The sequence below is a fragment of the Leopardus geoffroyi genome, chromosome D3 (assembly GCF_018350155.1).
Source record: "Leopardus geoffroyi isolate Oge1 chromosome D3, O.geoffroyi_Oge1_pat1.0, whole genome shotgun sequence".
Classification (NCBI taxonomy): domain Eukaryota; kingdom Metazoa; phylum Chordata; class Mammalia; order Carnivora; family Felidae; genus Leopardus; species Leopardus geoffroyi.
The window spans coordinates 57,124,690-57,268,519 of NC_059339.1; the positions used below are offsets into that span (position 1 = coordinate 57,124,690).

The following is a 143,830-nucleotide window of genomic DNA, read 5'->3' on the forward strand; positions in this document are numbered from 1 at the left end:
AAAAGCATTACAATTTTTTTTAATGTTTGTTTATTTTTGAGAGAGACAGAGTGTGAGTGTGGGAAGATCAGAGATAGAGGGAGACACAGAATCCACAGCAGGTTCCAGGCTCTGAGCTGTCAGCACAGAACCAATATGGGGCTTGAACTCACGAATCGGGAGATCATGAACTGAGCTGAAGTTGGACGCCTAACCGACTGAGCCACCTAGTTGCCCCACCCTCCTTTAAAAAAAATTTTTTTTTTTTTTTATCAAAAAAGCATTTGACAAGATTCAACATTCATTCATAAAAATTCTTAGCAAACTAGAAGCAGAAAGAATTTCCTCAATTTAATAAAGGACATCTACAAAAAATTATAGCTAACACTTTATCTAATGGAGAAATACTGAGTGCCTCTCTAAGATCAGAACAAAGCAAAGATGTCCATTTGCACCATTCCTATTCAACATCATACAGGAAGCCCTAGTATAATGTAGTGTAATAAAGGAAAAGAAATAAAAAGCATACAATTGGAAAGAGAGGCATACAATAAGCTCTTCTCATAGATGACGTTACTACATAGACAATCAAAAACTATCTACAAAAATCTTAGAATAGGGGTCTGTGGGTGCCTTGGTCAGTGTAGCATGTGACTCTTGATCTCAGGGTTGTGAGTTTGAGCCCCATGTTGGGTGTAGCTGAGTGTGGAGATTACTGAAAAATAAAAAAATCTTTAAAAATCTCTCACAATAAACGAGTATAGCAAGGTTGCAGGATATAAGGTGAATACACAGAAATCAATTTTATTTCTGTATACTAGAAAAGAAATTGGAAATTGAAATAAAAACCAGAATGATTTATTAATGGCACCCAAAACATGAAATACTTAGGTATAAATCTAACAAAATGTGTGGAGGATTATGCATGCTAAACACTATACATCGATGAAAAAAAGATTTTAAAGACCTAAATAAATGGATAAACATGGTTGTTCATTGATTAGAAGACTCAATATTATTAAGCTGTCAATTCTTCCCAAACTTACCTATAGTTTTAACGTGATCCTAGTCAAAATCCAAGCACAATATTTTTGGACATTGAAAAAGTGATTCTAAAATCTTTATTGGAAAATGAAGACTAGAATATCCTAAACACTTTTTTTATCCTGAACATTTTTGAAAAAAGTAAACAAAATTTGGTATGTCATGATTTCAAGACTTGATTTCAAACTTGTGAAAATTTAGGGGCACCTGGTTGGCTCAGTCAGAAGAGCACATGACTGGTGATCTCAGGGTCATGGGTTTGAGCCCCACATGGGGTGTAGAGATTACTTAAATATATAAACTTAAAAACAATTCAGGGGATGTCTGGGTTGCTCAGTTGGTTGAACATCCAACTCTTGATTTCATCTCGGGTCATGATCCCAGGGTCATGGGATTAAGCCCCTGCATTGGGCTCCATGCTAAGCGTGGAGCCTACTTGAGATTCCCTCTCTCTCCTCCTCTGCTCTTCTCCCCTGCTCTCGTGTGCTGTTTAAAACATCTTTAAAAATTAAAAAAATTCAGTAATCAAGACAGAATAGAAACTTCAGTAACAGATTCAAATAGCCAGAAAGTTATAATAGGCAAAACAGCATGGTACTGCATAAAGACAGACAAACAGACCAGTGGAATGGAATTGAGATTTTGTATATATGGTCAAATTATTTTCAACAAAGGTAAAGACTATTCAACAGAGACAGGACAGTCTTTTCAACAAAAGGTGCTAGGGAAACTGGATATCCACACCCAAAAGAATGAAGTTGTGCCCTTACCTAATATGATATACAAAAATTAACTCAAATTGGATCAAAGAAGTAGGAGCTAAAACTATAAAACTCTCAGAAGAAAGCACAGAGGAAAAGCCTTGTGACATTGGATTTGGCACTGGTTTCTTAGATATGATATCAAAGGTACAGACAACAACAACAAAAATAAACAAATTGGACTTAATCAAAATTGAATACTTTTGTGCACTGTAGGACAATTTAACAGAGTAAAAATCCCATAGAGTGGGGGAAAATATTTGGAAATTACATATCTGATAAGGAGTTAATATCCAGAATATGTGAGGAACTCCTACAAGTCAACATGAGCACGAAACAAACAACCCAATTAAAACACAGGAGAAGAACTTGAACAGACAATTCTCCAAAGAAGATATAGCAATGGCCAACAAGCACATGAAAAGATGCTTACGGGGGCGCCTGGGTGGCGCAGTCGGTTAAGCGTCCAACTTCAGCCAGGTCACGATCTCGCGGTCCGTGAGTTCGAGCCCCGCGTCAGGCTCTGGGCTGATGGCTCAGAGCCTGGAGCCTGTTTCCGATTCTGTGTCTCCCTCTCTCTCTGCCCCTCCCCCGTTCATGCTCTGTCTCTCTCTGTCCCAAAAATAAATAAACGTTGAAAAAAAAATTAAAAAAAAAAAGAAAAGATGCTTACGGTTAGTCATTAGGGAAATGCAAATCAAATCCACAATGAGACACCGCTTCCCATCCAGTAGGATGGCTATTACCAGAAACTAACCTACAAACAAACCAGAAAACAAATGTTGGTGAGGATGTGGAGAAATTGGAACCCTTGTGCACCGATAGTGGGAATGTGAAAATTGTGCAGTCGCTGTGGAAAATGGTATGGTAGTTCCTCAGAAAATGAAAGCTAGAAGTCCCATACAATTCCACTTCTGGTTATATACTCCCAAAGAACTGAAAGGGAAACTGAAAGGGAAACAAGATATTTGTACCCCTGTTCCTAGCAACATATTTACAATAGCTAAAAGGTAGAAACAACTCAATTGTCCATCAATGGATAAATGGACTAACAAAATGTAGTATATACATATAATGAAGTAATATTCAGCCTTAAAAAGGAAGGAAATTCTGGCGCGTGCTACAACAGGGATGATACTTGAAGACACACTAAGTGAAATAAGCTAGACTCAAAAGGACAAATTGTAGGATTTCACTTATATGGTATATCTAAATAGTCAGATACATAGAGACCAAAAAAAAAAAAAAAAAAAAAAAAGTTGGACAGTGGTTACCAGGGGCTGGAGAGGAGAATGGAGAATTACTGTTTAAAAGTTACAGAGATGCAGTACAGGGTGATGAAAAAGCTCTGGAGATGGATGGTGGTAATGGCTGCACAACACACGAAGATAGGTGATGCTACTGAACTGTACCTTTAAAAATGGTTAAAATAGGGGCGCCTGGGTGGCGCAGTCGGTTAAGCGTCCGACTTCAGCCAGGTCACGATCTCGCGGTCTGTGAGTTCGAGCCCCGCGTCAGGCTCTGGGCTGATGGCTCAGAGCCTGGAGCCTGTTTCCGATTCTGTGTCTCCCTCTCTCTCTGCCCCTCCCCCGTTCATGCTCTGTCTCTCTCTGTCCCAAAAATAAATAAACGTTGAAAAAAAAAATGGTTAAAATAGTAAATATTATGTTTATCTTACCAGAATTTTTTAAAGGAAAAATTCTTTCTAGTTATCAATAACATAGTGTTTATGATGACAGCTATGAAATTGTGGTACTTTGCTACCTCCTTTCTCATGATACTTTGTATACTTTATATGGGAAGTTCAAGCTCTGATGTTTTTGGACTTGTAGTTTCTCTCTTTTTGGTCTACATTAGTTCCTCCTTCTCTACACAGTTCCCCTCCCCTCTTTTTTTTTGTTTTTACAAAAATATTTTGAGAGAGAGCATGTGTGTGTACACGAGTCGGGGAGTAGGAGAAGAGAGAGAGGAAAGAATCCCAAGCAGGCTCTGTGCTGACAGCCTGACGTGGGCCTTATGAACTGAACCTTAAAATCATGACCTAAGCCTAGATCCAGTCAGATGCTTAACCAACTGAGCCACCCAGGCACCCCTCTCCTGTTCTTTCTCAAGCCCTTGACTTCATAGGATGGGGACACCAAAAAGGAGACAAGTTTTTAAAAAGGCGAAAGATTTATACGATTTGAAGAGAAACCAGAGTATATAAAGGAGACAAGTTTTTAAAAGACTTCCTGAATTCCAAACATTTCTTGTACTCTTAATATGCTAAAATGTTTGGGGCGCCTGGGTGGTGCAGTCGGTTAGGCGTCTGACTTCAGCCAGGTCACGATCTCGCGGTCCGTGAGTTCGAGCCCCGCGTCGGGCTCTGGGCTGATGGCTCAGAGCCTGGAGCCTGTTTCCGGTTCCGTGTCTCCCTCTCTCTCTGCCCCTCCCCCGCTCATGCTCTGTCTCTCTCTGTCCCAAAAATAAATTAACGTTGAAAAAAAAAATTTTAAAAATATGCTAAAATGTTTTCCTTTAATCCTGAAATATTAAACTTTAAAAAAAAATTGTTTCAATGTTTATTTTTGAGAGAGAACACGAGTAGGGGAGGGGCAGAGAGAGAGAGAATACAGGAGAATACAGAATACAGAATCTGAAGTAGGTTCTAGGCTCTGGGCTGTCAACACAGAGCCTGATGTCGGGTTCAACTTCACGAACCGTGAGATCATGACCCGAGCTCAAGTTGGATGCTTAACTGACTGAGCCACCCAGGTGCCCCCTGAATTATTTAATTTCTGATCCAGTTACGATTGTGTTTTTCTCTCTTTAACATAGATTACAGCAACAGGGTTTCTGATGAACAATGCCTACATTCCTAGCATCACCTTACCTGATGATATTATAAACAGAGTTAGCTATTTAGGATTCTTGTACCTAATGACTCTAAACCCATATCTTCCTATAATAACACTGAATGTAAATGGACTAAATGCTCTAACCAAAAGACATAGGGTATCAGAATGGATAAAAAAAAACAAGACCCATCTATTTGCTGTCTACAAGAGACTCCTTTTAGACCTGAGGACACCTTCAGATTGAAAGTGAGGGGATGGAGAACTATCTATCATGCTACTGGAAGTCAAAAGAACAAGCTGGAGTAGCCATACTTATATCAGACAAACTAGACTTTAAAGTAAAGGCTTTAACAAGAGATGAAGAAGGCATTATATAATAACTACAGAGCCTATTCATCAGGAAGAGCTAACAATTATAAATGTCTATGTGCCGAATACGGGAGCTCCCAAATATATAAAACAATCACAAACATAAGCAACCTTATCGATAAGAATGTGGTAATTGCAGGGGACTTTAATATTCCACTTACAACAATGGACAGATCATCTAGACACAGGATCAATAAAGAAACATGGGCCATGAATGATACATTGGATCAGATGGACTTGACAGATATACTTAGAACTCTGCATCTCCAGTGCACATGGAACATTCTCCAAGATAGATCACATACTGGGTCACAAAACAGCCCTTCATAAGTACAAAAGAATTGACATCATACCATGCACACTTTCAGACCACAATGCTATGAAACTTGAAATCAACCACAGGAAAAAGTCTGCAAAACCTTCAAAAGCATGGAGGTTAAAGAACACCCTACTAAAGAATGAATGGGTCAACCAGGCAATTAGAGAAGAAATTGAAAAATATATGGAAACAAATGAAGATGAAAATACAACAATCTAAACGCTTTGGGATGCAGCGAAGGCAGTCCTGAGAGGAAAATACATTACAATCCAGGCCTATCTCAAGACACAAGAAAAATCCCAAATACAAAATCTAACAGCACACCTAAAGGAAATAGAAGCAGAACAGCAAAGACACCCAAACCCAGCAGAAGACGAGAAATAATAAAGATCAGAGCAGAAATAAACAATATAGAATCTAATAAAGCCGTAGAGCAGATCAATGAAACCAAGAGTTGGTTTTTTGAAAAAATAAACAAAATTGATAAACCTCTAGCCAGGCTTCTCAAAAAGAAAAGGGAGATGACCCAAATAGATAAAATCATGAATGAAAATGGAATTATTACAACCAATCCCTCAGAAATACAAGCAATTATCAGGGAGTACTATGAAAGATTATATGCCAACAAACTGGACAACCTGGAAGAAATGGACAAATTCCTAAACACCCACACACTTCCAAAACTCAAACAGGAAGAAATAGAAAACTTGAACAGACCCATAACCAGCAAAGAAATTGAATCACTTATCAAAAATCTCCCAACAAATAAGAGTCCAGGACCAGATGGCTTTCCTGGGGGAATTCTATGAGACATTTAAAGCAGAGTTAATACCTATCCTTCTCAAGCTGTTCCAAAAAATAGAAAGGGAAGGAAAACTTCCAGACTCATTCTATGAAGCCAGCATTACTTTGATTCCTAAACCAGACAGAGACCCAGTAAAAAAAGAGAACTACCGGCCAATATCCCTGATGAATATGGATGCAAAAATTCTCAATAAGATACTAGCAAATCGAATTCAACCAGCATATAAAAAGAATTATTCACCAAGATCAAGTGGGATTCATTCCTGGGCTGCAGGGCTGGTCCAACATTCACAAATCAATCAATGTGATACATCACATTAATAAAAGAAAAGGTAAGAACCATATGATCCTGTCAATCGATGCAGAAAAAGCATTTGACAAAATTGAGCATCCTTACATAATAAAAACCCTTGAGAAAGTCGGGATAGAAGGAATGTACTTAAACATCATAAAAGCCATCTATGAAAAGCCCACAGCTAATATCATTCTCAATAGGGAAAAACTGAGAGCTTTCCCCCTGAGATCAGGAACATGACAGGGATGTCCACTCTCACCGCTGTTGTTTAACATAGTGTTGGAAGTGCTAGCATCAGCAATCAGACAACAAAAGGAAATCAAAGGCATCAAAATTGGCAAAGATGAAGTCAAGCTTTCACTTTTTGCAGATGACATGATATTAGACATGGAAAACCCGACAGACTCCACCAAAAATCTGCTAGAACTGATACATGAATTCAGCAAAGTTGCAGGATACAAAATCAATGTACAGAAATCAGTTGCATTCTTATACACTAATAATGAGGCAACAGAAAGACAAATAAAGAAACTGATCCCATTCACAACTGCACCAAGAATCATAAAATACCTAGGAATAAACCTAACCAAAAATGTAAAAGATCTGTATGCTGAAAACTATAGAAAACTTATGAAGGAAATTGAAGAAGATATAAAGAAATGGAAAAACATTCCGTGCTCACGGATTGGAAGAATAAATATTGTTAAAATGTCAATACTACCCAAAACTATTTATACATTCAATGCAATCCCAATCAAAATTGCACCAGCATTCTTCTCAAAGCTAGAACAAGCAATCTTAAAATTTGTATGGAACCACAAAAAAACCTGAAGAGCCAAAGTAATTTTGAAGAAGAAGACCAAAGTGGGAGGCATCACAATCCTAGACTTTAGCCTCTACCACAAAGCTGTAATCATCAAGACAGCATGGTATTGGCACAAAAACAGACACATACACCAATGGAATAGAATAGAAACCCCAGAACTAGACCCACAAAAGTATGGACAACTAATCTTTGACAAAGCAGGAAAGAATATCCAATGGAAAAAAGACAGTCTCTTTAACAAATGGTGCTGGGAGAACTGGACAGCAACATGCAGAAGAATGAAACTAGACGACTTTCTTACACCATTCACAAAAATAAACTCAAAATGGATAAAGGACCTGAATGTGAGACAGGAAACCATCAAAACCCTAGAGGAGAAAGCAGGAAAAAACCTCCCTGATCTCAGCTGCAGCAATTTCTTACTTGACACATCCCCAAAGGCAAGGGAATTAAAAGCAAAAATGAACTATTGGGACCTCATTAAGATAAAAATCTTCTGCACTGCAAAGGAAACAACCAACAAAACTAAAAGGCAACCAACAGAATGGGAAAAGATATTTGCAAATGACATATTGGACAAAGGGCTAGTATCCAAAATCTATAAAGAACTCTCCAAACTCCACACCCGAAAAACAAATAATCCAGTAAAGAAATGGACAGAAAACATGAATAGACACTTCTCTAAAGAAGACATCTAGATGGCCAACAGGCACAGAAAAGATGCTCAATGTCTCTTCTTATCAGGGAAATACAAATCAAAACCACACTCAGATACCACCTCACACCAGTCAGAGTGGCCAAAATGAACAAATCAGACTATAGATGCTGGAGAAGATGTGGAGAAACGGCAACCCTCTTGCACTGTTGGTGGGAATGCAAATTGGTGCAGCTGCTCTGGAAAACAGTGTGGAGGTTCCTCAAAAAATTAAAAATAGATCTACCCTATGACCCAGCAATAACACTGCTAGAAATTTACCCAAGGGATACAGGAGTGCTGATGCATAGGGGCACGTGTACCCCAATGTTTATAGCAGCACTTTCAACAACAGCCAAATTATGGAAAGAGCCTAAATGTCCATCAACTGATGAATGGATAAATTGTGGTTTATATACACAATGGAGTACTACGTGGCAATGAGAAAGAATGAAATATGGCCTTTTGTAGCAACGTGGATGGAACTGGAGAGTGTTATGCTAAGTGAAATAAGTCATACAGAGAAAGATACCATATATTTTCACTCCTATGTGGGTCCTGAGGAACTTAACAGAAGACCATGGGGGAGGGGAAGGAAAAAAAGAAAAGGTTAGAGAGGGAGGGAGCCAAAACATAAGAGACTCTTAAAAACTGAGAACAGGGGCGCCTGGGTGGCGCAGCTGGTTAAGCGTCCGACTTCAGCCAGGTCACGATCTCGCGGTCCGGGAGTTCGAGCCCCGCGTCGGGCTCTGGGCTGATGGCTCAGAGCCTGGAGCCTGTTTCCGATTCTGTGTCTCCCTCTCTCTCTGCCCCTCCCCCGTTCATGCTCTGTCTCTCTCTGTCCCAAAAATAAAAACGTTGAAAAAAAAATTAAAAAAAAAAAAACAAAAAAACTGAGAACAAACTGAGGGTTGATGGGGTGTGGGAGGGAGAGGAGAGTGGGCGATGGGTATTGAGGAGGGCACCTGTTGGGATGAGCGCTGGGTGCTGTATGGAAGCCAATTTGACAATAAATTTCATATTTAAAAAAAAGGATTCTTGTACCTATATCCATTTTTTTCTTTTTCTACACAATCCTATAGTTTTGTGAGGGCCTGAGATTTTATCCAATTTAGAAGCTGCAAGCAAGCCTGAGATATTTCAGGGATAATGGCTGAAGACATGAGACTTCCGGGACACAAAGGATTTGACTGCTCACAGCATGGCAAGCATTTGCATTGGTACTTCTTGACCCCAAATCCTACAGTAGCAAAGTGAAAGGTCTCTAGTGGATGTTGTACATGGTGTAAATCTGTGCAGCAGCTGAACCTGGGGAATTCACCTCATATACAAGCCTGATCTTTGTCTCTGACCTCATCCTTCAATGTTGTTCACTGAGAAATGACCCAAGCAAAGAGTGGTCAGGGTCCTCCATTCTTGACTTAGCTAGCAAGAATGTAGGGAGTCTTAGGGTACCAGGTAGACTGCCTTTCCCAGTACGGTTTTATTTCAAGCTTACACTACCCTCAATTAACATGGTGAACATTCTTTTTTTCTAGTCCCAGAAGCTATTTAAATAAATAACCTAGGGATTTATGTGCTGCTTGAAGTTTTGGTAAAATTCACAGCAAACAATGCCTTGTCAGGGAGGAGGAAGGCGGGAGTTTTGACAGGATTATTTTAACAGTAATTGACTTTCTATTTTTTTCTTGAGTGGTCATTTTCCAGAAAATTAATCCATAAAGTTTTCAAGTATACATAATCTACTCTATACATTTTTCATTCAAGGTATTACTTGTGCCTTTTTCTATCAGTCTTTTAAGTTTTTCCTACCCTTCCCCCACTCCCTGCCTGATCAGCTTGTTTCGTATTCTACAGCTCCTACATTTTTTTTTTTTTTTAACATTTATTCATTATTGAGAGACAGAGGGAGACAGAGCATGAGCATGGGAGAGGCAGAGAGAGGGGAGACAGAATCGAAAGCAGGCTCTATGAGCTGTCAGCACACAGCCTGGTGTGGGGCTCAAACTCACAAACCGTGAGATCATTGCCTGAGCTCAAGTTGGACACTCAATCGACTGAGCCACCCAGGCACCCCCCTACATTTTCTTCTCATCTCCATTCTCCCCCATATGGAGCCATTGAAACTACTTAAATCTTCCACATATCTACTAAGGAGTTTAACCCAGAGTAGGAATTATTTCCAGTTCATTGTTTTGTGGGCTGGTCCTACACACCTTCCACCTTCAGAGTCTATGAAGTCTGTGTTCCCCAAACTCAAGGAACATTTCCAGCTCTTCCAGAACTTCCTCATCTTGCAGTGATTTAGTAGTAGCAGTAAGGTAGGTCTGTGGGCAGAAGTCTGAAGCACAGTAATCATTGAACTAGAGGAGACGCCTCATGTCATGCTTTGAGGTACCCTAAATCCAAGTCATTCTCTGGTTACCCATATCCATCCCTGTCACTTGGTTTGGGGAATAGAAATGATAGTCCAATTGACTCAGTAGGCCATCGGGTTTTGTCCAATTTTCTTCTGATTTTCTAGAACGTAGGGTATCAATGCTTCTCGAGCTTAAGGCCCTGGTTGTTATAAAAGAAAGACTAGGGGCAGCTTGGAACAGACTGTGGATCATTGTCTTGGTGGAAAAGATTTTCAAACGGAGTTAAGGCCACCTAATAATATAAATGAGTTGATAAGTATACTATAATCTGGATTGTACTTAAAATTAGACATCTCAAATTCATAGAGATGAAAGTAAAATGGTGGTTACCAGGGGCTGCGGAAGGAGGAAATGAGGAGTTGTTATTTAGTGGGTGTAGAGATCCAGTTCTGCAAGATGAAAAAGCTCTGGAGACCCAATGCACAGCAGGGTGAATATACTTTAATGAACTGTATACTTACAAATGGTTACGACGGTAAAAGAGAGAAAAGAAAATCAGGTATCTGATACCAAGCTGACATGGGGGATTTATTTTGTAGAAAAGCAACATCTAGAGAATGCCACAGACAGCCCTAGTTTGTCTAAAGTACTACATATAAACATGATAATTGCTCAAAGTGACAACACTGAAGCACTGAAAGATACCAAAGTACTTTCTGAATCCAAGAAGTCAAATTACACTCAGAATGGTTTTCAGGTCTTTACCTATCTCAAAGTTCTAATATGCTGACATCTGGCAAACCAGATAACCAGAACACTCAACAGCCAAGTTTTCTGACCATACATAAACTTACTCGTACTCATCCGGTATATCTCCATACAAATATTTTAAGATTCCAATTTCTTGGTTAAGCTATATATGCTTGAGCTCATTAAATATACTTAAGACTTCTCTATTATACAAAGTTAAATGTACAACTTAATTAGTAAAAAGTGCTCACTGTGGTTTATTTTACTCTGACAAAAATGTTTATGCATGTGTACTCTATACTAATACTGCTTTTTTTTAATTCAAAAATTTCCTTCTCTTTTATAACTAGTTTTGTGACTTTTTTGGGTAAGACATCTGTGTCTTCTTTATTCTTACAGATTCTTCTTCTTATTTCTTAGCTTAAATTCAGTACGAGCTTTATTGGTATCTTAGGCTTTGTGTGCGTCCTTGCTCCTCAACACCAGCAGTTCTTCAGAGGCCTGACATCCAGCACGGAGCTTGCTGTGTTAGATTAGTTCTACAAAAAGGATTCAAGACATTTTTCCTGAAATATACAGAATATGTCATGCCAAATCTCTTGTTTATACAATAAACTGGTAAAACTGGTAAATTGCACATACAGCTCATATTCCCAAAACAGAATAACTTAAATATTAAAACGTACCTTTATGTTACCACCAAAACTGACCTTATAAAGCACAACAAATGGAAATATTCAATTAAAAAAAACACACAAAATCTACTAACCGTAAAGTCTGCGTATCACAGCGTAAGAACTCTCATTTCCCTATGACCTATTCAAACTACAGACAGCTATATTTTTTAAGCTACTCTAGAATTTACACCCTAATTAGAAATTTATACGAAACACAATTTTATGTTCAAATATGGAAATAAGCAACATAATTCCAAAACCCAAAAGTATTCCAGCATTCTGTAAAAAGAAATATCCCCAGCGGCTACATCCATGGTCACTAGCATCATTGTGCAGCATCTCAGGTACCTTAAAGAAAAAAAAAAGGGCAACATTTAAGTTTTCAGAACCACAAATTTGTTTTTATTACAGAACAGTATACAGTATATAGTATACGGTAATATTAGTTGTATACGTAGCTGGATATACTGAGTCAACCCATTAAAACAGGATCTTAAAACAGGACATGTTGACTCTAGCTAATACTGCCACACAGCATTTCCCAGCAGTTTATCTTTTTTTATGCTTATTTGAGAGAGAGTGTGTGCATACGGAGCACGTGCACCGTCAGCGCAGAACCCAATGCAGGGCTTGATCCCATGAACCACGAGATCATGATCTGAGCCGAAATCAAGAGTCAGACACTTGATAATCAACTGAGCCACCCACGCACCCCTCCCAGCAGTTTAATTAATAATGATTATTCACAGTATGCTCAACAAGCCACAGTCTTTATTGGTCCAGTTTGCTCCACTATAAGATGAAGAGCTATACTGATTATGCTGCTTCAGTTACTGTGTATAGCTGAACTGAACATGACATATAGCTCACCTAAGTTCAGAGATCTGGAACTCTTACATTATATAGAAGTTCGGCAGATTAGCTGGGATTATTGTGTGGATTTTGGTGACAAAAAAAAAAAAGTAACTCCTTTGTCCATTAGTAAGAAACTTATGAACATTCTCAAGTATACACAGCATGCCAACAAAATGTGACATGTGCTGGGTTTCCTACAAATCTATACACAATTCAATACCTGATTACTGAGATTCTACCTTCAAGAAGACACATCAGAAAGGGGTAGATATTTCTGTGTATCCTCATACACATTAGGATAAATGTGCTTGTGATCAATAATCCAAAAAGATAAACTAAAGAGCCTGTATTTTCTATGTTACCTTACTAAAGTATAGACTCCCTTGTCACTACAGCATTTAATATAAAGCCTTTTTATTATTTATTTATTTATTTTATTTATTTTTTTTTTTAATTTATTTTTTTTTTTCAACGTTTATTTATTTTTGGGACAGAGAGAGACAGAGCATGAACGGGGGAGGGGCAGAGAGAGAGGGAGACACAGAATCGGAAACAGGCTCCAGGCTCTGAGCCATCAGCCCAGAGCCCGACGCAGGGCTCGAACTCACGGACCGCGAGATCGTGACCTGGCTGAAGTCGGACGCTTAACCGACTGCGCCACCCAGGCGCCCCTATTATTTATTCATTTAAAAAGTTAGCTCTATCCCCAATGTGGGGCTTGAACTCACAACCCTGAGATCAAGAGTCACATGCTCTACTGAGCCAGCCAGATGCCCCTTAATCTAAAGCCTTTATAAAAATAAGGTTTCACTGAGCATTTTCTCTATTTTATCATTAATCAACACTATAATTAAACTTCTTAAAAACTTACCATATCAACCAGAGCAACATACATGAATAAGCCAGCAGTAAGTGCAAATATCCACATAGAAACATTTTCAGCATAATGACCAATGAAGATTCCCGTTGCCATTCCAAGATATGCCAGCATGGCTGACAGAGCATTATAAAGAACAGCCTGCTTAACAGTCATGCCAGCCTTTAGTAAAACAGCAAAGTCACCTTTCATAGAAAACAAAAAGGGACAAAGTAATGAAAAATCACTTTTAAGACACAAACCCAACAGATTTCCCAATTTACAAAATTCTCTAATTTTTTTGAGGGGAAAAGAAAAAGCAGCAAACTTAAGAATTACCCAGGGGTTAACAGTGTTAGTGTAAATCACCTAACAGCTCTATAAATTAAGATTTTGGTTTTTAAGTTTGTGATTGTTTGTTTGCTTATTTATTTATTTTGAGAGAGAGAGAGAGAGGGCAGAGAGGGAAAGAGAATCCCAAGCAGGCTCCACACTATCAGCACAGAGCCTGATGTGGGGCTCAAATTCACAAACTGAGATCATGACTGAGCTGAAATCAAGAGTCAGATGCTTAACCAACTAGGCCACCCAGGACCCCTAAATTATTTTTTTCCAGTTTTTGTTATGGCTTTCACTTTGTCGATGAATGATAAATACCACAAACCTACTATTTGTGGTCTTGCACTGTCTTCAACAAGCTTGTAACTGTATCATCAAGAAGAGGAGAGTGGAGAACAGATGAAATGATTAGCATATGATAAAGGCAATTTATAATTAAGAGCTAAAGAGTCTAATGTTCCAGTTATAAAAGGAGAAAAAGAGACAAATTAAGATAGGAATAGCTGAGAGAGGCTTAATGAAGCATGAAGGATCTAGAATGTGGAACATAAACCAGATGTTGAGGATCATAAACATTGAGTAGGCAGATGGGAGGCCTTGTGAATGGCAGAACACATGCCAAGGAGCAAAAGTGAAAATGGCATCACAGGTGTGTGCAAATATGTGTCTGTAAAAAGAAAAACAAGGACATGAACTGGGATCCAGAACAACTCTGGGAAGGTTTTAAGTCCTGGTGACAGAAGAGAAAAATATTCAAAACGTAATTCATCAACTTCCCTTTTCTTCAGCTGTAACAAGTCTCTTTGCCAACTTATCTCTGTTAACAAAAGATGACTCTTATTCCTGTGGTCTTATTCATATTGTAGGTATGAAGATAATGATCACTGATGTCACCAGCATGCTGGTGTAAGAAGATAATGTGGTAGGGAAAGAGGACAAGGGAGGAGACCCAGGTTTCTCTCTGGCAACCCCACATGGACAATTGTGTAATTATACTTATAGGGTCAGAGTTCTGGCTGGAGACAAACTTGTACTAAGAAAAGAAAGCTAGACAGGTTAGCAGACTTCTAAGAAGGCATGAAAGTTACAAAGAAGTTTGCTGGAACTCTCAATAGCAAAAGCCAGCAATACTAGGATACTTCATCCCCCTGGAAAATGCCATTTATGTGGTTCTCTTACCTAATTCATGTGGCAACTCGTGACAAAACACAGCAACAGAAGTGCTTAAACCACTTGATAAACCTTCAGTAAAAGCAGCCCCTGGGTAAAAATCAGAGAAAGTTTGGCTACATTATATTGTGGGTGTTTTTAAAAACAACTTACCAGCTTACAAAACAAGGTAAAAGATGTGAACCATATTCTGGTCGTAAATAAACAGAACTTTCCCAGCTGTACTCCATATCTCCTTTATAAGTAATGTTAGATTACATTCCATTAGGTTTACATTTCCCAGTGGAGCATAAGCAGGTACGAGAGAGAAGGGAAAGTTCCCCTATGCCTCAGAGTGATTAGAGGATCTTCCCACAGACCTGGGAAGTAACTGCAACCACGTAAAACATTTATGTAAAAAATAAACTGATTTAAAAGGTTTAAAAGAAAACACAGCAGTCAGGAGTACAAATATGTTTCGCTGGCCTCAGAAGAATTCACTATGTAATTAGACTTGTTTACATTCATTCTTTCATTGTCTACCAAGGACAGTCTAGGACAAATGGCTCCCCCCATTTTAAAAGCTAACACCATATATAACTGACTGCTTATACAGGGTGACTGAGCACCTGTACGTCCTCCTTTGCTGCTCATGCTGTGCACAGTACATACAGGAGGGAGAGCACCAGGCTTCCAGGGGGCCAAGGCCTGGGCGCATCTGCCCGGCTGCACAACAGCACTACCTCCTGGGGCAGGTGGTTCGCTTTGCCAGGCCTCAGCTGCCTAACCAGTAATCATTTCCATTGCTCCTTCCAGCATCAAGTTACTAAAACTCATAAGTATTCTATTATCTCTCGATTGTGATACAACAATTTAATAGCAAAAACTAGTTTTTTGGATAGAGATTCGTAACTGAACTTATCAGATATGCCAAGATGATTTTGGTATAAAAGATGATGAAAATTCTCTTCCCTTAATACTATTTTATAGATAAGGGAACTTAAATGTAAACAAAAACAAAACCAAAACACATGCTCTGTACACATTAGATCTTGATCTTAAGACTGCAAATTAAAACAACTGTTGATAGTTACAAGTTAGGTAATGGGCTAGGCAGTTGTAGCACTTAACCTTACCTAATATTTATTGAGAACTTCGTTGTCGAAGTAGCTACAGAAGAAATAACATTTTGATAATCTTAGAAGTTAACAGCCTTATCAAAATCAACCTATTCTTTGTTAAAATTGGACTGGTAGTTTAATGTGACATTTTCAGAGTCAAACAACAAGCAACTATGTAGATGTATACCAATTGCCAGGCCATCGCTGAAATTGTGCAGGCCGTCGCCCATTATCACCATCCAGGCCAATGTGGCGATGCCGGCGTCTTTCAGCTCCTCCCGAGAGTAGCGCTGACTGTGGCTGTGGGGGTGGTGGTTTTGGTGGTGGTGGTGGTGGAGGATATGATGATAGTCATGATGATGGTGAATGAGATCATCTGATTGGCCGAGGGTATCATGGAAATGCGAATGGCATTTATTCTTGCACCCTCGGGGTACATATTCATTATAGACTTCTTGCGGATGAGCATGAGCTATCATGACCTCTTCTTCTTCCAAGATTGCTGGCTGTTGAGAATCAAAGTGGGAAGGCTCCTGTGAGTCTGCTCGTAAATAGCCTTCAGGTCCTAGGAATAAACACAAAGGACATTGGGAAAGAGTCAGAAAACTTTGTTAATGTGCCTGGACACATTTCAAACAGTCCCACTGACAAAGTCCAAAAAGATCTTAGAGCATGGCAAGTACTCAACAGAGTGATGCTTATGAAAAACATCATCAGGCTTCACAGCGACATGCAGAAGAATGAGCCTGGACCACTTTCTTACCCCATTCACAAAAATAAACTCAAAATGGATGAAGGACCTAAACGTAAGACAGGAAGCCATCAAAATCCTCGAGGAGGAAGCAGGCAGAAACCTCTTTGACCTTGGCTGCAGCAACTTCTTACTCAACACATCTCCAGAGGCAAGGGAAACAAAAGCAAAAAGGAACTATTGGGACCTTATCAAGATAAAAACTTCTGCACAGCCAGTGAAGGAAACAAACAACAAAACTAAAAGGCAACCTAAGGAATGGGAGAAAATATTTGCAAATAACATATCAGATGAAAGGTTAGTATCTAAAATCTATAAACAATGTATCAAACTCAACACCCAAAAAGCAAATAATCCAGTGAAGAAATTGGCAAAAGACATGAATAGACACTTTTCCAAAGAAGACATCCAGATGCCTAACTGACACATGAAAAGAGCCTCCACATCACTCATCATCAGGGAAATACAAATCAAAACCACACTGAGATACCACCTTACACCTGTCAGAATAGCTAACATTAACAACTCAGGCAACAACAGATGTTGGCGAGGATGCAGAGAAAGAGGATCTCTTTTGCACTGTAGGTGGGGATGCAAACTGGTGCAGCCACTCTGGAAAACAGTATGGAGGTTCCTCAAAAAATTAAAAATAGAACTACCCTACAACCCAGCAATTGCACTGCTAGGTATTTATCCAAACAATACGGGTGTGCTGTTTTCAAGGGGCACATGCACCCCAATGTTTATAGCAGCACTATCGATAATAGCCAAAGTATGGAAAGAGCCCAAACGTCCATTGACAGATGAATGCATAAAGAAAGTGTGGTGTGTGTATACACACACACACACACACACACACACACACACAATAGAATATCACTTGGCAAAAAAGAATGAAATCTTTCCATTTGCAACTAGAGGATATTATGTTAAGTGAAATGAGCCAGTCAGAAAAAGAAAAATATCATAGGACTTCACTCATATGTGGAATTTAAGATACAAAACAGATGAACATAAGGGAAGGGAAGCAAAAATAACATAAAAACAGGGAGGGGACAAACAGAAGAGACTCTTAAATATAGAGAACAAACTGAGGTTTGCTGGAGGGGTCGTGGGAGGGGAGATGGGCTAATGGGTAAGGGGCATTAAGGGAGATACTTGTTGGAATGAGCACTGGGTGTTCTATGTAGGGGATGAATCATGGGATTCTACTCCTGAAATCATAATTGCAATATATGCCAACTAACTTGGATGTAAATTAAGAAAGAAAGAAAGAAGAAAATACAAACATCAACAGGTTTTATTGAATTTTAAGAAATGGTCTCACAGATTAAGAATGGATTTTAAACTTTAGCCTTCAATAACAACCGCTCAGATTCTTCCTTGATTTCTTCTGCCTTCTTACGTTTGTTTGTTAACTAACTGGAATTTAAATAAAAACTTGAAAAAGAAAAAACAGTGTAATATCTGCCTCCTTACATTTTTGAAAGATGACTGTTTTCCTGATTATAAAAGCACCACAGGGGCGCCTGGGTGGCGCAGTCGGTTGGGCGTCTGACTTCAGCCAGGTCACGATCTCGCGGTCCGTGAGTTCGAGCCCCGTGTCAGGCTCTGGGCTGATGGCTCAGAGCCTGGAGCCTGTTTCCGATTCTGTGTCTCCCTCTCTCTCTGCCCCTCCCCCATTCATGCTCTGTCTCTCTCTGTCCCAAAAATAAATAAACGTTGAAAAAAAAAAAAAAATTAAAAAAAAAAAAAAAGCACCACATACTTTAGAAAAACATTTAAGAAAAATATTGAAATTTGGAAATAAAAAACATGCTTAATCCTATCATCCAACTTCTTCTGTTTTGAGGGCAAAGTTCAAGGAAAAACAAGTACTGTATTTGAAATACAATTATCACCAAGGACCATTTATTGTGCAAAGAGAAGTAAATTAAACTGCAACAATAAAGTTTTGTTTTTTTCTCTTTGTCTTGTCCACTGATGACACTTTTCTTGGGAACATTCTGACCCTGTGGTCCAATCCTAGGGCAGCTATCTCTGCTCAATGTTACATATTTCACTGGACTCCATTAAAAAGGCTGAAGAGAGAAGAGACACAACAAAAAGAGCAAGAACATTTCACTTACTCTTTAGAGAAAAAAACATGTGAAAAAACAAAGGGTGGACAGGAAACCTTACAAGTAGGTGGTAGCAAAAAAGTAGTTTTTTGTCCTTTGTCAGCTGGCAACTATGTAGTGAGCACCTACACTGGCCAGTACCCTGCTGGGCACTGGGGATGGAATGGAGCATGACAAGGTCTCTACCTTCAAGGAAGTTACGTTCTTGTGGGGTGACAGCCATATTTGATAAGGAAACACATGTATAAATAAGGTCATTTAAGGCACCAGAAAGCATGGAAAAAAACAGAAAAGGTTAATGTGAAGGACAGTGACCAGGAAACCTTTGTCTTTTGGTGATCAAGGAAGGCCTCTGACCCCCAAATGATGGGAGAAGGAATTTGTGTGAAGATCTGATTAAGAGGCTTTCAAGAAGAAACAACAGCGAATGCAAGGCTCCGAGATAAAACCTGGTGTGCTCACAGAATGAAAAGAAGGCCAGTGAAACTGGACACAATGAACAATGAAAGAGAGTTCATGGCAAGGAGTCTGGTTTAAAAATTTATTAACTCAATCTGTCTAACAAGAAATGCCAAGCTAATAGTCAAGTTACAGGAAAAATAGGAACTTTACAGTGGAGCATCATGTTAGGTGGCACATCATGTCACTGAAAAGGATACAATATCACGTTGTGGTATTCCTGCCCAAAATGATCAATTAATCATAAAAAAAAAAAAAAAAAAAGAGAGAAACCCCAAGTGGGGGACAACTAGACGCAACATTTGATTCTGGATTATACTCTGGACCAATTTTTTCTTTGGGTGGAGGGAGAATATAAAGGAGTCATTAAGACAACTGGAAAAACATGAGTGATATCTACAGAGACTAGATAATGGCATAGTATCAGCATTAATTTCCTGATTTCAGTAACTGAACTGTGGTTATAGAACACAGTATCCTTTTTCTTAAAAAAAAAAAAAAAAAAACATACTGAGCATCTGGGGATACACAGACATCTCATCTGTAACTTACTTTCAAATGGTTTAGCAAAAAATTGTGTATGTGTACTCACAGAGAAACAGAATGATAAACGTAGGTAAAATAACTGGGGAATATACGAAAGAGATACAGAAATTCTTTGTATTATTCTTGAAACTTCTCTGTATGTCTGAATTTACCTCTGGAAAAATAAATATAATATAAACAACTTACAATTAAGAAGAAAAGGTGTAAGATATTTCAAAAGTAAAAAAGAAAACATTTAAAAAGGGACATAGACCCTTTTCTTCCAGATAGTCTAAGCTACCTGTAAATCACGGAGCAATCGACTACCTCCAGCCCTCAGATGTGTTAAGACTTACGATCGTCTGCATCTACTTTCTCCTCATTTGTTGAAAGTTGAGATTCATACTTGGACAGCTGCTTCTTAACCTCCACATCATCATCATTTTCAGGTTTTTTCTGATTCTAAAATGGCAAGGGAAAGCCATACTTTAAAACAGTTGACTTGCTTAGGTGTACAACTGTAAACAAACAGTTAAGCAAAAGATTCAGAAAAAGACAACACAGTAAACGAACTTTACTGGAATAAAAGTCATCCAAAGGCAGGCAGGGCCTATAGTTAATTTATACAGCACCTAGTAGTGTGTTCTAGACATAATAACTGCTCAGAAAGGTGAAGTGTCAAAGCTCCAATAGGAAATGTTGCAAAATCACATAGTCATCTTTCTCAATGTCCCCCATGTCATCTACTTTTAAGTGTGCTCTGGGAGCCTGTTAGAAATGAACAATCTTGGGCCACACCCCAGACCTAATGAATCAGCATAGGGATTTTAACTAGATGCCCAGATGATTCATACACACATTAAAATTGAACTCTGCCCCAGGCTATCAATTTGGAATCAACTAGAGACATTTTCTCCAGCATTTAGTGAGCTGCTAACCAACTACTTGGTTCTCTCTCCATTCCTCTTTTGGACACTGAAACCACATATTTCCCATACTTTTTATAACCTGAAAGTATACTATAACACTGATTAAGTATTTCCTATTAAAACTAAAATACTTTTCCTGTAATAAAACACCATTAACAAGCTTTCTTTTTTTATTTAAAATTTTTTTTAAATCTTTACTTATTTTTGAGAGAGAGAGAGACAGCATGTGAGCAGGGGAGGAGCAGAGAGAGAGGGAGACACAGAACAAGTAGCAGGCTCCAGGCTCCGAGCTGTCAGCACAGAGCCCGACGCGGGGCTCGAACTAACGAACTGTGAGATCATGACCCGAGCCGAAGTCGGACACTCAACCAACTGAGCCACCCAGGCGCCCCCAGCTTTCTTTTTTTCAACAAATCTCTACTGGTTGGCCTTAAACTTATCATTAGGTTTTTTAACCACCTCAATACCATGCTTGAGATATTATCCTTACCTCTGAGCCCAAGCATAATGGTCACCATTTGAACATTGGTGCCTATGCATGATTTACTCATGTAGAAGGTAATATTCAAAATGACATTCAACATCTGTCAATATTCAGTATTCAAAACTGTCACACAAATAATAGATTTCTTATTTGCAGTACTTTTGAATATGACTTAATTACTACTGGACCTGAGATTTCATTCTGGTGACAACATATAAAATATCTGTACATTCTTATACATTTTTAAAGGCAAGCACACAGACACATCTTTTTAAAAAAAATTTTTTTAAATCTTTATTTTTGAGAGAGAGACAAGAGTGTGAGCAGGGGAGGAGCAGAGAGAGAGGGAGACACAGAATCTGAAGCAGGCTCCAGGCCCTGAGCTGTCAGCACAGAGCCTGACATGGGGCCTGAACCCATGAACCGTGAGATCATGACCTGAGTCAAAGTCGGACGCTCAACCAACTGAGCCACCCAAGTGCTCCCATTTTTTTTTTTTTTTAATGTCTTATTTAATTTTGAGATGGGGGTTGGCAACAGGGGGAGACACAGAATCCGAGACTCCAGGATCTGAGCTGTCAGCATCATAAGCTGAAGTTGGACGCTTAACTGACTGAGCCACCCAGGCCCCCACGTCTTTTTTTTTTTTAATGATTATCTATTTTGACACACAGAGAAAGAGAGAGAGAGAGAGACAGACAGACAGACAGACAGACAATCCAAGCAGGTTCTGCCCTGTCAGCACAGAGCTGGACACGGGGCTTGATCTCAAGAATGCTGAGATCATGACCTGAGCTGAAATCAAGAGTCAGATGCTTAGACTGAGCTACCCAGGAGTCTCCACAGACATATCTTTATACCTACCCCTAGCTTAATGCCTTAAACAGAGAAAGTACTTCAATATTTGTGACAAGAAATGAATTCAGGATATTTTATATCACTTCAGTTAATGCTTTCTTATTGGGCAATGACTCACCCTAGAACCTACAGTTTAACCAATTCTTTCATTCTGTAAGTATTGGGGACCCATAATGTTCCCTATGCTAAGTGCTGGCAATATAGCATAAAACAAGATATGCCTGGTCTCCGTTTTCATGGAGCTTATCACCCACGGGAAGGGAGATTGCACAGATACAATGATTAAACAACTCTTCAATTGCTATTTTCGATATGTTTTATAAAGGAAAGACATATAGTGCTATGAGAGTGTATAACAAGACACAACTAAGTTCCAGGACAGGCTTCCTTGAGAAAGTGATACTTATACCAAGACCTAAAGAAAGCAGGAGTTTGTGGGGGGTGGGGTGGCTGTGGAGGTGCAGAGGTGGATGTATTCCAGGCAGGGAAAAAAGCAGGTGGGAGGGCCCTACAACAGGAAGGGGCCAGCCCCACCCCACCCCACAAATGAAAGCAACGTAAGGTGGTTGGGGCTTAGTAGGTCAGAGACGGGGCTAGAGAGGAGGCTGGGTGGCAGAAAGAGACCTAGACAATGCAAATCAAGTTAAAAGTGTGGACTCTGTCCTGAAAGTATCAACAAGTCACTGGAAGGATTTTCAGTGGTGGTTACAACTTCACCAGATTTTCCATTTAAACAAATCACTTTGCCTGCTCTGTTCTGGACTGGGAGAAGAAAACAATAAAATAATGTAGACAGTCCAGTTAGGAAGTGACTGCTAACACCTAGGTAGGAGATAAGCATGGTTTAGACCAGCATGATAGCAAAGAAGAGGGAGAGAAACTGAAAGACTGTGGATGTACTTAATAAACCTAGCTTGGATATGAGGATAAGGGAGATGTTATAGATGACTTACAGGTTCCTAGAGTAAGCAATAACCTTCACTGGTAGAAAAAAGGTTTTGATGTTGAACTTATTATAAAGGCCCAACTATCTATAAAGTATGAGATGTAACCTAGTCTGCATATAGAGATTTCAGATTGACATACATAGTATGATATATGGAATCGTCCAGAGTACAGAATGGATGTCTTAAGGAAAATGCTAGGTAAAATGTCCTGTTATGAGGCTGAAGAAGCTCTCAACACTCACCATATAATGGAGAGTTTTTATTTAATGTTTGTTATACGTTCAACAAATATTTGTTAAGTATCTATTATGTGCCAGATGGCATTCTAGGCATTGGAGATGTGGCAGAGCTCCTGGGTCTTAACAGTTTATATTCCAGTAGAAACTATTTTAGAAAAGATATCATCAAGCTTCTTTGACTACAAGCCAAAGTAATGTGTACATAGTAAAAGACATAATACACCGTAATATCACTGATGCATTTAAAAACATTGGTCATGGGGCGCCTGGGTGGCTCAGTCAGTTAAATGTCCAACTCCTGATCTTGGCTCAGGTCATGATCTCATGGTTTATGGGTGTGAACCCCACATCGGGCTCTGCTCTGATGGTGCCAAGCCTGCTTGGGATTCTGTCTCTCCTTCTCTCTGATCCTCTCCCACTTGTGCTTTTTCTAAGATGAATAAACATAAAAATAATTTAAAAACATTGGTGATGACAGAAGACTGATTTCACAACTTACTGAATTATAACCTGGAGTTTAAAAATAATTGTTCTCTATTAAATAAGAGAGAACCTACTTCTTAAGAGTCTCATATTAAAGAGTACCAGATTAAAGAAAAGCTATCTTTAGGTAAATTTGAAAGCTAAATTGAAATTAGAATGTTAAAGAAATGATGGCATTTGAACCAGGGAGACAACAATACAAACAGACCTCGAAACCCCACCTCTTCCAAAAGAAAACTAAAAAGGATCATTTGTTTTTCTAAGGAAAGAATTCCAAAGAATGTAAACAAGTAGGATATATCCTCAAATTAGTCCCAGGGAAGTGCCTGGGACGATGGGAACGTGGAAGAGGACTCCTGGATTAAGAATGAACAAGCTATTCTTGCTATTCTTACTTCCTTTCTTTCCACTAAATTTAGGTCCAGCAAGGAGAAGGCTCAAAATTTGTAGCTTGAGATTTTAGTGGATGTCAAATCTATCGGGGCAAATAGTCACAGGATGAACGAGGCACTCTCCTGGTCATACACGCACTCGTTTCCCACAGGGAGCTCTGTGTTCAGCAAGAACAACTATGTTCGTTTTCAAACCTCTTCATGCCAGTTACACTTGTTATTGTAATTGCACAAATTACGTACAGCTCAAATTGTGAAATGATGGTGAGAATAGGTACATCTGTGAAACCTTAAGTTGAATGCTTTTGAAAGATTCAAAGGCTGGGGCGCCTGGGTGGCGCAGTCGGTTAAGCGTCCGACTTCAGCCAGGTCACGATCTCGCGGTCCGTGAGTTCGAGCCCCGCGTCGGGCTCTGGGCTGATGGCTCAGAGCCTGGAGCCTGTTTCCGATTCTGTGTCTCCCTCTCTCTCTGCCCCTCCCCCGTTCATGCTCTGTCTCTCTCTGTCCCAAAAATAAATAAACGTTGAAAAAAAAATTAAAAAAAAAAAAAAAAAAGAAAGATTCAAAGGCAAGGTGCTTAAAAAAAAAAAAAAAAAAAAAAAGACTATCAAGTTATGTAAAGCAACCACTGCATAAAACTTTAAAAATTTACAAAACCTAAACTCTACCTTCGAATAGCTTTGCTAACGTATAACCTCTTGCTCAACTTGAGAGAAACTGAAATTGGAGATTGTGGATGAAGTCGCATGGCTATAGGAAAACAATGGTCATATGGAACTCCAACTCAAAATCTTGGTCAACATCAAATGACCAGAATATGAATGTATGAATGTTTTATATTAATTAAGACATCTAAGATGTGTATGTGCCATTTTTACAAGTTTCCACAAAGACAGTCTTTTGACTGACTTGCCTGGTCACATCAGACGAGAGGTGGCAGATAACCACAGGCGACACATTGGGTGTTTTTACCAGAGATAAGGAGCCTACTGTTTGCCTTCATACTACTTTCTGGTGTCAATTTGCAAAGGACAAGACTGTGAAAGTCACAAACCCTCTTAAATGCAACAGAATATTCAGCTACTGGGTGAATAAAGTTAATCAAGCAGTTAACGCTAACTACCAATAAATACCAACAGTGTATCCATAATGCTTCTTTAAAAAAACACAAGCAAACCTTTACTGACAGGTATGATTGACACTGAAAACTGTGCATATTTAAAGTATATAAATCAATGAACTTGGGTATATATCCCCGTGAAACCATTGCCACTATAAAGGCCATAATTGTGATGCTTCTGACCTTTAAGGCTTTAAGGCTCTGCTTGTGTCTTGTTTGGTCGTTTATACAGATGTTCATCCTTTGCAGTTCTTACCCTCGCCTGAGTTTGAAAGGAACACTGAAAATAGAGAACTCCCGGGTTATCAATAATATGAATGCCTCTGGGAACAAAAATTATCTCAGGGTACTGAACTCCTCTCAAATGAAGATCACACCCCCTGGACAAGCTCAGCTAACAGTCTAGTTAGACTACTACTCAAATAAATGTCTGATGTATAGTAAGTACACAGTACTTTTTCTTACCTTTTTCTTCTTATCTTTAAATTGCTTGATCAATGTGAGCACATGTTCGACGAGAAACATGAAATACAAGCCACCCAGAGCTGTCAGACCCTTCCACGTGGAATCAAAATAGGTACTTTCTTCTATGTTTTCAGAAGACAGATGACTGAAAAGTGGCCCTCTCTTCGCTTCCATTGCTGGTTCTTCATGGCTGTGACTGTGCTGGTGACTTGCGTGAGACTACAGGGAAAACAATGTGTGTTTTATAAATTCATTAGTTTCACACGTGTCAGAAAAACTGGCCAAGATAATAAGGTCAAATACGAAAACATTCAGAATTAGTCAAGTAATGGGATACTTCAGAGCTCAGAGGGAAGTTCAACACATGAAAAAAAAATGACCCGCAGTCAGCTAGCAATTTAGATCTTAATGTACCATGTGCTAAGGCACTTAACAAGACTGCATTTGTTTAGTGTGAAGACAGATACCTTCCTTAGTAACTCTCACATAGGTAACGGGTATTTTCAATGTTTGACAAGTGACCGGGGCCACAAATAGCAGGGAACTGCCAGATTTAACAGACATACAGTGTTTACTGTCTACACTCCAAACTGAAAAAGCCCACACTAGTCCTATCACTGTGGTTACAAGAAGCCCCGTGTGTATCACGGGCCCTGGCAGGTACCTGAGATCCAGGTGTGTGGCCCCAGCAGTCTGCAGCTGGGTGCGGTAGGAACTGCCACCACTGCGCGTCAGGCAACTGAGTGTGGAGCACACCAGCCGAGAAAAGATGGGGGCGGGGCACGGGGCACCCTACGCATCAGCTGCTTGGTGCAGCAGGTATTCCTGAACAAGTGCCTTCTGGGGCCCGGGGAACTTATCACAGCAAAATATATGTAGTACTCTAGGAATGATTTTTTCCCTGCTTACCTATGAACCTCTGAGGAAAATTTAAAGGATGAGATCCTATTATTTTAAGTATTTAATGGAGCTATCAAATAAACTTTACATAATTTAAGAATTTACTTGTGTCAATGAGTGTGAATCTCATAAATTCAACTCTCAAGGAAAATTCGTTTCTTGAGTACACAGAGAATCAGTTTATATTTCTGTGGCAAATACACTAATGTAAGCAGATAATTCACGTTGCAATCTATCACAGTAATAATATCTGAGCAGAATCTGTCTCCTTCTATTAACTGGGTCCAAAAAGTTAAATTCTTTATTTAATAAAGTCCCTTAAAGAAAAAAAGCAAAAAACAAACCATGAACATATATGCAGATCTAGAACAAAAATGCAGCTTTCAGTTACCAGTTTTTTTTTAAATTTTATTAAAAAAATTTTTTTAACATTTTTTTAAAATGTTTATTCATTTTTGAAAGAGATAGAGCGTGAGTTGTGGAGGGGCAGAGAAGGAGACACAGAATCTGAAGCAGGCTTCAGACTCTGAGCTGTCGGCACAGAGCTGACGTGGGGCTCAAACTCACAAACCATGAGATCATGACCTGAGCCAAAGTCGGATGCTTAACTGACTGAATCACCCAGGCACCCCTAAAAAAAATTTTTTTTAAGTTTTATTTAAGTAATTTCTACAACCAAAATGGGTCTTGAACTCACAACCCTGATATCAAGAGTTGCATGTTCTTCTGACTGAGCCAGCCAGGCACTGCCACAAATATATTTTATTTATTTATTCAACGTTTTATTTTACTTTAAAAGACAGAGAGGGACAGAGGATGAGCAGGGGAGGGGCAGAGAGAGAGGGAGACACAGAATCGAAAGCAGGCTCCAGGCTCTGAGCTGTCAGCACAGAGCCCGATGTGGGGATTGAACTCGTGAACTGCGAGATCATGACCTGAGCCCAAGTCAGATGCTCTACCGACTGAGCCAACCAGGCGCCCCTCCAGCAAATGTATTTTAAAATCAACTCTTCTAAACCAAATATCTAACCTTTTATATATACCAACACAAAGAATTCTAGTACAAACCAAAAGTTCTTGAATTTTTTCAATGTTGAATAATACAATATACTAATAAGACAAGCGACTGTACTTACATGTGGGAGGAGGTGTAAAAAAGCATCACCACTCAATGTCCCGACAGCCAGTGCCACAAGGAAACTTAGGAGAAACTTGAAAAACACCCGATTCATGAGAGGCACTAAGATAACGCCCAGCAAGGACAGGAAACTGATGATGGAAATGGCTATAAAGCCACCAACCCAGGCTGTCAAATAAAACACAGCAAAAGGAAAATTATATAATTGTTAAACTTTGAAGAGTTTTTTAAAAGTTATTTATTTTGAGAGAGAGCACGCATGCACACAAGCAGGGGTGGGGAGAGGGTGAGACGGGCGGGGGGGGGGGGGTCGGGGGAGAGAGAGAGAGAGAGACAATGAATGAATTTCCAAGCAGGCTCCATGCTGTCAGTGAAGAGCCCAATGAGACGTGGGGCTCGATATCAAAAACCTTGAGATCATGACATAAGCCGAAATTGATTTGATTTGGATGCTTAACCAACTAAGCCACCAGGCACCCCCAAGTTGCATTTCTTAATCTTTTTTTTTTTTTTTTTTTGAAGTTTATCCATTTATTTTCGAAGAGAGAGAAAGAGGGAGGCAGGGGCAGAGAGAGAGGAGGACAGAGGATCTGAAGCAGGCTCTGTACTGACAGCAGAGAGCCTGATGTGGGGCTTGAACTCATGAACTGTGAGATCATGATCCAAGCTGAAGGCAGACACTCAACTGAGCCACCCGGGCACCACCTCACCGCCCCCCACCCCCCACCCCGCCCCAAGTTGCAGTTCTTTTTTTTTTTTTAATTTTTTTTTTTTTTCAACGTTTATTTATTTTTGGGACAGAGAGAGACAGAGCATGAACGGGGGAGGGGCAGAGAGAGAGGGAGACACAGAATCGGAAATAGGCTCCAGGCTCTGAGCCATCAGCCCAGAGCCTGACGCGGGGCTCGAACTCACGGACCGCGAGATCGTGACCTGGCTGAAGTCGGATGCTTAACCGACTGCGCCACCCAGGCGCCCCCCCAAGTTGCATTTCTTAAGTAAAGAAATACAAACTCAGTGGAAGAGGGCTGTGGTAATAGAGCAATAACCAAGAAACCTGCTGCTGGCTCAAATCAACAATCTGACTGAACCCTCCTGGTAAAGAATGTAAGTCTAGTGGAAAGCTCTTTCAGATGGGGGTGAAAAGAGGGCAGAATACTGCTACCAACGATGATTTCTACATCATTTGGGAACTGAGCTTTTCAACTCCCATACAGCTAAATTATGAAAGGGAGAAGAGTTAAAAAAAAAAAAAAAAAAAAAGAAAAGAAAAGAAAGAATGAAAGAAAGAGAAGGAAACCAGGAATTCAATAATTTCTTTAGTGAACAAAGCAACTATTCACCATACTTTTTGAGCAACACAGGTCTACAGTAGAGCAGAACTTATCCTAGTTTATTAATTTATTAATAAGAACATACCATTAGGCTCCTAAACAGCAGATATTAACTCTGACCTTCTGAAACAGTGTGACAACATAGAAAAAGCCCAAATTTTGGATGGCCCTGCGGGATGTCCTCACTTACAGTATATTTTTGTTTTTAAGGCAAGGCTAACCAACTTGCTTTGTTCACACTCAGGGCAGAGAACAATTAAGATCAGGCTGAAAAATGAATGGCTTCATGTCAATATAGGGAAAAGAACAACATAAGTACACCTACTTGAAATTATCTTTACATAAGAAAGGCTACCCTACCTATTTGTAAAGAATAGGTCTTTGGAGGGATTTCAGCTTTCTTTTCACTCGTTGTATGAATTAGACACGATCTAGCGTCAATTTGATTGATGATGGCTGGGCAGAGATAGTTGAACTCTGTTGCATTCAGCAGAACCTGGATGCCCATGCCATGAGACGTGAGTAACTTGGACGCATTGAAACACTGTGGGAAACAAAGCAGTGAAAATCACCAGAAAGCATTCCCATTAGACAATCCAAAAAAATTGTCTGATGATACAACACCCTTTCCACACTGAAGCTACTTCCTTATTTTTTCAAGTCAACCCATTAGCATCAACTGTTGTTCTGAGTACTTTGGAACTTGCCTCAAGCTTCTTGGTGATACTGTGTGACAATGGTGGTGTCCCACTTCTTCTGCCTACTTCTTGGGAGAAGCAGTTTAAATCATCTAGAGAGAAAGCCCTGAGCGGAATAACCTTCAGGATCAATGGACATTCACAAGCCTGTTAACTCATTGTATAAACCTATTAAGGAAATGAGCTTTAATTTTGAGATGGGAGCTCATCAGAGATTGAGAAATATGTTGATTTAGTACTAACGCTACCCTACCTGGCCTAAACAAGTCCAAAACATGTTACTCTTCCAGCAATGACTGTACTTGCAAAACTTAGCTCAGTTCTATCTCCCTGGCAAAAGCTCTACAAGAACGAGAGATTAAATTATGCCAATTACTCTTGTGGAGGGCAAGGCTGGTTAATAAAACAAACCTGTACCAGCAGGCAGCTGTTTCAACAACGTAATTAGACGACAAGCTCAGTTTGAAGAGAATCCCCTCTAGGTAATCTGAACGCCCCTTCTCACACATACACAAAATTGGCAATGGCACCTGTTTCTCATCTTCTGTAAAGTTACTTTAACTTCCCACAGTTCTTGGCAAATACTACTCAGAACAAACTTTATTACCGGTGTTGCTATGGGAATGACCATTAAGATTATTCTGGAATTGGTACAGTCATATGATGATTTGAATGAAGTGCTCTTTAAGTTTTGCTCATTAATGTGTACCAACTAATTCCTTGCTCTTGACCTCTCTCAGCCAAGGAAAACTGTGCACAGTCTGGAAGTCTAGTTTAAGAAAAATACATGAATTCAGAACCTCACTGCCCAGACTTTTAATTTGTCCACCACATGGTTCTTGGTAGCTAGGACTCCACAAGCCACAGAGATACCTCTTCCAAAAAGGTAACACTATTCTTCTTGCCTTCTTTTGTGTCTTCAGCCACACCTTTCCCTAAAACATGGATTCTAACTGCTGCTTTTGTGAACTCCCATTTTCTACTTTTTCATGAACAAAATCTACCTTTTAAAGGTATTTACTCCAAAAATAACTCTGATAACTGATTTCCACACTCATTTTCAATTCTATTAGAAAATAGTTTTAGCTGCCAGCACCATCGTTACCAAAAAACTATCCCCCAAGTTTTGTATCAGGAATGTTTATAACACAGTAGAGATCAGGACTTTTGGACCAAATGCCTGGATGAGAAAGCAGACATTCCCTTTTCAGTAATTCATCATTTTATTTTTACTTTATACTCCTTACAACTAAAGATAGAACGGCAATGATGGGACAAACAAGCAGGCATAATGAAAAGCAGTCATCTTACCTCCTGAGTATTTTCATTTGTGTTTCTGGAATATATAAAACCTTTTCTGGGCTCACTCACAGATTCATTTGTTTTCCTACTGGCCAGCTGGCTCATCCGGCCTTTTTCTGTGATACTGGGTGGAGTAGAACTGCTCACATCTTTGGGGAAAAGTTTTCCAGGTTTTGGAGTGTCTATTGTCTCTAGAAAGTGAGTTCCTTCAGAGACAGTGTTATACATAGTGGAGGTCACTTCACTAGCTGTAACACCATCCTTGATTAAAACATTTCTTCTACTGTTAGCATGTTCTGATCGGTGAGATCCTTTTCCCTGGCTGTTTCTGGGATCTTTACCCGAACTATCAGGCTCATGGTCTGGGCAAAGAGCTTTCCGATTATTTTTACTGGAAGGAGCATGATTACGGTGAGAATGGTGATCATGGTCAGAGTGATGGTCGTGGTCATGGTGTATATGGATTTTTTTAATCTTATCTATGCCTATATTCTGAAGCAATTTCCTGAATCCTTCAACTGACAAGGAATTATTTTCTCCATAGCGATGGAAAAGCTGCTGTAGATGATGTCGCCGTGTGGTGACTGCCAAGTCAACGTTAATGCCAGATTCCCAATTTGTAATAATTTTCTCAGTGGTCTGAGGGAAAGCAGTTGCTGGTTCTAGTTCGTGGAGGGGATTTGTGACTGACAGGGTGAGGGTCAGAATCAAGATTACAGATAAATTCCTCGCCATTGCACCTTCCTAGAGAAAACAGAAAAAAAATTCTTGCTTTCACTTTTAAAACAATTTGAATTAAGAAATTTCATGCTGAAAATTGATACTGAACAATCAAGGTTTACAGAATATCATTTAGTATGGTTAGTGTAATGCTACATACAGTGAAAATATAAAGAACTATATATATATGTATATAGGAAATATACAAAAATACAAAGAATTCTAGGCCCTACCCTTGAATATACATGAAACAACTGGAGAACAATTGAGTGCTAAGGGACCATAATTAGCACTGAGAAAGCAACAAGTAATGCAGAAACTGGAGAGATTCATGTGGTTGCAGCCATACTGGTAATTTGTTATGGTAAGAACAATGATTCAAAATGAAACAAAACCCAATTATCTCCACCATCATTATTATTTCATAAAACAATCTTTTTTTTTCTTTTTCATAAAACAATCTTTTAACATCGGAAAAAAAAAGTAGAAACAGTAATCTCAGAATTCACATTTATAACTTTTCTTAACTGTATACAAATCGATTTAAGTCTTCTCTCTCCCAATCCCACTCCTCAAAGGCAACCCATTTTGCCTGTTTCTTGTATATCTCAGGATATTTTCTATCCATAGTCAAGTAGATGTGTCCTTTAATGACACAAATCGGATCCTTTCCCCCACTCAACAAATGACACCTTTCAGTGTTGGTACATACAGATTGATCTCATTCTCTTGAATGACTGCAAAATGTCACCTCTAATTTTTTTTTAATATGAAATTTATTGTCAAATTGGTTTCCATACAACACCCAGTGCTCATCCCAACAGGTGTGTCACCCCTAATTAAACTTCATTAAAAAAATCGTTATGTTCCTATAAAACAGTAAAAATTTTATCGTGGACTATCATCACTCATTCACACAATAGTATTTGGAACCAAAGGCCTAACCTCCAGGAAAAGAATCAAGTTGAGCCTTGGGGCGCCTGGGTGGCTCAGTGGCTCTTGATTTCAGGGTTGTAGGTTTCAGCCCCAAGTTGGGTGTAGAGATTTAAATCTTAAAAAAAAATCCCATTAAAAAAAAAAAAATCGAGCCTTGAAAAGCAGAACTCAGTTAAACAAGGGAAGGTATAGTCCAGATAAGCAGAAGGACTGATATCTCAGGACCCAGATGTCCAGCACCAATGATGGATGCTGACTGTGACCAAATTCACCTGCCTTCAGCCAAAGAGGTGGAGGTCGGTTCTAGAGCTAGAGAGCAAGGACGGGGTAACTTAGTTCTACCACTTTCAGCCGTCTCCTGCACCAGGAAAAGCTGGTGCTAGGAGGGCTAGCACCTTACAGGGCTAGCTAGACTCCTCAAAGAACAATTTTCCGGGCCTGAAGTTTTGGGAATTCAGTTAATATGCAAAGGATAAAGATTAAGAAATCATTCGCAGAAGAGAAAGTCAAGGACCAGAGTGGGTGGGGACAAACACAAACGGGTGGCTCAGAGAGCAGCTCCATGCCTTTCTCCCGGGAGGATGCTTACTTAGGGCGGTCAAGGACCAGCCGCCGGTTCTTCCCTACAAGTCAGCGTGTGTTGAAGAAAAAAGAAAACCTAAAGACAAGGGCCTGGAAAAAGGGGAGAGTGGAGAAAACGGGAAAAAAGGGCACAAAACTGCTTCCAAAGGCTTTCGTATTTTCAAACACGACAGTACCTTCCTCGAATATGAGATGAACAGGACAGACCGTTTCCTCCGAAAGTCCTCCGCTGGACTCCGAAACCCATCTATGCACCCGAAACTGGGAAGTCCGGCCTCCACGGACCGCGAGGTTCCCCCTCTCCGCTGTCCCCTCCCGGACCTGCGGGACTCACCTCTCCGCGGCCTCGCCGTCCCACGGCCCGGCCCCGCGCGCCGGTTCAGTTCCCCGCGGGCGGTCCGGAGGGCTCGGAACCGGTCCGTGCTTCTGTCTCAGAAGCCTCTACAGGGCACGGAGAAGCGGCGGTCTCATCTGCCCGGCTGCCCCTCGGGCCGGGCTGGGGTACCGCCGCGCAGCCACCGGGAAGCCGCGCCCCACGCGCCTCGCCTCCCAGGAGCAGGAGGACAATTACTAATTACCGCCGCGCGCAGCGCGCCGCCGCGAACCACCGCCTCCGCCAACCATGACTGCAGGGCATGCGCAGTGCGGCCCGGAACCCCGTCCCCGTCAGGCTGATCCACGAGTCCGCCTGTTCGCCCGCGCCGCGGGGCTCGCAGGGGCGGGTGAGACGAAGGCGCGGTCCGAGCAGGCTGTGAGAGCCTGCACCAGTTAGGGGCCCTTTCGTCCAGCCTCTCCCCGGCCCTGCGCCGCTCTGAGGCCCGAGATTCGCTCTTGAGTTCCCCCGGCCAGTTTCCGTCCGCTGCTGGGAGCCTGGCCGTGAGGGGCAGCGGGACGTTCCTGACGCTCCCGCGGCACACGAGCCCCGGGTCTTTGTGGAAGACCCTGAGCTACTCCACGCGGGTCTTCGTTCCTGCGACGCAGCCTGTGCTTAGGCGCTGGGCCACGGTCCAGCAGAGTGCAGGTAGCTAGCTGCGCCCAGACACTAAAGACCACTCGCGCCAGGAGAGTGGGCGGGCCCGGCGTGGGCGTGGCCGCCTCCGCCCCGCCCTCGGACGCCTCTGAAAAGCGGTGTGGATAACGCCAGCAGGAAAGGCCACCACACGGGTAGTTCCGCTCCGAGGGCGGAAGTGCGCGTCCAGGCCTCCGCCGCGGCCCAGCCAGCAACATGGTAGCGCCCGTGCTGGAGGTAACTCACGTGTTTTGCTGCCCAAACCGGGTGCGGGGAGCCCTGAGCTGGAACTCAGGGCCCGGAGGACTTTTGGCCTTCGGCACATCCTGTTCCGTGGTGCTCTATGACCCTCAGGTAAGAGAAGTGGCTGGACGCTTGTTTCCATGTTCTTCGGGGTCGGAATCCTCTGGGTGCGCTGCGGCCAGACTGTGGACACTCCTGCAGAGCGGCAGATAGGATGTGTGGGCGAAGGGTCGCCTTGGGGCGTGCGGGACTCGTCTCGCACGCCGCGGCAGCCTGGGGTCACCGTGTACTGCCAGTAGCCTGTTAGTCTCACGTAGCCCCCACCTGTCCCATGTAACTTCCCACATGAATGACAGCCGTTTTTGAAACCTTCCGTGGGAACGGCCGTACTGTTAATGAGTTCGGGTTTTAAAAGATTCGCAATTTAGGTATGGATGAAAGCCATTATCACAGGTGGTACCTCACTTCTGTATTTCCTTCAGATTTACTTAACAAGCTTGTATTGGGTTTCAAAGAAATATCACTTGTATTTTGACTTAGGGAGTAGATATTTTAAAGAAGGCGCCGGTGGGGTAAATGTCAAAGGGATTAGGAATCCTAAGCAGTGGTTCTAGGGCAGGAAGTACATATTTTTGGAACTTTACCAAGTCAGTTGATTGTTTTCTTGGTGCTTTACCCAGGCTTTTTGTCCTCCCCCTTTAAAATGTTTGTTTATTTTGAGAGAGAGAACGCATGCAGGGGGAGTGTCAGAGGGAGAAGGAGAGAGAGAATCCCTAGCAGGTTCGGTGCTGTCAGCCCGCGGAGCCCAACCACAAGCTCTGTCTCACCAACTGTGAGATCTTGAGCTGACCGGAAATCAAGAGTCCAGCGCTCAATCTCGGGAGTCCAGAGCTCAATTGACTAAGCCACGCACGCGCCCATAACCAAACTTTCCAAGTGACTAGTTTTTGCAGTCTTACCAGAGTTATTATGACTCCATTCCCACTGTCTGATTTTGGAGGATACAGTTAGTATCGCTTCTCAAAAGGAGCCTCAGTGTAAAAAGTAGAGTGCTAGAAATGAAAATGCAATGCAGGAGATAGCTCTATGTATTTCTTATTGTACTGCTTTCTTTGATTAAAAATCTCATTCTCATAATCTTTTCACATTCAAATTTATATATGAAATAGTTGTATTTTCTGTATCTTGAGCTGGCTTCCTGCCTCTTTGTTTCCTATTGTTGCCATGCATTCTTTTTTTTTTTTAATGTTTATTTTTGAGAGAGCGTGCACGTGCGCATACGTGGTAGGGGAGGGGCAGAGAGCAAGAGAGAGAATCCTAAGCAGGCTCAGAGTTGTCAGTGCAGAGCCCCAACTTAGGGCTCAAACTCACCGTGAGATCATGACCTCAGCTGAAACCAAGAGTTTAACCGGCTGAACCACCCAGGCGCTCCGCCATGCCCTGCCATGCGTTCGTAACTGGCAGGAGAAAGCATGGAAAACCAAGGAAAACTTCACTGAGACAGTCAACCAAGGACTGACTCAGCTGTAGAGGGCAATTTTTCTGCAGCCACGTAATGTATTTGTGCCCGTGTCTTCCATCACATGTTTACTTTTAATGATAGCCTCGTGGCCATGTTAGGGGATTTTAACTTACCAAAAAAGAAGTATGTTGGGCCTAAAAAGTACTTTGTTAAATATCTGTTGTTTGGGCTCTAAATTAAATATAGGAATAAGAGCATGTCAAATGCTAAAGTAAAGTTTTGGTGTGATACTCAGCAGATTTTTGAGGACCCTCTGTGCTAGTCCTGGACTGGGTGGTGATGACACAAAGATAATGGGTAATAATTCCTGCCCATCAAGGAATTCTTAATCTAGTGAGAGAGACAGTGAAATACTCTAAATTGTTTCACAGCCTCAAATAACTTATGTGTGAAATATACCAGTTTTTGCACATTCACATCTGAATTTCAGTTGGCATTTAAGCAGATAGGAAGCTTGTGCTGTTCATAGTAAATAGGGAAAGTGGCCCTAAAGAGGAAGGCACTGTAGTCACAGAGTTAATACCTTCAGTGCGTGAAGTAAAATAAAGCCCAAGTGTGGAGGGATGTTACTGAAAGCACAGTCTGAGCGGCTGCTGGGAACTTGACTGTACCCCTTGAAGGGATCCCATGTGTGAAGACCTTAGTCGTGGCCTGGTAACTTTGTTTCTTTAAGGCTGATGACCCAACATCTGATCAGCCATGGCATGTAAAGAGAGCCATGAATTTGACTCCAACAATCATGAATTTCTCTCTTGAGGGGTTTTTTTTGGTCAGTAAAACCCTGAGATTGGTACAAGCATGGTAGCAGTAGGCCCTGAGACCTGTGGGAGCACAAGAAAGAGTTAGCCTGGGGTATCCAGACAGGCTCCCCAGTAGAGAAGGACCAAGGTGGTCAGGAGGAGCTAGCAGATAAAACCTGAGGGCTCAGTGTGCTGAGAACAAGGAACATCCAGAATATGGAGTGGTGACAAAGGCAGGCACACATTAGAGTGAACGGATAGTTTAAGCTGTGGTTTAGAGTTTATGAATTAAGGGAAGTGATTCTGTTTGAAATAATCCCTGAACTTTTTATTAGCATCAAAACCATTGACATCTGACTTTTATTAATTTATTAATTCCTCTGTAGGATATTTTGTAATTTACTAACTGGTGTTTTCTTTTGTAAAGGAAAGGGTTGTCATCACCAACCTGAATGGTCACACTGCTCGGGTCAATTGCGTACAGTGGATTTGTAAACAAGATGGTTGTAAGTATTCATCTGTTTGTTAAAGGTACTTTCAGTTGTTTTCTGATAAGTATGGTTAGTCATTTTTCTAAAAAGAATTGCTTTTAGATGGTACTTCCAAAATCCTTTGGAATTTGCTGAAATGTCTTATATATACCTACTGTGGTATTCTTATGGACTCTGAAATAATTTTATTTTCTATTCCATAAACACTTATTGAGAGCATTCTGAGCCATGCACAAATACAGAATTTGCTGAATAAGTATGACTTTGCTATGATTTTATCTGTGACATTAAAAAAAAAGTTTAAGGGCACTTGGGTGGCTCAGTCAGTTGAGGGTCCAACTTTGGCTCAGCTCATGATCTTGCGGTCTGAGGGTTTGAGCCCTGCGTCTTTGCTGACAGCTCAGAGCCTGGAGCCTGCTTCTGATTCTGTATCTCCCTCTCTCTGTCCCTGCCCTGCTCATGCTCTGTCTGCCTCTCTCAAAAATAAACATAAAAAGATAAAAAGGTTAATAAGCCACTTATTTCAATTGGTAATACAGTATTAGTCATGGTAGGTCAATAAAAACCATTAAATAGTAGAAAGAGTGGCTGTTGGTGCAGATATTAAAGCACAATTGTAATTATATTAATTGCTGCCAAGTGACATCAAAGACTACTTGAATTTCAGTATCGGGATTTATTATAAAATGTTAATTTGGGCTTGTATATTTTATCTTTAAAAGTGAGGTTATATAAAATGAATTGCTTGTGTTTCAATGTAATCTGTAACTATTATGTTTGATTTCCTAAGATTAGGGCTCTACCAGTAGACAATTAAGATATTTTTTCTAACCCAAGTATTAGTGATATATAAAATGTTAATAATATCATTTCATAATTTTAGGAGAACCCGTCTGGTTTGGTTTGTAGAGCATGTGACTGGATCTCAGGGTCATGAGTTTAAGACCCATGTTGGGTGTGAGCCTACTTAAACAACAACAAAAAAACCTTTCATATTTTTATTTTCATTTTTTTAATGTTTATTTTGTGAGAGAGAGAACACGGAGGGGCAGAGAGAGAGGGGGACAGAGGATCTGAAGAGGGCTCTGTGCTGACAGCAGAGAGCCCAATACAAGGCTCAAACTCACGAAACATGAGATCATGATCTGAGCTGGAGTTGGATGCTTAACCGACTAAGCCACCCAGCTGCCCCATTTCATATTTTTAAAATGTCTGATTTTTAACACATTACTTTTAGGGACCTTATAGTAATTCTCAAAATCATGTAGTTAAATAATTGGCTTAGTGTCTGTGATCCATGAAGAAATTAAAGCCCCAGGATCACAGCTGGCTGGCAGTAGGGTTTGGACATGAACCTCGGACTTCTGACTATGGATCTAATGTTCTTCAGACAATCCCCCTGTTGCTTCCCCTAAATATCTAGCACACAGACCAGAAGAAACATAAGTGGAAAATTATATTTGATTATTTCTCCCTCTTTGGTTGTTTTTCCTTATTCTTCTGTTATCCACAAGAAGTTGTGTTTAAAAGAGCTACTCTGAAATATTTGTCTTATTTCAAAAATATGTCATATACTTGATAGCAGTTGACTGTAAATGTCTCATACAGATCATTCCTGCTGAAAGTATTTAGCGTGCATCTTACATGTTGAAACAACCAGGTATATCCAGATTGAGGGACATTTGCAAAACAACTGGCTGGGACTGTCATTGTCCCAAAAAAAGGGGACTGGGAAACTATTCTAGGTTAAAGGATATTAAAAAGATATGGCAACTAAATATGCAATTTGTGGTCCTTAGGTTCAGAATTTATAAAAGTTATAAAAGACGTTACTGGGACAATTCAGGGTAATTTAAATAAGGACTGTATGTTATATGATGATACTGTATCAATCAACAATTAAAACTTTTGAATATGTTAATTGTCCTGTGGTATGTACGGAAATGTTCTAATTCTTAGGTTACATATAATAAAGTGTTAGAAGGTCAGAGGTCCTGATGTCTGCAACTTATTTTTAAATGGTTTGTTAAAATAAAGGGATCTGTGTATGCGTGTATAGAGAAAGTGAGATGTTAGGCAAATGTGGCAAAATGTTAATAGTTGGTCAGTCTAGATAAGGGTATATGAGTTTTCTTATATCTTTTCTATAGCCTTGAGAGTTTTCAAGACAGCTGGGGAAAAAATAAAAATATTTATGGAGATATAACCTTTTTCAGCTCCTTCTACTGAATTACTTTCTGGAGGATCTGATAATCAAGTGATTCACTGGGAAATAAAGAATAATCAGGTGGGTGGATATGTTTATAGTTATAAGAAAAGACCTTTATCTGCTTTTATTTTCAGGTCTTTTTGTCCTTTCTACTGTATTCTTTTATGAAGTTGCTTTATTCTTATCAGTAATCCAGGTCCTGTATCTTCTATACTTCACGTGCCCTGTACCCTTCCTTCTGATATTTGCTCTCGTATTCACATGCTGTCATTCATTTCTGTGAATTTCCCATCATTTTGTAATACTTTTCACACTGCACATACAGGGGCTATTTGTTCTGTCTTCACTGATAGCATAAATTAGTACTGCCTTGTTCACAGGACAGATATAGATTTACATAATTCTGAGTGATGTTATAATATGCAGTGCTGAGTATGGACGGATTTCTATCGATGGACGCTAGGTTGTTTCTAGTTGTAAGCAAAGATTAAAAGCTAGCGTGTTAGACATTTGAACATCTGTCATGCAGTAGATGTAGATGAGGCAGAATCCCATTCATGATTCACGTACATGGTTTTGAAGGCAAAATCTACTTGAAGAATTAGAGAGCAAGGGTAGCTCCATAGATAATGTGCTCTAGCTTGCTGTACCACAACCGTGGTGCTGTGAGTTTAGTAGAGTTTTAAGAGGTGGTCTTTGAATTGGGTCTTAAAGTATCAGGTGGTTTCCTTGGGAGGAATTAAAAACAATTTTTCTTTAATGTTTATTTTTATTTTATTTAAAAAAAATTTTTTTTAATGTTTATTTATTTTTGAGAGAGAGAGACAGAACGTGAGTGGGTGAGGGTCAGAGAGAGGGAGACACAGAATCCGAAGCAGACTCCAGGCTCTGAGCTGTCAGCACAGAACCTGATATCGGTTTCTAGTCCACAAACTGTGAGATCATGACCTGAGTGAAGTTGGGTGCTTAACCTACTGAGCCACCCAGGTGCCCCTAATGTTTGTTTATTTTTGAAGGAGAAAGAGACAAAGTGTGAGCAGGGGAGGAGCAGAGAGAGAGAGAGGGAGACACAGAATCAGAAGCAGGCTCCAGGCTCTGAGCTGTCGGCACAGAGCCCAACATGGGGCTTGAACTCATGAGCCATGAGGTCATGACCTGAGCCGAAGTCGGACACCCAACCGACTGGGCCACCCAGGTGCCCCTCCTTGGGAGGAATTTAAGGGTCTAGAATTCCTGGGAGGAAATTCCTGGCATGAATGAAAAAGCTCAGTTGATAAAGAAGACCACCTGTTCAGCAGTATCCAGTCTTAACCCAAGCCTAAGCTTTAGGACAAGGCTTTCTAAAAAAAGTTTGTTCAGGGAGGTATTCATCTCTCAAGAAGTTAAGTGAAAAAAGGAATCTATGGCCAATCAGGGTTGGGAAACGCTATATTCTATACCTCCTTTAGAGGGTCCCAGTGCACCGTGAGTATAGTGAGGGCTCTGTAAAGTTCTGACATGGACCAACATGAGTATCTTTAAGTACCATTTCCCAAGCTTCGTTCAAGTCTTAACTTTTTTTTTCCCCTTTTAAGTTTCTTAGCATTCCTTGTAACTGAATGACATAGTTCTGGACATGTTTCTTGATAATTCATTGTAGGCAGTACTACTAGAGAAGTATGGTAGGGGAAGATCATGTGGAAATGTAGATACCAGCTTTAAGAGTTTGTTCTTTATTAGCAGGCACTAGGAAGTCCTTGATGATTTCTAAGCAGAAGAGTATGAATAACAGAAGAAGATTAATCTGACAGCAATGTGCCATATCAGAGTAGGAAAAAATAGGAAGAAAGCGATGTGGGGTGTTTTTGAAGGCAAAATGATTTTGACATTGACTAGTTATTAAAGGAGTGGGAGCTGGTGTTAGGGGAGTAAGTAATAAAAATAGTGGGATTCTGTTTCCAGGTCTTGGGAGAAAGGTGCTTCTACAAAGTAAGATAGGGAAACTGGAGGAAAGATGTGGAATTTACTTGTAGACATTTCACTTGGATTGCTGGCCTGGCATCCATACTTGTCCTCAGAAGGAGAGGGCAGGTGTGGAGGTGGGGATTTTGGAAGTACCTAGACGTGAATGAGAAAAAAGGGAGGTGTAGCAAACTTAACTCCTGTTTGGACTGATCTTGGTAGAGGAATCCAGAGGGAGTGAGTGATTTGAACACTTGATTTTGAGATCTTGAGGTGAGACTTGAAAAACGCTTTCCTCATTGCTGCCCCATGCTTCTGTCAATAGAGGATCACAGACTGAGCAAGTATCTGGTGGCAGCAAACTTCAGGAGGAGCCAGAGGAGAAAATGTGAGGCCAGACACGGAGGATGGCAGGAGGGTGAAAGGCATAAAAGGGGGTTAAAGGGAATAAGAAGATTTAGAGGAAGGGGCCACACATGGAAACCTTAGAGCCTTATAGGCTCCTTTCCATATGCATTTCCATGTATGCAGGTGTTCAACACACCTTGACTTCTGATAAAAGGAAATAATTCTAAGCTGGTAGAATGAGAGGTTTGTCTTTGAAGAGTGAGCATTGTTTTTTTAACAAGGTGACAAACTTGAGAGGTTTCTTTTGAGTTTTTAAAATTCTCTGATGGTTGACATACACCCCTGCTTAAAAATGTAAAATGAGTATTTTCAAGAGATTTAAATTTGGGGGGAGTAATGATATAGACACATGTGAAGAAAGTTTACAGAAAAGCATGAAGAAGGAAAACAAACTAAGTACAGAACCTCAACAGAGTTAACATTCTAATGAACATTGTTGTAGTTCTCTATTTCGTGTGTATAATTATACATGCAAGAGATTATATTGTACTTGAGTTTTTTAAAATGAGTTTTCCAAGAAGCCAAAAGTTAATGGCTGCAGGAAGTTAGTGTACAGAACCTTATACATAATTATTTTCTTGAATGGCAGAGTTCAGCTTAATTGGGAAAACAATTGAAACATTTATGGGGCGCCTGGGTGGCGCAGTCGGTTGAGCGTCTGTCTTCAGCTCAGGTCATGATCTCACGGTCCGTGAGTTCGAGCCCCGCGTCAGGCTCTGTGCTGACAGCTCAGAGCCTGGAGCCTGTTTCCGATTCTGTGTCTCTCTCTCTCTGCCCCTCCCCTGTTCATGCTCTGTCTCTCTCTGTCCCAAAAATAAATAAACGTTGAAAAAAAAAAAAAAAAAACATTTAAGGGACCCCACTATTTTGGGAGATAGCAAATTATAGAAGATACTTCTCAAAGGATATGATGGAATCTCACACATTTTGAACTCTAAAAAATACACCTAAAATAACAGAAATGATACCACAGGGCATAATCTTGCATGGCAAGCATTTAGATGATAAACAAATGGAATTTCTTAGTTCTGTTTGCCATTTTTTTTTTCTTTTTCATTTTCCAGCTGTACTTGATTCAGGCAAGTATGAGTGTATGCTAAAAATATTTGGTTAAAGTTTGATGGAGAAGTACCAAGTTCCAAAGTATAATCTTACATAACATTACGAAAAAAATTTTTACCTTCGCAGTGAAAAAACATGGCAGACACTACCTTTACTAGGATACCAAGCTTAACTTCACTAATATTGGCACAGAGTGATATCATGTGCTTCCTGATGGGATGCACATGGATAGTAATGTCAAAATGTATACCCTGAATCTATTCATGAGGAAATATCAGACTGATCCAAAAGAGACACATTCCACAAAGCTGGCTCTAGTCTTCAAAAGATATCAATGTTGTGGTTGTCTTTCCATGTTATCCTTTTTGTTGACTACAGTGTGTATCTACAATAATTTAATCAGTTCCTCTTAAAAATTTTAGGTTGATTGCAATTTTTCACTAGTATAAAGACTGTGTGATGAGTCTTTTTCTGCATTCATTTGTTACTATTTGTTACACTAGTGTGGTTAGCATCTCAGAGTAGATTCTTAGATGTGAAATTGCTGTGTCAAAGGGTATGCACACTTTAAGTGTCCTTACTGCAGTCAGACCAACTTCTCTGAAGTTTACTTTCTCTTCAACTCTAGAGGATGTATTTCTGGGTCAGGTAGTTTAGCAGTACTTTTAATTCTGTGATTTTAATTCAGTAAAGGTAAAACTGTTAATTCCTTTTTTATCACCGTGTTTTTGTCAATTCTTTCTGATGTAGCTTTTAAAAGCAGTCCATCTCCAAGGCCACGAAGGACCTGTTAATGTAGTGCATGCTCTTTACCAGAAGAGGGCGTCAGGCGTTGCATTCCGTACACTGATGGTGTCTGCAGCTTCTGATTCTACTGTTCGAGTCTGGTCTAAAAACGGTTCAGAAGGTAGGTTTAGAGAAATTATAATACAAACGAAATAGTAATTGTCAAGTGAGGAAAGAGCATACATGTCAGTTTCTTTCAGTCTTTGAAGTCCTTTTATTCTCTGTAACGTTGTTAAAAATTGACCATTTACGTCCACATGGTCATTGGGTCTCAGGATTGACTTCTCTCATCCCCTGTTGCACCCAGGGCTGTTGACGATGCTGCCCAACCTTTCTATTTGGATAAGCTCAGTGTTAGTTGTTCATGGTGTTTTTTATTTCTTAGTAACATGCCTTCAGACCTTGAACTTTGGAAATGGATTCACTCTGGCTCTCTGCTTGTCTTATTTGCCTAATACTGATGGTGAGTATCCTGCTGAGTATACGTTAAAACAGCAGTATAGGTGCCTGGCTGGCTCAGTAGAGCATGTCACTCTTGATCTCTGAGTTGTGAGTTCGAGCCCCATGTGTAGACCCTACCTAAAAATCCCAAAACACCACAAAAAACAGCAATATATTTTTGTATCTCCCTACAACCAGACACGTTCGGTTTTAATATTGTATCTAGATAAGTTGAAACATGGAAAATAGACCTTTTAAAAGAATGGAAGTATAGTTGACACAATGTTACGTTAGTTTCAGGTGTACAACATAGTGATTCCACTACTGTGTTCCTTATGCTACGTTACCCAGAAGCGTACTTTTGTTTTCAGTATTCAAGTGATTTGTGTATAGAACATAAAATTAAGAGAAGTTGTAAGAATTTTGATAGCTGTTGAAAATTTAAGAGACCTAATATGTACTTGGGATTGATGCTATTTATTGCGTACGTTATCAACATCTATAGATCTAATTTGGGAAAATGAACTCTTTGAAGGCTGAGATCTGGCATAAGTTGAAAAAAATACTAAAGATGAACCCCGTGAACATTCCTCTGAAGATGAGAGCCTCTTCACATTCTGCATAATGACCATTGGCCCAAGATCACTTAGAATCTCCCAACAGAAAAACTTCCCTTTTGCTATGAAACCCATCTGTATGTACCTTTGATTGTCCTCCACAGAGTTGTTGGCCAATGTGGTTCAGTCTGTCTCTGCCGCCTCAGTTGTCTGGAGGACATACCTGGTGGAGAGAGGCCACCAGCCTCCCTTGCCCTCTGCAGCAGCAACTGCAACTCCGTGTTACGATGTGATGAACTTTGTGCAAGGGCTCCCCGGGAGGAGGAACTCCCACATTCTGGCTTCATAGCAGAGAATTTAGTTTCTTCCCATCCACAGTGAGGCCAAGTGACTGGAGTTTTTGTTTTTGTGTTTTGTTTTGTTTTTTGATATTTATTTGTTTGTTTGTTTGAGAGAGCTGCCAGCCAGCGTGGGAGGGGTGATGAGTGAGGGGGACAGAGAATCCGAAGTGCTGACAGCAGCAAGCCCCATGCTCTCAAACTCACAAACCTTGAGATCATGACCTGAGCTGAAGTCGGATGCTCAATCGACTGAGCCACTCAGGTGCCCCTGGGATTTTTTTTTGTTTTTTTGTTTTTACCTGATTTAGAGTGAGAAAATCTTTGAAAAACAAATTTAGAAAAAGACTCCTAATTTTATCTGCTGTCCTTTGGTAACGTGAATTTTTTTATAGTCCTACCTTTCATAACATTTTAACCGTGTATTTAATTACCTGCTCTTTTTTTTAAAAATTGAGGTATAATTGACACGTATTAAAGTATACAATGTAAGGATTTGATATTTATATATATTGTGAAATCACCACAATAAGTCTGGTGAACATTCCTCACCATCCATAGGTACAGAATTTTTTTCCTTGTGATGAGAACTTTTAAGATCTATTCTCTTAGCAACTTTCAATTATGAAGTAATTGTATGTGCTTTTATTTTGTTCTCTACTTGTGTCATGAATTTTGTTTTACTGTTGAATTCTCAAAGTGTAAGGTCCTTGAAGTAACAAACCCTTAAATCTTTGTGCAGTAGCTGTGATGCTGGACTCCTATATAGCTCGTACATTTTCTGGCTGCGTTGGACCAGCAACTTTTCATATTAATCTTCTGGTTGACATGGTGAAGTGCTCCCAACTTGCTTTTTGTGTTTCACTTTTCACTGCTGCTTCTATCGTAAATGACACAGAATGGAGGAAAGGACTCGCAGCTAATTAGCAGTGATTCTTTGCCTAGTAGCTGTTTGGTTTTTTTTTTTTTATTTGTTTTGAGAGACAGTGCAGGGGAGGGGCAGAGAGAGAGGGGGAGAGCGAATTCCAAGCAGGCTCTGTGCTGTCAGTACAGAGTCCAACACAGGGCTTGATCTCACAAACTGTGAGATCATGACCTGAGTTGAAATCAAGAGTCTGATGCTCAACCAACTGAGCCACCCAGTCACCAAGTAACTATTGAATAGAACATTTGAGATTATTCATTTTATTCCTACAGACATTTATTGAGCACTCAGTTTGTTTGTGCAGGGTGTGGGAAATAGAAGTCTGGATTCTTTACCAAGTTCTTAGAATCCATCATAGGTGATAATCATAACATGTGATGGAATATTTACAGTAAAGCCTCTTTTTATCCTCCCAGTACCAATATTAGCATGTGGCGATGATGACTGCAAAATTCACTTATTCGTTCAACAAAATGACCAGGTAATTAATGATTTTATTAAGATACTGGAATTGCGTTCTGCTTAATTATACATTTTAATGCAGCCTAGTTCCAGATGATAAATTTTAGGGATGTTCTACTACTCTAAACTAAAATAATCCAGTACGAGAATCTTTTTTGAAAGTCCTCTTTTAGATGGTTTTCCACTCTCTTTGAACACAAGTAAGTGCTGCCTTGGCCACCTGGTCCAGAGTTGTTAGGTGGAAACGGATCATTAGATGGTGGAAGGACAGGAGGAAGATGCTGTGGTGGTGGTTTATAAATTTTTTTTTGGTAAATTCTAAATAAATTATATCTATGGTGAAATACAGCTGGTAGTGTTTGTCTTTCTGAGCTTACCTAGATATTGAGACATTAGAGGAGAGAAGTTCCGGAAAAGAGGTTGGGTCACTTAAAACTTCAATAGTAGAGATACTTCTTTCTTTACCTTCTATAGTAAAGTTTAAAATGGTTGTGAATGTCCGACCACCCGACTTTTTTCTACAGAATAATACGTGTCATTTTATCCTGTAGAAATTTAGAGTATTTATCTATTTATAGATATTACGTACTCAGCATTGCTCTGTTACATAAGTTAGATGACTATGAGATTTTTTCATTCCCAAATGAGAGCTCTACCTTATGTCTGATCAGATAGTGTTGCCAATTTAAAAAACAAAAAAAAAGTGCATCAGGACTGGCTGTGACCCCAAATGAAATCACTGATATACGTGAAAATTTAAATTCTTACATCAAGTCTGATGATTTTTGTTATCTTACTAGTTTCAGAAAGTGCTTTTTCTCTGTGGACATGAGGATTGGATAAGAGGCGTGGAATGGGCAACCTTTGGTCAGTATGAAATCTTGCTGAAGTTCATATGATGGGGCAAGTGTGTGGAACTTCCTGGAAAGCAGCCTGTTGTGTTTTCATTTAAAATTTTCTTTGTATGTAACATTTTTCTATTGTCCCTTTTAGAAAAGAGGATGCTTACCCCTTTTGTTAACTATCAGTTGGGGTGGCAGAGGATGAAAGCAGTTGATGTTTTAAAGCGGACACTAGCTGACTATTACACATGTAGACATTCTTGAGGAGTTCTTTGTAGAATTTTGTAGACTGTATAAGAACACATGTCATAACCATTTATTAGTATTGTATGTATATTTGCCAATGTTACTGAAAAAGAATATAGGTCAAGTGAATAGAGGGCTGGGAGGCAAAGTCTAATTTTTTCAGGAAGTTTAAAGATCTGCATATTGTGGAGGAGAAAGTCTTACACATAAATTTAAGATATAATGTTTAAAAACATAATAAAATTTGTTGTTTTATTAGGTAGAGATCTTTTCCTGGCGAGCTGCTCACAAGATTGCCTGATACGAATATGGAGGCTGTATGTAAAATCAACATCTTTAGAAACTCAGGATGATGATAATATAAAGCTGAAGGAAAATACTTTTACGATAGAAAATGAAGGTGAGTAATAATGAAAATATTTGATGTTAACAGTTTCCTGACTCATTCGTAATATTACTAACACAACACACCTAGGTGAAGGTTAGTTTTCAAAAGTATCAGATACCTACATGAAACGGATACTGTGCATTTTTAAAAACAATTTTTTTAAGGATAAGTTATTTTTCGTATATGAAACTTACTTTTCTTCTAAACCACGTTTGTAAGATTTTTAGACATTGCTGAAAATGTTTACTATTTTCTCAAATTATAAATTACAAGATGCCAAATTTTTCGTTTAGCATCGGAAGATCTAAAAGAATAAAGTAAGTTATCCGTACCTTTACTGGATGAGAGAAGACGAGCCAGAGCCCTACATTTGAGTGGGATGTGTAATTCTGATTTTCTTATTGGGTGGTAATCAGAGCAGTACCCCTGCATGGCAGATCCTGTTGGGATGTTGTATTTGAAGGAAATATTTTTAAGTGTTCAACTAAATTATAGTGTTGTTCACCTAGGAGTATTCTCCTTTGTTATTACTCTTCTTGGTTTTGAAGCCCTTTAGAGTTGAGATTTTGGTACGTGGTTTTATGGGGAAAACCTTGAAATCCTTAACCAGCATGTCATGAGTAGCTGGCTGTTCCCAAATATGAAATTTTGTTACATTTTTATTAATGACTTTGAAAGGTCACAGTACTGATTTGACCTCCTTTATTTCTGCATTTTTCTTAATTTTTTTTTAAAATGGTATTTTAGGCTATTATATGCTGGTAATGACTGAGGATAGCCAGGAGGCTGACATGTCTGTTTTTCCTTTTTCATTGCAGTATAACAGCAGCTATCCCAGAAAAGTTTTAAAATTGGACATACTCCTTAATATGTACTTATGACTAGAGAAAAATTTATGTAATTTTAGAACTTTTCCTCTTGTAATTTTGAACAATGAGTGAAGTCAATGAAATTTATTTTTTTGTTGAATTATTGACTCTAAATCATGTTTCTGTTCTGACTTTTGGAAAGGGAGTACATAGTTGTACAACTTTGGTAATGGAAATTCTTTTTTGAAGAGCTTTCAAAGAGCTTTTTTGAAGAGCTTTCTTTTTGTTGCAGGTATTAAAATAGCATTTTCAGTTACTCTAGAGACTGTGCTGGCTGGTCATGAAAACTGGGTAAATGCAGTTCACTGGCAGCCTTCATTCTACAAAGGTAGGAAGAAAACATACTACATACTTGTCATTTCAGTTGAATCACACATGTAGAATTTTAAGCTGACTAAATGCAGTGGAGCAAGTGTTTTTAGTGTGACCAAGTGCTCGCTAACTGGCTGGCTCAGTCAGTAGAGTGTGCAACTCTTCATCTCGGGGTTGTAAGTTTGAGCCCCGCATTGAGTGTAGAGTTTACTTAAAATCTTGGGAAAAAAAAAAAAAAACAAAACAAACCTAAAAATCTCATATATAAGACATTTTTAAGTTGGCACAGTATAATACTACAGTTAGGTTCTCCTGGACGTTCAGTCCCATTGAAACTTACACTCCTAAGTGGGAAAAGTGTGATTCCTGCTGTGATGCTGAAGCCACCATGTCCCTTTTCACTTGCTCTTTAAATGCTTTCATCTAGTCTTCATGGCGTTTAAGAGAAACTGCCTTTTTTTTTAATGTTTTTATTTATTTTTGAGACAGAGAGAGACAGAGCCTGAGCAGGGGAGGGTCAGAGAGAGAGGGAGACACAGAATCCGAAGCAGGCTCCAGGCTCTGAGCTGTCAGCACAGAGCCCGACTCAGGGCTCAAACTCACAGCCCGTGAGGTCAAGCCCTGAGCTGAAGTCAGACGCTTAACCAACTGAGCCACCCAGGTGCCCCAAGAGAAACTGACTTTTAAGCCAACTTCTCTGGAACTTTTCCCCCTGGAAATAGGAAATTGGTAATACTGAGCCACATCATTTATGAACAAACAAGACTCTTTCTCTCTCTTTCTTTGGCCCTTAACCTGTCTTCGTGGAGTGATGGTTGCTTGCTGAAGCTGGTGCTGTATTGTACAGCTGAACGAGGCACAGGCCTCATAATCTTCCCCTGACCCCCTCACCGAGGCAAGAATAGAGACTATCATTAATGAATACTCAAGTAACCGCCGTCCAACTGTTATTAATATTGTCATATTTTTGCTGCAATTAAAAAAAAGTAGATATTATTGGTATTGAGGGACCCCCTGTGTATTCTTTCCCGAACTCTTTCCCCTCCATTCTTCCCTTAGGACAACTACAAGGCTGAATTCATTGCATATCATTCCCACGAGTGTTTTTATACTTCTACTATACATTTGTGTAGCCACAAACAGTATTGCTTTACAGTTGTTAAAACTTGATAACAATATATATTCTCTTACATCTTGGCTTTTTAGCTTAACGTGTTTTAGAGTTGTACTCGTGTTGATTCATGTAGCTCTAATTTATTTATTTTTATTGAAGTATAATCCATTGTCTAAAGGTACCACACCTCGTTTATCTGTTCTAACGTAAACCTCTGTTGTGTTTCTAAAATGTTGCTATTGCTACAAGTGAATGTTCTTGCAGTAACCGTGTTGTGTTTTTCTGGTAACCTACAAACAATGCTTGTTGATCACCTAAAGGCATTAGTTTTTATTCTTTAGATGGTCTTCTGCAGCAGCCAATGAGATTGTTGTCCGCCTCAATGGATAAAACCATGATTCTCTGGGCTCCAGATGAAGAGTCTGGAGTTTGGCTGGAACAGGTAAAAATGTGAATATTTACGGAACAGAAAATTGGGTTTAATAAATGATATTTAGCCCCTAAGTCTTTGTTCTTAGAGCTGCAAAAGTGTTCATTCTTTGTATGTGTTAAGTAAGTGAGAACTTAAGAATCTCTGGAATCTGATTTCTACTGTGAGAATTGTGGACTCTTGATTACCACTTATTTTCTGTTGCATAGGTTCGAGTAGGTGAAATAGGTGGAAATACTCTGGGATTTTATGATTGCCAGTTCAATGAAGATGGCTCCATGATCATTGCTCATGCTTTCCATGGAGCATTGCACCTTTGGAAACAGAATACGGCTAACCCAGTAAGAAAAGCATTTTTAAATAAAGCATTTGTTCTCACATAAGAGTGAAATGAAACTTAGGTAAACAGTGTTACGTACTTCCTATACTCTGCCAGAAACATAGTTGGGGTGTTTAAGTTCAAATGACGTCTTTCTTATTCACTTTTTCTTGTAGACATTATACTGTAGTTACACTAAGTGAGAAACTTCTGCTTTCCTAAGAGGAAAAGTATTCATTTGTTCAGTATCATTGGGGTTTTGAAATTTGCACATAGGTCAGTTTTCTATGTAAGTGAACTTTAAGCTGTATAAATTTTTTTTTTTTTTTTTTAGCATTTGTTTATTCTTGAGAGAGAGACCGAGCTAGCAAGGAAGGGGCAGAGAGAGAGGGAGGCACAGAACCTGAAGCAGGCTCCAGTCTCTGAGCTATTAACAGAGAGCCTGATGCAGCATCTGAACCCACAAACTGAGATCATGACCTGAGCTGAAGTCGGAGGTTTAACTAACTGAGCCACCCAGGTGCCCAAGCTGTATAAATTTTAGGCTCTGCCTTTAAGCTCTATAAATTTTTTGATGAGAATATTTCCTATAATGTGTAACATCCTGTCGTCTTTAAAAAAAAATTTTTTTTTTTTTTAACATTTATTCTTTTTTGAGAGACAGAGTGTGAGTGGGAGAGGGGCAGAGAGAGAGAGAGAGACACAGAATCCAAAGCAGCCTCCAGGCTCTGAGCTGTCAGCACAGAGCCTGACATGGGGCTCGAACTCACAGACCATGAGACCATAACCTGAGCTGAAGTTGGACGCTTAACCGACTGACCCACCCAGGCGCCCCATGTAACATCCCTGTCTTCTTAAACAAGATAACAATTTGGTCTTTTCTTGGGCAGCGAAGTACTCCATAGACAATTACTGGATGAATGACTGACAAAAGGGCAATAGGACCACCTGTTATTTTGTGAAGGAATATATTAATGCTCTCAAGTTGTTGATGGGTGTAATTTTAAATGGTCCTGTAAATACTGGGCTATTTTACATCTTTTTTATAATTGTTAGTTTCTTCTCAAAGAGGGAATTTTCCTTTTGTCATCTAGCTGCCTCTCAGTATTATTCCTTCTCTTACTTTCTTTTTTTTAAAATTTTTTTTAATGTTTATTTATTTTTGAGACAGAGGGAGACAGAGCGCGAGTGGGGGAGGGGCAGAGAGAGAGGGAGACACAGAACCTGAAACAGGCTCCAGGCTTTGAGCTGTCAGCACAGACCCTGATGCGGGGCTCGAACCCATGAACCGTGAGGTCATGACCTGAGCCAAAGTTGGATGCTTAACGGACTGAGCCACCCAGATGCCCCATCTCTTAACTTTCTAATTTGCTTCTGATCCACTTCTTTGGGTTTGGGGAAATGAAATTGCAGGAAAAGTGGCTAAGAGCACAGACTTTGGAGCTGGACAGTCTGGCTTCAGGCCCAGACCCCAGCACTTACTGGCTGTGTGCCCTCGAGGTCTTTGCCTAACCTCTGTCTCAGGTTCCTCCTGAGGAGGGTAAATAGAAAATGTAAAACGTGAATAGAAATATCACCTACTCTGGGGTTTCTATGATGCTTCAATGAGTTAATATTTGTATAGTATGTAGAACGGTTCTGGCACCTAGAGGTTACTGTATGAATACGTTAAGTAAATAAATGAAAGAAATAAGAGCATTGAGTGAAATGTGAGTCAGCAGATTCTGAATGTCCATCTGATGGCTTCCTTTAAAAAGTAAAAATTCATGGGTTTGCATAAACTTTAGTTGGTGGGCTTTGTAATAGTTGTGTCATCTGTGAGGCTTTCTCAATGCATGGAGTGATTTACTCTTTCCCTTATATCTTCCATTTGGAGTTGACCTTCGAAGACTGTTTCTACAAGTATGGAATCAGACCTGTAAATACAGAGAACACACTGATGTTTTGCTGAAGGGAAAAGGGGACGGGGGTTGGCCAAGTAGGTGAAGGGGAGTGGGAGGTACAGGCTTCCAGCTGTGGAATGGGTAAGTCACGGGAATGAAAGATACAGAGTAGGGAGTATGGTCAGTGGGTATTGCAATAGTGTTGTGTGGTGACAGATGGTAGCTACAGCAGCGGTGAGCGTAGCATAATGTATAGACATGTTGAATCACTGTGTGGTACACCTGAAACTAATGTTAACATTGTGTGTGAACTGTACACACACACACACACACACACACACACACACAACAAAAAGATTGTTTCTACTATGAAATGAGCTAAGGCACTGTTAAAGAGGATATTTTTTAGGATAAAATTTGTTCTTGGAGCTCCTCTGAGTCATATGCAGCTTTAGTTTTTGAGGGCCTTCATAGAAAAAAAAAGCATCAGATGAGTAAAAAGAAACTCAAACCACGAGACAGAATTCAAGGAAATTTACTTGTGCTTATAATTTGACTTCCAATTTATATTAGCCCCTTACTAAGGTGACTTTTTTTTTAAGAGACTTTATTATTTTTTTTAAGAAGTTTTAGGTTCACAGAAAAACTGAACAGAAATTACAGAGTTCCCATATACCCTCTGCCCCCACACATCCACAGCCTCCAGAGTGGCACATTTGTGACAATCAGGGCTGATTTTAAGAAGAAACACTGTCCTTTAGGACTGTTCTAGTGGAAAACTGTACTGATAGTCCAAAAGTGCTGCCTTTCTTTCAAAACTTTTTGGAAACTGCCATTGGTGCTTACCATAGAATCAATTTTTTCGTCACAAAAGAAATTAATAGCATTTCTTAGTCACAACCTTTTTATTTTTTTGACCAGAAAATAATATAGCTTAGCTTAATCACTGTATTCAGCATACTTGTCTTTGAATGACATTTTATTGATACAAATTTGATTTTTCCTCTAAAGATCACATTTTACCACTAGTGATTCTGTGTGGACCAGAGATAAGACATTTTGTGTCTTTCATTGTCACTTGTTCACATGGTTGCTGGTACAGGTTCCCTCTGGAGGTGGCCAGCTAGGTTTGATTTGGACTGTGTTCTCTACACCTGCAGCTCCTTTTGTTTAATAAAGCCGTCAGAATCTACCAGTTTTACGTAATACCCTTTATTATGTAGTTTAATAGAAAAATACTCGCATAATACCTAGTATGTGCCAGCATTGTTATGAGTGCTTTACAAATATAAATTCATTTTATTCTCATAACAGCCATACAAGCTTGGTAACTTTCCTACGGAAGAGTTCTTTGAGGCAGAGAAAAGTTAAGTAGTGTCTGACTGCTAGGAGGCATTCAGTAAATGATGAATGGAGGGAAATTTCCGTGGGTTACTGCTTTAAAGGAATATAGCACAGATTTGAATGTTTAAGTTCTCATATGCTTGATTGGAAAACCCATCCTTTTATTTTAGGATCCTACTATTTTAAGATCCCGTCTTTTTTTTTTTTTTTTTTTTTTTTTTTTAAAGCTTTTCACGTGCCTGGGGGCATCAGTCTTTTTCATCATTAGCCCTGAGGGCATTATGAAATGGATTCTGAGTAATGCTGATCTTTGATTATTTGGATGTGTCACAGTACTTTCATTGCAGAGAGAGTGGACTCCAGAGATTGTTATCTCAGGGCACTTTGATGGTGTCCAAGACCTGATGTGGGATCCGGAAGGAGAGTTTATCATCACTGTTGGTACTGACCAAACAACTCGACTTTTTGCTCCATGGAAGAGAAAAGACCAATCACAGGTAAATGACTTCCTACTTGACTGATCTACATTAAAAAACCTCCATGAGCACATGAAAAGTGGGGCAACATTGTTAGCCCCTGCGGAAGTGCAAGTTAAAACCATGCCGCCATGCACTGTATACCCTCAGCTGAAGTAGACGGTACTGACGGTGAGAAGCGGTGGGAAGGGTGCAGAGCGCCTGCAGACTTCCTGTGTTGCCGGTAGGGGCGCCGAATGCTAACAGCCAGGCAGGAGGGCAGTTTGGTATTTTCTTAGAAACTTAAACATATGTGTACTCTTGCCATTTGAGACAATTTAAATGTTAGTTGTTTTCAAAATGTGTTTACTTAAGTTCTACATAAAAGTTCAGTTATCCCTTGTAATTTTAGGTTTAATTCATAAAACACTGCCAAATCTGTAGCAAAAGCTAATTTCTAAAGTCATATGGTATTAGATACTAGTGCTTACGGGCAGTTTTTGTTGAGTAACTTTTCAGTCTTGGCCTTGAGCTCAAAAAGTTGCAACAGAACTTTACCACTGACAAGCCATTGACCTGTGCTATGTGGTAGAGGAAGTCTGTGTACTCCGCTTCAGTTCCTGACAAAAATTCATGGAACTGCCTGTGGGTTGGTTAGTCCATAGAAACGAGTGAAAACTGCCACTGACAATACTACTTCAGTAGCGGTGGGAGGTTCAAATTAATAGAGTTGAGTTAGTTAAAAAACAAGGCAAATGATTTTCACTGGTTTTCTGTGGCTCTTTGTAACTTGTTACCCATATAGCTCAGCTGTTGTTTATTAATCACCTATTTAAAAAATAGATAGGGGCACCTGTGTGGCTCAGTCAGTTAAGCATCTGAATCAGGTCATGATCCCGTGGTTTCTGAGTACGAGCCCCGCATTGGTCTCTGCACTGACGGCACAGAGCCTACTTGAGATTCTGTCTCCGTCTCTGCCCATCGCCTCAAAATAAATTTAAAACAAAATTAAAAATTAAAAGATGGATAAATCAGACTTGACTAAAATGTAAAATTTCTGCTCCTTGAACGATACTGCCAGGAAAATGAGAAGTCCAGTCACAACTGGGAGAAAGTATTTACCAAGCACATCTCTGGTGAAGCATTTATATCTAGAGTGTATATGTATGAAGAATATCTCAGAAGTCAGTACTAGGATAATAGTCCAGTTTACAAAAACCAAAAGGGCAAAAGATTTGAACAGATATTTCTCCAAAAAAGATATAAGGAAATAAGGACAGGAAAAGATTCTCAACACCATTAGTCATTAAGGAAACGCAAGGTAAAGCTACAGTGAGATACCATCACACATACACCTATCAGAATGATTAAAGTAAAAGACAATACCGAGTGTTGGTGAGGGAGCAGGCAGCTGGCACTCTCGTACACTGCTGGTGGGATTGTAAAGTGCATATCCTCTTGGGAAGATAGTTTGGCAGTTTCTTAAAAATGTAAATATGCATCTATTATATCATCCAGCCATTCTACTTATGGGTAGTATTAACCCAAGAAAAGTAGCAGCCCATGTCCATGCAAAGACCTGTACAGAAATGTTCACAACTGCTTTCTCAATGAAAGACAAGCTGGAAACAACCTGAATATGTATCAGTATGTAAATGGATCAGTAAGCGTATATGTATGTGTATATATATGTGTATACACACACACACACACACGTGTATATATATGTATATGTCTCCATACAAGAGAATCCTACTCAGTAACAAAAAGGATTGAATTATTGGTAAATACAACACAGATGAATCTGCTTTGTTGTCCTATTTCCATGCATGATAAATGATTTTGCATCTGACATTTTGCTTGTTGAAAAGAATTTGATTTTTGAAATGGTCATTTTTATTTATCCTATTTTAATACGCAGATTACTTGGCATGAAATTGCCAGGCCTCAGATACATGGGTATGACCTGAAATGTTTGGCGATGATTAGTCGGTTTCAGTTTGTGTCTGGAGCAGATGAGAAAGTTCTTCGAGTATTTTCTGCACCTCAGAATTTTGTGGAAAATTTTTGTGCCATTACAGGCCAGTCACTGAATCTTGTGCTTTGTAATGTGAGTATCCCTCTGAATTTAGTTATGTGGAACTACATCCATTGACTTCATTTAAAAAATATTTGCTTAAACCTGTAAATGGAGATTATGGGTAGAAAGGAAGTCAGATCGGATTTATTATTGTCTTGACAAACTTGCACACTGTGGCATGCAATAATTTAAATGTTTAAACCAGAAATTTCTTTAAAAAGTCGTCTAAGACACTGTGAAGAATTAAAATGTTAAATCAAGGTAGGAATACCACGTATCATCACTGTGATTGGTACTTAATATGTGACAGGTAGGTCATATTTTCAGGGAGATTGCCATGTAACTGTGGTTAGAGGTAGGGAACAGTAGAACTGAAGTCTTGCACTTATTACATAAGACCAAGGATTTTTTGGTGGCTAAAGTAAAATATTCATAGAAGGAACAGGTTACTGTACTAATGAGAAAATGTTTAATGGGACCTTATTTGGGTTTTGAAAGGGTAAATTTTTTTTATGTTTATACTCTTTTTACAGAAGATTTGAGCTACTGATAAAAATACATAAGTTATGGGGCACTTGGGCATTCGGTTGGGAGTCCAACTCCTGCTGTGGTTCAGGTCATGATCCCAAGGTCGTGAGATCGAGCCCTGCATCAGGCTCCATGTTGAGCATGGAGCTTGCTTGGGATTCTCTCTCTCCTTCAGCCCTTCTCCCCCTCTGTCATGTGTGCATACTCTCTATTTCTCTCTCTCTTTGTTTCTCTTAAAATTAATACATACATAAGTTATAAAAATTATAAAGTAACTACTTTTGAAGGAAGGGAAATTAGTTGTGTTACATAGAAGTGTACCATCCTATGGTTCTTAAAGTTTGGTCACAGATTTGGTTCTGAGATTGAAAAGGGTAGGTAGGTACACTTGATAGGGAAAAGGGAGGAGAGAGAGAACATGCACACGCACGCAGTAGGGTGGCTCTGGCTATTCGAATGAAGAGTAGTATATCCAGAGAAATGGAGAGAATGGGAGAAAGTCAAATGCTGGAGGACCTTGGGAGGCAGGCACAATTTAGACTACGGGATGCTGTTGTAGGTCCCTAAACAAAGACAGTGATGAAAAGTACTTTGGGGTGAAGAGAGAGCAGGATACATTTGAGCCTGGAGACTCTGAGGACAGGGCAACTAGCACCAGTCCGGATAAGACTGGAGAAGAAAGTGTCATTTGAAATAAAACTTCCAACTAAGTTCTATAGAGTGTATACTGAGCACCCCATGACGCAAGCATTCTTGATTATGTGAAGAGGGGTTAAGGTTCTGTTCTGCTTCTAACCATAATAAACAATGGGAATGAGATCAAAAGGGAAGTCTTGTTTGGGATTATAATGCAGTGCCACAGGGTGGGAGGGCAGTTAGTTTCAGGATCTCTTAGTTCTAGGGATTGAAATGTGGTTTTAGGGCTCCATGAGAGCCTTAGTCCCAGGTAGACAATCAGTTCTGTGTCCTAATAACAGAGGTTTCATGGACTAGAAAGCCTCTTGCTGTATTTTGGGTTTTGTTCCCCTGCTGAATGTTGGGTTAGGTTTGTAGGAGTGCTTCTTACTGCTCTTTTCCATGCAGTTTTTTCATGGTTTCTGAGATAAAGCATGCTGTGGCTTATGTCCCAGGTGGCTGTTCTTGATGGTTTAAATTCCCATGGCTCATGTTTATGTCGAGTTCCACCTCCTGTATTAAAGTCTAAATTGTGAGAAATGTTCTTAGCATATGGACATATGCCAGTTTTGATGGTTAGCATATCGTTTTTTATGAGATGATTTGGTTGGTATACATTGCAGAGTATAAGTGGATCATTGGTGCTTCAAATGGCACTCTAAAAGTTTTTAAAAATACTGAGTTATTTAAATATGTTTAATGAAAATACTATATGCCTTTTTGGGAAACAGTGGTGTCTGCATGCGCATCATTAAGGATGTGCTTGGGAGACTCTTGGAAGTAGAGCCCTGGGCGTGCCATTTCAACCCACTCTGCTATTAGAAACGAGCCCAGTGCATGCCCTGTCAGACTCCAAAACTCACTGAGCTGTTAGGGTTTGATGAGCTCATGGATGACAGGATGCCTGACTTTATGGATTGGGTAGAGACTTGGGGGGTTAACTGCAGCCTGTTTGTGGAGAGTGCTTAGCATTGCATCTTTGGTTTAGGAAATGGAAGTGTGGGCAGATATCCACACGTGTGGTCTTTAAATTGTTCCTCTGCATTTATGGGCATGACATTTTTGGTTGCCTGAGGTAACAGTAACTTTTAGTGTTTAAAACCTGTATCATACTTTTTATTCCAGCAAGATGGTGATCTTCCAGAAGGAGCTACTGTCCCTGCGTTGGGGTTATCAAATAAAGCTGTCTTTCAGGGTAAGACTTTAGTGTCCAACATTTTTGAACCCATTGTATTTTAAAACCTAGTTACACACTTGTATAACATGTTCCTCGTGTTCATTACTGATCTTTTTTTTTTTTTAAATCACAACAAATGCATTTGCTTTCTCCACCAGATATTTCACGATAAATACTCCGTGCATACACAGACCCTGAAATAGGTACAGTTTTCACAAAGTGTGTTTCATGGAGCTCTACCACCACACATGCTAATATGGGTAGCCTGAAGAATGTGTCCGATTGTTCTAAAAGTTTGGGAAGTGTTAGGTCAAAGAGAGAGGAAGAAATCGTTAAGGAATTGACTAGCGCTTCAAAGAACACATTTGGCAAATACTGGAGTACTGGAAGTATCCTTGGATTTGGAATTGCATTGATACATCTTGAAGTACAATCAGTACTTTGAAGTTCCACTACTTTGTAATTGATGCTCTTAATATCAGGACGTATATAGGACATGTATACCGTGACTATATACATGATGTTGACGTGTTTCTTTTAAACTAGGAGATCTAGTTTCTCAGCCTTCTGATGAAGAGGAGCTATTAACGAGTAATGGTTTTGAGTATCAACCAGTGGCCTTTCAGCCTTCCATACTTACTGGTAAGAAATGGTAAAAAGGTGGTTTGATAGTCATTAGTACACATAGTATGGTACCCGTCACTATTGACCTAAAAAAGTGCTATAGAATTCACTTATTTGCGTGAAAATAGAAAAAGTAATTGCAGTGCTATACATTTATCGTAGAACCTCCCACTGAGGGTCATCTTCTGCAGAATACTTTATGGCCTGAGGTTCAAAAACTGTGAGTTAAACTGTGCTAAGCTCTCTGATCTGATTCTGTCATAACTTGTGATTTTTTTTTTTTCCCACACAACTTGCTTTTTTCCTTTGCTCTCTTCATACCTACATTCCCCCCTCCCCCTCGCCGATCTAAAAATCTTCAGTGGCCTTCCCAAGAGGCAAGAATCAAACTTCACATAGATTTTTATATTACTATGCATTCTATTTCCTAGATTTGTTTATTGGTCTTAATTTTTAACATTGTGTTTCTTTTCCTTTCTTAAAACGACTTCTAAGATTTATTATTCTGTTTTTTGTTTTTGTTTTTTCCCCTTTGGTGGCTCTCCGTCAAAACCTTTCCCAGATATATTATGTATTGTATATGCTAGCTAGGGGTGAAAACTTGTATTTTAATCTAATTGTTTGAGTAACTTGTATCACTTGTAGGAAGCTGGCATTTTCCCCAGTATCTCTGTTTTTTCCCCAAATGTTTGCCTCGACAGAAATGTACTGTCCCCTGAAAGAATTGCCTGTTAGCTAGATAGATTGATGTTCTTCTCACGTTTTAAAACTTTGCAGCATGAGAGTAGGTACTTTTACTAATACAGGGGTCATATATTTTCTCTTAAATTTTCTCTTAAATTTTAGATTTTCTCTTAAATTTTCTCTTTTTAATTTAAAAATTTAATTTTTTAATTAAAATTAAAATTTTTAATTTAAAAATTTTAAATTTTCTCTTAAATTTTCTCTTAAATTTTAGATATGGACACGGTTATGAAATATTTTGTGTTGCTTGTAGCAATTCAAAGACTCTGCTTGCCTCAGCATGTAAGGTAGGGGATTATACTTTTTTATTCAACTTGGTCACATGAATCACATGAGTCCTCAGGCACCTGCAGGTTGTGGCGATGGAGGCAGAACCCTACGTGAAAGGCCACTGGGGCCTGCTTTTTTGGAGTTTTGTTTTCTCAACCTCTTTTTCCTTCTGTCCCTTCAAAAGCTTGCAGTTGAGGAGCGCCTGGCTGGCTCCGTCCTCAGTAAATAAAGCGTGTCACTCTTGATCCTCGGGGTCATGAGTTCAAGCCCCAAGTAGGGGGTAGACCTTACTCAAAATAAAAAGCTTGCAGTTGCATTTTAAATCTGTTTCTGCCACACACTTTTGTTCTTAAATACTTGGTTTGACCTGATCTACACCTGATTTATTTAATCAGGTATTTTTAAATGACCTAAAAATATGATAAATAATTTGAGTAATTGGAGTCCTGGAGACACAGGGGAATGAGAAGATGAAATCCAGAGTGCGCTCTGTTTGACCGTTTCTCTAGGAACAGACTTGGGACTGAGCAAAGTGCGTGGGGTCGCTCAGCCTGTGCCGGGATGGGACAGGGTGGTGGCCAGCTCACTAGCATGGGGCACTGCAGAGTAGTACTTTTCAGTGTTTGCTTGTGAGACTAATCTCGTACTCCCTAGTCCGTATTTATCCCTGTTCTGTGCAGTGAACTAGTATGTTTGGAGGATCATCTGAAAGGTCTTGAGACCCCCCCGTTTTATCTACATTGTCTAAAGTATATTTACTTGTTTCAAGCGTGATGATGTGAGTTGCCTATCTGGCAGGTCCCTCTGTCCCTGCTTTTGCTGCAGCTTCTTGCCGCTAGCCTGTATTGAGAGGCATCATAAGAAATATCGCTGTGCTGCTTTGCCTGTTGTCCCGTCTGTGAGAGTGCTACGGAGAGTACTTCTTCTGTTAAGGGGACTGGGGGGGAGAATAGAGCTTGGTGGCAGGAATAGCTATGCTTCTGCTGAGCAGCCAGTTCGTTTTTAGCTTTCAGCGCTGTCAGTGATGTGTAATTGATTATTTCCTTTTCAACTTGGCTTGCTTGTAGCAAATGTGTACTTGGATTTTGTTATTTGTATACTTTTTCTAAGTATTTTATATTTTAATAAACAGTAGAAAAGAAGTGTGGTTGATAGTGTGGCTTGGAAAGTTTAAATCTGAAGGTTTGTCTAAACTCACCTGCCCAGTAGAAGGGTAAATAATCCATAGAAACTTCTAGTTCTTCTGGGCACCAACCTGAAGGTGGCTTGGTTTCTGGAACGGAGGATGCCAGCCACAATTTTGTTTTTGACTGGTAAAGCAAATGATTAGATCCATCTTTCTTTGAAACTTAACATTTTAAACAATTTTATTTAGATGTTGTTAGCTTCTTATAAGTTGTGTGTTGAAACTGGCTAATTTGATAAATTTTGACATATGGTTTATACCTGTGAAATCATAACCACAATTAAGATAATGAACATAGCCATCAACCCCAGAAATTTCCTCTGCCCCTTGGTAGGTCCTCTTTCCTGCCCCTTCTTACCTTCTCCTGCTCCATCCGTAGGAAACCACTAATCTGCTTTTTGTCATGGTAGAGTACTTTGTGTTTTCTAAAATTTATATAAATGGAATATGCAGTTGATTCTCTTTTAGTGCTAAGTAGTTTTCCCTTCTACAGATGTATTACAATTTGTTGATCTCTTCACTTATTAATGGACATTTGAGTTGTTTCCACTTTTTGGCTTTTACCCATAAAAGCAGTTGTGAATATTTGTATAATGTCTTCATTTGGGTATATGCTTTCGTTTCAGTTGAATAAGTACCTCCGAGTAGAATTGCTAGATTATATGGTAGGTGTATATTTAAAGTTTTAAGAAACTGCCAAACTATTTTCCAAAACAGTTAAACCTTTTTACTGCCCTGCCAGCAGTGCAAGTTCCAGTTGCTCCACACCCTCACTGACCCTTAGTATGGTCAGTCTTTTTAACCATTCTGTTTGGTGTGTAACATCTCATTGTGGTGGTCATTGGCATTTTCCTAATGACTAATGATATTGGGCATCTTTTCATGTGCTAATTTTCTTTCTATATCTTTTATTGATGAAGTACCTGTTCAGATCTTTTGCCCATTTCTTTCTTGGATTGTTTGCTTATTACTCATTTTGGAAATGTTCTTTGTATACACTGGATACAAGTATCAGATATATGCAATTTAGATAATTATTCCCAGTGACTTATCTTCATTTCCCGTTTTTCAAAGAGCAGACGTTGTATGTTTTGGTGAAGCTTAATTTACCGATTTTTTTCCGTATTGGGTTGTGCTTTTTGTATAGTAAGAAATCTTTGTCTAACTCTAGGGCACATCTGGTTCTCTGAGTTTTATAGATTTTAAGTTTTATGTTTAGACCTAATTAATTTTTGCATTTGACCTAGAATATAGGTTAAAGTTGGTTTTCTTGCATGTGGATATCCAATTGTTCCATATTTGTTGAAAAGACTATCCCTTTACTTACTGCCTTTTGCACCTTTGTCAAAAATCACTTGTCCATATATGCGTAGGTCTGTTTCTGGACTTGTGTTTTTTTCCATTCATCTTTTATTCTTGATGCCAATACTACATTCTCTAAATAGGTATAGCTTTTTGTAATATGTCTTAAAACCAGGAAGTAATTATCTTCCAATTCTCTTCAAAGTTATTTTGGCTATTCTAGGTTCTTCACTTTTTTATATAAATTTTAGAATCAGCTTGACAGTTTCTACAAAAACACTTACTGGAATTGTTTGGGGATTACATTGAATCTATAGCTCAATTTGAGGAGCGTTTTAACAATATTGGGGGTTTTTGGACACACAAATACAGTATGTCTTTCATTTATTTAGGTGTTTAATTTTTTAGGAATGATTTTTTTTTTTAATATTTATTTTTGAGACCGAGCAAGCAGAGGAGGGGGTGAGAGAGAGGGAGACACAATCTGAAGCAGGTTCAGGCTCTGAGCTGTCAGCACAGATCCCGATGTGGTACTTGAACTCAGAAACCATGAGATCATGACCTGAGCCAAAGTTGGACGCTTAACTAAGCTACCCAGATGCCCCAGGAATGAACTTTTCTTTTTAATAAAGATTTTATCTTATTTTAATTCATTTTATTTTATTTTTTAAGTTTTTTATTTTATTTTAGTAAACCTTTTATTTTAGAGTAATTCTAGATTTAACAAAATGTTGCAAAGATAATAGAAAACCTCTCACCCAGTTTTCCCCAGTGTTAACATCTTAATATTATTAGGACTGTTTTGTAATTTTCAGTGTCTGATCTTACACATATTTTATCAGATTTACCCTTAATTTGTATATTTTATGTCTATTCATTATTTACACATGGAAATACAGTTGCTTTTTGTTTATCAATCTTATATTCTGTGAGTTTCCTAAACTTAATTATTAGTTCTTGTAGCTTTATTGTAGATACTGTAGCATTTTCCATATGAATGCTTATGTTGCCTATGAATAAAAAGTTTTATTTCTTCCTTTCCTATAAGGATGTCTTAATGTTGGATACCAATGGTGATAGCAGAAATCCTTGGCCTTATTCCTTACCTAAAGAACAAAACATTGCTTCTTTGCCCATGATGATTATCCCTATGTCCATTATGGATTTTGTGATTCTTCTTTATCAGGTTGCCTACAATTTCTAGTTGAGAGAGTGTTTTTATCAGGAATGAATGATAGATTTTGTTGAATATTTTTTCTTCATCTGTTGACATGATCATATGGTTTTCCCTCTTTAGTTAATTAACATGGTGAATTACATTGATCGGTTTTTCAAATAATAAACCAAAATTGCATTCCTGGAACCAAACCCCATCTGTTTGTGATACATTATCTTCTTATATAGTGTTGGGCTTATTTTACTAAATTTTTGTTTAAAAACTTTTATGTATAGTACATGAAGGATATTGTGTATAGTTTTCTTTCTTTACAATGGCTTCATCTGGTTTTGGTTTCAAGGTAATGCTAGCCTCTTAGAAATATTTCCCCTGCAGTTTTCTGGAACAGTTTGTGTAGAATTTGTGACGTTTATTTTTTGAGAGACAGAGCGTGAACAGGGGAAGGGCAGAGAGACAGGGAGACAGAATCTGAAGCAGGCTCCAGGCTCTGAGCTGTCAGCACAGAGCCCAACGTGGGGCTTGAACCCACAAACCATGAGAACCAAAGCCAAATTTGGATGCTTAATGACTGAGCCACCCAGGCACCCTGATTATTTCTTTTTCAGATGTTTGAGAGAATTCCTCAGTAAGCCAACTGATGCTGGAGTTTTCTTTGTGGGAAGGTTTTAACTACAAATATAATATCTTCAGTAGATATAGGACTATTTAGGTTATCTAGTTTTTCTTGAGTGTATTTTGGTAGTTTGTATCTTTCAGAAAATTTGTCTTTTTACCTGAATTGTCAAATTTGTTGTCATAAAGTTACTCATAATATTCTCTTATGATACTTTTAATATCTAAAGAAACTCTGGTGATATTACCTTTCTTATTCTGCTATTAGCAATTTGTATTTTCGCTCTCACACCCTCTTTTTTCTTTTTGTGGGGGGAGCATTCTGAGAATTGATAAGGAAACATGATATTTTGATATTTTCAAATAATTCTACTTTTGGTTTTGATTTTCCTCTGCTGTTTTTCTTGTTTCTATTTCATTGATTTTTGCCGTTTTTTTTTCTTTTACTTAGATTTCATTTCCTCTTCTGTCGCTAGTTTAATAAGGTTAAAGCTGAGGCTATTGATTATAAATCTTTTTAATATGGATGTTGAGTTCTATAAATTTCTAAGTATTATTTTTGAGATATTCCATAAATTTTGATATGTTGTTTTCATTTACACTTAACTAAAAATATTTTTAAAATTCCCTTTGATTTTTGTCTTTTACCTATAGGTTATTTTGAAATTTATTATTTAGTGTCCATATACTATTTTCCAGATATCTTTTTACTATTGATTTCTAATTTAATTTCATTGTGGTCAGAGAACATAGTATGATTTGAATCCTTTGAAATTTCATCTTGGTAAATTTCCATGTTCACATGAAAAGAATGTGGATTCTGTTTCTGTTGGGTGGGGTGTTCTGAAAATATGAATTATGTCAGATTGGTTGATAGTATTGTGCAAGTCTTTATCCTTTCAGTTTTATTGAGAGTAGCATTTTGAAATCTCTGACTATAATTGTGGGCTTATCTTTTAATCTTTGTATTTCAGTTTTTATATATTTTGAGGCCGTCCTGTTAAAACATTAATGATTGTTATATTCTCTTGATTAGTTGACTAGTTTATCATTATGGAATTATTCTCTTTCTTTTTGGTAATATTTTGTGCTCTCAAATCTATGTTGTCCAATGTTAAAATAGCCACTCCAACTTTCTTTTGAGAAGTGCTTGAGTTAAATATCTTTTTCCATCATTGTGCTCTTAAGCTACTTGTTTCCTTTTATTTTCAAGTGGGCTTCTTTTTTTTTTTTTTTTTTTCCAACGTTTATTTATTTTTGGGACAGAGAGAGACAGAGCATGAACGGGGGAGGGGCAGAGAGAGAGGGAGACACAGAATCGGAAACAGGCTCCAGGCTCTGAGCCATCAGCCCAGAGCCCGACGCGGGGCTCGAACTCACGGACCGCGAGATCGTGACCTGGCTGAAGTCGGACGCTTAACCGACTGCGCCACCCAGGCGCCCCATCAAGTGGGCTTCTTAAGGGCAGCCTACAGTTAGGTCTTGCTTTTTCACTCATCTTGATAATTTTCCTTTTTTTTTTGTTTGTTTTTTTTGTTTATTATTTTTGAGAGAGAGCACAATAGGGTCAGGGGCAGAGAGAGAGGGAGAGAGAATCCCAAGCAGGCTTCATGCCCTCAGCACAGAGCCCAATGGGGGGCTTGAACTCACCAACCACAAGATCATGACCTGAGCTAAAACGAAGAGTCTGCTGCTTAACCAACTGAGCCATCCAGGCCCCGATAATCTTCCATTTTAATAGGGGCATTTGTTAGACCATTTACATGTAACATAATAACATGCTTGGATTTAAATCTGTCATCTTGCTATTTATTTTCTATTTGATCCATCCTTTCTCTGTTCTGTTTTACTTATTTTGGATTAATTGATTACTTTTTATGAGTCCGTTTTATTTCATTAGTTTGGTTAGTACATATAACTGTTATGTTATTTTATTGATTGTCTTTCATTTTATACTATACTTTTTTTTTAATTTTTTTTTTCAACGTTTATTTATTTTTGAGACAGAGACAGAGCATGAACGGGGGAGGCTCAGAGAGAGGGAGACACAGAATCTAAAACAGGCTGCAGGCTCTGAGCTGTCAGCACAGAGCCCGACGCGGGGCTCGAACTCATGGGCCGTGAGATCATGACCTGAGCTGAAGTCGGACGCTTAACCGACCAAGCCACCCAGGCGCCCCGATATACTATACATTTTTAATTTGCCAACATCGGCCTTAAGTGATGTTGGACTATTTTAGGTATGATTTAAGAACTTTACAGAAGTATACTTTTGTTTCCTTTGTGGTATTGTTTCACTTCTTCATAGAATTAACACCATATATTGTCATTTTTTCTTTGAGTAGTCTGTTCTCTTTTGAAGAGATTTAAATAATACAAAAATTTCCAGCAGATACCATTGTCTTTCTGCCTAGAGGATATCCTTTAACATTCCTTATAATGCTCTTCTGCTGGTCGTGAATTTTTTTGAGCTTCTGCCTGTCTGCAAAAACCTATTTCTCCTTCATTTTGGAATGATTTTTATAGTGGGTAAAAAAAAATGTTGGTTTTCCTTTCAGTACATTAAAGATGTAGCTCCGTTTTTCTTTTTCCTTTTCTTTTTCTTTTTCTTTTTTTTTTTTTTTTTGACTTGTATTGCTCTGATTGGAGTCTGCTATAATTTTTTTGTGTCTTAGTGATGGGTTTTTTCCCCTCCAACTGCATTTTTTTTATGGCTGATTTTAAACAATTTGCTTATTGTTGGTATAATTTTCTTCATGTTTTCTGTGCTTGGGTTTTTCTGGAACCTCTTGGATCTGTAGGTTCATTGTTTCTATCAAATTTCAAAATTTATCAGCCATTATCTTTTTCAGTATTTTTTCTTTTCATCCTTTTTGGAGACTCTAGTTATACCTATATGTTGCTGCTTAAAATTGTCCTAGAGTTGAGTGGTGGTCTTTTCTTTTTCTTTTAGCTTTTCTACTCTGAGTTTCATTTTGTCTCTCAGAGATCAGTGTTCTTTGTTGCCAGATATCTCATATTTTGGAGTGTTGTTATTTTCGGGTGTTAAGTCTAGTTTTTTAGTTCTGTCACACCAGTGCAGTCTCGTTCGTCCCTGTTACTCCATCATGTTGACCAGAAGTGAAAGTCTCTAAACTATTAACTATACAATTAATACGCAAATATATGCTTCTTGTAAAATGTTGAAACTCTGTGATGACAATGCCAGTCTCTGATGAGTCACCTATCTTAGTCCCAGTCTTCCTTTTCCCAAGGTTACATTGGCTCGTAGTATGTATCTCCTCAGAATTTTTTTTTTCCATTTATACATATACATAAAATATACCCATAGAAAATATACCCATAGAAATATACCCATAGAAAAAATATACCCAAAAAACAGTATACTGTTTTTTAAATGTGTTTTTTTTTTTTTTTTCAGTTCATTTTAACTTAAATTGCTTGATTGTTTCATCTCTACCTACAGGCAGCTAAGAAAGAGCATGCAGCTATCATTCTTTGGAACACTACCTCTTGGAAACAGGTGCAGAATTTAGTTTTCCACAGTTTGACTGTCACACAGATGGCCTTCTCACCTAACGACAGGTTCTTACTAGCTGTTTCCAGAGATCGAACTTGGTCACTGTGGAAAAGGCAGGACACAGTCTCACCTGAATTAGGTAAAGTAGCTTCTGATTGGAAGATTATTAGTGAAACACTTGTGAGCATTTTATCTCCCTTGAGTAGCTACTAGGTGAAGAGGAATAGAAATAATAACAGGGTGAAGGACAGAGTCTCTGTTATGAAACCTTTCAGTGTTGTGTTATAAGTGAGGAAGACTTGACCTTCCTTGTAAGATTTAAATGCAGACGATCTTTGAGTTGACTTCCTTGTGATTATCTAGTTGGGATGGCATGTGTTCAGACATCTCAGTTAAACATAAAAATACAAAATATAAAAATATAAAATACAAAAAATGTATACATATAAAAATATAAGCTATAAAAACAGATTTTGTGGATGGTTACAGAATGCCAGTGTAAAACCAAATGGATAGTATATTTTGAGCTAGGATTTTATGGTACAGGATTAATGAAGACACAATTAAATTATGAAACCTAAAAGGACATTATTTTTACCTTTTCCTACTTCCCCCTGTCACTTTGATAATTAGGAAGGGCATTTTCGGTATCCGTCTGTGAATACCGTGGCCCGTGGGCAAGATATTAACACCTACCTGCGTTCTGCCCTGAGCCTGGCATAAATTAAAAACAAAAGGGAAAAAAAATTGTGTTGTTGGAGCAAGGTGTATTTGTATTCCCCTGGTTTCTTTGGGTAAACTTTAGAGAGTATTTAAAATATCTTTGTGTTATTTAATTTCTGTTTTAATTTTTCTATTGATAGAACTTGCATGCAGATCTATCTTGTGATATTCATAGTCTTTTAGTTTCTTGTACTTTAGAGACTGACATATTGAACATTATATGTTAGAACAGACTGACTCCTTTTGCAACTAGTGATTTTAAAAAGTTAGCGTGATACCAAAAATATACCCATAAACTGTTGTGTCTTTATGGATTACGAATTAATAGATGCATTCCTCTTCCCTCTTTGTAAGTAATTAATGTGTTTTAGGTTTAGTCCATATAAGGACTAGAAGTTACCTTACATTTAAATCTTACAAGGGTAAAGATTTTTTAAGGTTTTCATTTGTTTTTTTGTTTTGTTTGTTTTGTTTTGTTTTTAAGAGTACATTAATCTTTTTTCCATATATGTAAATCGGGCTACTTCCTGAGTAAAGTTAAATTGTTCAGGCTTCTTTCATGGGCATAAGTTGAACCTTCAGTTAAGTGCCTGGAAGATGGTTGCCATCTGTCACTAGAGAGTGACTAGTAATATAAAAGTGTTCCCTACCAGGAAACTAACTATATGCCCATTGCCTTCTGATGAGGGTCAGCCGCTGAGCCATGGTCTGTTGCAAAAGTCAGCATGTGTAATTGGTTACTACAGGATGTGATGTATATGGCACATAAACATAGATTTCTGACAGAGAAAAACCTAGATTTCTGTCTGCCTTGTGAGTGGTATGTGTGGTGATTCTTTCAGACCCAATTTTCAGCCTCTTCGCCTTCACCAACAAGATAACTGCTGTGCACAGTAGAATTATTTGGTCTTGTGATTGGAGTCCTGATAGCATGTATTTCTTCACTGGGAGTCGGGACAAAAAGGTAATTCTTTTTAACGTCATATTTTTTAAAATGTGAAATAATATTACAGGTATGTTCGGATAGAAAACACATAATCCTGACCCTGATACAATTTTTAAAAAATCTATGTATACTGTGTTTTTTTTGTATGCATGCATAAAAAGGCTTTCTTGTTAAATTTTGCAAATACCCATCTCCAAAATATCCAATATGAAAAGAAAGCCTTTCAGACACATGATGGTCATCAAATGGCCTTAATGGGAGAGAAGTAGTAAATGAAATGGTCCAAAACTAACAAGGAGAGCAGGAGGCGGTGAATGGGCATAAGGAGGAAAATAGTTGCTTCTTTTCTTTTTCATACTGTTATGAATTAAAGATTTGTTTCTATAGTAAATGATTATTGCCTTTTCATTCATGGGAGGAAGCAGTGTGTGTGTGTATGTGTTTCTCAAGCTTCAAAAAAATAAAACAAGTTAGCTAGTAGTAGACTCTTGACCATGGCCCTCACCCTATCTTCTGGTCTTTGCTGTTCTCACATTCTTTTCTTTTTCTTTTTCTTTTTTTTTTCTTTTTTTTAAGTTTATTTATTTATTCTGAGAGAGTGTGTGTGTGGGAGGAGCAGAGAGAAAGAGAGAATCCCAAGCAGACTCCACACTGTCATTGCAGAGCCCGATGTGAGGCTCGAACTCAGAAACCATGAGACTATGACCTGAGCTGAAACTAAGAGTTGAACACCCAACCGACTGAGCCACCCAGGTGCCCCATCGCACTCTTTATTTAAAAGGTCCTTTCCGGGGCGCCTGGGTGGCTCAGTCGGTTGAGCGTCCGTCTTCAGCTCAGGTCATGATCTCACGGTCCGTGAGTTCGAGCCCCGCGTCAGGCTCTGTGCTGACAGCTCAGAGCCTGGAGCCTGTTTCAGATTCTGTGTCTCCCTCTCTCTCTGACCCTCCCCCATTCATGCTCTGTCTCTATGTCTCAAAAATAAATAAACGTTTAAAAAATATATAAAAATAAAAATAAAAGGTCCTTTCCTTGGGGTGCCTGGGGGGCTCAGTTGGTTAAGCATCCAACTTTGGCAGTTGGGTTTGTGAGTTTGAGTCCCGTGTCGGGCTCTGTGCTTGACAGCTCAGAGCCTGGAGCCTGCTTTGGATTCTGTGTCTCCTTCTCTCTCTGCTCTTCCCTCACTCACGCACTCTTTTTCTCTCAAAAATAAATAAACGTTAAAAAAAAAAATAAACGTTAAAAAAAAAATAAAATGTCCTCTCCTTTTTCTGTAGTGCCTGCAGACCAGAGACGGCGAGGCAATTGAGCATTTCCTTTCCTCCCCTTGCCCCCTCCAGTTGTCGTGATGGTACAAATCACTGAAGCAGGGGGCTAGCATGGACCTGCAAACACAGAAATGTCAGCCTCTAAACCTGTTTCTGTTAGACTTTCACTTGCATTCATTTGCCTGTTCATTTCTTCCCTGGCATTTATGTGCCTGTGCTGTGCTCACTGCTGAGGAAGCAGGACTGCTTCTGCCCTCCACAGCCCCCCCACCTCCCAACCCCCCCCCCCCCCCCCAGTAGCAGATGGTCCACCTGTGCCTCTAAGCTGAAATGGACAGAGAGCATCACCACCACACATTCTCAGAAGTGTACTTCTGTGTACTTGGACAGAGCCTTCTGCTTGGAATCTTGCTTTGGTCTTGCATTTTATAGCTCTTGTCCACTTCACTTCCCTCTCTATTCTTCGTGACCAGTCCCACCCCCGAGAAGTGTGAGCTTCCAGGGAAGCTTCCTTTCTTATGCAGGGTATCGTGAAGGTTAGGTCCTCGTGACTGCTGAGTTGTTCCCTTAGTGCCAGTGGTGGTGTAGAGAAAATCCAGGACTTGATCGGTCCCCATACGCTGTGTGGTAGCTTCTTGGAGAGGTGCACGAGCCTCTTGGTGAGGATCTGACCAGTGGACTCCCTGGATCAGAACTGGTTTCCTGAGCATAAAAGAGCGTGCTAGACAATCTCTGGTCTCTGGGCAGGGAGAGTCCATCTTTGGACCGGCACAGTTAGGTAGTTGAGGACTCAGAGACTTGTGTCTACTACACAAGTCGTCTGGCTTCCCTCTGATGCTTGAAATACTTTGAAATCTAGAACATAATCCACAAATGTAAACGAGGCATTTTTTTAAATGCTAGAGTGAATATTTTGCATTTATCTGTGCCATTGATACTCTAATGCATTGCTGGAAGTCTTGCAAAGAGAAGTCTTCACAGAATTTGATCTCTCTGTGTTAGGTGGTTGTCTGGGGTGAGTGTGACTCCAGTGATGACTCCGTCGAGCACAACATTGGTCCCTGCTCCTCTGTCCTGGATGTGGGGGGAGCAGTGACAGCCGTCAGTGTCTGCCCCGTGCTTAACTGTGCCCAACGGTCAGTCTCTGAGCGGGGCTTTGTTTTAAGTTTTTGCTACAACCACTTGGTTTCTTAAGATGTAGCCCTCTATACTTTAATTTGTTATTTGTTATTTCTCTTAGCTTCCAAGTTGCGATTTTTTTTTCATAATGCTTATGTTTCTCGTAAGAATTGTTAAATTGATAGAACTTGATCATACTCGGAGTGGGGAAAACGGGGATTGGGAGTGTGGCTCAGAGGATCGTATTTCACCAAATTTAGAACCTGGTGCTTTCTCAGTAATGGCATCCACAGTAGAACAAGGGTCCCTGCAGCCGGCCAGGGCAACACTGGCTTGTGGGCTTTGCTAGCAGAGGACAGGGGAGGACTTGGTGCACCCTCGGTAGAGAGGAGGCTCCATGAGGACGTAACAGAGCAGTGCCTGGTCTCGTGGGCTGGTGCTTTTCAGTAGAGCCTTTTGAGGATGCCTGGGTGGCTTAGTCAGTCCAGCTTCTGACGTCTGATTTCAGCTCAGGTCATGATCTCATAGTTCTTGGGATCGAGCCTCGCATGGAGCCCCGTGTCGGACTTGGTGCTGACAGCGTGGAGACTACTTGGGGTTTTCTCTCCCTCTCTCTCTCCCCCTGCCCCATGCATGCATGTGCACACACGTGCTTTCTGTCTCTCTCAAAATAAGTAAACATTAAAAAAAACAATAGCCATTTGATTTTTTTTTTTTTTTTTTAATTTTTTTTTTCAACGTTTTTTTATTTTTATTTTTGGGACAGAGAGAGACAGAGCATGAACGGGGGAGGGGCAGAGAGAGAGGGAGACACAGAATCGGAAACAGGCTCCAGGCTCTGAGCCATCAGCCCAGAGCCTGACGCGGGGCTCGAACTCACGGACCGCGAGATCGTGACCTGGCTGAAGTCGGACGCTCAACTGACTGCGCCACCCAGGCACCCCTGATTTTTAAAGTTTATTTGAGAGTGAGAGAGAGAGAGAGAGAGAGAGAGAGAGAGAGAGAAAGCAGACAGTAAGTGCAGAGAGAGAGAATTCTAAGCAGGTTCTGCACTGTCAGCATAGAGTCTGATGCGGGGCTCAAACTCCCGAACCACGAGATCATGACCTGAGCTGAAACCAAGAGTCAGACACTCAAGCGACTGAGCCACCCAGGTGCCCCCATGGACAGTTGGGAACACTGTAAAGAAATACTTTAGAGTGATAATGGAGATAACAGAAATTCATGCTAATTAATCACCGTCTTCTCCTCCCTTAAAAATAGATACGTTGTTGCCGTAGGATTAGAGTGCGGAAAGATTTGTTTATACACTTGGAGAAAAACTGATCAAGTTCCAGAAATAAATGACTGGACTCACTGTGTAGAAACAAGTCAAAGGTATTTTACTATTTTTGCTTCCATAAGATTAGATTTTGTTATAATTATACAAATTGTAATTATATTTGTTATAAAGCATTTAGTGGCACTTTTTTTCCAGTTTTATTGAGAAGTAATCGACATACGTCACTGCATGTTTAAGGGGTACAGCAAGGTTTACATACACCGTGAAATGATTATAGCTTCAACTTACATCCATCTGCTTGTGTAGCTACAGTAAAAAGAAGAGAAAGAAGAAAAAAGAGAAAAAAATCTCTCCTTGTGATGAGAACCCTTAGGATTCACTCTCTAAACGACTTCCCTCTGCATCATCCAGCAGCATTCTTTGTAGTCATCATGTGTACATTCCGTCCCTAGTACTTATTTGTCTTACTGTCGGCAGTTTGTACCTTTCGACCACCTTCCTCTGATTCCCCCTCTCCCCACCGTCTGCATCTGGTAACCATAAATCTGATCTCTTCTTCCATGAGTTTGTTTTTGTTTGTTTTTTTAAAGATTCCACGTATAAGTGAGATCATGTGGTATTTGTCTTCCGTGGTGAATTGATGCCACATTCACATGGAGAGGAACACAGATCTCGATTAAGGTGCTTACCACTAAGTGATACTTCTGTGTTCTGCAGTAGCCTCTTTAGATTGATGCTTGCTGCTGTGTTGCACTTGGTTTTTAAAAGTTTGCTTCAGCCGGTTGCTTGCTGCATACTATTGTCTTTATACACAATACGTTTGAGATGAAAGTGATTTTCATAATGAAGCGGTCTAGAATGTGACTACGGTAGATTTTTAATAAAACTGGATTAAAAATGTTGGTGATGTTTTGAAATGTTGTAGATTGTGTTTTGGTAGCCTCATCTTGTTTGAACATGTCAGCTCAGATCCCATGATGGGGAGCAAACTCAAGTGCCCCTCAAAGCCACATGAGTGATTTTAAGCCTGGTAAGTGCTCCCTGGGCACAGGCCGTTGCCTCCTGCTGGCTTAGAGCACCTGTCATTTACACCCTTCTCCCCACCCTCACCCACCTAGACAGCAGGATCATTTTTTAACCTAATTTTAATCCATTTTATGCTTTAACAATGTCTAAATTATCAAAAAGTCAGTAACCCCATTCTGTCAGATTTTTTTAAGGATCCTTCAACCTTCATATGTGTGAACTGTTCAAAATAGAATTTCAAATACAATTCCAAATGACAGTGTCATGATGAAAGTGATGGGCTTGATGGAGAAAGACCTGTGAGCCACATGTCTTTTATGTGATATTTCATCCAGGGGAGTTTGTCTCCTTGTTAGCGAAGTATGTTAGTGCTCATAATAATTGCACTTGTTAAAATGTGATTTCTCTTTATTCCTGCTGCCCTTTTGGCTTCTTTCCCACCTCTCTGATGCTGGGTTTAGCAGTTGAAATGGTTCATGCTGTTGCTTACTGAAGAAGGGAATACGTCAGTGAAGTATTCATTTGAAATTTCATTTTCCAGTCATTAGAAATTTTCTCTCTTCCTGGACTCCCCTCCCTTCTGTTTTCCTTCCTTTCACCCTGCCCTGCCTATGGTGCTTGCTCTATTAATGTGCTAGATTTAAAGAATATTACCCAAAAAAAAAGAAATTCACCATCTTAAAGCTTGTATAGCTAAATAAGTACTGTTCCTCAAAGTAGCTCCCCTGGGAAGCAGTATACAGTCGGTCCTTGAACAGCATGGGAGTTAGAAGTGTGTACCTTTCAACTCCGCAGGAGCTAATTACTAATGGCCTACTGTTGATTGGAAGCCTTAGTGATGAACAACGGATTGACCCATATTTTGTATGATATATGTATTAGGTAGTGTATTCTTACAATAAAGTAACCTAGGGAAAACAAAATATTAAGAAATCATAGGAGAAAATACATTTATGAGACTGTGCTATGTGAATTGAAACAAATCCGTGTATAAGTGGACCCGTGCAGTTCAAACCTGTGTTGTGTAAGGGTCAACTGTATTATATATACTTGTTTCAGTAATGTGTCAGTACTTCCACCATTCCTCTGATGAAATGAGAAATCTTTAATAGTATCTATAATGAGCTTCCTGTGATGTTTGTGTCACTTAAAATATTTCTGGAACTTCTCTTTAGGAATTGTGTTCAGAAGCAGCTCACTATGATGCAAGAAAACCAATTCTAATACCTTTTTATAGTTGTACTCGTTTGGTCCCTTTTTTTTTTAAGTTTGGCATTGATTTTATTCGTGAAGCTCATCTCCAGAGGACTCTTGACTGCCTCCGGAAATGAGACTCAAACTCGCGGAAGGGTCAGTAGCGTTGAGGGTAGTGCTCAAGTCCTAGCCTGCAGAGAATGGGAGCATTGCCTTGAGAAGACGTTCAGGAAGGGCTACTGGACGACAGCCCTGTCGAGCCGCATGTAACCTCCAGGGTGGCCACTTGCAGGTCGTGTGGTTGTGTAGGCTGTGGTATGCTGATTTTTAAAACGCGTTTCTTTACCTCAAGGTTGTGTTTCATTCCTACCGAGAGTGCATCTGGTGACGCTTGGGCTCTCAACAGCTGAAAGTATAATTGTGTGCTCTGGTATTGTTTTCAGGGTTGACTGCCTTAAAACCTACTTAGGTTTTTTACTTTATTCTTCCTTGGTTCAGAGGTCTGATTTGCAGGTTGAATTTGTAGAGGGTGTTCTATTCTCCTAGGGATTTATTAATAACCTATGGTGGCATTCTAGGCCATGGGGTTGAGGGGGCATTAACAGGAGTGTGTTGCCCAAGGTCATGCATTTAGAGGTCACGTTGGAGTCCAAGGTTGTTTCATTGGGCAGTTTATTAAATCTTTCATTATGTTTCCTTACCCAGCAGTGAACATGTGAGTAAGAGTCCCTTCTATGTCAGAGGGATGTCAAGGGAATAAAATAATCTGGAATATGTTGCAAAGTTAGAATTCTTTCTTTTCTTTTTTTTTTTTTTTTTTTTTTTAACGTTTTATTTATTTTTGAGATAGGGAAAGACAGAGTATGAACAGGGGAGGGTCAGAGAGAGGGAGACACAGAATCTGAAACAGGCTCCAGGCTCCGAGCTGTCAGCACAGAGCCCGACGCGGGGCTCAAACTCACGGACCGCGAGATCATGACCTGAGCCGAAGTCGGCCGCTTAACCGACTGAGCCACCGAGGCGCCCCAAGTTAGAATTCTTTAAAAAAGAAACCCATTTAGTAATGTTACCTGAAAGACTGATTTTAATAGCCATTTCGTGAATTCCACTGATCATCGAAAGAAAATTCGACAGAAATTCATTGTCTGTATCACGCTGGTGGTATCCTTTTTCATTAAGTAAGATATTTAGTGTGACAGTTTTAAGTAAATAGAGTAAGATGTTTTCAAGGTTAGGATAAAATTGCAAAATTATTAGTGATGGTATTTTAAAACCTCTAATTTTTAAAAACTTTTTTGCCATTTTTTTCATTTGAGTATAGTTGACATACAGCGTTACCTTAGTTTCAGGTGTACAACTTAGTTCATACATTATTCTATGTTCCCCACAAGTGTAGCTGCCATCTGCCCTTTTATATCACAATTACTGTACTGTTGACTGTATTCCTTACGCTGTGCCTTTTATTCCTGTGACTTACTCATTCTATACCTGGAATCCCATATCTCCCTCTCCCCTTCATCTGTTCTGGCCAACCCTCCACCCCACAGCCCTCTGACAACCATCAGTTTGTTCTCTGTATTTGTAGGTCTGATTCTGCTTTTTGTAAAACCTGTACATTTTGATGTTCAGGTTTTGACTTCCATTTATGTTAACATTGATAGCAAGGGCATAGTAATTAAGTGAATATGTAGGTAAAATATTTTGTAGTCATAGCATACGTTCATTTCATGATTTCTCTGTCTTTGTTTTAGCCAAAGTCATACACTTGCTGTCAAAAAATTATGCTGGAAGAATTGTAATGGGAAAACCGAACAGAACGGAACAGAAGGTGCTGAGTGGTTACACTTCGCAAGTTGTGGTGAAGATCATACTGTGAAGATACACAGAGTTAACAGACGTGCACTGTAACGGACTTAGTAACTATAGGCATACAGGCACTGGTGTCTTAAGCTATTTGTCATGTAAATAGATGACTTTCTTTACCTCAAAATTTCATTGATTTTCATTTTTAAGTCCTACAGCAGTAGTACTACTCACTGGGTCACAGACCCTTTGAAATGTGATGACAGCTGCAGACTCTTGTCACAGATGTGTATATGCACACACCCTTGGAACCTTGCCCACACTTTCAGGGGTCCAGACCTGCATTTCTGTGTCCCAGATTAAGAACCACATTCTTCATGACTGAATTTGCCTAATTTTGTGTTAACGTGTGGGGACTTTTCTTTTCATACGCCTGTCTTTGGGACATTGCCTTGTTTATTACCCTCTTCAAAGGAAGGACATAGAAAATAAAAAGAGATAAAACTCAGATTATTCAGTTTTAACAGTTTTTGTGCATAAACGGATCACACTTTGTGTGGTCTTGACCCTTCCTTCCAGTACACGCCAGCCATTCTAGGAATTTGGCAGGTGGTTGTGAGTTTGAACTGCAGTGAGTTCTTTTATTCTTTAAAAGTACATAGATTGTTTTACAGTTTGACTTAACGCAGAATATCCTGACACACTGATAGACGGAGGGGCTGAAAAGTGGAGTTCCGTGGCGATCCTGTGAATTGATGTGAAGTCACATACATGAGTCATGAGAAAAAGAGGGTGTCCCCCAGGGTGAAGGAGTAGTGGGAGCAGAGGGAGGAAGAAACAGAGTGTTGAGTGTGCCAGCTGAGGTTTGGGAGGCGGGCCGTGACAGTCGGGAGCTTGGGAGTTGGGTGGAGGGAGGTTGAGCCCAGGAGAGGGCTACTGCGAAGGCTGGCACGAAAGTGGAGGAGATCCTAGAGTCATCTGGCAAATTGGCAGTGAAATGAGTGCCGTACGTAATAAATATGCTGAAAAGAGGGAGGTGGGGATTTTCTTGGTTGGAGTTTGCTATTATCTAACATAATATTTCGCTTCCAAAGGAGTGGCGATATTTTGTTTAAATGGAGATTTCTAGACTAGCATTATCCACTATCTCTAGCCCAACAGAAGCATAATGTGAGCTGTCTAAGTAATTAAAGGTTTTCTGGTAGCTACGTAATAAAAATAAAAAGAAACAGGTAAAATTTATTTTAGTGACCTGTTTTATTTAACCTAGTATGTCCAACATAAACAAGCTATACGTTTCAACATAAAGGATTGTGGAGGTATTTTACACTTTTTTGGTATAAAGTCCTTGTACGATATAAAGAACGTTTCGTACTTTAGTGTATACTTAGAGTGTTTTATGCTGAACGCATCTCAGTTTGGATTAGCCGCATTTCAAGTGCTCGCTAGCCACATGTTGTTAGCGGCCATCTGTATTTGGACAGTTCAGTTCTAGACGATTGAGTCTGTGTAAACTTGTCTTTCTCCCTCAGGCTTGTGTGTGCATGTATGTACCAAGGCAGGGAGACCCTGAGTTCCAACCTCAGAAACCAGGATGGCCTGCAGTAGTTCCTTATTTATCAGCTGAGGGATCTGAGTCTTTACCCCCACCGGCATGCCGGGATTTGTTGGGACTCCAGGGCAGAATCCGTGAACTAACCTGGTGTTGTAGAACATTTTCAAGCACAGAACTCAACCCCCTAAGGTTCCCTGAAAACAGGCCTAGTCCTGGGAAGACTGAATTCGTAGGTGGTATTTTAATTCGTCAGTTGGGTTTGTGTTAGACACTTTGCCCAAGTTGTCCTGAAGCACCTTCCTCAGGAACAACCTGGGTAATTCAGTTCAGTAAGCGTTCAGAGGTCGTGCTATTCACGTGGGCAGTCTGCATTGTAATCCATACACATACATCGTAATTTGTCACGCATCTTAATCTGCTAAAGGAGCACCCTTTGAAGCATATGATTACAAACCATATAGTTCAACACATCTGAAGCAAAAAGGTACCCTTGGAACTTTGCTCCAGGGGAGTTGATGGGGTGTTTCAGAGTCCCTGACCTGCCCTTCCCCATTCCCCCCATCTCCCTTCTCTGCCTCATTCACAGCATCGCAGCTCTGATGCCCAGCGCCAGCCTAAGCAGTCGCTGCCTTCTGACCTGTACAACTTCCCTAGACGAGAGAGGTAGTTGGGTGGTTCTGAGGACACCTGTTACCTTCAACAGCACAGAGCCAAATCCCTTCCCAGTAGCCTCGGGAAGCAGAGTCAGTTATTGATTTCAAAGGGGGAATGTGGGAAATGGAGGGAGAGTGCAAATTCAGGAATAAAATCAAAGAACAGAATCGATCTCTTTTAAGTTAGAAATTGTGGCCACCCCAGAAAATCCTGGGCTGTCCAGGGAATGCCAGGCCTGCGAACCACTATGTACAAAGCCCGTGTGTTTCTCAAGGCACTCTAGGTGGGGGTTGGAGCCCGGAGGGAAGGAATCAGAAGCGCCTTTGATCCTGGCTCACACTGGCAGCGATTGCGGCTGTTTCCCCTCACCTCTAAATGCAGATACTACCAGTGGATCAGTCTGACTTCAATTCGCTTATGTGTGAAAGAAAACGCCAAATGTTCTTTCTGGCTTTTGCAAGGTAGAAGTTTTCTCTCAAAAGGAATCAAGATAGGCAGACCGTGACAGACAGGGGGACTTCTCAACATGATGGGGGACGCGGGCTCTTTTTCTTTGGGGTCCTCCATCCTCAGTGTGAGGCTTCCTCACCAGCCAGGGTGGCTGCTTGGCCTCCTGCCGTGATCTTTTGCATTCCGGCCAACAGAAAGGAAAGGCTCATCCCGAGCTTGAAGAAAACTTCTTGGAAGTCCACACAGTTCTGCTTCATCTCCTTGGCCAGAATCTAGGCTTGTGGCCACACCTCAAGAGAAACTAGGAAATGAAATTTTCATTCCAGAGTCCTTGCGTTCAGCTGGGAATTGAGGTGTTTTATTTTGGAAGAAAGAACAGATGTTAGTCTCATTTTGCAAAAAGCAACTACTTTGTAGGGTTGTTTTGAGGATTAAATGAGTCAGTGCATGAAAAACGCTGGTTTAGCACTGGGGTATAGTGCTAATAAGACACCAACTATTAGGATTAAGTACATCTCAGCTCATGTCACCTCTGCAGAACCTTAATTCCCTTCTTTCAAGTATTTCTTTCTCTGAATGCCACCGTATTTTATTCTCATTGTCTTTTATGGCATTTCTCATGTCCTATCTTTTATTTACATATGTCTTACACTGTATCAATTAGATTCTGCGGTAAGAAAGTTGGTCTCAAAATGATTTGGGGAATCATTAGATCACATAATTGAAAACAAATTTAGTGGTAGGACAAAGTTCAGGTGTAGTTTCATCAGGACACTCTTGCCCCTTTGTCTACTTCTTTCAGAGGACCTCTCCATAGGTCAGCGTTCTTCCAGGCTGCCCTCCCCCATGGATGAAAGCAGCCGTTAAAGTTACAGATTTCCTTGCTCGTATCGAAGGGAATACATTTTTAAACATTAAGTCCCTAGCTTTGCTCAGCGGAACATCCTGAACTAAGCAGTGGGCAGGGGAAAACCGCACATGGAGTGGCGTGGGCCTGCCCATCTGACGCGGCAAGAGCCATGAGATCACTCTGGGACTGAAGGCAGGGTTGGTCCCATCGGGACCTCATCCTGATCTGGCTGGGGTGGTTTTTCCAAATCAAAATCAAGGGCAGTGGGCGGTAGGTAGGCAACCAATGAAATCCCACTATACAAGCCTGCCAGAGCCTAAATATCTGGGCATTAGATTTGTTTCCTTGTTCTCCACAGCATCTAGCACAGTGCGTCTAGCAGTGTGTTGTTAAATATTTGCTACATTTAAGGGTGAGTAAATTTGACAACACAGATGGCTGGCTGGTGGAGGGCGGATTCTCCAATGTAATCCACTAGTCAGTAAATAGCGTGACTGGTATCAGATCCTTTCCCTGGCATAAAGGTGGCATAAAGGAGTAGGAGACAAAGAGCAGGAGAAAGGTGTCATCCAGAAGGGACCAAGAAGGAGGCAGGCTGGTCCAAACCCGCCCCTGAATGAACACAGAGAGAAGCTGAGCCCCCTGGAAAGCAGCCCTCAAGAAAATTCCCCCTCAGGGTCCACCCACCCTGTCTCTACTGTGGTCTCCCTAGTACTGGTGGGGTTTTGTTGTTTCGAATATTATGGATTTAGATATAATGGAGCTTTGTTCATGATTCCAAACTGCCCTTTTAGCTTCTATTCACAGAAAAGGTCTCCTTTCCCTCTAGGGGAGGGAGCTTCCTGAGGTTTCTGATCATTCTTTCCACTGCTTCCAAGTTGTTTCTCCCAGAACTTCTACAGTGCCAGGCTTTGGAGAAAAAGCTGCTCCATTATTGTCTCTCTTAGTCCTGTTGTGTAGATGTCCGAGGATCTCGGTCAGCAGGTTCTAGTTGTTAAGGGGGGATGCATTTCACTCTAGCAGGAAATAATAAGGTCACTCTCCCAACCAGATTTCGCCTCTGCAACACCCACCCTCCATCCTGACTACTTGGCAGGAAATTGGAGCCATCATTATTGCAGCCCCAGACACCTTCAGGATCAAGAGCCTTTGGGGATTAGCCAGTAGGAAAACCTCTACCCCTCATCAGCATTTAAGACTTGAATGGAGCTTGTAAAATGGAGCTCCCATCCCCACCAAGATAAAAGTGTCTCACTTCGGTCACCGCACACCCCCTAGCCAGCACATTCAATAATCTGATTGGCCCTTGTCCTAACTGGCCTGTCGGCCTAAGCACCCCAAGGTGCTGGCTGTCTCCCCACCTCTCTGACCAGTTAGCAGCATGGAGGCAGACACCACTTAAATGTTGCTATCCCCACGGCTCTGTCTCTCCCAGAACACTCCAGAGCCCCTGGGGTGACCTCTGCACAGGCCTCTTCTTTGAGTTGTGTCTTCAACCCCCGACACCGTCCTTCCTGAGTCTGGGCCCCAATCTCTACTTAGATGTCCTGAACCTCTTGTGTCCCTGTGCCTGACCCCCACCCCCTGCATCCACCAAGGCATCCACTCCAACACTGTTGAGTCACCCAGAGCCTGTCCTCCCTCAGTCCCCATTTTCCCTGAATTTCATCACCTCCGCAAGGGTCATCTGGACCCTCATTGCCCCTCGCCAGGACTCCTGCCCAGACTCCCTACATGATCCTCAGTGCTGCTGTGGTGCCAGAAACACCTTTGACACAGCCACTGTCCTGTGGGCACTCCGTGGCATCTTCCTGTCCCTTCCGTCTGCAGAGTTTGGCTCGCTCCCTTTCCTCACTCCCCATCCCAACCCTTATCCCTGCACAACCATAGCCTGTGCTCCAGCCTCACTGAAGGTCCTGCTTCTGTAATTTTCGGGGCCTTTTCCTGTCTCCAGCACTTGCACCTAGAATACTGCCCTCCCTATCTCGCTTTCTCTTCCAGGACTTCTGGAGTCCCAGATTGGGGAGACTCTCTCCCTTGCAGCCTTGACCTCTTTGGGAAGCCCCCTTCTCTGGCACTGTGCATTGTGGAGGGGTGATCCAGCTGCGGCCCCATCTCATTCCCTGTCCTGGGGCCTCCCAGGCATGCAGGCTGCTTTGTTGACTAATGTCTCCCTGGCTCCCCAGTGGACACTGGATGATGCCCCTGCCAAAGCCCACTTTCACCTCTGGTGCCTCAAGCCTGGAGGTTGCAGGAGGTTGTAGCTGGTCCTCTGCCCTCAGTTCTTACCACTGCATCCAGCCTGGTCATGGCCATTAGATAGCTTGCCTAAATCACCTCTTGGGAGCACTTTCTTGCTCAAATATTTTCAGAATGAAATTCCAGTCCCTTTGGGTGACTTATACCTTCCAAAATCTGCCCTCAAGCCTACCTTGCCTTTTACTTCAACCACTATAAACTTTAACTCTGAGAAGTACTCGTTGACCTTTTGCCGAGTGAATGAATGAAGAATATATGAATGCATGCCTTGGGCATAGTAGTGATTTCTGGAAATGGAATCTATTGCCAGGGGACACTGGGGGTGGGGTCCTATAGAAGTCTGTTAACATGGGAGCAAGTGTTTTTGGCAGATATCATCCTGAGTCGAAAACCAAGCTCAGTGAACTGGACCAGGGACAAAGCCTTGCCCAGGGGGAGAGATTTTAAGTACAAAATCAAGGCTCTCATGTCTGCCCAATCTGGCCTTTAGGCACATATTTTTCACGGCTCCCAGGCGAGACAGGGCTGTAAGTAGGAGCTGAAGAGCTGTTTACCTATGAAGCTCTAAACTTTGGGCGCAGAAGCTAGCTTCTTGCGACCTCAACATGGACTGGCTCAGGCTCCTCCAAGGCCCCAGGGCCAGTAGCTGGACCAGGTCAGACAAGGCAGTGGCAGCCCCACAGCACAGGACCCAGGAGCTCGTTGAGTGATGGACACGCGTAAGACATTCACTGGTGGGGGCAGGGTAAGAATGAGCAATCTGATTTCTGACAGCCTCTTTCTGGCAGGAGAGGCCTGGGGAATCTTGGTGAAATAAATCTGAGAGTGCCAATTAGAGGCTGAGCCTGCCAGCGTCCTCAGACCCCACTACTCTCCCTCCCTTTTTCACAGGCTCATTGCTATGGCCCAGGTCAAAGGCTTCCTCCTTGGGGTGCTTTCCCTGAACTCCCTGGTTGCAAGTAGCCCGTTTTCTCTTCCCTGCAATTCTGCACCTGCATCCTGGAGCAGTGGTAGGGAACTCAGGCCTCATGGCCTTGTGGCTGGCATTCAGTAGTTCATTTCCCTGCGTGTCTGTAGGTGAAAGTCCTTCCCATCCTCCTGAGCAAGCAGTGCTCTGGGAAGAGCCAGGAGCTTAAAGATGTTTCTTTCTTTTTGAGAGAGAGAGAGAGAGAGAGAGAGAGAGAGAGAGAAAGTGAGCAGGGGAGGCAGAGAGAGAGGGAAAGAGAGAATCCCAAGCAGACTCCACACTCAGTGCAGAACCCGACTCAGGGCTCAATCTCATGACCATGAGATCATGACCTGAGCCAAAATTGAGTCAGGCACTCAACCCCTTTAAAGATATTTCTTGACTGAATGGTAGTTCAGTGACTTTTAATGATCTTCAAGAGTTCTGCACTGTACATAAAAGGATACGATTAACAAAAGTGAAAAGCCATCTATAGAATGGGAGAAAATATTGCCAATTATATACCTGACAAGGGGTTCGTATTCAGAAAATATAAAGAACTCCTACAACTTAACAATTAATTAAAAAAAAAAACCCAATTGAAAAATGAGCAAAAGGCTTGAATAAGCATTTCTCCAAAGAATACATACAAACGGCCAAAGAGCACAGGAAAAGATGCTCAACATCATTAATCATTAGGGAAGTGGACATTAAAACGGCAATGAGATACCACTTCACACCCAGTAGAATGCCTACTATAACAACAGCAACAACAACAACAACAGGAAACAAACGTTGGTGAGAATGAGGAGCAACGGGAACCCTCATGCACTGTAGGAATGTAAAATGGTGCAGCTAATGGAAAACAGTATGGCGGTTCCTTGAAAATTAAAACTACAACTGCCACATGATCCAGCAATCCTACTTCTGGTTATAGACCCAAAAGTAGAGTCTCAAAAGAAGTATGTGTATATCCATGTTAAGAGCAGCATTATTCACCATAGCCAAGAAGTGGGAGTAATCCAAGTGTCCATCCATGGATGCACGGATAAAGAAAACGTGATATATACACACGATGGAACATTATTCCGTCTTAAAAAGGAAAGAAATCCTGAAACACACCACAACCTGGATGAATCTTGAGGACACTATGTAATTGAAATAAGCCAGTCACAAAAAGACAAATATTGTATGATTCCACTAATATGAGGTACTTAGAATCGCCAAATTCAAAGAGACGGAAAAGAATGGTGATTGCTGGGGGCCAGGGGAGGGGGGAGATGGGGAGTTTTTTAAATGGAGACAGACTTCCAGTTTTTGCAAGATGGAAAAAGTTCTGGAGATTGGTTGCACATAATGTGAATATATTCAACACTACTGAACAAGTACACTGCAAAATGGCTAAGTCGGTAAATTTTTGTTATGTATATTTTACTACAATTAAAAATTAAAAGAAAAAAAAGAGTTCTGCATTGAGTTGGCCCATTCAGATTATTCACTAGGCAGGCTTGCCCGAAAGCAGCACCCTAGTGGATTTGCGATTTGTTACTTGGCCACAGAACACCGCGAGGAGAGAGGTAGGTACTCCTTACATTCCCAGGGAAATAAGGAAGGCCTTCGCTCCTCAGAGTGCAGTTCATGGACCGACTAACAACATCAGCCAGGTTCCTTACAAACAAAGAAGTTCAGGCCCCAACTTAAACTTGAAAAATCAGAATCTGCATTTTGATAAAAGGCTTCCAGGCCACTCATGTAAGTTAATGCCTGACAAACGTGGCCTGGAGGAGATCCTCCCTGGGAAGTAGGGCAGTAAAGGAGGAGTGAGTGGCACACATACCATATGGTGTCTGGGACGACCAGCTCCCACCACCCTCCCAACTTAGATGTGGGGAGGCTGAGACCCTGAGGACCAGATAGGCTGCTGAACACATTTCACTGGTTGGGCTCTGGAGACTGACTTCACAAGTGCTGGCTTGTCCATTCTCTTCCAGCTGTGTGCTCTTGAGCAAGTTACTCTATGTCTTTGTGACTTAGCGTCTTCACCTGTAAGAGTCACCTCATCGACGTGCTGATTTAATTGTGGACCAATTAGTACAGGTCAAAGTGTACAGGTGCCCAGGGCAGTACCTGCTCGTATCATTGTTGCCAGAAGTCACATTGCAGGAAGGAGTGCTGTGGAGAGGGGTCAAGATGGCACCGGAGCCTAAAGTTCCAGGTACAAGTGTGGTCAGAAGGTATGCAGAAGAGGATGGGGTGGAGTCAGTGAAGCCAATGAGCAAATTCGGGCATTCGTTCATGAATACGTTCAGTCCTTCCCGAACAAGTATGAATGCTTGTCCAGTAAGAACCTGGAGATCTGACAGAGAGGAGGATGAGGCTACCTAAGCAGGGGGAACCCCGGGACTGGCTCTTATGGACAGGGAACCTCTGGCCAGGGCCATATAGACCCTCCACCCCCCCCGTGCAACCTGGTATTGGGGGGCTGGGCTAGGAGGGGCAGGACTGTGCATGGCCTTCTGGCAGCTCTCTCAAACTGGGCCCATCCACAGCCCTTGGGATGCTTTTCATACAGGCAGAGGCTGGGCCCAGGAGTCTGCAGTGCACATCATCAGGCATCCTAAGGCCCCGGAGACCCACGCACTGGGTGACAGTGGGCGTGGCTGTGGTGAACTTGTGTCATGGGCACCCTTTCCACCTCCTCCCACCATGATATGCTTCGAAAGCCAGTGGTCCACCCCACCTTGGGCTGGTGGCCCCACTGTGCCCGCACCTGAGTCCCTTCACCTGGGCTGCCAGCACGTTGTCCCCCCTTCCACAGCAGGTTCTGCACTAAGCGCCCCAACTTGGTTCCACACCAGGCACCTCGCCCAGGCCCCCGTTACTTGGTCGCCTTTCTCTCCATGCCCCAAAGCGGGCCCCGACCCTGAGTTCTCTCTGTCGAGGGAGAGCGGGCCCCAATCGCACCTGAGTTCTCCCTGTGGCGCACCTGGGCCCCGTGTTGTGCACCTGTCCACTCGCCCTGACACTGGCTCTACACTTTCTTCCGACGCATGGGTTTGGCCTGCCGCTCAGTACTGAGACAATGGAGGCCCGAGACAGAGCAGCTCTGACGCCGGCACCCCGGATGCAGGCCCAAGGGCGGAGCGCCTCCGGCGCTAAGGCCCGAGTCGCATCCGAGCTACTGTTTTCGACCTTGCGCAGCCACGGAGACCAAATTAGCCAGCCAACCTCCTGGATCTCCAATCTTTTTCGTCTTCCACCCTTGGCTCAGCCGCATTCTCAGACACGCCGCCGAGCACACAACCCAGTGAGGAGCAGAAGGAGAATTCTCCTTGCAAACACCCCACAAGACTCCCCCCCGCCCCCCGCCACCGGGAGCGAGGGTCCCGGGTGCTATGCCGGGGTCAGGACCGGTAGAGTCAGGCGGGAGGATGCCCAGGTTTCAGGATGCAGAGCAGGAGAAAGCAATGCGTTACTTCTGCCACTAGCCTTTTCGTGGGCCCGTAGATAAACGAGAGTTTCGCGTTCCAAGGGTCTTTGGGGGCATCTCCCTGGGCTCCACTGGGAAGCTGTTTAAAGAGACAATGAAAGCGGGCACTTCCTTACCCCGTCCCCAGATGGGAAAAGGGCCGGAAAGAACTGCAACCCTGTGAGTCAGCTCCCCTGGGAGGCCGGGCCGCCGGGAGAGGAGCCACCCTGGGCAGCGGACCAGGTGCCCCTGGAGGGCGGGGAGGCGAGGCCGGGGCGCGGCGGGGGCGGAGTCGGGCGGGCCGGCCTCGGCATTTCCCCCCGGCCGGGCGGCCGCTACTGCACGGGCTGGCGGGCCTGGGTCATGGCCGGCGGGGCGGCGCCGCGGGGGGCCGAGCTGCTGGCCTTCGCGCGGTTCCGGGACTCGAGCCCGCAGCCGCTCGCCTACGGCTATGGGCCGCGCAGCCTGCGGGACATGCGCGAGCGCGAATTCGGCCGCCTGGCAGGTAAGGCCAGCCGGGGCACCTGTGCGGGGTGGGCAGGGAGGCCGTGGCGGGCACGCGTTTTCTGGCACTGGCGTGGAAGGAGCTTTTGCTTTAGGTGGGAGCAGCGTCACCTCATTTGGGATGTATTTTGGATCGAAAGACCCGGAGGGACACGTCCGCGCGTCCCTGAGGTCCCACCTGCAGCCCAAGGCTTCTTGCTACCCTAGCTCCGTAGACTTCCCCGTGGTGCAGGACTAGCCTACTCCTTTCTCACCTGTGCTCCCTCTCCGCGGACCACGCTTAGGAGTTCTTTTGCCCTCGCCCGCCGCGACACTCCCGGCTCTAAAGGTCCAGCTGGAGCCAGCGTTGCAAAATGCAGGAATGTGCAGCGGCCATGACTGTTCAGGTGCTCGCCTGCGGACAGGTGCGGTGCGTGGGCGGCGGGCGGCCAGTGCTCCGGGTGGGGACCGCGAGTCTGGGGGCGTGTGCGCTTGGGGCCGAGAGGCTACGGACACTAAGCTCATAAGCAGCTTTATTTTCGAAGCCCATTTTTCTCATTCGTGCCATGAGAACAATGCCTTCGAACTCTAGCTCGCTGGGCGTCTGGAATTAGCAAACCGTGAAGTTTGAGCTTTAAGTACATACAGGGCGAGCCTGTAAATTGGACACGAGTATCGATCGCGATCACATCATCCTTTTGATACCCGCAAGGCGGAACAGGCTGGTTAACTTTTAAACGAGCTCGATGTGGCCCTGTGGCCTTGCCAAGACGTTACAGCCGGGCGGGAGGGCTCCCTCACCGGGTCGGGAACCTTGCGTGAAGGGTCTTCCTCGAGCCTTAGGACCGCGTGCCGGTTGAGCAGGGAGGGACTGCAGGTTAAGTGGGCATGGCCGTGGCGCCAGGATTTGAGGTGTATTTATTCTGTCGCAATTAGCAACTGGTGACTGCTCCCTTGCTTGCGGCACAACAGCGGCCGCTGTGACTTAACGTTTCAGTAATAGGGTAGCTGATTGCAGCTCTTTTGAGTTATTTCCTCAGGTTTGGGATAGTGACAATGTTTTCTGTTTGGGAGCTTTGAGGGCTGTGGCCTCCTCCTTGTGTGTCCCCTGTCTGTACTTCAGTAGGGAAGCCCGGGAGGGAGACGGGGTACCTTCTGGTGGCCTCTCTACTACCTCGCCATTCTTGCCAGTGACACATTCACCTGGAGGACACAGCATCTCACCCTTCTGCTTCCACTTGCTGTCTCTGAAACGTTTTACTGTGGAAATTTCTACCCGTAGAAATAGACTGATACAACAAACACCCACAGGTGTGGAGGGAGAGAAGGAGGCTCCCCATTCTTTTGAAGTAAATCTCAGAGGCTGTTTTCTCGCAGTCCATAATTATTTCAGCACCACACCTGCTTAATCCCCTAATCCCTCCAGCTCTGATTCCTCACACCCATCACTGGCTGACCTCCCCCCTCAACGCTACCTTGGGAAAGCAGAGGTACGTTCTGGGCTCCTACTTGTTTTCCTTGTGTCCTTCAGAGAATGTTTACTTAAATGTAAAATTTAAATGTGGTAGCCAGATCCCAGGCTGCCCCTCAGAGCCCCTTTAACATCTATCTTATCGTATTCTTTCTTTCTCTACCAGCTTTCTAGTGCAAGTTCCTAGCATTTCCTCTACACTATAGGGTTGAAGTAGACTTTTGTGGATTAAACCCATCCCTCGCATGGTTGGAAGTCTTAGAACATATCCACTTGCTTTCTCTCCTAGGGCAGGGAAAAACAAACAAAACAAAGCAAAATAATGTAACCTTCACCTCCTGTTCTTTTCCCCTTCCTCCTTCCCCTCAGAGTTTTTGGGCAGGCCTGAGAGTTTTTCTGGTTAAGTGGTAGCTCTAGATAATTACATGCTTAATCTTTAAGTGCTGAAATATTTTGCCTAACCAGTTGGAGGGGGATTCCCTTGTCTTGGTGAAGGGAGAGTATTGGGTTTTCAGATGTGGCTCGAGTGGTTCTTGAAGCCTTAGGGTGCTGCTGCATGGTCACTCACCCTGTGTGGAACTGAGAACTTAAAGAGCATGATCTAGAAGAGACCCTGGAATTTCCTTTCTTGAAGACCCAATACCAATGGGTTTTGGGGTCATTTGCCTCCTTCTCCTAATAATAGCCAAGTCTTAGAGCGTCACTGTGTGCCAGGCACTAAACTGGGCTCTGTTGTACCCACTTATTTAACCCTCATCCCATTTGCAGATGAAGGAACAGGGACCCAGAATGGCTAGTGGTGGAGGAGGATTCAGTCAGGTTGGTTGACTTGAATTCTGCACTGTTAACCACTGTGCTGGCCGATTGCATCTAAGATCTGATCTCTAGCTGATCTAACATGGCTGCCTTGTTTTGCAAAATTAACTACTGGACCAAAGGCCAAAGCAGCCTTCTCCCAAATGGCTTCCTGGCCCTGCAGACGGCTGTGGGTAAGGCATGTGGTGCTCCCTGGGAGCCCCTCAGGTTTCACATGTGTACCGTGGCTTCACACGAGCATGTCCCTGATGGCTGGGCAGACCAAGGCCTTTCTTTTGGTGTGGTGCATTTGTTTTTCTGAATTTTTGGTTAAAGAGACCATTATTCTAACGCTAAATTTTTGGACTAGGTAGTACATTTACACAGCACTCAGAAGGTGCCAAAGGAGGGTAAAGAATGCCCAGGGAGTCCTGCGCACTCCAGCTGCGGCCATGGTGGCGGCCCCAGGGTCAGCTCCTGCTACTCGTGTCTGGTGTGCCTTTTGACTTGTGGTCTATATTTTTGTAAGTGTGTAGTTTTTTTTTTAATTACACAGTTGAGCCGTAACATTCATTATCTGATATAGTTTACATTTATTTGTCTTTCTCTGTCACTATCATACCAGCTTCTCTCTTTTGTCTACTTTTGTGTCTCTTCCACTTAGAACAGTGCCTGGCACATGGTCAGTACTCAATAAACATATCTTAAACATCAAAATACAAGAAACTAGGAAATCAAATGACCTCATAAAGGCTGTCTACAAAAAACCCACAGCTAATATCATACTTAATAGTAAAACACTGACAGCTTTACCCCTAAGAGCAGGAATAAGACAAGGATGTCTGGACTCACCATTTCTACTCAACATTGTCATCAAGGTTCTAACCAGGACAGTTAGGCAAGAAAATGAAATAAAAGGCATCCAGATTGCAAGGTAAGAAGTGAAACATCTCCATTGGCTGATGACACAATCTTGTATATGGAAAAACCTAAAGAATCCATATATAAAACTGTTAGAACTAAAAAAACAAGTTCAGCAAGGTTATAGGATACAAGCTCAATACACAAACATCAACTTGATATCCAGATGCTAGCAAGAAAAGCTGTGAAAATGAAATAAAGGAAATCATCAAAAAGAACAAAATACATAAGGAATAAACTTATCAAAGGAAGTAGAAGATTTATATACTGAAAACTACAAAATGTCATCCAAGAAAATAAAGGAAGACCTAAATAAATGGAAAGGCATCCTGTATTCATGAATGTGAAGACTAAATATTGTTAAGATGACAATATTCCCCAAACTGACCTACAGACTGATTGACATTCTGATCAAAGTCCCAGGTACTTTTTTGCAGCAATTGATAAATTGATTCTAAAATTCTTACAGAAATGCAAGGGACCCAGAATAGCCAAACCGACCTTGAAAGAGAACAAAGTTGAAGGACTCACATTTCCCATAAAAGTAAAATAAGTAAAATGTATATAAAGTTACAATAATCAAAACAATGTGGTACAACTTTGGTGGTACCATTTCGTACAACTGGTACAAAAATAGATGTGTGGACTGATGAAGTAGAACTGTGAGTCCAGAAATAAACCCATATGTCTATGGTCAGTTGCTTTTTAACAGAAGGCCAGGACTATTCAGTAGAGGAAAGAGTAGTCTCTTCAACAAATAGTGTTGGGGTAGCTGGCATGCGAAAGAATGAAGGCGGACCCCTACTATATTAAAAAATGAACTAAAAATGGACGAAAGAGCTAAAAATATAAAACTCTTCGAAGAAAGCATAAGCAAAAATCATCGGGACCTTGGATTAGGCAATGGTTTCTTACGACACTAAAATCACAAGCAACAATAACAACAAAAATAGACAAATTGGACTTCATCAAAATTAAATACTTTTATGCTTCCATGGATACCAATAAGAAAGAACAACCCACCAAATGGGAGAAAACAGATGTCCCCACAAATCTTGCACATAGTCATGGCAGCATCGTTTATAACAGTCAAACAATGGAAGCAGCCCACATGTTTATCATTGAATGAATGGATAAACAAAATGTGGTACATCCATACAATGGAATACTATTCAGTCCTAAAAAGGAATGCAATGAATATATTATGTACCTTGAAAATACAGATGCATCTTAAAAGTATTATGCTAAATGAAAGAAGCTAGACACAAAAGGCCACTTTTGCATGCTTCCATTTATAGCAAATGCCCAGAATAGGCAAATCTGTAGAGACAGAAGTTCCATTAGCAGTTGCCAGGGGCTAGGGCTGAGTGGATTGGGGAGTGATTGGTAATGAGTATGCGCTCTCTTTTTGGGATGAATGAAAATGTTCTAAAATTAGATAGTGGTGATGGTTTATGAATCTGCTAAGTGTACCATTAAAAGGGTAAATTTTATGGTATGGGAATTATATCTCAAAAATGTTATAAAAGAAACCAAAAAGGGGCACCTGGCTGGCTTACTCTGTTAAGTATCTGACTTCTGCTCAGGTCATGATCTCACAGTTCATGAGTTTGAGCCCCACTCTGTGGGCTCTTTGTTGACAGTGTGGAGCCTTCTTCAGATCCTCTGTCTTCCTCTCTCCCTGCCCTTCCCCCGCCCCCCGCACTCTCTCTTTCTCTCTCAAAAAATAAATAAACATTAAAAACAGAGACACCAAAAAATCTATTTTGCATAAAACAACAACAACAACAACAACAACAACAAAACCCATTTAAGTGAATGAAAGAAGGAATGAATCTATTCACATTGTATATTCTTGAAAAATGCATCTCAGAGTTTGCTCCATGTCTACTTATAAAGTACTAGTTGGAGGTGTAAGAATTCTTTATTTTAAACACATGTTCATGGACATTTAAGTCATTTCCAATCTCCTGCTATTGCAGACAATGCTGCACTAAATGTCCTCGTGTGCAGGCCAGTTCACAAATCATAGGTATTTTCCTAAAAGAGGAGTTGCTAGGTCAAAGAGGGTTTGCATTTTAAAATGTGGATGATATTGCCAAATTGCTGTGCCTACAGAAGTTGTATCACTGGAGCCTTCTATCCATAGCCATGTACCAGCTGGTCCATGTTCCAGTACCCTTGCACACACGGTGAGTTATCCAGCCATCTGGTCTCCCTCATCTGATGGGAAAACCTTCGTAGCTCACTCTCATCTAAATTTGCCTGTCTCTGTTTATGAGAGAAGCTAGAAAGCACATTTACATTCCTGGTCATCTCCAAAGCTCTCCAAGCTGTTCTAGGGTTGAGGGATATAGAATTCACTGTGGGAAAGCATAATCAGGGCTCGCCCACCAGGGAAGAGGCATGGAAATCCCAGATAGGAAGTGAGTCATAATGTGAAATTGCTTTACTGTCATTAATCACAAATGTCTGTTGGGCTCCTCCTCTGTGTGGGATGCTGTTCCAGGTTCATAAAAGAGCTGGTTTATCAGGAAGGCTTGCTTGGGGCTCTAAAGGTCATTCAGTATTGAAAGTGCAATCTTGCATTGCCCATGCCTTGGATTAAGAAGCTCATATCAAGAGGCTTGGAGAAATCAGTGGCCTGGTGGTGCCCACTGCTCAAGCTCACACAAATCACATCTAGGTCGGGGCGCCTGGGTGGCGCAGTCGGTTAAGCGTCCGACTTCAGCCAGGTCACGATCTCGCGGTCCGTGAGTTCGAGCCCCGCGTCGGGCTCTGGGCTGATGGCTCAGAGCCTGGAGCCTGTTTCCGATTCTGTGTCTCCCTCTCTCTCTGCCCCTCCCCCGTTCATGCTCTGTCTCTCTCTGTCCCAAAAATAAATAAAAACGTTGAAAAAAAAAAAAAAAAAAAAAAAACAACAAATCACATCTAGGTAAAATGAGTGGAATACCTCTGGAAAATAACCCCAGCTCGATTCTGTGTTTTCTTTCAGGAACCATCTACCTTGACCATGCAGGAGCCACATTGTTCCCCCAGAGTCAGCTCACAAGGTTCACTAATGATCTCATGGAAAATGTTTATGGTAAAGAAAAACACACCCAAACCCACTTTTATATGAATAGTAGCCAACAACATTCAGCTGATCTATCTCTGCTTAATAAATATCAGATTTATTTAGGACAGTGCTGAATAGACCCCATGGGAGAAGGGTGTCAAGCAAGCACTCAGGTCCGTCCCTATGATACATGTGCGGCCAGGATAGGAAGGATCGGCTCAGGGACACAAGGTTTACTTCCAGAAGAAGGGGTCAGTGTCAGAAGGGCACAGAAATACAAAGCTGCTGTGTTTGACAGGATGACCCTGTGCAGAGGGTGGGGTGATGGGAAGGACCTTCATTTATTCTTTCACTCCAGAAATGTGTGTTGAGCCACTTTGCTGTGGGGGGCACGGTGCGACAATGAAAACAGAGGAAGCACAGGCCCTGCCTTCGTGGACTGTGATCTGGTCAAGACAGCACCTTAATCAAGTGAGCTCCAAATAAATGTAAATGACCAACTATCTGAAGGGCTGTGAACAAAAGGCCCATGATACCACGGGGTCTGTGGTTGCAGAGTGACAGGGCTGGCAGTGTGAGTGTCAGAGAAAGCTGCTTTAGGAGAGGGGTGACTGGAGGATGAGCAGGGATTCACTTGGGCACGAGGAGAAGGGTATTCCAGACAGAGGTAGTAGCATGAACCAAGATCCTTTAGTGGTTTCAGGAATTAGCCCCAGAGCACAGAGGAGGGGAGGAGGGTGGGGGAGACCTGAATGGAGAGGTAGGTAGGGGCATTGTAGGTGCTCTGCAGAGTTTGATGTTTATTCTGAAAACAATGGGCAGTCTTGGAGGACATTAATCAGCAGCACCGTGTGATGAGGAGATAAGCGTGGAAAGGGAGCTTGAACTAAAAACAGCTCTAGCTGTTAATGGTAATAGCAGCGAGCACCCTCTCCTGAACACTCACTATACACTTCAGGCACTGTTCCAAATGCTTGATCTCTTCTCTCTCCCTCCATTCTCCAGCCAAACAAGGGTACAGGTTCTGTTATCAAACAAGCTAAGGTACAGGTTCTGTCATCACTCCTGTTTTACAGGTGAGGAAAGTGGGCCCCAGGGAATGGAGGCAGCTAACCAGAGGCCATACAGTCAGAAAGCGCTGGAGCTGGGGGAGTGGCTCTCCAGACCAATGGGCTCCAGAGCACAAGCCCTTATCCCTTAGCAGACTGCCTCAGTTCATGACAATCCTATCATGCCACACTAAGGTCCTGGGCAGTCAGCAGATATTTAAATCTGGGGAGTCGTTTGTAGGGGAGATGTCACTGAGGGACCTTATCTTGATTTTACTCCATGATTTGCAAAGAGACCCACAAGTCTTCTTTAACTTTTGCAATTGTCCTAGCTGTGGGAAAGGTGCCGAGAGGTGACGATCTGTAGACTGTAGGTGGTGCTAATGGTGCTGAGCTAAAAACCAGGGTGGTGAGAGGAAGCAAGGGTAAGTACCACATCCCTGGGTTACTAGTGCATATGGAAAAGGAGCATTGGTGGCTTCAATGACCAGAAATCCAGTGTGACCAGACAGTATATATGAGAAAACAAACAAACGAACTCTAAAACAAAAAGGTCAAGACTGTGTTAATGTGGTCTTGTGGTCCTGCTCCTGAGAAATGCTTGTGCCTCACCCCTGCACATCCGGCCCCTTGAGAGGTCTGTGTCCTCATTTGGGGGCCATGTTTTGAGGAGGTAATGATACTATGGGTCACACTCATGGGGCATCCAAGGAGGGGAGGAGAACTAGAAATTGACAAGTGAAATTAGGAGACTTAGGGTGCCTGGGTGGCTCAGTGGTTTAAGCATCCAACTCTTGATTTCAGCTCAGGTCATGATCTCATGGTTCATGAGATCAAGTCCCGTGTGGGACTCTGCACTGTCAGCATGACACCTGCTTGGGACTCTCTCTCTCTCTCTCTCTCTCTCTCTCTCTGTCTCTCAAAATAAATAAATAAACATTTAAGCAAATCTTAAAAAAAAGAAATTAGGAGAGACTCTAGCCTTGAGAATGGGCTAAGGGGAGATGTGATGGTCCCTTTCACATATTTGGAGGAGATAGATGTGTTTCTGCAGGAATGATGCCGGTAGCAGAGGTGTGAATGCAGGGCAACAGATGGGGACTTAGATTAAGTGGCATTCATGGCTCTGTCTCATGGTTGGGGGCAGGGCGGGCGGCAGGGGGTGGGGAGAAAGGGCAGCCTTCTGAAGTTGTGTACTTGGTTCCCTGGAGTTAATTATCAGAACTACCTGTCAGGGAACTTGTAGAAAAGGTTCTTGCATTGGTCTGGCTGCCTGAGAGCTGACTTCCAGCTCCAGAATGTTCTTCCCCGATCCCATCTTGCTTTACTAGGTGGGGGCGGAGGTTGGTTGGTTGGTTTAAAAAAATTGAATTATATTTTACATATCATAAAATTCATCTATTTCAAATGTACAATTTAGCGATTTTTAGTAACTTTACCAAGTGGTGCAACTATCATTATAAATCACTTAGAACATTTTCATTCCCCCACTAAGATCTCTGATGCCTATTTATAGTTAATCCCTGTTGCCCCCTCAGTCTCAGGCAACCACTAAATCCATTACTTTCTGAATCTCTCTCTGTACAGTTGCCTTAGCTGGACATTTCATATAAATGGAATCGTATACTGTGTGATGCCTTGTGTCTGGTATCTTTCAGTGAACATGTTTTTGTGGTTCATTCATGACCTAGCCGGCAGGTTCCTTTTTATTGTGACTACTTTCCCATTGTGTGGATAGATCACATTTTACCTGTCTGCTCATCAGCTATCTGCTGTCTGCTCACGATGGACATTCATGTTGTCCCCAGGATTTGGCTTTACCAACAAACCTGCCTGTGAGCATGTCTGTGCATGACTCTTCGTGTGGATGTATGTTTTCACCTCCCTTGAGCGTATGGGAGGGGCATCGCTGGGTCAGACAGTGGTTGTATGCTTAACTCTTTGAGAAACTGAGGGAGAGGATTGGGAGGAACACAAGAAGAGAGACACAAGTAGTGGCCTGATGGCCTTTCTCTGTAACCTGCCAGGTAACCCTCACAGCCAGAACATCAGCAGCAAGCTCACCCATGACACCGTGGAGCACGTGCGATACAGGTGAGTGGCAAAGGTGCCAGCCCGAGCGGGCGCCCCCAGGTGGCTGGGTTGCTTTCCTACCACTTACCGCCTCCCACAAAGGTTCTGAGCTGGTTTCGGGAAGATCACTGTCAGCTAAATGGTCAAGTGCACAATGATGAACATCAGGGGCAGAGGACGGGAAGGTGAGAGACAGTGGGTGCGGAGAAAGGCGGAGCCGAAGCGCAGGTGGGTGGCCCTGAGGTGCTCATGGCCGTCTCAGGTGGCTTCGGGCCGGTGCCAGGGTGCCCGGGGGCCAGAGCGACAAGGAGCGACCACTTCCCAAGTCTCACCTTCAGAGAGAAGAAAAACATTCAGTCTGGGCTTTCCTTTCGCATTTCATTAGGCGCCTTGTTTTACTCATCCCCCAACCTTTTTACGAGTATGCGCGCCTCGGACAGCTCTTTATGTTTTTCCACAGGTGAATAGTTAGTTTTTGTAAGTAATTTCTGGGGGGTGCCTAACGTTCCTTCAATTCCTATAATTTCAAGTCATTTTCAACTGGAAAGTGGTGCTGGGCTGCCACGTATGAAAAGTGCTGCGAAACAAGTTGGTGACCCACCACTTGCCGTGGCGGAGACAGAGAGCTGACCGGGGAGAGAGTGTGTCCTGGGATTACGATCATCGTGGGTTTTTGCCTTGTCCTAGGAGGGTGCGGACTTGGGAGGCGGGAGGTGCTTTTGCCAGTCTGAACCTGCTCGTCAGCACTTCCTGCGGCCCGCTTGGCCCCTGCCCTAACTCCGAGAGGGTGGCCAAGCCGGTGTGGGTCTTCTAGATGTGAAGGTAGAGAGATGTCACATTCAGTAGAAACGCAGGACGCTGGACGTTTAACACTAGTGAGACCAAGGAGTTGGCATGATACTGTGCTTCTTCCAGGATTTTGGAGCACTTCCACACCTCCACAGAGGACTACAGCGTGATTTTCACGGCAGGGAGCACGGCTGCTCTTAAACTGGTGGCAGAGGCCTTCCCGTGGGTGTCCCCGGGCCCGGAGAGCAACGGGAGTCGGTTCTGTTACCTCACCGACAGCCACACGTCCGTGGTGGGCATGAGGAAGGTCACCAGGGCCATGAACGTCACTTCCATCCCAGTCAGGCCTGAGGACATGTGCGCGGCGGAGACACGGGGCACTGCTGCCAGTGACCCTGACTGCCAGCTCCCGCACCTCTTTTGTTACCCTGCTCAGAGTAACTTTTCCGGAACCAGATACCCCCTGTCCTGGATAGGAGAGGTCAAGGCCGGGCGGATGTGCCCCGTGAGCGTGCCTGGGAAGTGGTTCGTGTTGCTTGACGCGGCCTCCTACGTGAGCACCTCGCCTCTGGACCTGTCGGTTCACCAGGCCGACTTTGTCCCCCTCTCCTTCTATAAGATCTTTGGATTCCCCACTGGCCTGGGCGCTCTGCTGGTGAATAATCGTGTGGCTCCTCTGCTGAGGAAAACCTACTTTGGAGGAGGCACGGCCTCTGCGTACCTTGCAGGAGAAGACTTCTATATCCCAAGACAGTCAGTGGCTGAAAGGTAACTCGCCACGGGAATGGCTGGCTGGAGTTCAGCCAGGCAGGGGTCCAGCATGTGTCCCCTATAGGATCATGCAAGGGACTGGGCTCGGCCACCAGGGTTAGGGGGTTTGGAGGCAGGGACGGAGGCAGAGGTCGGCTGGAGGGTGCCCCAGGCAGCTCAGTGAACTGGGCCCCCGTGTGCGGGCTTGTCCAGAGCTGTGAGAGGACAAGGGCTGCAGGCGGAGGCCGTGAAGGGCTCTCAGGAGGGTAAGGAGGGTCGGCCACTGGGCCTTTCCCCAGAGCACAGGCAAGAGGTGCTGCAGTTTATCAAAGCGGTCTTTTAAAAAGATGGCATCTTCTGGAACAAGTGTGCATGCATGTTGATGGCACAGCTGGTTTTCAGCAGCTGGAGTCTGCTCAGCTTGGTGGCTGGTTGGCAAGAAGAATTAGTTAATTCAGAAGCCACCAGACATGTGGGGTGCTGTGAGCAGGCTCTGTGAGCCCTGTGAGTGACAAAGGGAAGTTTGGGGGCAGGGAGCTACTTGCCTGCAAGTGGCAGAGGCCTCTGCCCGGGTTTGCTGGTGTATGCATCTTCCTCAGGCTGCGGGGCACGGGGTGCGGGGCAGGCCGAGGAGCTCTCCCACAGGGTGATGGCTGGGACCCATGAGGTCGAATGCGTGAGAGGATGAAAGTGACAGCTGACCCAGGGTTCTGCTGGGTCCAACAGCGGGGAATACCGTGGGATTGGGCCAGGGGGCTAGTGACCCTACTGGTGCCTGAGAAGACCCGGAGCCTGGATGGGAAGGGGGTCAGATCCCCCATAGACCCAGGTGGAGACTCAGAGTTCTGCGGATGGGGGCGTGTCCCTGCCGGTAGAGTCACGGGTCAGATCTGTGGGCCCCAGAGCTGGATTGCTGGCGAGTGAATCCCGGCTTCACCACGCACCAGCAGCAGTGGGGACAGGGGTGTATGACTTGATCTCTGCACCTAGTTTTCCCTATAAAGTGGGTCTCTGCAAGCCTACGATTATTGAGAGCTCGTATAGGTGAAGTGCCCAGATAGAGTTGGCGTCAGTGGGGCTATTCGGTGTCTCTTTTATTTCGGACTTCTCCATAGCTGGGGGATTCTGGAATAGGAACTCTGCTGTAAGACATTTTGTATCCGGGTGTGATAACGTAGTGAGTAGTACAACCAAGCGGGAAGAGAATGACAGGCACACCATCACATAAATTAAAGGCAGATCCCAATGACAACTCCAACTTTATGGAGCCAATAGGAATGTGTGGAGGCCAGAAGTGGGGCAATGCCTACCGGGCAGGATGGGGGCGGCCTGAGCTGGACCAGACCTCTGGTCTTCGACTGGGTGGGTTGCCTCACGGCAGGTGCTGCACCAAGATTCCTAGAAAGCGGAATGGTTATTCACCACTAGAAGTCTCATTTTTTTCTAGTGGACTTAGGACTAGAACTCGAGAGATTTAATACCCAAACCAAATATGTTTTGAACATGTACCCCGACCATGTTCTTAATTGTTTGATAACCCAAGAATGTACAACCTTTGATGGAAACAAACAAACAAACAAACCCTTCCTTTTTTCCAAGAGTCTATTGATTATTGGTTAATGAATAATTATTTACTATATATCGATAACTTGGGCGCCTGGGTGGCGCAGTCGGTTAAGCGTCCGACTTCAGCCAGGTCATGATCTCGCGGTCCATGAGTTCGAGCCCCGCGTCGGGCTCTGGGCTGATGGCTCAGAGCCTGGAGCTTGTTTCCGATTCTGTGTCTCCCTCTCTCTCTGCCCCTCCACCGTTCATGCTCTGTCTCTCTCTGTCCCAAAAATAAATAAACGTTGAAAAAAAAAATTAAAAAAAAAACTATATATCGATAACTTAATTCATTATTAGCTAACAATGTTTAATTTATTAGAGATTATTTATTAATTCACTGGTGATTAATCAGTTAGTAATTGATTCATTATTGACTAATTCATTATCATTATTATTTTTTAAAGTTTTTAATATTTATTTTGAGAGACAAAGAGTGCAAGCAGGGGAGGGGTGGAGGGAGAGAGAGAACAGAGAGAGAGAGAGAGAGAGAGCGAGAGAGAGAGAGAATCCCAAGCAGCCTCTGCACTGTCAACACAAAGCCTGATGTGGGGCTTGAACTCACGACTGTGAGATCATGATCTGAGCTGAAATCAAGAGTTAGACGCTGAACTGACTGAGTCACCCAGGCACCTCTTATTATCATTATTAATTCATAGTTATTTCATTAATTGTTGAGTCATATAGCTAATTCATAATACATTAGTTTTATAAGGAAATTAAGATTGCAGTAACAGGGTTCTGAGCAAATCCTCTCCCTAGAATATTAAACTACAAAGCACAATATTTCCTTCCATTGAAAGCTTCGGCTTGCTTTGTTCACTGTTACAGGTTTGAAGATGGCACCATCTCGTTCCTTGACGTGATAGCACTAAAACACGGGTTTGATGCCCTAGAGCGTCTCACAGGTCAGTGGATCCTTTTATCCAGTAGCTCCCATTGCCTGTGTCCTTGAGGGTGTCCCGGCACGGGTGTGATTTAGATAAGGACCCAGGGGCTGTGCGAGGGGCTGGCACAGGGCAGCTGTACAGCGAATGCAGTTGAAGCTAATTCTAAAGAATTTCGGAATGACTTCCGAGGCAAGAGCAAGAGACTGCACCACACTTTTTTTTTTTTTTTTTTAATTTTTGTCAGTTAAAAGAACATTTTAACAAGTAAGAGACGTTCCAAATCAGGAGATTAGTCACTTCACAGAAGCAGAAGACCCACCCTTGGTCCCTGGTCTGGGAATGGTTACAGATCCTGAGACCTTATTCTGCTGTTACCTTGCTGGGTCCTCCCTCCTGTCTCGGGGGGCGGGGGAGACTGTGTGATGAAGAGCTAACGCTCAGAGAAGTTAAGTGCCTTCTCCAGGGCCAGGGACCTCGTAACTGGGAGGGTTGGAGTTCCAACCTAGGCCATAATAATGCCTAACCCCGAGCCCCTGTCTCTGCTGCTGGGCTTTGCAGTGATGCACGTTGTCTGTCCCGGCAAGTATTTGGGGTGTTGGGCAGGTGGGGGACACTCACTGTGGGCTGACACACACACAGATGCCACTCCCCATCGTATGGGGCCTGACACAAACACATAGGACTAGAAGAACCTCTGCCTCACGAGCCAGGCACCCGCCCTCCGTCATGCTCCTGGGCACTCCTCCAGAGGCTGAGCTTCTAGAGCTGGGTGGTGCTGCTTGCACCCTCCATATGGAGGCGGGGTGGTGGTGAGCCAGGGGTGTGGCTTAAAGATTAGGCAGTCCTTCCTTTCTCTCCTTTGTCACAGTAACGGGACCTTGCAGGTTCTCAGCCTGAGCCCAATACGGGGCGGGCGCGGAGGGAACGGACAGGCTTCATGGGAGAGGAGGGTGGCACTGATGGTAATACAGGGAAGTGAACAGACAGCATCCAGGACAAAGAGGAGATAATAAAGACAAGCACCAAGAAATGAGCACTTTCCCCAGAAAGATATTAATAGATGGCCGAACAGCAAGATACAGGTCTGATGGCTCCAGGGGCGCCTCGGAAAGTGGACTGACAATACCTGGTCCGTAATAAGGCAAACCCCTGATTGTTCCTACCTCATTGCTCCTTTGGAAAAATGTGTAGTGAAGTACACATAACATAAAATGCATCACTGTAGCCAATTTAGTGTGCATTTCCGTGGCATTAAGCACGTTTACATTGTTATGCAGCCATCTACCACTGACCATCCCTGGGACTTTTACATCATCCCAAACTGAAACCCACTACACAGTAACTCCCCATTTTCCCTCTCTCCCAGACCCAAGTAATCTCCATTCTTTCTGTCTCTATGAATTTGCCTCTTCTAGGCACTTAGATAAGAGGCATAATACAGTATTTGTCCTATTGTGTCTGGCTTCTTTTACATAATGTTTTCAAGGTTCACCCATGCTGTATCCTTAATTGATCTGGATCCTATTGAAATGATTTACACATTGAGGGTGCCTGGGTGGTTCAGTTGGTTGAGCATCTGACTCTTGATTTTGACCCAGGTCATGATCTCAGGGTCGTGGGTTTGAAATACGTGCTGGGCTCTGCGCTGAGGGTGGAGCCTGCTTGAGATTCTCTCTCTCTCCCTCTACCCCTCTCCCGTTTGAGCACTCTCTCTCTCTCTCTCTCTCTCTCTCAAAAAATGATTTCAATGTTAAAGATACAGCAAAAAAAGAGGTACTTTTAAAGATAAGGTGGTGCTTTTTTGCCATTTGTAACCCAAGGGTCTAAATTCTCTGAATGCTTAAGTGGCATTATTAAAGAAAGAAAACAAAGAGGATGACAGGAATTCCTATGGAAGATTCCACGGAAACAGCAACAGTAAGGTGTTGTTCAGTCCCCCAGACCTACACATTAACCATATGGACAGTACCACACCGTACTTTACCCATACTTACAATTGTTAATCTGAGGTCCAGCTTTGCCGGTTAGAATGATCTTGTGTTCTTAAAAATGACTGAGTGAATTACGTGGAAAGTTCATGATTCTGTCTGACATTTCACAATCGCTTTCGAGGTGGAATGGAGAATATAAAGCAACACACCTTTACCTTGGCTCAGTACACCTACACTGCCCTGTGTGCTCTCCGGTACCCCAATGGAGCCCCTGTGGTGCGGATTTACAGCGACTCTGAATTCAGCAGCCCAGAGGTGCAGGGTCCTGTCATCAATTTTAATGTTCTCGACCACAGTGGGAACATTATTGGTTATTCCCAGGTGGGTTTTCTCCTTCCTTTCCCTTCCCTTCCCTTCCCTTCCCTTCCCTTCCCTTCCCTTCCCTTCCCTTCCCTTCCCTTCCCTTCCCTTCCCTTCCCTTCCCTTCCCTTCATAATTTATTGACAAGTTAGCTAACCTACAGTGTATATAGTGTAATCTTGGCTTCGGGAGTAGATTCCTGTGTTTCATCACTTACATACAACACCCAGTGCTCATCCCAAAAAGTGCCCTCCTCAATGTCCATCTCCCATTTTCCCTGACCCCTCAACCCCCCACGCCCATCAACCCTCAGTTCTCTGTATTTAAGAGTCTCTTATGGTTTGCCTCCTTCTCTGTAACTTATTTTTCCTTCCCTTCTCCTATGGTCTTCTGTTAAGTTTCTCAAATTCTACCTATGAGTGAAAACACATGATATCTGTCTTTTTCTGATTGATTTATTTCACTTAGCATAATACCCTCCAGTTCCATCCATGTAGTTGCAAATGGCAAGATTTTGTTCCTTTTCATCGCTGAGTAGTGTTCCATTGTATGTATATCCAGGTGGGTTTTCTTGTCACCTTGAGCACCTGTTCACAACAGAATTTCTCTCCCCTGGAACTCTGCAGCCTTTTGGAGCCCTGACTTTTGCAGTCCAGGTCTGTGAGTCCTTGCAGTAGCTGTGAGAAAGGCAGCCCGTGCATGGTTGGAGAGGCCCAGCCCTTCCTTAGAGGCTCTATACTCTCATAGGCACTCCGTTCTAACAGGTGTGGCTATTTAGTTTACCAGCTCTCCTTTTTTTCAGCCAGAAATGGTCATTTTCAGATGTGGAGAGAGAAGGTCCGAGTCCTTGATAGTACTGGAAGGTGACAGCTGACAGCTTGCCAGCAAGGGAAGACACCCTAAAACAATGTAGACAGAAAAGCAGTGTAGACAGAATACCACGTCCGAGGTCATTTCATGTATATTCAGCATGGTAGTCCCGGGGATACATCAGATGGTAGGTATCATGGCATTACACAATATGGGCCTGCTACCACCAGGTCTTTGAATTCAGAACTCTTTCTTTATGGTAAGCAGAAGTGCTGTCCTTAGTATCACAAAAGCCCTTGTTTCTGCCATAGTTCGTGCATATTATGAGTTGGAAAGATTTAGGAGTTCGGTTATAACAGTTTGTGCAGAATACCCTTTGTATCTATTTTTCCCATGAAAACAGTGCAAATAGTGGTTTGTGTTTTGGGAACTGCTTGGGTCCTTGCCATAACTGAGTAAGCTGGTCACTGCTCAGTCCATCAAAATGTCCAGAGGCATACCAAGCACTCTGCCATGGTGATAGATGGTCACCAGATGTGTTGTCACAGACTGGCGGGGATGGGGAGCCCAAGGCCCTTCCCAAAGCCTGGGTTCCTAGAGCAGCTCTGTGAGGAGCAGGTTCGATGGTCAGATAAGTTTGGAAGAAGGTGTTCATCTTCCCCTGAAAGCCATACTCCCTATCACCTTTGTTAAATGCAGAATTTCTCAAGGAATCATTCCTCCACCCCTTCTCAATAGCCATAAACTATCTGAGGAACACAGTTGAGAAATATTCTTCTGGGGACGTGTTAATTCTTACTCGTATCTGGGAGTGGACCCTCTACAACCACAGGTTGTCTCTTGGGTGGGTTTACAGTGCAGACATCCCTTAGTTATACGCTGGCAGCCTGACGCCACTAAGAAACAGGCAATTTTGAATGCTTTTGGTGGTGGTGGGCGGGGGGCAGGTGGAAAATGGAAAATGCATCAAGAGTAAAAGTTTTGCCTTCTTAAATGTGTTATTCTGGGTGACGGGTAAAGTAAGTTTCATTCTTGGACCCAAATAAGTTGTACTTCCCTCAAGGTGTGGAGGAGGGCAGGCAGGTGACCATGACATGTGCGGTAGCAGGCAGAGCAGGGAAAGAATTCCTCGTTGTCCCAGACACTTCTCGAAGAGAAGGAAGAGCCTAGGCGGGGAGAGCTTCCTGTCTGGGTGCCCCACTGACTTTACCAGGATTCTGGTACCCCGAGGCCAGACATGGGATGAGTTTCTCCCTCTGTGCGTTTGTAGAGGAGGCTCGTATCATGAATGGATTCCGTGGCTGAGGTGTGACCAACTGTGCCGGCTCAGGAAAGCCCAGCATGGTTTTCCTGGGCCACTTCACCATGTGGAAATTCCACAGGGACTTTGGTGGCCTTTAGAAAGATCAAATGTGTCATGGTGGGGTTTGGCTCTCTTTTCACGGGATGTGTAAAATAATTGAGCTTTCTTTCTTTTTTTTAAAATTTTTTAATATTTATTTTTGAGAGAGAGAGAGAGAGAGAGAGAGAGACAGACAGACAGACAGACAGAGCACAAGCAGGGGAGGGGCAGAGAGAGGGAGACACAAAATCTGAAGCAGGCTCCAGGCTCTGAGCTGTCAGCACAGACCACGACGTGGGGCTTGAACTCACAAATTGTGAGATCATGACCTGAGCCAAAGTCAGAGACTCAACCAACTGAGCCATCCAGATGCCCCAAGAATTGAGCTTTCTGTAAGAAGCTTTTAGGTTCTCGTTTCTTTTTTTAATTTTTTTTTTTACATTTTTATTTATTTTTGAGAGACAGAGACAGAGCACAAGTGGGGAGGGGCAGAGACAGAATGAGGCACAGAATCTGAAGCAGGCTCCAGGCTCTGAGCTGTTAGCACAGAGACCGATGCAGGGTTTGAACTCACAAGCTGTGAGATCATGACCTGAGCCGAAGTCAGACGCTTAACTGACTGAGCCACCCAGGTGCTCCAAGGGTCTCGTTTTTGATAGCCAGGGCTCCTAATTTCATTCTCCCCACTGTGGAAGTCACTCTACACAGTGGTTAAGAATGTGGGTCCAAATTCTGACTGCCTTTTGCTTGGCTCTCTGAGCTTGGGCAAGTTAATGTAAACTCTCCAAGTCTCCATGAAATGGGGATAACTAAGTACCCTGCTGATAGTGTTGCTGATGAGGATTAAATGAGATATAGTATATACTGCCTGAGCAAGGGGCCCTGGTATGAAGCAAGTGCTCAATAAACAGTGAGCATAGAGGCTCCTGGGCGGGGAGGCTCCAGTGTGCACTGTGGTCAGGCTGGTTCCTTGCCTTCCAGGATGCAGTGCTCATCCTGCCCCAGAAACCAACTCTTTCACCTGGCTGGGCACAGGCTGGGATCCCATAGGGCTCAAGGTGAGAGGGTACTGCCTCATGATGGGGAATTAGGAGGAAGCGTAGGTGTGGCCCAGAGAGCCTCTTGCACCCACATCCTCTTCTTGATGGGGGCCTTTTCTCTTCTTGAATCTCAATGGGTTTGTGACTCTCTCATAACCAGTAAAGTGCCACAGAAGGTGACGCTGTGTGGTGGAAAAAGCAATGCCACATCAGCATTATTCCTCGGGACATCCACTTTTGGGCCCCAAGTTACCATGTAAGAAGTTCTACCCTGAGGCTGCCATGTTGTGAGGAAGCCATGCCGTGTGGAGAGGCCAAGCACAGACATGATGGTGGCAGTCCTGCTTTGAGCCTTCCTGGCTGGGGGACCAGACACACACATGCATAAGTAAGTCTCCAGATGATCCCAACCCCCAGACACAATGTCACTCCCAGCCTCAGAGACTTCCCAGCTGGGACTTGAGAAATCATGGAACAGAGTCAAGTGACTCCTCTGTGCTCTTTCTGAATTCTTGACCTACTGTAGCTGTGAGCACGATAAAATGGCTGCTACTTTATCCCCCCACGTTTGGTGGCTTGTGTCGCAGCAGTGGTAACTGGAACAGTGAATGTGGGGTGAGGGTGGCGTGGCCACTGGAGCCTTCTAATTCCGCTTGGCAGGAGTTGGGGTGGGGCAATGAGGGGACTTCCGTAGCAGCTGCCCGTTGAATGGAGACCACCTGACTCTGGAGATGGAGTGGGCCAGACCCAGTGGTGCTGCTAGGTCTCAGCTCAGAGAGCCAGGGGACATCTGGATTTCATTAGCAGGCCTCCATGTCACTGAGCTATTTGCCCAGAGTAAAGGAGCAGAGTTGTTTTCCTGAGTCCCCCTCAGTTCAACCCAGACAATGGCTTCTTCTCTGACAGTCCAGGGGAGACAGCTAAAATGAAGACAGCCATGGTCTCAACAGGGTGGGAGGCACCATTGCTGTGCACAGCCTGGCTGGGAGCGTGTGCTGGTCGTGTGGTGGCCTGTGGTCTGTGGAGAGCACCATACGGCTCCTGGCTGCCTCTGGCCACCCTACACTGTGAATTCCCAGGGAGAAAAGTTTCAAAGGTTTGCCCAGCTGGGCACGACGTGTTTGTTTTCCCAAATGCAGTTAGGTGACTCCCCTGAGTTTAGCCTAAGTCACCCAGGCTGAGGACTCTCATCGGGCTCCTAGACCCTTGGGAGAATGGATCCCTCGACTCATAGCCAGAGGAATCCGGCAACTATCCCTCATGCTAGCCCTGCCTTTGAGCCTTGAGTGAAAGCAGATCACCTCCCACAGTCTTCAGGAGACAAGAAAGAGCCTTGGAACTTCTAGATTGAACAGCAATTCTGTGGTTCAACCCCGAGTAAGGGACTCGATGGAGAGCAAATTGATAATGCACAGTGTCAACACAGTAATGTGTGTAGGCCAGGCTGTGCACCCCGACAAGGCTGCTCCGAGAGGTAGCTCAGCTGGGGACTGCTCTGTGATCAACCCTGTGCAGAGGATGCCAAGGAGCCACTCCACATCCAGGCTGCGAATCTCATGGGAGCATGTGGGCCCTGTTTAAGAAAATTAAGTTATTATTTTAAAAAATTGAGATAGGGGCGCCTGGGTGGCTCAGTCGGTTAAGCGTCCGACTTCGACTCAGGTCACGATCTCGCGGTCCGTGAGTTCGAGCCCCGCGTCAGGCTCTGGGCTGATGGCTCAGAGCCTGGAGCCTGCTTCCGATTCTGTGTCTCCCTCTCTCTCTGCCCCTCCCCCGTTCATGCTCTGTCTCTCTCTGTCTCAAAAATAAATAAACGTTAAAAAAAAATAAAAATAAAAAAATAAAAAATTGAGATAAAATTGGGGCACCTGCGTGGCTCAGTCGGTTGAATGTCTGACTCTTGATTTTGGCTCAGGTCACGATCCCAGGGTCGTGGGATCGAGCCTCACATCGGAGGCTCCCATGCTGAGCAGGGAGCCTGCTTGGGATTCTCTCTCTCTTTCTCCCTCTGCCCCTCCTCTGCTTGCATGCACACTGGCACTGTCTCTGTCAAATTGAAACAAAATTGAGATAAAATTGACGTATAATATTGTATTGCTTTTAGGTGCACAACAATTATTTGATACATGTATACAATGTAAAATGATGACTACAGTACGTCTAGTTAACATCCATCACCATACATAGTTACACATTTTTTTTCTTGTGATGACAACTTTTAAGATTTACTCTCTTAGCAACTTTCAAACACACATATAACAGTATTGTCAATTATAGTCACTATGCTGTACATTACATCCCTAGGACTTATTTATCTTGTAACTAGAAGTTTAGAAGTTTGTATCTTTTGACCACCTTTACTCATTTTGCCCACCCACACCTCTGACAGCCACCAGTCTGTTCTCCATATCGATGAGTTTGATTTTTTTTTTTTTGGTTCCACCTATAAGTGGTATCATACAGTATTTGTCTTTGCCTTTTTTTTAAAGTTGTGTCTGATTTTTAAAAAATTTAAATCCAAGTTAGTTAACATATATTATAATAATGGTTTCAGAAGTACAATTTAGTGATTCATCACTTACCTATAATGCCTGGTGCTCATCACAAGTGCCCTCCTTAATGCCTATCACCCATTTAGCCCATCCCCCACTCATGTCCCTGTCTATGTCTGACTTATTTCTCTTAGCATCATGTCCTCAAGGTCCATCCATGTTGTCACAAATGATAAATTTCCTTGTTTTCTTTTTTTATGACTGAAAAATATTCCTTTGTAACTGTATACCAATTTTCTTCATTCATCCTTTGATGGATACTTAAGTTGTTTTCATGTCTTAGATGTTGTAAGTAATGCTGCAAAGAACATGGGGTGCACATATATTTTCAAGATAATATTTTCATTTTCTTCAGATAAATACTCACAAGGGATTGCTAGATCACAGGGTAGTTCTACTTTCAATTTTTTAAGGAGCCTTTATACTGTTTTCCACAGAGGCTGTGGCAATTTACATTCTCACCAGCAGAGCATGAGGGTTCCCTTTCTCTACATTGTTTCTAACACTTGTTATTTCTGTTTTCTTTGTAATAGGTGTGCAGTGATATCTCATTGTTCCTTTGACTTGCATTTGCTGGATGACTAGTGATATTAAACATCTTTTCATGTACCTCTTGGCCATTCGTATGTCCTCTTTGGAAAAATGTTTATTCGAATCTTCTGTTCATTTTGAATGGTACTATTTGTTGAAACACAAGCTCCTAACTTGGGAGTTTGGCCTGAATTTTGTATTTTCAGTTTGCTCAAGCATATATTATAATCCATCTGGATAAACTGTAATTATCAGTCACACTTTAGTAAACCCATGACAGATCATGGCACTTGGGAGCAAAATTCCAAGCTCATATTTTCATTTTATTGTTAGGAAAGAGGTCCAGATACTGATGCAGGTGATCAGAATAAAACGACATCCTTAACACTGGTTTCGTGTCATATTGACCCCACAGGTGGATAAGATGGCCAGTCTTTACAACATCCATGTGCGAACTGGCTGCTTCTGTAACACTGGGGCCTGCCAGAGGCACCTGGGGATAAGCGACGAGATGGTCAGGAAGCATCTTGAGGTTGGTAATGGTGGTCAGCAAGACCCAGTGGTGGCATCTTCAGCCACCCTGGAGGCTGGTCTCATGGCTGGGGTGAGGGCTGGTTCTGTGGGCTGGGCTCATTTCTCCGAGCCCACCCTGTGGATCTGTGAAGGAAAAGGGGTCAACAAAAAAAGAAAACATAGCACCGCTGTAGCATTCATATTTTGCTTTGAGGGCAAAAATTTAAAGGCAGAATATGGGTCTTAACAGGGGGCAAGCATACGCAAGAATGTGCTTCTATGTGCAGAGGGCCCTTACCTAGTTCAGTCCTACCAGAACATCTCCACACTAGAGTTAGCTCATCGCTGGGCAAGGGGACAAACTCTTCCAGGGGCCAGTCTGCATCTCCCAGAATCCTCTCATCCCTGCCTCTCCTCCTGGCTGAGGTTTTTCACTTCAGGGTACAGCTAATATTTTGAACCATTTCATAAGAATAGTTCAAGTGGCAAAGATAAGAATTGTTCAAGTGGCAAAGAACTCTTATTTAGTTTGGAGTAGTTTCTAACTTGAGTTTCTTTTGTTGTCATTAAATATTGTATATACTAGATCCCAACCAACCACGAACTGGATTTTATTTCAAAAGAGAGAGGAAGTCCCGGAATACAAACAAATGCAGTTCCAGATATAATATTTGATCCTGCAGAGTCCTGTGGCCCCAGCTCTTGGGTGGCTGGCCTGGGTTCAGTACTGAGGGAGGTGGGTGGCCAGAGCAATGACCGACCCTGGGCAGCCCAGCTTGGAGAGGCTTGGGGACTTCTTGCCTTTTCTCTCCACCTCCCAGTAGGAGCACCCAGCCTGCCTTTGGCTTTGGGTAGGCCTTGTCTGGTCACTCCCAGAGGGAGCATGTCTGTCTGGCCTTGTTGTCAAGGGCAGCTATCAGGGACACGGCCCTCCCTTTGGTTCTGAGGGAGGCTCCAGGGAGCAGCCAGAAGGTGTTCCTCCTGCCACAGCCCTGGGTAGACCAAGAAGCTGACCCATAGTGCTTCTGAAACTTCGGTCCATCTTTTGAGGGATCTGTGGGTTGGCATTGTGTGTGGCTCTGGGTAAATGCCTTCCCTGATGTATTTCTTTTAAACTTTATAATGATCCCTTGAGATTGGTATTGACCCCAATTTATACTTGAGCAAAGTGAGACTCTAGAAAGGGAGTCCTTGTGCTCAGGAAATCCTGCCTCAGGCACACAGCACGTATTAGTGTTGCCCATTTTGTTTTCCTGGGTTACTTTTCTTCTACAAAACCATTTCTGATTTATCCCTGAGGAATGAGTCACTCTGAATGACTTATTTCCCTTTTATTCTAGGCTGGTCACGTCTGTGGAGACGATGTGGACCTCATAGATGGCCATCCTACAGGATCTGTGAGGATTTCTTTTGGATATATGTCTACACTTGAGGATGCTCAGGCCTTTCTCAGGTTCATCATAGCAATGCAACTGCACCAGTGTGATGGCCAGCCTCTTCCTCCGACCACCCCTGGGGAGGTGGGAGCCCCATCAGAGAGCGAGGCTCAGGACGCCGTGCCTGCCACCGTGGACAGATGTAGTTCCTCACCTCGGGAAGATGCTCCCACAGACTCTGGGGTTTCCAACGACTTGCCTACCACTGTGGCTGCAGTGGGTTTGCGCCCACCTCTGCCGATGGCCACCAGAACCCAGCAGACCCCTTCAGAGAAAGCAGCAGGAGTCCTGGATGGGGGCCTTGGGCCACGTGTCATCACCAACCTTTACCTCTACCCGATTAAATCCTGTGCTGCATTTGAGGTAAGGGTTTTAATGGCAGCACAGAGACTGCTTTTTTGTTTGTTTGTTTGTTTGTTTACTTTATGACATTGTTTTGATAAAGTGAAGAAAAAAGTACAGAAAGCAAAGCATGCAGAAAATCAAAATAATATTCAGAGTATGGTGACATATGAAGAGTAGTTCTCCTGCCTCTCTTGGTTTGGGCTGACTTTTGAACATAGCTCTGCTTAGGACTCCTGAGAGGCCCTGTTTCTGAATGGTGGATACCTAGTTACTCTGCATAATTATGGACGTAAGTTTCACCGAGTGTATGTGCTGGTTCCCTGCGGAAGCATTTTACCTGCTTTGTTTGGTTCCATCTTTGAAACAATAATATGTGGGGTGCCTGAGTGGCTCAGTCGCTGGAGCGTCTGACTTCGGCTCAGGTCATGATCTCACGGTTCGTGGGTTCGAGCCCCGCGTCAGGCTCTGTGCTGATGTCTCAGAGCCTGGAGCCTGCCTCGGATTCTGTGTGTGTGTGTGTGCGTGTGTGTGTGTGTGTCTCTCTCTGTCCCTCCTCTGTTCATGTTCTGTCTCTCTCTGAAAACAAATAAAATATTTTTTAAAAAGTTAAAAAAAATAAAACAACAATTTGCAGTGCGTGGTAATGTCATCTCCATTTTATAGATATGGAGCCTGAGGGCTATTGAGGTTAGGTAATTTGCCTAGTAATCAATGATAGAGTAAAGATTTTAGCCCAGGTCTGCTGATTCCTTGGGTCAATGCTTTTATGTGACTTGTTCTGCTCAACCCTCCCTGTGGATATGAACTACATTATGTCTTGAGACTGACCAGTCAGTCCTGATACCCCTCTATGGCCAAACCGAGGCTATCTTCCTATAATCTGTGTGTGTCCCAAGTCCCAGGCAAAGGTCTCAGACTCCTGAGGCTCTGGGATAACAGGCTTGCTGGTTCCTAGTCAGAGATATCATGGTCATGGCTGTTTGTGGCCTGCCTTTCAGGGTGGCCCCATGGGAGCCTGTCCTCTAAGGAGACCATAAACAGGCAAGTTCACCTTCACTCTCTAATGGAGGAGGATGTGGAGTCCATGTTTCCCCTGTGTGTCAGCACTCTTATTTTCACGGACAGGTCATGCTCCATAGGACAGCCACATAGCGGAGATACTCTGGGTGGGAATTAGTGTCCCATTTTACAGATGGGGACACTGATACTCAACAAGGTTTGCTAAAGGTCTTCTATCCATCTGCTTATTCAACAACTGCATATCAAGCACCTGCTACCTGCCAGGCCTTGGGCCAGCACCATTTTGATGAGCAAATGGAAATTGTTCTTCCCTCAGAGAGTGCAACATCTCAGAAGGAAAACAGACACAGGACCAAACACCACCTATGAATAGAATCACACTGGTGATAAGGGCCAACCAACAAGGCAAGAAGTGGGGTGTACGAGAGAGTTCTGGTGGATGGATATCTTAGTCCATTCAGGCTGCTCTAGCAAAGTATCATCAACTGTGTGGCTTGTAAACAACAAATATTTATTTCTCATGGTTCTGGAGGCTGAAAATCTAAGATCTAGGTGCTGGCAGTTTTGATGTCCAATGGGGGCTCACCTCTCATTCATAGAGTTTTCTTTTTCTTTTCTTTTTTTTTTTTTTAATTTTTTTTTCAACGTTTATTTATTTTTGGGACAGAGAGAGACAGAGCATGAACGGGGGAGGGGCAGAGAGAGAGGGAGACACAGAATCGGAAACAGGCTTCAGGCTCTGAGCCATCAGCCCAGAGCCTGACGCGGGGCTCGAACTCACAGACCGCGAGATCGTGACCTGGCTGAAGTCGGACGCTTAACCGACTGCGCCACCCAGGCGCCCCTCTTTTTTTTTTTTTTAATGCTTATTTATCTTTGAGAGATAGAGAGACAGAGTACTAGTCGGGGAGAGGCAGAGAGAGAGAGAGACTCACAGTATCTGAAGGAGGCTCCAGGCTTTCAGCGGTCAGCACAGAGGCCGATGCAAGGCTCGAACTCACAAACCGTGAGATCATAACCTGCACTGAATTCAGACACTTAACCGACTGAGCCATCCAGGCGCCCCTCATAGAGTTTTCTCACTGTGTCTTCATGTGGCAGAGCTCTCTGGGGCCTCTTTTATAAGACCTTTAATCACATGACAGCTCCACCCTCATGACCTCGTCACCTCCCAAGTCCTCCTAACCACCCATGTGATGGTATTATCTGAGGTTTCCTTATGATTTCTGTATTTTGGGCAGAAATTCTGTAAGAGTCATACTATGCTTTCTCAGTGCATCCCAGAAGGAGACATACTGTTGATTTGTTCCAATGCTGGTGACTTAACTTTTATCACTTGCTTAACATGGGGTCTGCCAGGTTTCTCTACTATTAAGTTCATTAATAAATAATAATTAACCAATGTTTGTGGAGGGATAGTTTGAGAACATGTAAATACCCTGTTCCTTGTCAAACTTTTATTCACTAGATTTAGCATCTATTGGTGGGCAACCTACATCAGTGCCTCAATCAGTCATTGGTATGATGACTGCAAAATGGTAATTTAAGAAATTCTATCATTCCTTCTAGATTTATCAGTAGGTATTCTATTATAGGATAGACCTTTCTTTCTTCCATATTTACTTCATCATTAATTCTTCTGTCTCTCTTTCTTTTTGTATCTGCATGAACTCATGTATTCTTATTTTGCTCGAAAAGTTACAACTCATCATTATCAGTACTTATTTTTTAATTTATTTTTAAAAATGTTTATTTATTTATTTTGAGAGAGAGAGAGAGCATGCGCACATGAGCAGGGGAGAGGCAGAGAGAGAGAATCCCAATCAGGCACCACATTCAGCACAGAGCCAGACACAAGACTCAATCATGTCCCGTGAGATCATGACCTGAGCTGAAATCAAGTGTTGGATGCCTGAGCCACCCAGGTGCTCATCAGTATTTATTGTGATGCTTAAATTGCCACAGACTTGGCCACTAGGAGCTCCTTCAAGTCAGCTCCTGTGTCCTTTTGATATGTCCCCATCATTCTTCGAGCATTCCCTTACTTTCTGGTGCAACAATAGCTTCTAGACTCACTCTGTATTTCCCCTGCCTGAGAAATGGAGTTGACAATTTCATCAAGGCACTTCACTTCTTACATTAGACAATAAATGATGCTGAGAAACATATATTTGGTTGCTAGGTCTGATTCTTGCTTCTGGGATGTTATTACTCCCAAGCCCTCTCAGTGTACAGAGCTTAGAAATATTTGCTGCTGTGACAAATTATCGTAAACTTTTAACAGGACTTATCTGATGAGATTGGGCCCACCTGGATAATCCAGGAAGCTCTCCCCATCTCAGGGTCCTCAGCTTTAATCATGCCTGCAAGTCCCTTTTGCCTAATTCCAGGGATTAGGATGTAAACATGTTTGGGGGTACTATTATTCTGTCTACCACATATATGTATGTGTTAAGACTTTTGGAATACTCTGCATACTTGTGTGTACACACACATCTCTATCTATCTATCTATCTATCTATCTATCTATCCGTCCGTCTATCACCTATGTCAGCTAGCCATGCTCCTGATTTCCCACTAACACCTCCACTTTCACTCCAACACCACAGAGTTTATTCTATCTATCCCCCTTTCCATACTTGCAACCCCTGTGAGAAACCTGGCTTCCATATCTTCAAGAGATGTTTATTTGCTCAACTCCACCTTATGTAACCAAACCCCATCTTACTGGGGTTCCCCTCGCCTTTAGCACGTGCACACTGGCTGAAAGCTTGGCTCAGATGAAGAGGAAGAAAAAAGGAAGAAGGGGGAAGCCAACACATTAAATTTTAAGGTGACAAATTAAAGGATAGAAAATTATAGACCTATTTGAACAAATAGTTGTGAAGAACTGTGAAGAGTCTGAAGTTTACCCTCCTTGTAAACTAACAAGATAGCCTACCACAGTGTCCTCAATGCTGGCAAAAGGCATGAGACTCCTGGTTCAGAGATAAAGGGCTTTATTACTCACAGAACAACAGGTAGCATGAGCTTCGTGTTCGGGTTCCTTCTCTGTGCCCCCCAAGTCCCAACAGGGGGTACAGAGAGGCCCAGATGGATGCTGTGCACATGGCTGAGGAACCCCTCGCTCAGGGAACCTGACTTGTTTTCATAATGGGATGCGAGTAAACCTGCCTGGCTGTTGCTCTGGAGGAAGACATTATAATACTGAACTATGAGCAAACCTGTTCTCCTCCCCAGAGGTTATACAAACATCTTCAAAAAGGTAGTCTGGAACAAAAGGGAAATGAGTGTTTCTGCTTGTTACAGCAGACACACAGCAGAAACGAGAGACCATGGAGAATTGTCTCCAGTAATACATTGTCTTCTAAAAAGCAATTTGTAATTCAAAACATGTTTTCGTATAGAAATAATGGTTTAATGATGGTTTCTGGGCTCACCCATAAAGGCTTAAATAGACCATAATATTGCTGAGCTCGGGTGTTGTACTAACAGAAGCAGCTACAGTTTATGGACACAGTATTTGATACACAAGAAAAATTTATGGGAGAGGTAAAGGGATTAACATCTATCGATTATCTGATATATTTTAGTTGCTTTACATTTTATATTTCATTTTAGTTTTTAGCCAATACTATGAGAAATGAGAATAATGTCCATCTTACCTATGACAAAGCCAAGACTCAGGAAGGTTTGGAAGTTGTTCAAAGTTAATAATGGTTGAGGTGGGATTTAAACCCAGGTCTCAGTCTCCAGAGTACTCCCACCCCCCATTACATGACATTTTCATTTCCTGTATTCTTCCTTCTTGAGTTCTGCACCCTCTCCCTGTGCCAGGCAGCTCTTCTCCTTTACTTTCTGTGGTGCCTCGGTCTTCCCTGATGTCCTCTACTGGAAGACCCACTCCCCAAAATGCTCCTTCATTAAAAATTGCTTCCCTTTCTTCGTTACCTGCAAATGAAGTCTTCAGGTTCTTTCGGGTAGCTGAATCTAGTGCTCAGAGGAACACAATTGCATGAAATTGATTCACAACTGGTTCAAGAATGATTGTCTTTTAACTATTCACAAGCGTTTTTTCCACCTTCGCCTGTGCTTCTCTTCAGTGGAGAGCTGGGTCCAGAAGAGCCCTCACTTATGGGGCTACTGTGCATGTGCTGTCACATGAATGCTGTTAGCAACTAAGCTGTGGATAAAGCTACTATGAAGACCTGGTCATACTTCAATTAAATGTCGTGATTTTTCCCCTAATGCCCTTTTTCTGTTCCAGGATCTCATCCAGAATGTCATAGTATATTTAGCGGTTATGTCTCCTTAGGCTTGTATGGGTTGTACCAGTTTCTCAGACTTTCCTTATTCTTGATGACCTTGACAGTTTTGAGAAGTACTGGTCAGGTATTTTTTTAGCATGTCCCTCAGTTTGGGTTTGTCTGATGTCTTTCTCATGATTAGACAGGGGTTATGGGCTTTTTTTGGGGGAGGAAGACCACAGAGGTAAAGTGTTATTCTCATCATATATATATCATATATCATATCATATCATAACAAAACATATCATTAGTACATACTATCAACATGACATCACTATTGATGTGAACCCTCATCATCCAGGTTGAGATGATGTTTGCCAAGTTTGTTCACTGTAAAGTTTCTCCTCTACCCCCTTTCCATACTGAACTCTTTGGAAGCAAGTCAGTAAGTATAGCCCACATGTAAGGAGTGGGGAGTTAGGCTCCACCTTCTTGAGCAGGGAGCATCTACATCGATTCTTTGAGGTTCTTCTGTATAGGAGATTTAACTTTTCTTATTTACGTATTTGTGTATTTATTATTTATTCGAGCATTTATTTATTTTGGTATTGACTCATGAATATTTATTTTATATGTTGGGTTATTATCCAATACTACATCATTATTCTTATTTTTGCTCAAATTGTTTTGAGCAGTCTTGGCCAGAGGCATGCTTTCAGTTGACTCCTGCATCCCTTTGCCATACTCCCATCATTCTGTTTTTTGAATACTTCCTTACCTTTCTACCACCACCAGATTCTCCTGATCCAGTCCTAGAATCAACCATTTCTCCAAGGAATCCCAGTTCTTTTATATTGGAGAGTGGTATTAGATTGCAAGATCTATATAGGCAGTGGGTGTAATTTACATTTTAATTTTGTAGAAATATGAAGAATTCGGGAAAACTTATACACTTAAAGTGGATCAACTCAGTGACCACTCCAGTGTAGCCATACTTTGTGCAAGAAATATGTCTGCAGTATCAGGGTATGCCTATACAGGAATTCACCACTGTGGAAGGATATACAGAAAGCAGGAGTGATGGAGGCTTATGGGAAGGGGAGCTTGGGGACTGGGTGGGGTGGAGACGGACTTTCCATGCACACTTTTGTTCTCTCTGAATGTTGCTCCATGCACACACATTATCCATGTAAAAGACAGCTTGATGGGAATGCAAGCTGGTGCAGCCACTCTGGAAAACAGTATGGAGGGTCCTCAAAAAACTAAAAATAGAACTACCCTACGACCCAGCAATTGCACTACTAGGCATTTATCCACGGGATACAGGTGTGCTGTTTCGAAGGGACACATGCACCCCCATGTTTATAGCAGCACTATCAACAATAACCAAAGTATGGAAAAAGCCCAAATGGCCATCAATGGATGAATGGATAAAGAAAATGTGGTATATATATATACAATGGAGGATTACTCGGCAATCAAAAGGAATGAATCTTGCCATTTGCAACTATGTGGATGGAACAAGAGGGTATTATGCTAAGCGAAATTAGTCAGAGAAAGACAAAAATCATATGACTTCACTCATATGAGGACTTTAAGACACAGAACAGATGAACATAAGGGAAGGGAAGCAAAAATAATATAAAAACCGGGAGGGGGACAAAACAGAAGAGACTCACAAATACGGAGAACAAACTGAGGGTTATTGGAGGGGTTGTGGGAGGGGGGATGAGCTAAATGGATAAGGGGCACTAAGGAATCTACTCCTGAAATCTTTGTTTCACTACATGCTAATCTGAATGTAAATTTTAAAAAATAAAAAATAAAACAAGTTAAAAAAAAAAAAAGACAGCTCGAAGAGGAGAAAGGTAAGAAGTGGGTCTGGAGGGTGAATGGAAGGTATCTAGCTCTCTCACAGTCTCTTTGCATTGTCTTCTTTGCTTTACTTTCTTTTTTTCCTTCATTTCCTCCTCCAAGAGTATGTCCTGAATTTGTGAAGATTGTCTGTACTTGTGCAGCCACTGTGCAATAATGTGAAGACCATTTTTGAGGAGCCCTGCCCTAAAATACTTACCTTTTTCTTTAGGTGACCAAGTGGCCTATAGGAAACCAAGGGCTGTTGTATGACCGGAGCTGGATGGTTGTGAATCACAATGGCGTTTGCCTGAGTCAGAAGCAGGAACCCCGGCTCTGCCTGATCCAGCCTTTCATTGACCTGCAGCAAAAGATCATGGTCATCAAAGCCAAAGGTGCGAAAACTGGGTTTGTCTTTACGAATTAACTGTCAAGAGTAGCTTTTCTTCTCCCATGAGAGAAAAATAATAGGTTTTCCTCTGCCAAATATTAAAATAATCTTGAAGGAAGTGAAATGATGTCTGAAAGACAACAAAATGTTTCTGCTCCTTGTGTTTAGAGACATTTCTGGAGAGAGGTAAAGATCTAATGAATCACTCGAAAAATAAAGAAATATATAATTTGATTTGTCTTTTTACTTATATTCTCTTTATTTCCATCACCTGTCATGATATGTACTCAAACTTTAATTCTTCCTTGTTGATTTTTTGTTATGAACTATCTAATATAAATAAAAGTGTAGATCAGCTCTGTGCAGTGGAACTTTATTTGATGATGGAAATGTTCAGTATCTATTTAGTCCAGATTGGTAGCCATTAGTTACCTGTGGCTATTGAGCACATGAAATGTGGCTAGTGGGAAATATATGGTTCAGGAGTTTTTTGGTGTATTCACAATTGCCTCTTCTGAATGTTTCATATAAATGGGATTGTGTAGTATGTGACTGGCTTCTTTCACTTAGCGTCATGTTTTTGAGGGTCATCTATATTGTCGAATAATATTCCATTGCATGGATATACCATTAAAAAATCCATTTATTAGTTGAAGGATATTTAGATTGTTTCCACTTTTTGGCTATTCGAAATCATGCTGCTGTGAACATTTGTGTACAAGTTTTTGTGTGGACATGTTTTCAATTTTCCTGGGTCTGTACCGAAGGGTAGAATTGCTGGGTCATGTGGGAACTCTGTGTTCAGTATTTCCAAAGTGGCTGCATCACGATTTTATATGCCCACCAGCAATGTATGGTGGTTTTAATTTCTCCACATCCTCAACACTTATTATTTTCTGTTGCTTTTGTTTTTTAATAGCCATCAGAATGGTGTGTAGTGGTACGTATGTGGCTTAGATTTGCATTTCCTTAATGATTATCTTTTCATGTGTTTATAGGTCATTTGTATATCTTCTTCAGAAAAATATCTATGAAGATTCTTTGCTTGTTTATTTTTGAATTATTGAGTTGTAAGAGTCCTCTATATATTCTGTGTAGAAGTCCCTTTTCAGATCTATGATTTTCAAATATTTTCTCCCATTCGGTAGGTTGTCTTTATACCTTCTGGATGGCTCTTTTACTTTTTTTTTTATTTTATTTTTAATTTTTAAAAATTTACATCCAAATTGGTTAGCATATAGTGAAACAATGATTTCAGGAGTAGATTCCTTACCCATTTAGCCCATCCCCCCTCCCACAACCCCTCCTGTAACCCTCTGTTTGTTCTCCATATTTATGAGTCTCTTCTGTTTTGTCTCCCTCCCTGTTTTTATATTATTTTTGCTTCCTTTCCCTTGTGTTCATCTGTTCTGTGTCTTAAAGTCCTCATATGAGTGAAGTCATGTGATTTTTGTCTTTCTCTGACTGACTAATTTCACTTAGCATAATGCCCTCTAGTTCCATCCACATAGTTGCAAATGGCAAGATTCATTCTTTTTGATTGCTGAGTAATCCTCCATTGTATATTTTTCTTTATCCATTTATCCATTGATGGCCATTTGGGCTCTTTCCATACTTTGGTTATTGTTGATAGTGCTGCTATAAACATGGGGGTGCATGTGTCCCTTCGAAACAGCACACCTGCATCCCATGGATAAATGCCTAGTGGTGCAATTGCTGGGTCGTAGGGTAGTTCTATTTTTAGTTTTTTGAGGACCCTCCATACTGTTTTCCAGAGTGGCTGCACCAGCTTGCATTGCCACCAACAATGCAAAACAGATCCTCTTTCTCTGCATCCTCACCAACATCTGTTGTTGCCTGAGTTGTTAATGTTAGCCATTCTGACAGGTGTGAGGTGATATCTCAGTGTGGTTTTGATTTGTATTTCCCTGATGATGAGTGATGTGGAGCATTTTTTCATGTGTCGGTTGGCCATCTGGATGTCTTCTGTTGGAGAAGTGTCTATTCATGTCTTTTGCCCATTTCTTCACTGGATTATTTGTTTTTTGGGTGTTGAGTTTGGTAAGTTCTTTATAGATTTTGGATACTAACCCTTTATCTGATATGTCGTTTGCAAATATCTTTTCCCATTCTGTCGGTTGCCTTTTAGTTTTGCTGATTGTTTCCTTTGCTGTGCAGAAGATTTTTATTTTGATGAGGTCCCAGTAGTTCATTTTTGCTTTTGTTTCCCTTGCCTCTGGAGACGTGTTGGGTAAGAAGTTGCTGCAGCCAAGATCACAGAGGTTTTTGCCTGCTTTCTCCTCGAGGATTTTGATGGCTTCCTGTCTTACGTTGAGGTCTTTCATCCATTTTGAGTTTATTTTTGTGTATGGTGTAAGAAAGTGGTCCAGGTTCATTCTTCTGCATGTCGCTGTCCGGTTTTCCCAGCACCACTTGCTGAAGAGACTGTCTTTATTCCACTGGATATTCTTTCCTGCTTTGTCAAAGATTAGTTGGCCATATGTTTGTGGGTCCATTTCTGGGTTCTCTATTCTGTTCCATTGATCTGAGTGTCTGTTCTTGTGCCAGTACCATACTGTCTTGATGATTACAGCTTTGTAGTGTAGCTTGAAGTCTGGGATTGTGATGCCTCCTGCTTTGGTTTTCTTTTTCAAGATTGCTTTGGCTATTCGAAGTCTTTCCTGGTTCCATACAAATGTTAGGATTATTTGTTATAGCTCTGTGAAGAATGCTGGTGTTATTTTGATAGGGATTGCATTGAATGTGTAGTTTGCTTTGGGTAGTATCAACATTTTAACAATATATGTTCTTCCTATCTAGGAGCATGGAATCTTTTTCCATTTTTTTGTGTCTTCTTCAATTTCTTTCATAAGCTTTCTATAGTGTTCAGTGTATAGATTTTTCACCTCTTTGGTTTGATTTATACCTAGGTATTTTATGTTTTTTGGTGCAACTGTAAATGGGATTGATTCCTTGATTTCTTTCTGTCGCTTCATTGTTGGTGTATAGGAATGCAACCGATTTCTGTGCATTGATTTTATATCCTGCAACTTTGCTGAATTCATGAATCAATTCTAGCAGTTTTTTGGTGGAATCTTTTGGGTTTTCCATATAGAGTATCATGTCATCTGCGAAGAGTGAAAGTTTGACCTCCTCCTGGCCGATTTGGATGCCTTTTAGCTCTTTTACTCTTAATCTGCCTATATCACTATATTTAAAGTGAGTTTCCTGTATCCAGCATACAATTGGCTTGTGCTTTTGTATCCACTTTGACAATCTCTGTATATGTATTGGTGTGTCCTGTTGGGATTTTTATTGCAAAATCACATATTTTGCAGTCATATATTTGTAATCATATTTTGATTGTAGTATCATATATTAATTTCAAAAGAACTTACATCATATAATATCCAGTCTTTTATTTATAGTGTTTCTCTCCATTTAAGACTTTTTTAATTACTCCAAAATTTAATAATGTTTTCCAGAAACTTTTACACTTTTTTTGCTATGTAATAGTTTATTGGAATATTTTTAATACTATCTTTTTTCTATTAAATATTTTAATGGCTATCAATGCATATAGAAACACTATTGATTTTTGTATGTTAATGTTTTACCCAGTACTTTTTCTGAATTCTTATTAGTTTTATTAGTTGGTCTGAAGATTTTCTTGCATATTCTGTGTAAATAGGTATATTGTCTTCTAATAATGGTAGTATCATATCTTTCTAATTTTTATTTATCTTCTTTCTTTTTCTTACCTTATTACTTTGGCTAGGCCTTCTTATATAATGGTGGAGCAGTGATGGAAGATATCCTTCTTTATTACTGATTTGAATAGAATGCCTTCAAAGTTTCAAAAATAAGAATGATGCTTACTGTAGGTTTTTGGTAGATTTGCTTTACCAGGCTAAAGTAGTTCCTTTCTTATTTAGCCAAATGATGACTAGTAGTCAATTCTTATTGAATGCTTTTTCTGCATCTGTTGGTCATCATATTTTTTTCCCTATAGTCTATCAGTGTGATGTCTTACACTAGTAGATTGCCTAGTAGTAAATTATCCTTGGACTCTTGGGGGGAAAAACACTACTTGACAATGATCTTTTGATACATTGATGGATTTGGTTTGCTAATATTTTGTTTAGTATTTTTTTTCTGCCTATTTATTAGTGAGATTGATATATCATCTTCTCTTACTGTGCTTTTCTTATTTAAGTTTAGGTACCCAGGATATTAACTTACAAAAATAATTGAGTAGATTGCTTCTCTTCCTTTCTATTCTCTGAAGCATAAAAATATATATCATGACTAAGTAGGGTTTGTCCCAGAATGTAAAGAATGGGAGAAAGAAAGAAAACAAATACCCAATATCTTCCACTACAAATCAGCAGCACTTTGTGAGGTGGTGTTGTACCCCCTCCCACCATGTATCAGATACTCTGCTCACTTTCCGGGGGCTCCTGCATTGTGGGTGGAGTAAGGGCATCCTCTGGCAATGCATGACAGGACAAACTAAATAATAAATAGTAAAACAAGACATTTTAATGGTTTCATGTGTGTGATTTGTCACTCCCAAAGATTTTAGGCATCCAGAGGTCAGGCTTTTTTATTTCTCAGTATCTCTGATCTGAGCATAGGGCTTAGTACATAATGAACTCATTTCCCATGAACTTTGTTGGGGGCCCTTGAGTTCAATTCATAGATGGCTTCCAGACTTTGTGGTCTTAACCAGAGGCCTGCAATGACCTTTAGAAGGCAGCTGAAGGCCAAAGACCCTGTGTGATTTATTTAGAGCCTTGGGTAAGGATACAAAGAGGCTGAGCACAGGCCTGCCATTGGCTGTCCAGGGTGTGCAACTGTCCACATTGTCCCCACTGCTGTGGTTACTTCCTCATAACCAATGCTCCAAGCTTGCTGTACTGCTCTCCCCTGTGCGTGCATACCTCCACCATATCCTTCTCCCATCCATACTCTTTTGACATGACAGCATCTATAATTACTCAGCAGAACACATTCCTTCTCTGAACTTTTTGAGCATTCTGGGTTAGTTCTTCTGGCTTTCCCCACACAGGGCCAGGAGTGTGGAACTGGCTGTGCATGTGTAAGGTGCAGACAAGCAGGGGACGTAGTTCCCTATGGAATTCTAGATACTCAAATCGTTGCATCTCTGTCTTTGTCGTGGTGAAAGCCCTGTTGTGATGGACGGGGCCTGAGCAGCAGGCATGATCTGAAGCTTGTGATGAACCAGTTTGCTGTGCTGTGTTGTGCTCTGTGTGATGAAGAAGGATCAAGAGGGGCAGGGACGCAGGCGTGCATGACATGAGCTTGCCTGAGGGACAGTGTGAGCGGTGTGACTCGCAGCCATGCTGAGAGGGCTAGAGGGCACAGGTGAGTCACACAGGAGGAACTCCTTCTTTGAGTGTCCACAGAATAGGGGGCACCACACATTCTGCTCAGGTGCCTTGGCTTCCTGCCTTTCCCTATACTCTTAATGGCTCACGGAGGACAAGGAGTGCAGAGTGACAGAGGGCCTGGCAGTTTCAGCCTTTACCAAAGGTCTTTCACACCTTAATGGCATTGGGCTAGTTTCCTCTCATTTCATCCACGTATCTCACTCTGATTTTATTAAAGAATGGATACCACTTTAGCTGACTAATGGGTACATGAGTGTTAACTATTATTCTTTAAACTGTTACATACATATGCTCTATACTCCTTCATACGTATGATACATGTAACTAATTTTTAAAAAAGCTTCCCAACCCCACTAACATAGTAACAGTTATATTTCTGTCTGTCTGTCTGTCTGTCTGTCTTGTCTACCTATCTATCTAACCATCATGGTAACAATGATTGGTGCAGGAATCCAATTGGATGCTGACTCCCAGGAGCTGTTGAGAAATACTGCTCCATGCTGATATCTTTACAGAATGAATCTTCATGCCTGCCTATTTCTAAAGGATGTAAGGGAAAACAATGGCTTTAGTATGTGGAGTCACCCAGAGGTAGAGAAATCTTCTAAGGGATTTATAGTGTTATATAAATGTATATATATGTGGATGTGACTGTGGTGGATGTGACTGTGGTGGATGTGACTGCCTGAGTGCAGGGTCTTCCGTAAGAAGGCTGTTTGGTGTACAAGTTATTGTTGGTGATGACCGTGCTAAAGAGAATCTCTGCGTTACGAAGAGATTTCCAAGACCTGGCCAATTATTTGATGCAATCAATTTCCAGGGTCATGACAATTCTTGTATACTTTATGATAATGGACTTACACTTATATTGTTGTTCTTTTTGCACGATGGTAAGTCTGTCTCTAACCTTTGTTCATTAGGGATGGAGCCTATAGCGGTGCCTCTTGAGGAAAATGGTGAACGGACTCAGATTTGCCAAAGCAAGGTCTGTGCGGACAGGTGAGACTCTGCCACAGGTAAAAATCTCAGGTCCATCTGCAGGGTAGTACAGAGGGGGAAGAGAGCAATGCCCTGTAGATCTGCCCTCAGGTGCACCGCCCCCTCCCATCCAGTCTGCTGCCTCTTTCCCCTCATGAACTCCATGCTGACCACACTGCCCCCTGCTGTTGTGCAAACCTACCAAGCATGTTCCCTGGCCACTTAGGGATACCTGCTGTTATTTACAAGGTTCATTCCTGGTTGTACATTTGAGAGGAATGCTGTTTTCTGACTAATAAAGAGGTAGTTAGGTCTCTTCTCAGATCCATCAGTGCTCAGATGAACGAAAACAGACTTCAGTGCAATCTCTCAAAGCATCGAAGAGAATGTGAAACTAAATGAGGTTTCATTCTACTCTTCCCTTTCTAGATACAGACAGGCAGCTATTTGATCCAGGAAAAATTAAGGACATGTCTATCTTGTAATCCCAATGTAGGTTATTAGCAATTTTGCATTGTGGATTCTGGTGATGGGTAGATTTTAGAATAATTTTTAAAAATTTAAATTCTTGGGGCTCCTGGGTGGCTCAGTCGGTTGAGCGTCTGGCTCTTGATCTCAGCTCAGGTCTTGATCTCAGGGTCAAGCCCCGTGTTGTTCTCCATGCCCAACATGGAGCCTACTAAAAAATTTAAAAAATTAAAAAAATTTTTTTGAATAAAAAAATTAAATTCTTGAAATTATACTTTAAAAGTCTCTGATATTGAAAGTTTTTTTTTTTAATTTTTTTTTTTCAACGTTTATTTATTTTTGGGACAGAGAGAGACAGAGCATGAACGGGGGAGGGGCAGAGAGAGAGGGAGACACAGAATCGGAAACAGGCTCCAGGCTCTGAGCCATCAGCCCAGAGCCCGACGCGGGGCTCGAACTCACGGACCGCGAGATCGTGACCTGGCTGAAGTCGGACGCTTAACCGACTGCGCCACCCAGGCGCCCCTAAAAGAGTTTTTAAAAGACTGGATCATTGAATGCACTTCTACTGGTAACTGAGAGGCATAGTGCTCTTTCCACAGACCAGACCTATTATTCCATGTGGTCTGGCCATGAGGGAAAAGATTCGCTGGTGTGTGGTAAAAACCCAGAACATATGTCTGGGTTCAAGGGCTTCTTAAAGCAAAATGTTGCTCTGGAAGCTCTCAAATTCTAAGCTTTGTGGTATTCAGTGGCTATAATGGACATAAACAAGGTCTTTTAAGAGGAACTTCCAAAGCTTCTTATCTGATCTGAAGGCTTCGCATGAGCCCCGGACCTTGGGTCTTCCTGTGCTTGGGTATTCGCCTGCAGCTTCCTGAGTGCTCCCTTCTCCCTGGGGCCCGATATTATATTTACGTTACACTTAGTATTATATTGTATTGTATTATATCTTACAATTGAAAATATTTTTGCTATTTATATTATTACTTAAAGGAATACTATAGAACATTCACCACCCCTCCCCTTTTTTCCCCCAGGGTAAATACTTATAATTGTGGAGAAAAAATTTCAAGCTGGTTGTCAAGATTTTTTGGCCATCCATGTCAATTGCTCAAACAAAGTTCGAACTTTCAAAGAAGTGCAAAGAAGCGGGTCAAAGGTATCACATTGCTGGTTGGTTCTTAGGGGACAGGAAATTGGGTTTACTCTTGCATACATCAAAATCAGCCCATGATTTATGAGTTCGAGCCCCACATTGGGCTCGCTGCTGTCAGCGCAGAGCCTGCTTCAGATCCTCTGTCCCGCTCTCTCTGCCCCTCCCTTTCTTCTCTCTCTCTCTTCCTCTCTCTCAAAAATAAAAATAAACATTGAAGAAAAAAATCAGCCCCTGAAGTGAATTCCCAGGGTGACTTGCTCTTGTGCAGAAAGCAGGGTGGTCCAGAGGACCCACATGTGGTCTCTAGGATGACCCCGAGGAGGTAGAGGTGGGGTTCCACCCAGCTGTTTTGCCTCTGACAAGTGCTCTGTCTCAGTCTGTCGTGTTTAGAAGCACAATTTCATTGGGTTATATAAAAACACTGGTAGCTTGGGGGTGCCTGGGTGGCTCAGTCAGTTAAGCATCAGACTTGGGCTCAGGTCATGATCTCACAGTTTGTGAGTTCGAGCCCCCGCATCGGGCTCTGTGCTGACAGCTCAGAACCTGGAGCCTGCTTTGGATTCTGTGTCTCCCTCTCTCTCTGCCCCTCCTCTGCTCATGCTCTGTCTCTCCCTGAAAACAAACAAACAAACAAACAAACAAAAAAACATTGGTAGCTTGCTATGTCCTCAGTTTGTATGTGGGAACGAGAAAACCTGGTTGCTGGTCTTGGCTCTGTCACCACATGCCTGAGAACTTGGCCAATGCGGAGCCTCTTGGTGCCCAGATGGGTGTAGACCTCAATGCCTTCGACTTATAAAAATGCTGGTGGCTTTTCTTGCCGTAGCTGTTGTGAGCTGAAGGGAGACAGCAGAGAAGAAAGTACAGTAAAGCCTTGGTTTGCAAGCATAATTCGTTCTGGAAACAGGCTTGTAATCCAAAGCACTTTTATAGCAAAGTGAATTTCCCCATGAGATAATGGAAACTCAGATGATTTGTTCCACGACCCAAAAATATTCATATAAAAATGATTACAGTACAGTGATATGATACAAAATAATAAAGTAAATACAAAATATAAAGAAAAATTAATCTGTACTTACCTTTAAAAACCTTTGTGACTGGTGTGAGGGAGACAAGAGAGAGGAGGGTTATTGTTTAGGACAACTTTCATTATCACTAACAGATGTTGACTACAGTACAGTATTTAAAAAAAATTTTTTTTAAACGTTTATTTATTTTTGAAGGAGAGAGAGAGAGAGCATGAGTGGGGGAGGAGCAGAGAGAGAGAGACACAGAATCCAAAGCAGGCTCCAGGCTCTGAGCTGTCAGCACAGAGCCCGACATGGGGCTTGAACTCACGAGTTGTGACATCGTGACCTGAGCTGAAGTTGGACGCTTAACCGACTGAGCCATCCAGGTGTCCCTACAGTACAGTATTAATGAACTCTTGTCAGATACTATGTTTAATGTTACTGGCAATAAGGCAGCAGAGGAAAAGGTCTATATCTGCAGGCAGCCTGACCTAGAATGAGGCAAAACATTCCTAAGCTTCCTCTTGTATGGAAAAGCAAAGGACTGTCCATAGGTGCTTTGAAGTGACAAAAAAATACACTAGTGCCAGCTGTGGGCACCTTCCCACATTCTGAAAAATCACTGATTTCTGCCAAACACTGCAGCTTGAGACTGACCATCCAAGCATGGGACATGATCACCCACAATCCCACAGTGAGAGAGAGAGAGAGAGAGGTTTGCTCATCTTACGGAACACTCAGAGAACAAATTTCTCGCAATCCGAGGTTTTACTGTACTTGGAAGTTAACAGTACCACATGGGAAGAAGAGATCGCTTTCAGGTGTCTGCTCAAGTGCCAGCTTCTCAGGGAAGCCTGCTTGACTGCTCTCCTCAGGACCAGAGCCCCCACCTGAACCTCTGTGGTTCGTTCCCTGTTTTATTTTCTGTGGGGTGCTTTTCGCATCTGATAGGCCATGCATTTCACTCAGTTATTCTGTTTATTAGACTGTGATAGATTTTAAGCCCTGGGAGGACGGGGATTTTTGTGCACTTTGTTCAGTGCTGCATCCGCTGTGCTCAGAACAGCGTCTGGCACATAGTAGCTGCTCAGTAAATACTAGATGAATGAATGAATGAAGGGGTCACTGCCACATTACTGATTTGTGTAAGGATGACCTGGCTTAGTGATTAGCTCCCAGAGAGACTGGCTTGTAAATCTGAGTAACATTGTGACAGTATGGGGACCAGTGACTGGATCTAGTGATCTGCACAGATGAACCCATGAATCCCTGAATACGTATGATAGAGAATTCAACGGATGTAAAATACTTGCACATTTTAGAAGTGTTGACAGTTTGGCATGTCATAAGTCGTGCAAGAAGTTGAGTTGCTATGTGATGGAGAACGGGAATAAATGTATGCTGCTCTTACTGAGGGGGTGAGCTGATGGTGTTTGGGAGTGGGTAAGCTTGGAGACATGATGAAAGGGGAGAGACAGATGGGCACTCCGAGTAGGGACATGCAAGGAGTGGGGCTCGACGGGACCAGGGCCACCATCTAAATGAGTTGATAGAATAAGGTCCAATGGTTCCTGGTGCCTGCTGTCTACTTGGGGCCCAGCTGGGTCTTTAGGATGCTGGCTGAGATTATGAAGCAATGGCTGTGGTCCTCCAAGATCTAAGCTTAGAGGCAACGACCTACCAGTACACAGTGACACTAACATAAAGGTGACAATAAAGGTCTATGCAAAGGGCATGGGTTGGTGGGGGGAGGTATCTTCTACACAGGGAGTGAGTCACGGAGGGCTTCAGGGAGGAGATGACTTTGGCACTGCATCTTAACATGAGAGCAGGAGTTTTCTAGGCAGAGAGAGGTGGGAAGGCCAGTCAATATGGCAGGCCTTGGCATTTCATGGGCCCAGAGAGGTGTTTAGGAGGGTTGAAGGTGGGAGGGGAGCCATGGGGGAGAGCTGGGGAGAAAGGATGAATGCTTGGCTTGAGGAGTCAGTAAGTGCTACCTTGTGGTTGGGGGCATTCATTGCAAACTCTAAGCTGAGGAGTTCCGTGATGCCACACGTATTAGAAAGATACTCTTGGCGTGATGTGGAGGCTGCTTCAGAGAGGGAGGTGAGAGAAGCACACGGGCCAGGCAGGAAGTGGCAGTGACTGTCCTCGTGGGAGGTGGGGACCTGGGTGAGGCAAAGGTAGGTGCGGAGAGGTCTGTCCCCTGCATGATGCAGTGTCAGGGAGCGTCAGCTTGAGAACATTATACTTTGAGGATGCCTTTTATGGTGGAGACATCCCTGACGGTCTAGCCCACTGGTCTTTGAATAATTTTAGGTTGGTACACCTGAGAGGAACCTTTTTAAAGCTACGTTATTTACGCTGTCATCTAAATTGGCCAGTGGAATTTCAATATTTAGTGGTTTGATTTTCAAGAATATTCATTAAAGTATATATAAGGACAAACTGTCTTTTGATGGTCAGGAATTTTCTTTCTTTCCTTTCCCTTCTTCGACTTATACTTCCATTCCACTCCCTTGACGGAATTTTATCTTAGTGTTATATATTGTATGCTTGAAAATCTTTTCTTGTTCACTCTACCATATTTATGTGAAGCCACAATTATATAGAAATTGAAATGTATACACATTTTCCAAGTTTACGGTGATCACAAGTCTAAGTGTTAGGAGATCTTTTTGGTTGAGTCCCTCTTTAATGGTACACAGTTTATCAAAGCAACAGAAGGATATTGTACATTTTGAAAAATAGTTAATGAACAGAAAGAGAAAACATTGTTGAGAAGGAATCTCTCACTGAGATGCCTGAGCCCTCCCCCACTGCCCCACCCCTGCCATTCGTTCCCGTATCCATGAATGAATGTCACCTGTGCCCGGAATAGCCCATGCTCAGCACTGATTCTTTTCTGGAGAGCCCTATTTAAGTCACTACAGAGCTGGGGACTGAAGGAATTTGGTTACTGCACTGTCACTCAAACCTTTCTTCTGAGGCACATGACCAAAGCACAGGGATCTAACATTATGATGACTTAATCATCTGTCATGTGGCCACTTAATTAGGTTGGGCAGTTTTGTGTATAGTGAGGAATGGGAACCCATCTGACCTAGGGGAGGCTCATTCACCCAAGCTTTAGAGGCTTGTATTTTCTCAGCACAGACCCCAGGGCTTTGAATGGGGCTTTTGTTTTCCACCCTGGAGTTTTAGCCTCCATGGCAATGTGCTTTAGGAGAGGCAAGCCTTTCTTCTGGGAAGTGCAAAAAGGGCCTTTGCGGAGGGGGCTGGGATTCCACCTCCCTCCTCTGACAGAACCATTTTAGCAAAAAGAACATTTGGAAGTAGAGGATCTGAAAAGCAATGGTCTTAAAAGTATCCATTCTTGTGTGTGCTGGGTTCCACACATTTGGTTCGGAGACAGCTCGCTAGGCTTTGGCCCAGCTGACACTTTTTCTCAACATCTCCCGTGAAGACAGCGACGGCCTCCCAACGAATGGTCTGACAGAAAGTGCTAGCAATTCTGGGCACGCTTGATATTTTCTTTCGCTGGCTTTTTCCCCTTCTAGTAGTTTTAAAACTCGTATTAGTTATTTCTGAAGTCAATATCACACACTTGCCTAAGGACAAAAGACAGCTTTCCCTGACCGGACTCAGACCTTCCTGGGCCTGTGGCTCTCATCAAAGTCCCGCTTTCCACCATCTTGGCGAAGCTCCCCCTATCCCTGCCTCCCTCTCACTTCTCCTTCTCTAAATGTTGCCTCCCGGTCTTCTTTGCTGGGGACAATTTCGCTTGGGCATTTTATTATTATTATTTTTCCAGATTATTAACAGCTCATTTTCTATTTCTGAGAGGTTTAAGCAATGCTTAGAACATTTTTATTATTTCCAGGCCACCAGTTTTTTTCCCCTTCTAGAAATCGTCTCTCCTTTTTAAAAATGCAAGCCAATGGAAGCAGGATTCGTTTGCATGCCAAGAAAGCAATTCTTCTTTTTAATTTATTTAAACTTTTTTTTATTGAGGTATACGTGACATATAACACTATATTAGTTTCAGATGTACAGCATAACGATTTGGTATTTGTATGTATTGAGAAATGGCCACCACAATAAATCTGGTTAACATCTGTCACCATACACAGTTAAATTTTTTTTCTTGTGATGAGAACTTTTAAGATTTATTCTCTTAGCAACTTTCAATATGCAGTACAATGTTATTAAGTATAGTCACCACGGTGTACATTACCTCCTCGTGATGTATTTATTTCATCACTGAAGCTTGTATCTTTTGACTCCATCCTGTATCCATCCTGCCCTCCCCCACCCCCTGCCTCTGTTCACCACCAGTCTGTTCTCTGTGTCTATGAGCTTGTTTTGTTTGTTTGTTTTGGATTCCACATATAAGTGAGATCATATGGCATTTCTGTCTGACTTATTTCATTTAGTATACTGCCCTCAGGGTCTATCCATGTTGTCACAAATGGCAAGATTTCATTCTTTTTTATGGCTGAGTAATTTATATATATATATATATAGATAGATAGATAGATAGATATAGATATAGATATATATACATATATATATATGTACATTATGTGTGTGTGTGCGTGTCTGTGTGTGTGTATTTAGCAACTTCTTTTAAAAATACCCCATCACTTTTAGATCAATCTGCTGGTTCAACAGCCACCCTTTCTCTGGTGAATGAAGCACAGTATTTGCTGATAAATAGACCCAGCGTTTTGGAGCTTCAGCAGCAATTAAATGCCAGGTAAGATCCTTTGCCTTGGGAATAGCAGGCAGGTGTAACCACTTGACTCTGAGGGTGAGCCTTGCACCTGCCTGGGGAGTCGTGGAGTGCAGACGAGAGACTGAGGCCCCGAGAAGTTACAAAGCCCTTTCGGTCCAGCTCCCACGTCTCTCTTGATGACTTCATGATGTTTAGCGAACCCCAACTCTCATTTTTAATCATTCCATTTCTTAGCATTTGCTTTAATGGAATTGAACTTGACCCAGTTTCATTGCCCGTCCTCCCACCGCCGCCTGTTCCCTAGGAGCCTTGCCCTATTTCCACAATCCTTTTGAGTGAAAAGGGTGGTTATGAAAGCTTTTAAAGTTGTAACTGTAGATATTATATGTTTGTATCAGCAGACAGAACCGAGAGCGCTGGCTGCTCACTTCCACCCGAGGTGCTGCTAAGGGCCCTGACGTATTAGCGGGTCAGCTCCAGAAAGAGTTAGTTCAACCCCCTTGGTTGTAGTTAGAGGAAATTGAAGTCCCAAGGGAATCAGACAATTAGGGCAAAAAATGGCCCCACTGTTATGTGACAGCTGTGTCCGGCTGCTTATTCCTAGTCCACAGGCCAGGAGAGGTGTGCACACGCCCGTCACCGTGAGCCAGGGATCCTGTGACTCTTACGTGCCTTGTGGTCTTGGGCACATGTGTGCACACTCAGAAACACGTACAAAGGTAGCTTAATAAAAATAACAAAGATGGGCTGTTTGTAGTGATTCCTGTTTGTAGTCGTTGGCAAAAACGTGCAACAGAGTTCCCTGGCCATGGCCTCGCTCGCTCTCCTTGGGTATAGAAGTATGGTGCAGCTTCATGGTCCCTGGGTGTTCACTGAGCTATCCCGGCATCAAGTGACACTCCTCCTCAGGGACCCAGAGCCCTGGAGAGAGCAGGTTAGTGGTTTTCTAGGGTTCTTTGTGTGGAAAAAATAGGAGGGGGAGACCGGCTTGCTGCAATCCTGGTTCCTACCAGGAGGGGACCGTGTTTCCTACTGGGTGTCTGAGCGCAGGGCTGACAAGCAGGCAGTGGGTGTGACAGGTTAAGTGGACCAGCCTGTGCCTTGTGCCTGGGAGGGTCGCTGGGAGCTGTGGTTGCTGTATCTCTGTTCTACTTTCAAATTTGATGGACTCTATAATGCATATGCTGATCATATCTTTTTTAAAAAATTTATATCCAAGTTAGTTAGCATGTAGTGCAATAATGGTTTCGGGAGTAGAATCCCCTGATTCATCCCCTACATAGAACACCCAGTGCTTATCCCAACAAGTGTCCTCCTTAATGCCCCTTCAGCCATTTAGCCCAACCCCCACCCACAACCCCTCCAGCAACCCTCAGTGTGTTCTCTATATTTAAGAGTCTCTTACGTTTTGTCCCCCTCCCTGTTTTTATATTATTTTTGCTTCCCTTCCCTTATGTTCATCTGTTTTGTATCTTAAATTCCACAGGAGTGGAATCATATGATATTTGTCTTTCTCTGACTAATTTCGCTTAGCATAATACCCTCTAGTCCATCCACATCGTTGCAAATGGCAAGATTTTATTCTTTTTGATTGCCGAGTAATACTCCAGTGTGTGTGTGTGTGTGTGTGTGTGTGTGTGTGTGTGTGTGTGTATGTGTGTATATATATACCACATCTTCTTTGTCCATTTGTCTGTTGATGGACATTTGGGCTCTTTCCACACTTTGGCTCTTGTCAAAAGAGCTGCTAGAAACGTTGGGGTGCATGTGTCCCTTCGAAACAACACACCTGTATCCCTTGGATAAATACCTAGTAGTGCAATTGCTGGGTCGTAGGGTAGTTCTGTTTTTAACTTTTTGAGGAATCTCCATACTGTTTTCTCGAGTGGCTCCACCAGCTGACATTCCCACCAGCGGTGCAAAATAGATCCTCTTTCTCTGCATCCTCACCAACATCTGTTGTTGCCTGAGTTGTTAATGTTAGCCCTTCTGACAGGTGTGAGGTGGTATCTCATTGTGGTTTTGGTGTGTATTTCCCTGATGATGACCATAATATCTTTTGAACATAAAACTTTCCCTTTTACAAAACACAAAGGGAACGTTTGTAACTTGGAGGCTAAATCCAGAATCCAAGGATTTTAGGACTGGAAAGTGCTAGCCCTCTCATTTCAGATGAAGAAACTGTAGTTCTCATTGCTTATGGGAGTTGCACATAGTGCTGAAATTAGACTTGGTTATCCTGGTCCCGGCTTTGCACTCACCAGCCCCTGCTGGAAGGGGATTGGGATATTACAGCCTTGTCCTCCACCAGGGCTTTTCAGCTCTGTTTCCAGGGAAAATTCCAGGCGTACTTTGGGACTACCCCATCCCCCAACTTAAAAAAATTTTTCTTTGTTGAAGCACAACAAAGCACAAAAATTATAAGTATATATCTCAATTTTTACATATATATATATATATATATATATATATATATATATATATATACATATACACACACCCATGTACCACTGCCCAGACCAATTAGAGAACATTTCTAGTACGCCAGAAACCTTCTTCGTATGCCCTGTCAGTCAGTCCAACAGAAGATCACCACTATTCTGACTTCTTTTATCATCGATCATTTCGCTTGTTCTTGAACCCAATATAACGGGATCACACAATGTGTTCTTTTGTTGACGTTTTCAGATGCTTTATTAAAAAAAATTTTTTTTTACATTTATTTATTTTTGAGAGACAGAGAGAGACAGAGCACAAGTGGAAGAGGGGCAGGGAGAGAAGGAGACACAGAATCCAAAGCGGGCTCCAGGCTCCGAGCGGTCAGCATAGAGCCTGACGTGGGGCTCGAACTCACAAACTGAGAGATCATGACCTGAGCCCAAGTCAGACGCTCAGCTGACTGAGCCACCCAGGTGCCCCTCAGATGCTTTATTTTTCGTTCTTTTTCCCTTTAGTGCATGGAGGTGCAGAGAGCCATTTTATGGGACCTCATGGCCATAAACCAAAATCTTAAACAAGAATTACAAAAATAGTGAATGCTCATTAAAACTGCAAATAGTACAGAAGTTAGCAAGTAAATTTGTTTTTATGGAGATAAAGTTGACATACAACATTATATTAGTTTCAGGTGTACAATAGCATGATTCGTTATTTGTACATAGTGAGAAACAATCACTACAATAAGTCTGGTTAACATCTGTCACCCTATATAGTTACAAATTTTTTTTCGTGTGATGAGAACTTATAAGATGTACTCTCTTAGCAACTTTCAAATATGCAGTACGGTATTAACGACTATGGTCATCGCACTGCACGTTACATCCCCATGATGTATTTATTTTATAACTGGAAGTTTGTGCCTTTTGGCCCCCTTCACCCATTTTGCCCGCTCCCACCCCTGCCTCTGGTAACCACCAGTCTGTTCTCTGTGGGAAATCAATACTAAAACCTCCCATAAGTACGCATCGTTGCTTTATGGCGGGCTCATATCCAAAAACAAAGTAGGCGCTCTTGGAACCTCTTAGGTCCTCGGTCGTTAAGCCTGTTGACACTCCTTAAGCGCCTTGTCCAGTCGCGCGACATAAAACTGGTCTTTTCGTCGAAGTTTGTTCATTTGACTCCTGTTCCCTTGGTTTCCAGAGTCCTTTGTCTCTTCAGCTAAGACCTACTTACTCTTTGCACTGCCTCTTGTGGGCCTGTCCGTGGAGATGGGACCATCTCCCATGGAACACCATCAAGGTCTGCCTGACGGATGCGTGTCTGCTGGTCTTAACACTCGTGGTAGAAGCTGGTTCTGGTCATCTAGGCTCTGAGAATAGTTGATGAAGTCAGGCATCAAGGGCTAGAAATGTTGAATAATTGCACCTCCATTGTCTGCTCTTCCCACTACCCCCCTTTGGGCATGTCTTAAACAGTGATGCGAATGGAAAGGAGGAATTATTCCCGATGAAAGAACTCATCTCGCGTTTCCGTGCCAATATTATTACCAGTGGAACAAGCGCTTTTGAAGAAGAGACGTGGGATGAGATTTCAGTCGGTTCCTTGCGTTTCCAGGTGAGTCGGGGATGTTCAGTCATCCTCCCTCAAGGGTTGCCGATGGAGACTGACCTCCGTCTGTGGCCAGGAAGGTGGCCTGGCCGGTGGCAGGTGGGAATCCCCTGTCTGTCTTTGACTCTGACCCGCAAAGCCTCAGCTGGGGGGTTTGTGACATCTGCATTCTGGGACTCCTGTTGGAAGGATCCATCTCTTATTCCCTACGAGGGTGGCAGCAGTCAGTTGCCCGTGGGACAGAGAGAAGGTGCTCCTACAGGTGGTCAGGGCTCCGTGCCGCCTCCATCTCATAATTATGTTTGGGCTTAAACTGTGTTTTCTTAGAATGCTTGTGTCTATGGGAACATTCTCCTCCTGGAACCTGTTGCACTTTCCTGATGTCTGGTGCTGGTGGAGGAGGACCCAGATGTCTAGTGGTCCCTCAGTGTCCGTGGCCACCACTCTACCTTCTTCCCACGCCCTGGCTTCCTGCCTTGCTGGCCTTTGTGGAGGAGCTTACAGTCAGAGAGGTGAAGCTGCCCCCTGCCCTCTCTCCCCAGGCTCCGGGCTCCCCAAACAGTGCTGTGGGCTTGAAAAAATGTGAGAGAGCCTTAGGCTAAAACCTACATTCTTCCTTGGGGACAACAGGGCTCCTGAGACCTGATCCCTCGGACCTCTCTAGCCCTCCTGTTGCCTGCCACACCATCCTTCTCTACATTTCCTAAACACGCCAAGCTTCCTGTCTCAGCATGTCCCTTCTGCTTGGCGTGTTCTTCCTGCAGCCACTTCAGGGTCTCCACTCAGATGGCACCTCCTTGGGAAGGTCAGACTCTTAGGCATAGCACCTGCTTATTCCTTCAGAGCACACGAAGGTGGGGACTAGTATGTTTTGTTCAGCTGTACCTCTAGGGCCCAGAACAGTCTTGGCCCAGAGTCAGTGCTCAATAACCATCGAGAGAATGAATGGACAGGAAAGATAAGGAATAGCTAGGGACAGAAGGATGGGTCATCTGCACAGAATGTCCTTGGCACTTTAGTGGGGGATGATATTATCTTAATAGTAATATTATTAATCTTGGTATTCACCATCTACCTTGGGGCTATCTTGTGTCCCGGCTCTGCACTTGGAAGGAACACCACTGTGGTATCCAGAAAAGCAGCAGGCAGTCATTTAAATCTTCCTGGAAGGATGGTGGAGGTCTAGGGTTGTGGACGGCACTTAAATTTCACGGCATGAAGAAGTCCCAAAGAATTTTTTTTATCCACTTACCTCCCCAAACCTCCTCTTATCCTGGCAGCTTTTCTTCCTTGAAAAAACAATCTCTTCTCTCCCAGACATTGACGCCCACAGGACTCTCTCTGGCACCAGCCCTCCTGCTGTTCCTCCTCACCCCTGCATCTGACTTACTCTTCTCTTCCTCATTTCCTGTTTCTCTGTCCCTGCTGTGTCTTTAAAACACTTGCTCTTATGTATCCTGCCTGATGCAGAGTTGGTATTAATACCTGTTGTTTGATAAATGGAGAGAAGGAGGAAGAAGAAAAGGAAGAAAGGGAGAGGAGAGAGAAGGAACTAGAATGAGCTTATTGTCACTGTCAGACAATTCTGACATTGTTGTCACTTGGCAATAATAGCATCTGCAGTTTGTCAGCTACCTGGGGCCATAAATACAAGGAAGATTCTTTAAGAAATTTTTCTGAGATGTTCTGCTCTCCTTAATTTTTATTAAAAAATTTAAAAATAATGGGGCGCCTGGGTGGCGTAGTTGGTTAAGCGTCCGACTTCAGCCAGGTCATGATCTCGCGGTCCGTGAGTTTGAGCCCCGTGTCAGGCTCTGGGCTGATGGCTCAGAGCCTGGAGCCTGTTTCCGATTCTGTGTCTCCCTCTCTCTCTGCCCCTCCCCCGTTCATGCTCTGTCTCTCTCTGTCCCAAAAATAAATAAACGTTGAAAAAAAAAATTAAAAAAAAAATTTAAAAATATTTATTTTTGAGAGAGAGAGAGACAGAGCACGAGGAGGAGAGCGGCAGAGAGAGAGGGAGACACAGAATCCAAAACAGGCTCCAGTCTCTGAGCTGTCAGCACAGAGCCCAACGTGGGGCTCAAACTCACGGACCGCGAGATCATGACCTGAGCCGAAGTTGGCTGCTTAACCAACTGAGCCACCCAGGCGTCCCAATGCTTTGTTTTCTTTAGATCAGTGTTCTTAATAAACATTCATTAGTAAAAGTTAAAATATGCCTGCCCTTTGGCCTAATCATCTCACTTATAGAAACCTAGTCCATAAAATACACCTGTACAAGTATGCAGAGTTCTAATACAAGTTTATTTATTGTAATGCTTTTAGAAATATGAAAAATTGAGGGGCACCTGGGTGGCTCAGTTGGTTAGGCTTCCGACTTTGGCTCAGGTCATGATCTCACAGCCCATGAGTTTGAGCCCCGCGTCAGGCTCTGTGCTGACAGCTTAGAGCCTGGGCTGCTTCAGATTGTGTCCCCCCTCTCTCTCTGCCCCTCCCCGACTTGTGCTCTGTCTTGCTCTGTCTCTCAAAAATAAATGTTAAAAAAAAAAGTTTGCAAACCAGGAGCCCCCAAACCAAAACATGAAATATGAATAATTGGAGGCCATCAGAAATATCCATAAAAGGGAGATTGTTTAAATAAATTATGCTATATTCATACAGCGTAGTCCTGTGCAGGCACTAAAAAGTGTGAACTATAGTTAGTACTATGCCTTGCAAAAACTAAATGCTTAAAAGATGTTTGCCGGGGGCGCCTGGGTGGCGCAGTCGGTTAAGCGTCCGACTTCAGCCAGGTCACGATCTCGCGGTCCCGGAGTTCGAGCCCCGCGTCAGGCTCTAGGCTGATGGCTCAGAGCCTGGAGCCTGTTTCCGATTCTGTGTCTCCCTCTCTCTCTGCCCCTCCCCCGTTCATGCTCTGTCTCTCTCTGTCCCAAAAATAAATAAACGTTAAAAAAAAAAAAGTTTATAAAAAAAAAAGATGTTTGCCGATGATAATACTCAGGCTGAGGCTGTTGCAATGCAAAAAGACTTAGCACATCTCTTTTAGAAAGTCATTTTTCACTGGGTATCATCAAGTCATAAAAACTTTTATACCCGTTGGCTTTATAATCTCATTTAGAGAGATCAAACCCCCTCCCCCCAAGTTTTAAACAGCAAATAGGGTTATGTGGATTAAGACCTTCACTGCAAAATTATTAACAGCTAAGAATTAGAAACTGGCTAGTAGAACTTGGCTTCATAGAACATCACCCCACAGGAATGCCAGGCCATCATGAAAATCTCAAGCCCAAGGATGAGGTAGGTGGTCTCTGTGTATAGACATGGAGGGCGCCCAGTGTGTATTGTGGAGTAATGAAATCAGGGAAGACACCCCGCGGCCCCTGAGAGCTCTGGGAGTGTGTTGCACGGGTGCATGTGTGGTTGTGTCCAGCTCCGAGCAGTCTGGAGGGATCTATAGCCACATCAGTGAGAGCTCTGGGAGTGTGTTGCACGGGTGCATGTGTGGTTGTGTCCAGCTCCGAGCTGCAGTCTGGAGGGATCTATAGCCACATCAGTGAGAGCTCTGGGAGTGTGTTGCACGGGTGCATGTGTGGTTGTGTCCAGCTCCGAGCTGCAGTCTGGAGGGATCTATAGCCACATCAGTGAGAGCTCTGGGAGTGTGTTGCACGGGTGCATGTGTGGTTGTGTCCAGCTCCGAGCTGCAGTCTGGAGGGATCTATAGCCACATCAGCAGCACTTGCCTCTCAGGACAGCGAGGGAGGCCGCTGCTGAGTGCTTTCTCTTTAAACCTTTTTTAAAGTTTATTTATTTCAGGGGGTGGGGGCAGAGCGCAAGTGGGGAGGGGCAGAGAGAGAGGGAGACACAGAATCCAAAGCAGGCTCCAGGCTCTGAGCTGTCAGCACAGAGACTAACTCAGGGTTTGAATTCATGAACCGCAAGACTTTGACCTGAGCCTAGGTCAGACGCTTAACTGACTGAGTCACCCAGGCACCCTGAGTGCTTTCTTTTTTTAACTCTTAAAGCTGCTCTGTATAGTTTGAGTTATTTTTCAAAGAACATGTATACTAGTAAGCAATTTTTTTTAAATGCCAATGGATGAGAGGGCTAGAGAAAAATGCTTAAAAAAATGATGATGTTTTAAGAAAATTGATTTCTTTGCCTTGGTGTTTGAAAAAAGTATCTGGAAAATATTTTTCCCTCTGCCAGCTTGAGAAACTTTTAAGAGAGCCTTTTGGCCAAAGCGACAGGAGTTTTACATGAAATGCTATCTGTCAGGTGGCAGCTGGGGCCCAGGCCCAGGGCTGGTGGGACGTCCATTCTGTGGGACATAGCTCTGCAGGGCCAGAGGGAGCCTGGCCTGGGAATCATAGTTCTGTAGGCAGAGGAGGTAGCGTGTTCTGTACTTGCTCTTGGAGGGCTTAGTGTTCTATCTCGAGGCAGTCTTTTTCCATCTCAGACATTCTCGTGCACAAGAATCCTGGGCGTGGCATCCTAGAAATTGTGTCTGGAATCCTCACCAAATCAAGCGAAGGGGCTGAGTGAGGAAATGAGGCCTGGAGAGGTCATAGGTCTGCTCAGTGTCAAGGCGAGTTCTGGGCAGAGCCCTGTACAGCACAGCCCAGCTGCTTGCGGAGGCCTGGGAGCCTTGACTCTGGTGCTACCTTGAGGTTGTATTTCCACTGGTTTAAGGTCCACCAGCCAGAAGGCGAGTGCTAGGAACAGGCCAAGACACATCCAGATTTAGCCGTTTCTAGTTTCAGTGCGTACTTGGTGTTTGCCCCCAAGTGAGCAGAGGAGCCAATGTGAAAATCAAGTCCCTTCGCCCTTTTTATAGGTGCAGCAAAAGCAGCGTCTCGTCACTGCTAAGCTGCATGCTTTCTTGTTTTGTGTTAACATTTGTGGGAGATTTTTCTTGCTACAGAGCAAGTCTTGCTAGTGGCAGGCCAACAGGATGACCCCTGTTAAGAAGCTGTGTGTGTGTGTGTGTGTGTGTGTGTGTGTGTGTGTGTGTGAATACACATGTAATTTTCTTTCCTGCTTATTTCACTTATAAAAATAAGTATTTACCATTTAAAACCCTTTATAGATTAATTTTAATACCTGCACGATATATTCATATACCTGTAGTGTAGCCATCGTTCTCTACTATTTGATGTTTAAGATGCTCTCAGGTTTCCCCGATCACAAACAACATGAGAAAGATTGTACACGAACCTGTGTTTGTACTTGGGGTTCTTTTCTTGAGTGAAATTCCTAGTAGCGAAGTTTCTGGGTCAAAGGACATGGACACAGTAAGGTTCTTTCTGATGAGTCAGTGCTGGGCCCGTGGGTGCTTATCTTCTCCTAGTTTACCCTCCACCCAGTTAGTTCTTTTCTTCCTGGGAGAATCTCCAAGATTCTCTGATAACCATCCGAGATTCACAACAACTCTTTTCTTTGTCTACAAAGCCCGGAAGCAGCAGTCTTTCAGTTGATGAACAAACATGGATGATCCCCCAGGACTGTGTGAGGAGCGGCTGCTTTCTGGCTCCTAGCAGTCAGAGCAGAGTAGTGAGCATTGCTGTGTGA

At 42.4% G+C, this 143,830-nt stretch overlaps 3 protein-coding genes across 9 annotated transcripts in view; 2 read left to right on the forward strand and 1 right to left on the reverse strand.

Annotated features, from left to right (window-relative positions):
* Positions 1-10,767: 10,767 nt before the first annotated feature.
* Positions 10,768-33,864, reverse strand: SLC39A6 (solute carrier family 39 member 6). Of its 2 annotated transcripts, none has more exons than XM_045459361.1 (10): positions 33,752-33,864; positions 31,189-31,923; positions 29,540-29,723; positions 27,844-28,013; positions 25,808-26,026; positions 20,247-20,352; positions 16,223-16,600; positions 14,945-15,025; positions 13,442-13,632; positions 10,768-12,063 (listed from the first exon to the last, which is right to left on the reverse strand). In XM_045459361.1, the coding sequence occupies exons 2-10, from the start codon at positions 31,912-31,914 to the stop codon at positions 11,911-11,913; spliced, it is 2,208 nt and encodes a 735-aa protein (XP_045315317.1). In that variant the 5' UTR covers positions 31,915-31,923; positions 33,752-33,864; the 3' UTR covers positions 10,768-11,910. The 2 variants fall into 2 exon arrangements, with proteins under 2 accessions (XP_045315317.1, XP_045315318.1); XM_045459362.1 differs by lacking the exon at positions 33,752-33,864 and adding an exon at positions 33,594-33,700.
* A 659-nt stretch (positions 33,865-34,523) lies between these two features.
* Positions 34,524-78,514, forward strand: ELP2 (elongator acetyltransferase complex subunit 2). Of its 4 annotated transcripts, XM_045459357.1 has the most exons (22): positions 34,560-34,780; positions 37,359-37,437; positions 39,639-39,709; positions 43,793-43,949; positions 44,214-44,291; positions 46,506-46,570; positions 47,352-47,418; positions 47,899-48,039; positions 49,129-49,224; positions 50,664-50,764; positions 50,962-51,093; positions 54,646-54,795; positions 56,675-56,863; positions 59,162-59,231; positions 59,760-59,855; positions 60,000-60,057; positions 60,796-60,868; positions 68,595-68,787; positions 70,214-70,335; positions 72,585-72,718; positions 73,965-74,078; positions 77,955-78,514. In XM_045459357.1, the coding sequence occupies exons 1-22, from the start codon at positions 34,643-34,645 to the stop codon at positions 78,109-78,111; spliced, it is 2,481 nt and encodes an 826-aa protein (XP_045315313.1). In that variant the 5' UTR covers positions 34,560-34,642; the 3' UTR covers positions 78,112-78,514. The 4 variants fall into 4 exon arrangements, with proteins under 4 accessions (XP_045315314.1, XP_045315313.1, XP_045315316.1 ...); XM_045459358.1 differs by lacking the exon at positions 44,214-44,291 and having other exon boundaries at positions 34,524-34,780; XM_045459360.1 differs by lacking the exons at positions 72,585-72,718; positions 73,965-74,078.
* A 9,985-nt stretch (positions 78,515-88,499) lies between these two features.
* Positions 88,500-143,830, forward strand: part of MOCOS (molybdenum cofactor sulfurase) — a 57,864-nt gene continuing 2,533 nt past the window's right edge. Inside the window, exons 1-15 of one of the 3 annotated variants that reach the window (XM_045457563.1) lie at positions 88,584-88,694; positions 91,309-91,462; positions 94,855-94,944; positions 97,775-97,835; positions 97,994-98,060; positions 98,955-99,596; positions 102,015-102,091; positions 104,186-104,385; positions 111,055-111,171; positions 112,493-112,951; positions 120,287-120,449; positions 126,780-126,858; positions 128,346-128,467; positions 134,131-134,236; positions 138,130-138,268. In XM_045457563.1, the coding sequence (XP_045313519.1) occupies positions 94,873-94,944; positions 97,775-97,835; positions 97,994-98,060; positions 98,955-99,596; positions 102,015-102,091; positions 104,186-104,385; positions 111,055-111,171; positions 112,493-112,951; positions 120,287-120,449; positions 126,780-126,858; positions 128,346-128,467; positions 134,131-134,236; positions 138,130-138,268 (2,304 nt within the window). In that variant the 5' untranslated portion in view covers positions 88,584-88,694; positions 91,309-91,462; positions 94,855-94,872. Of the gene's footprint in view, positions 88,695-91,308; positions 91,463-94,854; positions 94,945-97,774; positions 97,836-97,993; positions 98,061-98,954; positions 99,597-102,014; positions 102,092-104,185; positions 104,386-111,054; positions 111,172-112,492; positions 112,952-120,286; positions 120,450-126,779; positions 126,859-128,345; positions 128,468-134,130; positions 134,237-138,129; positions 138,269-143,830 lie in introns of all 3 variants that reach the window. The other 2 variants (XM_045457564.1, XM_045457562.1) reach the window with 2 other exon arrangements.

Coding starts and splice junctions, on each gene's coding strand:
- ELP2 (XM_045459357.1), top strand. CDS start 34,643: ATGGTAGCGCCCGTGCTGGAGGTAACTCACGTGTTTTGCTGCCCAAAC. Junction 37,438..39,638: donor GATTTGTAAACAAGATGGTT/GTAAGTATTCAT, acceptor AACCTTTTTCAG/CTCCTTCTACTGAATTACTT. Junction 51,094..54,645: donor AACAGAATACGGCTAACCCA/GTAAGAAAAGCA, acceptor CTTTCATTGCAG/AGAGAGTGGACTCCAGAGAT.
- SLC39A6 (XM_045459361.1), bottom strand. CDS start 31,914: ATGGCGAGGAATTTATCTGTAATCTTGATTCTGACCCTCACCCTGTCA. Junction 28,014..29,539: donor GACCTATTCTTTACAAATAG/GTAGGGTAGCCT, acceptor TTTATTTGACAG/CCTGGGTTGGTGGCTTTATA. Junction 20,353..25,807: donor TTAAAGATAAGAAGAAAAAG/GTAAGAAAAAGT, acceptor TTGCCATTTTAG/AATCAGAAAAAACCTGAAAA.